This window comes from Mirounga angustirostris, unplaced genomic scaffold (assembly GCF_029215605.1).
Source record: "Mirounga angustirostris isolate CCGP_5_RB_7025 unplaced genomic scaffold, mMirAng1.0.hap1 SCAF_8, whole genome shotgun sequence".
NCBI classification, from domain to species: domain Eukaryota; kingdom Metazoa; phylum Chordata; class Mammalia; order Carnivora; family Phocidae; genus Mirounga; species Mirounga angustirostris.
Window position 1 is genome coordinate 53,020,742 of NW_026991716.1, and position 144,179 is coordinate 53,164,920.

The following is a 144,179-nucleotide window of genomic DNA, read 5'->3' on the forward strand; positions in this document are numbered from 1 at the left end:
AAATAATATATGAAATACTGGAAATAGTGTGTTTTAAAGGACTTGGAAATCATCATGTGTTAAAATGCAAGATTATTTTTTTTCTATTCCATATGGGTCTTTATTATATGTGGATGCTTATTCTGATATATATTAAATAGTATACATATGCAACAGAAACCAGAAACCCTATTTTTTAACTCTGATTGTATAACTTGCCAGTCATGAGATCATGAGAAAATAATTTTGATATTTCTTATTCACAGTTTATTTATTTACTTATTAACTTTCAAAAATTTCTATTCTGCTCATCTTAATACCTGGTGGTAATGACCAATTGATACTAATGGAATATAGAGAATCTGTGATGCATTTTGATTAAATAGAGAGCTACTGAATAGTCAAAGCACAATTGATTTCAAGGCAAAAGACAGGTATTCTTGCTCAAAGAGGCCTTGGGATAGTGATTACATACAATCAAGGTAAATTTATTACCTGTCCATTGGGTTTAGAAAGGGTGTAAACTGCATAAATATGTATAAAAGTTTTAGTGATTCCTTATTAGTATGTATATCCAAAAGCCATATTTCAGAACATAATTCTTTTCTAGAAATATTATGGAATAGTTCAACGTGGAAAATATGAATATACAGTAAACAATATATTGGAGGGTGTTATGGAATTGATAGGATTAGGGATGGGCTATAAGAAGACTTAGGTATCAGCTAAGATTCATTTAGCCTGCATATAATAGAAAGCCTAAATAGTGGCTATATGAAATAGAGGTTTATTTCTCTCTCATTAACAAGCAATCCAGAAGCAGACAGTATTCAGCTGGTTTGGCAGTTCCATTGTTGTTCAGGACCCAGGTTTCTTCAATCTTTTACTTTACTACCTTCGTTAATGACTTCTCTCCCCAAATTTGACACATTGTCCAAAATAGCCACAAGTCTTTGTTCCAGGGAAGTTGGATGAAGTGTATTCAGAATTTTTTGTACTAATTTTTTGCAGTGTTTTGGAAACCTGAATTCATTTCAAAATGAAAAGTTAAAAAGTAAAAAAATACAACAGCATGGAGGGGATTCTTGAGGAGTGGGGAACATTATGATTTGACATATAGTACACAATGGCCAAAAGAATGTACTAAGTTTTAAAAATAATAGAGATTATTTAGAACAGTGGTTTTTAATCTTAATATGAGAGGAAGAATTAAATGTTTATCTGTGCATTTAATAGTTTTGAGGGGTAAGAGAGTTCATTACTTTCATCAAAATTTCAGTAGAGAGTAATTTAGAACAAATGGGTAAGTTTTGATTTTCATACTTAAACAATCTCTTCTTATTCAGAAATTCTCTTCTCAAGTATGGGTCAAAACAAAACCCATGAGTTCATATGACACAAAAAAGAGAAAACCAAAAGCAATATAAATAAAAAAAAAAATAAAACCAGCTCCTCACTGTGTCATAGGAACTAACTAGGACATACTCCTTATTATGAAAATTGGCAATTTGAAGGAAAACAGTTATTTCTGTTTTTCTTTTATAACTTCCATTGTAGGATGACCAAGTAGTTCATATTGATAGGAGAAAGTTATTCTTTATAGAAGATCCCATGCTAGTAAGTAGAAGAAATGATAGATTTATAAAATTATGATTTTGCGTTTCTTTTTTTTTAATTTTTTATTTATTTATTTGAGAGAGAGAGGGAGAGAAACAGCATGAGAGGGGATAGGGTCAGAGGGAGAAGCAGACTCCCCGCTGAGCAGGGAGCCCGATGTGGGACTCGATCCCAGGACTCCGGGATCATGACCTGAGCCGAAGGCAGTCGCTTAACCAACTGAGCCACCCAGGTGCCCCTGATTTTGCATTTCTTAATAATATATTATTCATCATATGATACCCATCAAATTGATGGGAAACTTTACAGTAGAGGGATTTGTTTCCTAACTGATAGATAACAATTGAGTTTCAAGCAGCACTTGTGAAGTATTTTTGCCAAAAATGTTTCCTTAGTCCAACCAAGCCTTCATAAGTAACTTACAGTTTATTAGGAATATGAAGAATAAAAACAAGTTAAAGAATATTGCAAAACCAGAATGTAGGATAATCTATAGGAACCTTGATCCTGTTCTTTTAATAAGTCAGTGGCATAAAAAAAAAAGGAGAGAGAGACTTAAAAGATAAAACTGTGGCAGAAAGAGATGTACCTCTTAGGTCCTCCTTCAAGAAGGCACTGTTGCCTAGCTTTGAGCAGTGTGGCTAGCTGACAGCTTCCAGATGTGAGTTCCTGTAGGATGTCCTCAGCTTTTCTCTCTGCTCTAGCTAATGAGCTGAACAAGAATGTGGTACAAGGGCTGGCGATTTTTGCCAGGACAGGGTGCCTCTAAAGGGTAATCTTTGCTCCTGAACTTCCTGTTGGACTGACAGAAATTTTGTTACAATTGCACCATTGCTCTATGCCTCCCCCTTTCTAAATCTGCTTTCTTTTTATAATCACTAATAAATTAATGGGCTCTCAATGTCTACTGATGTATATTCTTTCATGAGATGTTCAGTCAGGTGTGACTACAAGAGGGGACACAGGAGAGGTGCAGGAAAAGTTTACTATACACACAGTACTAAAGAGAGAGTCACCACACACCACAAAGAGGGGGTCACACAGGAAGCAGGGGGAGAACTGAGGGACCAGGCTCAACCAAGTAAGTGGGGAGAGAAGGGAGAGGGAGTGGGAAGAAGGTGAACTTGTGGGCAAATGCCTTTATTAGGAGTTGGGGTAGAGTCCACAGCAAAAATAGGAGGGGATTTCCTTGGTGCATTTGAAGTCATTAGGTCACAGTCAATGGAGGGGAAGAAGGGGAGTTTGTGGCAGGGGCCAGCCTTTTTACACTGGAGTTCTTGGTCACCTGGGCAGGGTGCTCACAGCCTGTTTGTGGGGATTTAAGGTAGTAGGAAAATAGGAAGTTTTAAAACTGACAATACACCAAATTACTTCTATCTTAATACCATCTTAGTTCTTCCTAGAGGTATAAATGCATATAATTTCCAATGGCAATGTGAGGACCTTATGTGAATTGGAATCAAAACTAAATGTGATAACCAAGAAGGTGTGTACTCTGAAAACTGTAAGATGTTGATGAAAGAAATAAAAAAAGACACAGATAAATGGAAAGATATTTCATGCTCATGGATTGGAACAATTAATATTGTTAAAATGTCCATACTACCCAAAACAGTCTATAGAGTCAATGCAATCTTTATCAAAATGCCAGTAGTATTTTTCACAGAGCTAAAACAAATAATTCTAAAATTTGTAACCACAAAAGACCCCAAATAGTCAAAACACCCCTAAGAAAGAACAAAGCTTGAGGCATCATGCTCCCAGATTTCAAACTATAGTACAAAGCTATATTAATCAAAACAATATGATACTGGCACAAAAAAACACATAGATCAGTGAACAGAATAGAGACCCTGGAAACAAACTCACACTTATATGGTTAAGTAATCTACAACAAAGGAGGCAAGAATACACAATTGGGAAAATATACATAATAAATAAATGGTGTTGGGAAAACTGAACAGCTATATGCAAAAGAATGAAACTACCATTTTGTCACACCCCAAACATAAATTCAAAATGAATTAAAGACCTAAATGATTAAAGACCTGAAACCATGAAACTTGTTAAAAAAAATGTAGGCAGTAATCTCTTAGACATCAGCCTTAGCAACATATGTAGGGCCATGTCTCCTCACACAAAGGAAACAAAAGCAGAAATAAACTATTGGGACTACATCAAAATAAAAAACTTATGCACACAAAGGAAACCATCAACAAAATGAAAAAGCAGCCTACTGAATGATTGAAAATACTTACAGATCATATACTGATAAGGGGTTAATATCCAAAATATACAAAGAACTCATACAACTCTATGCCAAAAAACAAAACAATCCAATTAAAAAATGGGCAGAGAACCTGAATAGACATTTTTGTTTTTCCTTTTTTCCCCCAGGATTTTTAGTCTTTTTTTTTTTAACTTTTAAAAAGGTTTTTAATTTTAATTCTAGTATAGTTAATTAACAGTGTTATATTAGTTTCAGGTGTTAGAATATGGTGATTCAACAATTCTATACATTATTCAGTCCTCATCATGACAAGTGTACTCTTTAATCTCCATCACCTGTTTCACCCATCCTCTCCCACCTCCCCTCTGGTAAGTACCAGTTTGTTCTCTATAGTTAAATACTCCATTTCTTGGTTTCTCTCTTTTTCCCCTTGCTCATTTTTTTTGTTTGTTTCTTAAATTCCACGTATGAGTGAAATCATATGGTATTTGTCTTTCTCTGACTGACATATTTTGCTTAGCATTATACTCTCCAGCTCCATCCATGTTGTTGCAAATGGCAAGATTTCATTCATTTTATGGCTGAATAATATTCCATTGTGTGTATGTGTATATGTATATACCACATCTTCCTTATCAGTCTATGGACACGTGGGCTGCTTCCATAATTTGGCTATTGTAAATAATGCTTCAGTAACCATAGGGATACATATATCTTTTCAAATTAGTGTTTTTGTACTCTTTATGTAAATACCCAGTATTGGAATTACTGAATCATATGCTGTTTCTATTTTTAATTTTTTGAGGAACCTCCATACTGTTTTCTACCATGACTATGCCAGTTTGCATTCTCACAAACAGTGCACGAGGGTTCCTTTTTCTCCACATCCTCATCAATACCTGTTGTTTCTTTTGTTTTTTATTTTAGCCATTCTGACAAGTGTGAGGTGTTATCTTATAGTTTTGGTTTTCATTTCCCTGATAATGAGTGATGTTGAGTATCTTTTCATGCATCAGTTAGCCATCTGTATGTCGTCTTTGGAGAATGTCTGTGCATGTCTTCTACCCATTTTTAATTGGGTTTTTATTTTTTTATTTTTTTAAAAGATTTTATTTATTTATTTGACAGAGAGACAGCGAGAGCAGGAACACAAGCAGGGGGGAATGGAAGAGGGAGAAGCAGGCTTCCCGCCGAGCAGGGAGCCCGATGCGGGGCTCAATCCCAGGACCCTGGGATCATGACCTGAGCCGAAGGCAGACGCTTAACGACTGAGCCACCCAGGCGCCCCTTTAATTGGGTTTTTGGAGTGATGAGTTGTATAAATTCTTTATATGTTTTGGATACTGACCCTTTTTCAGATATGTAATTTGTAAATATCCTCTCTCATTCAGTGGGTTGCCTTTTAGTTTTGTTAATTGCTTCCTTTGCTGTGCAGAAGCTTTTTAATTTGATGTAGTCCCAATAGTTTATTTGGCTTCCGTTTCCCTTGCCTCAGGAGACGTATCTAGAAAGGTGTTGCTATGGCCAATGTCAAGAAAAATTACAGCCTGTGCTCTCCTCTAGGAGTTTTATGATTCAGGTCTCACATTTAGGTCTTTAATCCATTTTTAGTTTATTTTTGTATATGGTGTAAGAAAGTGGTCCAGTATCATTTTTTGCATGTAGCTGTCCAATTTTACCAACACCATTTGTTGAAAAGACTGTCATTTTCCCATTTCCTATTCTTTGTCAAAAATTAATTGACCGTATAATCTTGGTCTCTGGGCATTCTGTTCAGTTCCATCTCTCTATGTGTCTATTTTTATGCCATTCTCTTCATTTCCATTTCTCTGTGTCTATTTTATGCCATACTGTTTTGATTACTGCAGCTTTGTAGTATAACTTGAAATCTGAAATTGCATTATCTCCAGCTTTGTTTTTCTTTTTCAAGATTGTTTTGGCTATTTGGGGGCTTTTGTAGTTCTATACAAATTTTAGGATTACTTGTTCTAGTTCTGTGAAAAATGCTGTAGGTATTTTGGTAGGGACTGCAGTAATCTGGAGATTGCTCTGGGTAGTATTGGACATTTTAACAGTATTTGGCTTCCAATCCATGAGCATGGATATGAATATCTTTCCATTTGTGTCATCTTCCAATTTCTTTCATCACTGTCTTATAGTTTACAGAGTACAGGTCTTTCACTTCCTAGGTATTTTATTATTTTTGGTGAAATTGCAAATAAGATTGCTTTCTTTCTCTTTCCATTGCTTCATTATTAGTGTATAGAAATGCAGTAGATTTCTGTATATTGATTTTATATCCTGCAGTCTTTACTGAATTCATTCATCAGTTCTAGTAATTTTTTGATGGAGTCTTTCAGGTTTTCGTGTGCATCTGCAAATAGTGAAAGTTTGACTTCTTTACCAATTTGGATGCCTTTTATCCCGTTTTCTTGTCTGATTGCTGTGGCCAGGATTTTCAGTACCATGTTGAATAAAAGTGGTGAAAATAGACATCCTTGTCTTGTTCCTGATCTTAGGGGCAAAACTCTTGGTTTTTCACCATTGACTATGATGATATTCACTGTGGGTTTTTCATATATGGCCTTTATTATGTTGAGGTATGTTCCCTCTAAATTTACTTTGTTGAGTGTTTCTATCATGAATGGTGGTTGTACTTTGTCAGATGCTTTTTAGGCATCTGTTGAAATGACCATATGGTTTTATCCTTTCTCTTATTGATGTGATGTATCACAGTAATTGATTTGCAAATAGCTGAACCACCCTTTGATCCTGGGAATAAATCCTGCTTGATCATGGTGAATGATTTTTTTGAACGTATTGTTGGATTTTATTAGCTAATGTTTTGTTGAGGATTTTTGCATCTATGTTCATCAGAGATATTGGTCTATAGTTCCCTTTTTTGGTGATGTCTTTTTCTGGTTTTGGTATCAGGGTAATGCTGGTCTCATAGAAAGAACTCACATGCATTCCTTCCTCTTCTGTTTTTTGGAATAGTTTGAGTAGAATAGATATTAACTCTTCCTGAGATGTTTTGTAGAATTTACCTGTCAATCCGTCTGGTCCTGTACTTTTACTTATTGGAGGTTTTTTGATTACTGATTCAATTCCATTGCGGTTAATCAGTCTGTTCAAAATTTCTATTTCTTCCTGATTCAGTTTTGGAAGGTTATATGTTTCTAGGAATTTAGCCATTTCTTCTGTGTTGTCTAGTTTGTTGCCATAGATTTTTTCTTATATTCTGTTTGTATTTCTGTGATATTGGTTGTTATTTCTCCTCTTTCATTTTGATTTCATTTATTTGAGTCCTCTCTCTTTTTTAGATTTATTTTATGTATTAGAGAGAGAGAGAGCACAGTGGGAAGACAGAGGGAGAGAATCTTTCAAGCAGACTACCCACTGAGCATGGAGCCTGACACAGGGCTCAATCCCACGACCCATGAGATTATGACCTGAACTGAAACCAAGAGTCAGCCGCTTAACCGACTGAGCTACCCAGGTGCCCTGTCTCTTGCTTTTTTTTTTTTTTGGATGAGTCTGGCTAAAGGTTTATTAATTTTGATCTCTTCAGAGAACGAACTTCTGGTTTCATTATTTGTTCTATATATTTTTTTAGTTTCTATTTCATTAATTTCTGCTTTGATCTTTGTTATTTCCTTTCTTCTACTGGCTTTGAGTTTTGTTTGTTTTTCTTTTTCTAGAACCTTTCGGTGTAAGGTTAGGTGGTTTATTTTAGCTTTTTCTTGCTTCTTGAGTTAGGCCTGTATTGCTATAAACTTTGGATGGCTTTTTTTGCATCCACAAATTTTGGACCATTGTGTTTTCTTTTTTTCTTTTTTCTTTGTCTCCTTGTATTTTTTATTTCCTCTTTGATTTCTTGGTTGACCCATACATTGTTCAGTAGCATGTTATTTAACCTCCATGTATTTGTGCTCTTTCTTGTGGTTGATTTCTAGTTTCATAGTTTTGTGTTCAGAGAAGATGCACGGAATGACTTAGATCTTTTTAAATTTGTTGAGACTTGTTTTATGGCCTAACCTGTGGTCTGTTCTGGAGAATATTCCATGTGTAAGTACTTGAAAAGAATGTGTATTCTGCTGTTTCAGGATGGAATGTTCTGAATATACCTGTTTTGGTCTATCTGGTCCAGTGTATCATTCGAAGCCATTGTTTTCTTGTGATTTTCTGTTTGGATGATCTGTCCATTGATGTAAGTGGGGTGCTAAAATCTTCTACTATTATATTACTATTGATATCCTCCTATATAAAAAAGAATGAAATAGTCACAAAAACATGGAAGGACCTTACACTAAGTGAAATAAGTCAGAGAAAGACAAATACCATATGATTTCACTTGTATGTGGAGTCTAAAAACAAAATAAATAAAAAACAGAAACAGACCTATAAATACAGAGAACAAACTGGTGATTGGGTGGTTGCCAGAGGGGAGGGTGGTATGCAGATGGGTGAAATAGGTGAAGGGTTAAGAGATACAAACTTCCACTTAGGAAATAAATAGAGTTATGGGGATAAAAATTACAGCATAGGGAATCTAGTCAATAATGTAATAACTTTGTATGGTGACAGATGGTAAATATACTTATGGTAGTGAACCTTTCATAATGTACAGAATTGTCAAATCATTATGTTGTACACCTGAAACTAATATAATGTCAATTATACTCCATTTAAAAAAATCAAATGTGAAGCACATTTTTAGTCAAAGAAATTTGAATATGAGCGGAGTATTTTACTTTCTAAGGTATTATGTTAATTTGGTTATATATGATAATGGCATTACAGTTATATGAGAGAAGATTAATATTTTTTTGAGATATATACTAAAATGAGTGGTGAAATAAATAAAAATGGTTTAAAATACTGGTTTAAAATATTTTTCCTAAGAATGAGGGGCAGATAAAAAATAGAGAAATAATCTTAATAATCTTGGTGATGAGATCATTATATTACTTGTAGTATGGTGATTTTAAAACACTAGGACTAGTTTTTGGGCATTGAATATGTGACCTTGGGTGAACTGATGATGAAGAGATCAAGCAATGATCAAGAGTGCATGAAATAGAAAAAAGAAATGAGAAGATGGGTAGTTTATAAAGAGAGAAGAATGATAGGAAGCTGTTGGAAATAAAAACATAAGTATTCTTACTTATTACACTAACAATTTGAAAAGATGAAGTACTATAAGGGAGAATACATATGCTTTGAAATTAAAGGACCTAGACTTTATTATTACCTACAACACGGATAGATCATCTCTCGGAATAAATTAACAATATTGAGTTCCAGTTTTTAAAAATACAAAATGGGTAATCTCAGGAAACAAACTGAAGGTTGCTGGAGTGGTGGGGGGTGGGAGGGATGGGGTGGCTGGGTGATAGACATTGGGGAGGGTATGTGCTATGGTGAGCGCTGTGAATTGTGTTAGACTGTTGAATCACAGACCTGTACAAATAATACATTGTATGTTAAAAAAAAAAAGAAGATAATAGGAAGGGAAAAATGAAGGGGGGAAATCGGAGGGGGAGACGAGCCATGAGAGACTATGGACTCTGAGAAACAAACAGCGTTCTAGAGTGGAGGGATTGGGGGGATAGGTAAGCCTGGTGATGGGTATTAAAGAGGGCACGTACTGCATGGAGCACTGGGTGTTATAAGCAAACAATGAATCATGGAACACTACATCAAAAACTAATTATGTAATGTATGATGATTAAGATAATAAAATTAAAAAAATACAAAATGGGATAATAACCTCTACTCTTCTATTTTATTATCAATATTTGTAATAAATGGACAAATGCAAGGGACGACATTATATACTAAATGAAATTGATATTTTTGTGGGTCTAAAATTTGAGTATTGCCGTCTGATAGGTTTTAATTTATTATAATCTCAATGAGATAAAAATATGCATAGAATGTAAAAAAAGAAAGAAAGGAATTACACAAAACTATTTATAGTGATTGTCTTCAGGAGTTTTGGGTGGTTTTTTTTTCTTCATATTTTATTCCTTCATATTTATTTTGTATTTTATTATTTATTTTATTTTCTAGGTAGTTAGAGTGAACATTATTTTGTTAATTAAGGGAAAAACTTTAGGAAAAAAAGATCATGTTCCCTTAAATATAAAGGTACCACACATGATAATATAAAAAGTTCTTTTAAAAATATAAAGTACTAGGGCGTCTGGGTGGCTCAGATGGTTAAGCGTCTTTAAAAAATATATATATAAAGTACTATACAATAATAATAGTTAATACTTTACACTTATTATGTATAAGTACTTTACGTACATTATTTAATCTCTGCAAGAACACTGTGATTTTTTTTTTTAAAGATTTTATTTATTTATTCATGACAGACAGAGAGAGAGAGAGAGAGGCAGAGGGGGAAGCAGGCTCCCGAGGAGCAGAGAGCCCGATGCGGGACTCGATCCCAGGACCCTGAGATCATGACCTGAGCCGAAGGCAGACGCTTAACCATCTGAGCCACCCAGGTGCCCAAGAACACTGTGATTTTAAAATGATGCATGTAAAGACTGAGGCACAGAGAGGTCAAGCACCCTGTTCAAATTTATCTGGCCAATAGCACAGTTAGAATTTGAACTCAGGCATTCTGGAACCCAAATCTGTCCTTCTAACAATATAAATGTAGATGAGAATGACACCCTGTTATTAAGACAAAGGAATGAGAACGTGGAATGATATGTTTGTAATTATCAAAAAGCATTTTAGAAAACATATTGTGATATTCTTCACCTTTTCTTGAAGCACAACCAGCATTTAAACTCTCTTTTTTAGCAGAAAAGAATAAATGTAAGCAAATAGAATTCCAGTGCTTTTCAAGACTACCTGAAACCTCTCACTTCATTGGCATGTGTTCAAGCCTTATACTTACTCATTTAACCAACGAACATACTTAGGGTAGCCCTATTCCCTGTAAACATGCTGGCAAACTATATTTTTCTATTTCTATACAATCACAATGATGTCCTATTCCATCCTCCTTACTTTTTTCTCCCTGTGAGAAATGAACAGAGCTAGTAAGAAGTCACAGTTGGTTGATATTAATTCCACAGTTTTCTTTTGATGCCTGCTCTCAGGAGTGAGTGCTAACAAGCACTGAAATGCAGAAGGAGAGACAACAAGAAGGTGACCAGAAATGCAAGCTCCATAATCATCCCTCCTCAAAACTTGAGAATTGAAAGGATTTTTTGAGAGCTTAATTACTTGAGTTATAGAGGGCCAGTCATCTTCTATATTTTATTTAATGTCATTCATCATATTTTCCACCATCCTAACATTTATAAAAATAGAAACAGAATATCTAGATTGTCTGAAGTCATGAAATGAAATTGGAATATAATTCAGATATTTCTAACAATCGTAATTGTATTTGGAACATTAAGGTCATTATTGTGATCCTTTTTTTTTTTTTTTTTTTTATTTGAGAGAGAGAGAGAGAGAGAAACAGCATGAGAGGGGATAGGGTCAGAGGGAGAAGCAGGCTCCCCGCTGAGCCGGGAGCCCGATGTGGGACTCGATCCCAGGACTCCAGGATCATGACCTGAGCCGAAGGCAGTCACTTAACCAACTGAGCCACCCAGGCGCCCTGTTGTGATCCTTGTTTATGCTGATTCTGTACATACATTTTACTATCTTTTTTGAAAATGTTTATAAAGCATTGTTATATAGTTATATAGTTATAACTATAACTGGGTTATAATCAGAGATTATATCAAGTCATATTCCTCCAAGAATATGTATAACCAAGAATATATATAAATATATAATCCAAGAATATGTTTTTATTCATATACATAAAATTTAGAACATAATAAAATCATCTGACATGCTTATTCAAAAGCATATTTTGAAACTTCACCATCAGAGATTCTGCTCTAGTATATATGATGTATGGCCCAAGAATTTGGTTAGTCAGTTTAATTTCCATTATTTCCAAAAAGAAACCTCATTTCTATTAAGCTATCACTCTCCATTCCCAACCTCCCTTTAGGCCCTGGCAATCACTAATCTACTATTTTCTATCTGAATTTGCCAATTTTGGACAGTAGATTACTGTTTGTTGTTGATTAACACATTTTATACAGTCTGGATTTTTTCATCCAGCTTCTTTCACTTAGCATGTTTTTGAGATTCATCCGTGTTTTGGTATGAATCAGTACTTCATTCCTTTTTTGTGGCTGAATAATATTCCATACTGTGGATATAAATCTTTTTTTTAAATCTGTTCATCAGTTGATAAGACATTTGGGTTGTCTCTGCATTTTAGCTATTATAAATAATCCTACTCTGAGTCTCAATGTACAAGTTTTTGTACATACATGTTTTCAGTTCTCTTGGGTAAGTAACTAGAAGTGGAATTTCTGAGTCATATGGTAATTCTATATTTAACTTTTTGAAGAACTGCCAAACTGTTTTTCATAGAGGCTGCCCCATGTTACATTGCTACCTGCATTGTATAAGGGTTCTAGTTTCTCTACATCCTACCACCACTAGTTATTTTCCACCAAAAATAATTACCTCCATTCCAGGAGATGTGAGGTGGTTTCTCATTGTGGTTTTGGTTTTCCTAATAACTAATGTCATTGAGCATCTGTTAATGTGTTTTTTAGATATTTGCATATCTTCTCTGGAGAAATGTCTGCTCAAGTCTTTTGCCTCTTTTTATTAAAATTGGGTCATTTGTCCTTTTGTTTAGTTCAGAATGTTTTTATATGCTGTGTATACTAGACCCTTATCAGATATATGATTTGTAAATATTTTCCCTTGTTTTGTGGGTCATCTTTTTTTGTTGATACTCCCCTTTGATGCAAAAAGTTTTAATTTTGATGAAGTACAATTTATTTTTTGTTATTGTTGATTGTGTTTTGATGTCATGTTAAGAAATTATTGCTTGACCCACGGTCACAAAGATTTAAACCTATGATTTCTTTAGAGAGTTTTTATACTTTTAACTCTTACATTTAGATCTTTCATCCATTTTTGAATTCATTATTATATATTGTTTGAGGTAGAGGCCAGCTTTATTCTTTTGCATATAGACATCCTATTGTCCCACCAACAATTGTTGAAAAGACTATTAACTTTCCCCATTGAATGGTCTGTGCACCTTTGTTGAAATCAGTTTGCTGTAAATAGATGAGTCTTTTTTCTTGACTCTCAATTTTATTTGATTGCTCTATCTTTATGCCAGTACCACACTGTTTTAATTACTGTAGATTTGTAGTAAGTTTTGAAATTGGGAAGGGTGAGTCCTTCCACGTGGTACTTATTTTCAAGATAGTTTTGGCTTTTCATGGTCCTTGAAATTCCATATGAATTTTAGTACCAACTTATCCATTTCTGAAAAAGAAGCAGGTAAGATTTTTATTGACTGCTTTGAATTTATAGATCAACTTAGGGAATATTGGAATCAAGGTAATACTGCCTTCAGGGAATGAGTTAGGAAGTGTTTCATACTATTTTATTTTTTGGAAGAGTTTGTGAAAGATTGGTATTATGATTCTTTATATTTTTGGTAGAATTCACCAGCTAAGCCATTTTGGACTTCTTTTTTTTTTGAAAAGTTTAAAATTGCTCAATCTCTTTACTTGATATAGGTCTATCCAGGGAGTCTCTTTCTTCTTGAGTTGGTTTTGGTAGTTTTTATGTTTCTAGGAATTTGTAATTTTTCTTGAATTTAATTAGTATACAATTGTTCATAATATTTCCTTATATTCTTTTTATTTCTGCAACATTAGTAGCAACGGTCTACTTTTATTCCTGATTTTAAGAGGCTGAATCTTCTCTCATTTTTCCTGGGTAGTTTATGAATTGGTAAGAGAAACTAATTCTAAAGAAACATTACCAATACAGCCTTTATAGTAACATCTAGATTACTGTTTGTTGTTGATTAACACTAACAGCTTAGCCAAATTGACACACATAACTAACCATCACAGTCTAACTAAAGGTCTTTTGGTTTTGTTAATGTTTTCAAAGAATCTGCTTTTGGTTTCAAGATTCTTTGTCATTGTCTTTTTAAAAACATTAATATTATAGTAATGTATTTAAATATAGAAATCTCAGTGAATTCTGTTTACTTTCATGTGTTTTAAAAATACTATTTATTTGAGTAATAACTACCATTATAGAAAAATGAATAAAGGTGTTTTTTTTTGCATGATACTTTGAAAGGAGAGTAATCCAGTTCAGTTTAGAGTAATTACTGGCTAGCTCAGTCAGGAGAGTGTGTGACTCTTGATCTCGGGGTAATGGGTTCAATCCCCATGTTGGGTGTAGAGATTACTAAAAAATAAATAAATAAATAAGTAAATGAAATAAATATGATAATTACTGATAGGAAGGACTTCTGTTTGTTTTCTACATGCCTGACAGCTTTTTGGTTCCTCACTTCCTGCATACTGTCTTCCTTTGTGTGTGGTTGATTTTTTATAGTGAAATGTTTAAATTCTTCTCTCATTTCTTTTTGTGTATATCCTATAGGTATTTTGGTTACCATAGGATTACATTTAACATTCTAAAGTTATAACACTATAATTTCAATTTATACCAACTTAACTTCAATAACATACAAAACTTCTACTCCTTGAATAGCTCTGTCCCCATCCTTTTCTATTGTTGATGCCACAAAATTACATCTTTATACACGTGTGTCCAAAAACATAAACTAATAATTTCTTGATGCATTTGTCTTTAAAATTATGTAGGAAACAAAATGTGGAGTTCAAAACCATAGTTATAATAATGGTAACTTTTAGACTATTATTTGTTTTATTTAAATATATTAGTCTGCTAAATTATGTAGAGACAAAAAGTGGAGTCACACACTATTGTTACAATTACGATCATCCTTGCTTATATAATTGCCCATGCTTTAACCTTTACTAAGACCTTTATTTCTTCATATGGCTTTCAGTTACTGTCTAGTGTCCTTTAATTTCTTGCTGGGAAGGTCTAGTGGCAATGAATTCTTCATCTTTTATGTATCTGGTAATGTCTTAAATTCTCCCTCGCTTTTGAAAGACAGATATAGGATTCTTGGTTCACAGGTTTTTTTTCTTTTAGCATTTTGAATATAGCAGCACACTGCCTTCTGGCCTACAGTTCTGATGAATAATCTGTAGGTAATCTTATGGAGGATCCTTTGTATGTGACTAGTTGTATCTCTCTTGTTGCTTACAAAATTCTCTCTGTCTTTGGGCAGTTTGACTGTAATGTGTCTCAGTGTGGGTTTCTGGAATTCATCCTAATGGAGTTCATTAAGCTTCTTGGAAATTTATAGTCATGTCTTTCATCAAATTTAAGATGCACAAGTAATAGAGAACATGAGCAGGGAGCCCAACACTGGGCTCAATCCCAGGACCCCGAGATCATGACCTGAGCAGAAATCAAGAGTTGGCCACTTACCCAACTGAGCCACCCAGGTGCCCCTATTTTCCACCATTTAAGTTTTAACCTATTTGTATCTTTATACTTAAGTGTGTTTCATGTATACAGCATATAATATAGTTGGTTCTTATTTTTTTATCCTGACAATCTGCCTTTTAATTGGGCTATTTAGACTATTATATTTAATATGATCAGTTTATGGGCTATATTTAAATCTACTATCTTGCTCTTGTTGTCTATTTATTCTGTCTGTTATCTGTTGAATATATTTGTACCCCACTAAATGTTCTTGAGCTTTGTCCTAGAATGAAATTATTTGGAACCCATTTTATCATTTTGTCTCTTGTTTTTATGATTTGTTAGATGGGCCTGGAGCAGTTCTCCGTCTGGGCTTAGTTTTTCCCCTCTTCTGAGTTTAGCTCCTTCTCTGTATTCTGCACAGTAGTCTATGAGCTATGTAGTTTATTTCATGTAGCTATTGGAAACAAACACTATTCCAGGCCTTGTGTGAGCATCAGGCATTGTTACCTCTAATCATCTTGTGTGTTTTTTTCCCTGGCCTTATTTAATTTTTTTTTTACATGTATGTGATAATTAGTACTCAACTATTGCACAAAAATGTTTAGAGCGTGAAGTATACAAATAATTTTCTGTAGGTTTATTTTTCTTTTGCATTAGTCCACATCCCACAAATCTAGAAAAAACAGCCTGCTAGACAATCTAGTGCACCGCTTTCAAAGCAAAATATTAACTCATAAAATACGTTTTAATAACAACAATAAGCAGAATTTGCTGTGGCCTCCAAAGTAGCAGAGTGCACTACCCTCTCTCCATAGGTTTCTGCGACTCTTCAAAGTCATTTATATTTATAGCCAGTGCTCAGAGTTCTCCCTTTCCATTAAAGCGGCTTCTCTTTACTTGATCTTCTGCTACTTTTTATCTGGCCAGTGCTAATGCCATGTTAATAATCACAACAAACACTATTACTGGTTCTCTTTCATGTGTAGTATGTTGTCTTAAGGATTATATATACATGGTTTTATTTACTCCTCAGAAGCCCTATTTTAAAGTTGAGAAAACAGAGGATGAATGACTTGCCTAGGGTCACATATAGTTGGTAAGAGCTCAAACTTAGTTTAATTCTAGAGTCTTACATAGGACAGTGGTAGAGTACTACTCTTAGCTGCTACAAGAAATAATAATGACAATTAACACTTGTGTGATTGTTACTACATGTCAGAGTTGTTCTTAAATTTTTAAATCACAGATATTAAATTATTTAAAGGTGGTCTTACAACTACCTGATGGATATGGGATAGGTTCTATTATTATCCTTATTTTATATATGATGAATGGAGGAACAGATAGGTCATTTACCTAGGAAGTGGCAGAGCTGGGATCTGAACCCCACATTTTGTTTTAGGAGTTTATGATCTTAACCTTTATCTGTGTTGATTAGATTAAATGCTACCACCAATCTGCTGGTTTCCATTTTAGCTTTTGTTTGTCTCTGGTTTTTGTGTGATTATCCTGTAATCAGTAGCTGGCCAAGGAAACAAAGTTTTCATATTTTTCTATCCTTTTCATCTTATTTCCTATTTTATTGACTTGTTTGGGAAATGGCAGATAGCTATAAGGTCATCTCAGTTAAGATGACCTCTGACCCACTTTAGCTTTGTGTTACTGAGAAGTCAGACTGCCCCTTCCCTTGTGTGCTGTGATCTGTTTTATTTGTCCTCTATTTCGGCTAAGAGATAGTGGGACATGTTTTCCAAATGAAGTACACACACACTATATACACACATACAAGTTCCACAACAAACCACAGTGGGGTGTATTAATAAAGAGTATAAATTATAGTATGTGTGTAAAAAAACATCACCTAAGAATGATAATACATCAGAAGGTGTTTTTGGAAAAACTAATTCTTTCAAAAGATTTATTGTATTCCCCTTTAATCCAGTTTATCTTTTTTTTTCTGAAATGTATTTAAGCCTCAGCACCTTTATAGAGCCTTTCTGGACCTACTTCCTCTTGTCAGATGCATGTAATAGCTCTTCCTGTTATTTATTTAGTCTGTCCTTGTTCCTCTTATTAGACTCTAAGCCTCTGAATACAAGGAGCTCTTAAATTAGTGCAATAATAGAAGTTAAAAGCAATCTTCAATTCACTTAGTAAAGGCTGGGGAACTTTAATGTTTGTGAGACTATGACTTTGATCTATTTGAAAATAAATTTCTGATAATTCTTTCCCTCCCATACATCATCACCCTCCACATCCTGCCACAGTTCTTTCCTTTAAGTTTCCTCCTGGCCCACTGCTTTATTTTCTCTTTTTTATGTATTTGGAGCTTACAGATTCTCTACTATTTATAAGTTAGACATTCTACCTGTGTCATAAGACTTTTAACCTAAAAATGCTATTGAAATCCAGAAATCATTCCAAAAATCAAGTTTAAAAAGTAAACTCAGTTCAGTGTGATTATTCTTCATAATAAAATGAGACTTTTCGAATTTCCTACAGAAGGTAAAGAAAGGGAAAGTGGGGTTGGAGAGTGTCACTGAAAGGAAGGTGGAGAAAGGAGGCCAACAACCCAAGGAAAGCCAGAATGCTCTGCAGTGGGATGGTAAATGAGCATGGCTGAATGATGATTTATACACATGAATATCTGGTTTCTCGTAATAAGCTCTTGGTCAGTAAATTTTTGGTTGGCTCTTCCTTGCCCCACCCTCACTTTGTAACTTCTGAAACTTCAGTGACAGTCTGAGCAGGGGCACACTCACTTGGGGAATGGGTAGATAAGGGTGCTTTTCAGGATTGGGAGGACTCAGAAAAAAGCAGCAGTCTTGGATAGAGGGAGGATCCAGCTGGGTAGAGCAGAACTGAGAGCTAGCAGGGTTCAAAAACCAGTGAATACATCCTCTCCTGTGGTTTACACACATTTCATTTGAATGTTAAAGAACATTCAGTACTTCCAGTATATGCAGTACCTTAGCTGTGTCCAGGCTATATATAGGATGTATTTTACTCTGTGTACGTGATCTGTTAGACTTAGGTTGCCAACAGCATCACCACATTCCCGAAGAATATTATCTAAGGATTCATTAGTGAATACCCTGACCTCTATAAAGAAGTGAGTTCTGATTTTGAGAAAGAAAATACCCTACACAGTAAAACCTCAAGCCATCTTCCTCATATATGATAACTTTGTGATATTGAAGGGCCACATTTCTCTAAAGCCTTCCCAGAAATCTGGGAAGGAAGGTGTGTTAGTATTCATAGCCTCACAAACCGGATGGAGGGAAGTTGGGCTCAACATTGTGGTATATAAGGTGGTAACTATTTCTAACATTAAATCATATAACCCACCTAACCTACTAACTGTTAGGAATTAGATTTGAAGTCCTGGGCTTGGGTATAGGCTGTCATTTAAGTTTTTTGAATTTCAGTGTCCTTTTCTGCTGTACAAGGGCAGGAGTATCTGCTCAACTTTGATTTTTCCATTTAAGGACAATATCATAAGTAGCCTTAAATTTTACTATTTCTTTTCTTAAGATATAGAATGTAAGAAATTATTTAGGGTCATAACTGAAAATTGATCTGTGTTAGAATCATGTTTAGTCCTTGCCCCACATGGCTGGCAATCATCCAAAAAGGCTATTAACACTGCTAATCAGGTTGGTTGCCAGTTGATATCATTTGAAACTGATATATTTTCTTGTTTGTATATTTTGAACAAAAAATAACTTTTGAGAAGCACAATATACAGTATATACTGATGGTTGGGTGATTTTTCCCTTTATCAGATTAGAAAGAAAACTGCATTTGAAGTAAAATTTCAATCTCTCCCATCAGATTAAAATTTCATAATTTAGAAACTCATTTAGTTAGTAATGGAATTCTTTTAAAATGGAAATGTAGGGGGGCATTAGTCTTTCATACTTCAGTCTGAATTGTTTATTAGATGACCTGTCTTCTAATATGTAGGTAAAATTAGCCACAATGAATAGTTGAGAGTGTTAATAGAGCCCTAAAGAGAGGGAGGTTAATTTTTGAATAAAGGCCATGACAATACCATCCCTGATTGTGACCCTGCGGGAGAGCCTATAGGGCAACGAAAAAGATGAAAGTGAAATAAGAACGTACCAAGGTAAACTATATTCTTTACAATTTGCTTATAGTAATCCGAATACTAATAATACTCAGGTATTAAAATAAACATAGATTTAAGATAACCAGAGCGAATATGGGGGAAATGCATTCTTCATTTCTAAATAAAAGTAATGGAACAACAAGAATTTTAAAATCTATTTCTGTCCAACACTCCTACATTAAAAAAAAATTGCACTATTTCTGTGTATCTCCCCTCTAGACACCTGCATCTTCCAATAGTAAATCATTAGCAACCTTATGAAGTGCCACAGAGAATGGGTTTTGTGGTAGAAAGATGAACATAAAAGGAGAAGCTGAGAGCAATCAAACATCCACTTAGGAAGCAGTTTTACCTATGGGAATCTTCATTGGGTGCCTTTATTTCATTTTGATTACTGCCTTTACTGTTTCCTGGAGAATAAAGCCCTGATTTCTAGAAGTATGCTTTCTCTCTTGAGCACATAATTTCTGAGCCCACGGGTATCTTATAGACATTAAGTACACTGATTCAATGGACTCAGACAATTTTGTATTTCTGAGTTTTTTTCTAGGTGGATTCTAAAGATTTAGGATAGCTTTTTTCTTTGTAAATATATAAAGTGGTGTAAAAATAAATTTGCATCACTATGACTATCTTGTAGGATACCTTTCTTTCAAGAAGCCCAACAGAATTTTTGGTGTGAGTCACATTCATTTGGGGCCTCAGTTACAGAGTAGATACAGTATGTATATTGAATTTTATTCTGGTGCCCCTGAACGGTAGCTAATGTCCACAGGATTGTGGAAAGAATCACTGCGGGAAAAAAAAGAATCATTTAAGTTTATGAGATAAGACTTATAAAAATACCACAAACTATAAAGTGCATATAATTATAACTATCCATGCAATCTCTTCTCATCACCTGATAAAACATATTTTGCCTTACACTCTAATACAGAATACACTAAGGTATGGGAAACATATCAGCATAAAAAGATTGTGTACACATTGTGGTATATAAGGTGGTAACTATTTCTAACATTAAATCATATAACCCACCTAACCTACTAACTGTTAGGAATTAGATTTGAAGTCCTGGGCTTGGGTATAGGCTGTCATTTAAGTTTTTTGAATTTCAGTGTCCTTTTCTGCTGTACAAGGGCAGGAGTATCTGCAAGAGCAATTAGAATAGATAACCTTTAGGATCCCTTCCAGTTCTGGTGTCTTATTTGAGGACTAACATGTATTCTATAATATGTAATGAGCTTCCAAACTCTAGTCTAGTTAGGTTTGGGGAAATTTCCCTTATTTCTCTAAATATCTTGGCATTTCTGTTAGGTAGTATGGCACACTATTTTTAGTTTGAGACATGTCTATTTAGAGAAACTAAGTGTGTAATTTGCTTATGTTTATGCAGGATTGAATCACAGATAAAATTTCTTTTCTTTGAACCTTATCTTAACATCTTTACCTTTCTATTGGGTCAGGATTCACTAGAGGGAACAGAAACCACCCTAGAAATTTTAAGTAGAAAGATAATTATGTGCTTAGGAAATCAGTGAAAGGGCTGGAAGAAGCAGGGATTATGCTAGGCCTTTAAGTGTGACTCCCAAACACATGGAACCCACACCCATCAGGGGAGCTACCATCGCTGCCAAGTTGGAAGTTGGGGATGCAGTTGGCCAGTGAGAGTCTCAGTGCTGATGCCATGGTCTAGGGAATAGGAAGCTGAAATGGGGCCACTTTTGTGACTATTGCTGCTGCCACTGCCACTACAGAGGCCTCTTGGTACCCAGCTGCCACCTCTGCTGGAAGCTGGACACAGGAACGTTACTGTAGAAAAACCCTAGTTCTCTGTACACCTGCTTGCTAGCAGAAAACAGCCAGAATGAACATGAAATTAGCTTCTGCCTTTTGTTCATTCTTCAAATCCCGGGAGATGGCATCTAATTGATGGAACCTGAATCACATCCAGATCCTTAGCTGCTAGGGAATCTGGAAAACATAGTTTTTACTTCCCAGTCTCTGGAGCACAATGAGAGACTGGTTCTCAAAGTGAGATCCTCAGAACAGTAGCATTAGCATCCCCCTTTGAACTTATGAAAAGTGCACATTTTTGGCCTACCCTTTACCTGCTGAATCACAAACTCTGGGGATGTGGTCCAGCAGGTTGTGTTTTAACAAGCCTTCCAGATATACTCATGCACACTGAAGTTTGAGAACCACTATAATAAGGCAAACTAGAGACAACTGGAAAAGGATGCTGCTTGCCGTTGAACCATATTCAAGAAATATGTCAAGAAACACATGTCATAACACACAGGTAGTCCATAAAAGGAAAAAGGAACATTAATTAGGAGTGCTGAAAATTTAAATCATAGTTCTGTTTATATTAGCTGATTGTATTACTAGAGTTGTAGGGCCTTAAATTCTTACTTGTAAAATGGGAGTCTACTGTGTTCAAGAAAAGTGATTTTTAGGTTTTGTTTTTGCTTTCCATTACTTAATATCTTCATTAATACACCATTACCTGGCACATGCTAACTTTAAGAAGTTAACTTCCAAAACCCCTAGCAGAAGAATCAACAAAACTTACTAGCTTTTTATTTTATTTTATTTATTTATCTTGGGGGGGAGAGTGGGAGAGAGAGAGGGTGAACGTGCGAGCGGGAGAAGGGGCAGAGGGAGAAGGAGAGAGAGAATCTCAGGTGGACTCCCTGCTGAGTGCAGAGCCTGACACGGGGCTCGATCTCATGACCCACGAGTTCATGGCCTGAGCCGAAATCAAGAGTCGGTCACTTAACCGATTGAACCACGCCCGGTGCCCCAGCTTATTAGCTTTTACATACTTTTTCTGGAAAAAAAAATTTATTACAAGGATATTTGGATTTAATGTTTCTTTTCAAGCCAAATCAATAAACTTTCTTGAAAAGTAGACAGTTCTGTTCATACTAAGAAGGCATAAATTTGTTTGATGTAATATATTGTTTTCGAAAAAAAACTTTCATTGCTAGAGACATATATATATATATTTAATATCCAGAATGTGAAAATTAGAAAAAAAGTGAAAATCTCCTCATAATCTTACCACTTAGAGACAAAATGAAGTTAATCCCTCTCCCTCATCCTTTTCTTCTAATCCTCTCTTTCAGTAGGAACTACTACAAGACCAGAATTTTTGATGCTTATATAGGTAGATCCATTAAGATAATAATTGAACAGTTAATGTATTCATTCATTTGAAAAAAGTACTTATTTTTAGGAATTAATGTACTCTTTTCAATTACCAGTTCATTAGTGGATTTCTTTATGAACCGGTAGTTATTTGTGATGGCTGTATGATATTTTGATTATATGAATGTAACTAATTTATTTAACTATTCTCCTTCTCACTGCATATTTATATTTTTCCAGTTTTTTTTTAAAGATTTATTTATTTTATTTTGAGAGAGAGAGAGCCTGGGCAAGCGCGGGGAGGGGCAGAGGGAGAAGGGAAGCAGACTCCCTGCTGAGCTTGGAGCCCTCCATGGGGCTCTGTCCCTTGACCCTGAGATCAAGACCTGAGCTGAAACCAAAAGTTGGACGCTTAACCCACTGAGCCACCCAGGCACCCCCAGATTTTTTATATTGAGAAGAACAATGCATTTAATATCTTATACATACATTCTTATGTATTGCTCTTTTTATTTTTTAGGCTAAATATTGAAAATATATTTACTGAACATCACATTAAGAAATATTAATAGGTTTTACTAAGTTATTCTCCAAAAAGATTGCTCCTATTTAAAGTGTCAATAATAGTGTACCTTTTGAAACTTTATTAACAGTTATTAATATTTCACTTAAAATGAAATCTATATGGTGTTTAATTTTCATTTCCTTAATTAGATGTAAGGGTGAGCAACTATTTAAAAGTCTACCAGTTATTATTTTAATTTTGTGAGTTATTTGTTCTTATCCATGACTTATTTTTTTTCTATGCACTATTTTTCTTTTTTTCTTTGTAAATGGGAGTTTTTTTGTATGTTTGGGACATTAACTACTTGTTAAATGTATTACAAATATTTTCTGTCAGTGCAGTGATTTAAAATTTTTTTATTTTATTTTTTACCATAGGTTAGCTTTAAATTTCAGGAAGTTAAATTTGTTAAAATATTTAATGGCTTACGGGGCACCTGGGTGGCTCACTTGGTTAAGCGACTGCCTTTGGCTCAGGTCATGATCTCAGGGTCCTGGGATCGAGTCCCACATCGGGCTCCCTGCTCGGCGGGAAGCCTGCTTCTCCCTCTCCACTCCCCCTGCTTGTGTTCCCTCTCTCGCTGTGTCTCTCTCTGTCAAATAAATAAATAAAATCTTAAAAAAAAAATATTTAATGGCTTTTGGGCATCATGCCTTGCTTAGGAACCTGTTTCCATCTCAGGACTAGTTTTTAAAACTACTTAATATTTAATTAATTGTAATTTTTTATACTTTGATAGCTTCATTTCATACATTATATCTTTGAACTGCCAGTATTTTGTAGTGTACATTTACTTGCATGAATGGATAGACAAGATCATTTATTAAGTAATTAATTTGAAATGACATCTTAGGATTTACTTAGCTCTCATATACTGCTGGTCCTGGTACCTAACTTTTCTAGTCTGTTCTCCTTGTGTTTATTTCTGTCAAACTTACTGTTTTAATGACTGTAGTTCTTTTTAAATGTTAAATGATGACTTTGAACTGGCAGACTAGTAGAACCAATCTCATTCCCCTTATCTTTCAACAATCTTTAGGAATTATGTGTGTATGGCAATTTCTAATGCATCTGAATTGTCATTTTTTAAAAAATTATTTGAATCACTGTTTTTGCAGGGTTCACTGTAAATATTAATTGACTTTAATCAGAAAAAGCAAAAAACTCTTATATAAATACTTATTTATAAATCCCTGGGAGTGCTCCTACTATAATGTTTTCAATTTAACAGAGGTTATATATAAAGGATATTTTCAGCAATGTATCTTCTCAAGGAAAACCAAAAGAATCAATAACATTTCAACTACCTGACTAAGAAAATGGAGTTGTCCTTGTTAAAATGTAAGCTGTTATTTAGTAGTGTTCAGTCTTATTAAGAGCAAGCCAATAATACTAACTTCTAACAAATGTATATTGAGCACCCATAGGATATGTGTACACTGCAAGAATTCTCTGGAGGACAAAGTAATTCTCTAAAGAATTCTCTGGCTTCCAAACTTTTCAATAAGATCATTACTTATTTCTGAAAAGCTCAGATCTGGTAAAACTATATTGCCATATATTTTTCAAGAGAGGAAATTCAAGGGGTGAGAGTGGGGAATTCGAGGACTGGAAGTTCTTTCTTGAGACATAGTCTTCTGCCTCACTGAAATATGGGTTCCTCTTGGATCTGATCCAAACTGAAATTTATTAAATAACTAACATTTCATAACTTCCAATTCTGTGGCCATCCTCAGTGAGTCAGTGCTATGGGTTAGCAATTAATCTATTAGCTTGTAATCACCTTTTCAACTGATTTATATTAGAGGCTCCTAGTTTTCTAGGATTTACATGTTCAGTGTTGCTGACTTTTGCATGATTATTTGTGGTTAATTATTTCTTCCTAGTATTTTATGTATATAATTAGTTAGATTGACAGTGTCATAATTAGAATGATGATATCAAGGAAATATTAATATTGCCTGCTTTTGAAAAAGCCAGAATATGAGATAAATTATTTCATTTAAAAATAAGTGGGTAAATATAACTATCTCATTTTTAAGGAAGATAGTGTAGTTTTTGTGTGACATTGTGCCATAAAATAAAATCTTTAACTTTGTATCTGGAAAAAGATCTAAATAATTTTTAAATCATCAGATAAAAACTATTTTTGCTATTTGTTAATCAAAATGCCTGATTTTATAAACACTATTAGATGAACAAGTTAATTCCAACCATGATTTATGCAATATACATGAAATTTCTTTGATTTGCGTGTCTAAATATGCTGGTATGAATCACAGTATTTTTTAACTTCTATTTTTATTCAACTGATGTTTTCAGTTATATAATCACACTGTCTTGCCCATTGTTTGTGTGTCTTCCTCTATACTTTTTACAAAGATACAACCTCATTAAAATGCTATTTTACAAAATCAGATATAAATACAGCTCAGATCATGTCTCCTAAAACATAAGTACATACAGTGAAATCTTGATATAAGACAGCTTAAACAAATGGTGTTTTTACTGTTCTTTGACAGTATTATAAAGAATTTCTGTGAATATCCATGTATAATTCAAAGGTGGGGAGACAGGGTAGATGAATATTTTGTAAAAAACAGAAGTTTCTTAAGAATCATTCCTTTCAAAAAAAAAAAAAAAAAGAATCATTCCTTTCTTTGGTAAGTAGCTTCAGTAATCCTGGGTGAGATCAGGACCTGGGGTAGGTGGTAGTTTAAGGTCCGTTGCATTGAATTGTGTTTATTGAGCATCTACTGTCTGCCCATCTCGGCATGCTGTTTTTGTACTTGGGGAAATTTTGAAAAGAGATTAAGAGAATACCTTCTTCTCTTCCTACCAAAATCAATTATTTTTGTTCACTTTGCAGTGATTCAGAATTCAAAGAGAGAAATTAAAACAGTGTTTTTCAAGCTTTAATGTGCATAGTAATCACCTGGGTATCTTGCTACAATGAACATTTTGATGCAATAGGTGTGGGGCAGGCCTGAGATTCTGCATTCATCTATGTTCTTTTCTACTCAAAATAATGGGTAATAATCCTATCCTATATTGCCTTCAGTGGTGTCTCAGCCCTCTACTGGTGAAGTTACTATCTTGTATAAAAAGTAATTCCAGAGGACACTACCCCTCTTCACCCAGCTGTTTTAGTAAGTGCGGTTAGAGATCAAAGTTTTAGAAATGACTTTGTCCCTGCTTCCAAAGGGCAAGATGAACTGATTCTGTCTTTATAACTAAGGTGATGGAAGTGTAACAGGGAAATCCAACATTTCTCTTCTCCTTCGGGAAACTAGTGGGTTGGCTTCCTCTATTTCCTAATGGACGTATTACAAATTAGAAGTCATGCATAATTTTTCAGGACACAGAAAAAGAATTTTTTAGAACATGTCATACCTTCACTTCTTGTGTTGAAACTTGAAGTAAATGTTTTTGGAATTAAGCATTGAAGGCCTTGTGCTATTACACTGTAGGCATTTTAGTGGGAGTTTACCTTACAGATGAAGGAAGAGTGACCATGTGGCAAATGGCCACTGAATCACCTTTGTCTACAAGTGCAGAATTTTCAAAGGTCTCCAGGATATATGGGAGATGCAAAAACAAACAAAACGGAAGTAATCACTTCTATATGATATATTTACAATATAGCTACTTTTTAAAATCTTAGCTATAAGATAACCTATTTTTTATATAAACTATTAGAGTCTGGGTTGAAGGACAGAGCATACCATCCATTTGAATGCACAGAAAATTTGTCTAATGATTTCCAAAATGAGAATTTAAATTGATCTTATTTTAGTTCTTGTTTTGTGATTTGCTTGAAAATTGTCATTTTGTCAAATCTAACAAAGGCTGAGATTTCCCAATCATTTGGTGAAAAAAGAAGTGACATTTTCTGAATAGTATATTTATTACCCATGGTCCTTTTTCTCATTGATCCTGAGCTTTCTCTATTAATCACATAAATAAACTTCTTTCCAATGTCTCCTTTTCTGTGTCCTCATATTTAGCAATGGATTACCTTTGAATTTATCTTAGTCATAATAATTATCCTCCTTTATATAGTAACCATCAGTCTTGTTCCCCTCTTTCTCACAATTATCCTGATTTGACCCCTCTCCTTTGTATCTCTCCTTTACTTCCAATTTTATGATTTTTACCAATCAAATCCCAGGTCCTTAGTTTTTTCTCAGATATTCAGATTTTTTCCAGAAGTAACACAGCATTTTGCTTCATATGTATTTCTACCTGTAACTTTATTATATCTCTTTCCTTCTCAAATTATTGTGGAGATTTCCTTTCATTCCTCTCATATCTCATTCTAGCATAAAATGATTGTCGTGACTATTATCTTCTGATTTTTTAGTAAATTGATTCCTTGAGAAATAGGATACCCAGAGCTTTATCAGATTCATCTCAGATGCCGTAAAGGAATATTCATTTTTTAACTAGAGATTTTCTCTTCTACAGGTAGCATGAAAATCTATAAAAATGGGGTCAGTTAAAAAAAAAAACACAACACTACCACAAATGAATGAACTTGCACCAACTTCTCTCATCCAGATGAATGGAATTCTCCTCTTTGGTAAAGTCTCACTATGCTATTCCTATTACTGATAGGTTATAAAACTGACCTCCTTTATGTAAGAAAGATTCTAGATTTTTCAGTCCTTTCATATGCGAAATTGCCTTGAGAATCAGCATTTATGTGTAATGTATAATTCATACCTCATTTTCTTCGTAACATAGTTTTGAGTCCATTTTTAATAAAAGATACATCTAAATAAGATAATTAAAGTCTATATTTAAAATTCAATGAAGAAACAAGTATAGAAAATATAGAGGAATTAAATCAAACTAATATTCCATTTATTTAATCATCAAACATTGTCTAATAATACCCATTGTCTGGTAGGTATTCATTAGGTACTGGATCAGAAAATAAAAGTAAAGGATATGTTATAGATCCCAATTTTCAGAAGATCAAAATCTAGGAAAAAGAGACAAAATTAATTAAATTCCAATATGTTGAATGCTGTGTCAGATACATATGAATATTGCAGTGCATGGGGTCGGAGGATTTGACTTATGCTTCATTTAAAAAGTCAACCTATCTTGATTCTCCTATGGGACAATGGCTGTCTTGGCTATATGTAAAGATGAGGCCCACTAGATACTTTAATGATAAAAGGAAAAATACTTTCACTGCATCTTATGAAAAAATATCCTTAGTTATTTGTTTTGAGCCTTTTTATTTCAGTATATGAATACATATGTGCCAGGAGTTTCGATTAAATGAAGGAAAAGCCAGGTTCAGGCTTCTAATGCTCTTAAAGACTGATGAAAATTGCTTTGAGTCATAATCAGAAATAGTTTGTCACCACTGTACCTCCTAAGGAAGTTAGTTGTTTTTGGAATTTTATCAGATTTGAAGGAAGCCTATGATAACCTTTATTCTGCTATAGGATTAACCTGTGAGTAGACTGTTGCTCTGTAAAGTAAGGTCTGGATTAACTTTAAGAACACAACAGCAATAGGGCGCCTGGGTGGCTCAGTTGGTTAAGCGACTGCCTTCGGCTCAGGTCATGATCCTGGAGTCCCTGGATCAAGTCCCGCATCGGGCTCCCTCCTCGGCAGGGAGCCTGCTTCTGCCTCTGACCCTCCCCCCTCTCATGTGCTCTCTCTCTCTCATTCTCTCTGTCTCAAATAAATAAATTTAAAAAATCTTAAAAAAAAAAAAAGAACACAACAGCAATAATGTTAGAGACAGAATTGCCAAATTGTTTCTATTTGAGAAAAGTAAGGGTTGAAGGATGTGATTATGGAACATCAGGAGACACTGAATCGGATGGATTGTATACTCATCTGTGGATGCCACCTCTCTTGAATTCTAGGAGTGGTCCGTAGTACTACTAGAGTTTTCTTTCTATCCAAGAACAAGACTCATATGCATAGAATTGGTTAATTCAACTCCTCATTATTGCCCCTGGCATTTTTTTTGCAAAAAACGACCTAGCTTGTTTTGATCCTTGCCTTTATTTTTTCCATTCTAATTCATACTTCCAAATGATGCCATTATGGTCTCTAAGGCCTCTCTACATATTAGCACCCTGTTTGCCTTCTGAAAGCCCAAACCCTCTAGCCAGTCCTTGATGACTCTTTATGTTCTGAAATTACCTTACCTTTACAAATTTCACTCCAAGTACCCCTCATCACCCACTGGATATTCTGTCCCAAAGGTAGCTAGCTATTTACCATTTGCCATTGATACCTAGCATGTCCACATTTTCACATTTATGTTTTTGTTCACATGATTCCTTCTGTACCTCTTTATATGTATATCCAAATTGTACATCCCTTTCAAACTTTGGCCCAAATTTCGGCCTTTGTGCAGACTTCTGGTATTTCAAGTTGGAAACAAACTTTCTATTCTTTAATAATTAATAGGTAAGAATAGAACTGCACCTGTATCTCTTTACATACACCCACTGCTTTCTTTGTAACATGAAAATTGTGTATCTAAGTCCTGTTCCCTTTAAGATTCTTAGGAAAAGATCTGTGTCTTGTTCATTATTGAAATGGTAATAATAATAGTTAACATTTATTAAGGGCTCACTCTGTGTTATTTTAATATGTTTGATACAACTGGGCAGTAAAGATTACTGAATAAAAAGAGAGTCTACTTAAAAATACAATTAAAAGATGACTAAATTAACTGCTCCATTCAATGTGAGACTTACATTATCAAACTTGGTGCTTATAACAGACCTATAAGACAAATACTACTATCCCATTTTAAATGGGAGGAACCCAAAGCTCACAGAGTTCAGAAACTTCCCCAGCATCACATATATCTGACTTTAGATCCAAACCCTCGACCATTTTTCTGTATTGCTGCTTGTGCATTCCCACCTGCATTTTTGTTCCCTTTTGCCCCTTGGGTTACATATGCATTGCCCGCCACCACCACCCCCAGCCCAGGGAAGTGCTCATAAAGATCTCTTGGATAAAAAAAATGAGTGACTCAAATAAGAAAGATACATATTTAAGGGTTATATGTTTATTTATATCCAGGCTGCAAGATGGAAAAATTTCATTCTTTGTACATGGAAGATAATTGATATGAAAATTTCTCTGTGACACGTAAACTGTTAAGATTTACACCAGAGTTCTGATTTGTGCTTTTTATTACATAAAATAGGAGAATTATAATCTTTCAAAATAAATTTACTTCTTTGAAGTTTTTAAGAGCCTCAGGAAAAAAGAATATGGGGACTTCATTCCTCAGGAGAAAGATACTAGACAGATGTAAATTTTTGTAAAAGATCTTTCATTTAATGTCTGATCTAAGCCTTGGCCTATTTGCCCTCAGATCACTTTCTTCTTTCTTCCTCTGTTCTAAATCATGGTGCTGATCTCTGTAGACTATGTTTCCCAGGCTCTCCTGTCACTGGGTTCTAGCTGTGTTTGGACAATGGGAGATATTTGAAGAAAAGCGAAAAGGAGAAGCTAGGGTATTTCTTGCCCTCTCTATCTGTCTGAAGTGGCATTGTCTGTACTAGCTGCATCTCCTCTTTGGCTCTAGTTTCTTCAGACAGGCACATTAAGGTTTCAGCTTCTACCAGGTGACCCTGGTCCCTGGGCTCTGGTAACACCATCCATCCTTTGCACCTCCAATTTAGAGATGGACCATCTTCCAGTAATTGCTAATCTCTGGGTTGCTTTACTATCCTGGTTGGCTTCTTAGGAATTCTATCACCCGTGTACCAATCCTAGTATGAAATCCCTTCTTTTTATTTTATTTTATTTTTTTAAAGATTTATTTATTTATTTGACAGAGAGAGACACAGTGAGAGAGGGAACACAAGCAGGGGGAGTGGGAGAATGAGAAGCAGGCTTCCTGCGGAGCAGTGAGCCCCATACAGGGCTTGATCCCAGGACCCTGGGTCCATGACCTGAGCCAAAGGCAGACGCTTAATGACTGAGCCACCCAGGCACCCCATCCCTTCTGTTTTAAATACTAATAGTGGGTCTTCTTTTTCTGATTGGATCCTGATTGATAAAATGTCCTATGAAATAATTGGTAATATTATTAAAGTTGACAAAATTTTAGATTTAATGCGGGGAAAATTTTAAAAATAATTTATGTATGTTCTCTTTCATATATGAAGATAAACTATATAAATATAGGGCATGTTGTTTTCTTTCTTTTTTTGGAAGGGAAATATTAAGTTAGATTTATTCTCACACTGCTACTTTGACACCAATGGTATATGATGATCCTGGCATAGCTGACCACTGTCAGTGATATAGTCTAGGATGAATGGAATGGAGTTATCTCTACTATATGGGAATCAAAGGTATTGCTTGAAGCCTACCAACAATGTATTTGAATCAACTGAACTAGTTAACTAAAAACATCCAGCAATACACACTAGTAACATAGCATTGACAATGAATGATTTAGGTCAACAGTAATTACGTATTTTTAATTGCACTTTAAAATCTTATTCAGCAAGCAAAACTACCCATCATTATACTGATTATGACATGTAGCATATTAGCTAACCTTTATTTTGCTTCCTGTTGTCTTAACTGAACAAGACCTTCATCAAACAGACAAACCAGAAGGAACTCAACTATCATTTTATTTCCTCTACAATGTATGCATTAGATGTTGGGAAATGTTTATATGCATATGTTCTTAAATGTGCCACTATGACAGAAACAATGAAAGGTCATGACTTTGGTTGAAAGAGGGGATATCTGAGATCATTTCTTTCATATTTATACTTTAATTTTGAACAAGGGTGCAGAACACTGTAAGGTGCCAAAGATCTATATTTTTATATTATGTAAAATGGTTTTAATACAGTTTGGTGGGGAATATTCACTAACAGATAGAAAAGACATCCATTAAGAAATACTAATTATATGACTATTAAATTAGGAGTCATTACCCAAATTCAAATTTTCAGAGAAAGTGGTGGAAAGAGCATTAGATTATAGTATTGGAAGACCTGGATTTGAGTCTTCATTCTGCTGCCTGACTAGCTGTGTGACTTTGGGCAAGTCCTTTTGTATATCTGAGTTCAGGTTTCCATCAGTAAAATTGGAATCATACCAGTGCTACCAGGCCAATAGTAGTTTATTATGATAAACACATTCAGTGTCTCTAAGCAGATCCAAAGATTTGCTGAGTTTTCATGAGATGGAATGTGGGTTATTTTATCTTATTTTCTTTGTAATATGTCTAAAAGTAGATGTGTTTGAGGCTTATGGCATTCTCTCATTTTTTTTTTTTTTATATTCTGAGGATTACTCTTCCTGAGAATGAATGGAATCCATGAACATTTCTGCTTTCATTACCTTGTTCTATTTAGACTTTTTTTTTTTTTTTATAGTCATGAAGGTGACTTTGCAAGAAGAGCATACTGCATTTCACATTTGGGAGATAATCTACTGTCATGAAAAAATTATCAAAACCAGAAAAACGGTGTTCGTTTTTTTCCTGAATCTGAGAAGTGTTAAATGAGAAGATTTCTCTTTTGATTACTTTCTTCTTGTTTCTGTTCTTTAGCAAACATAATGATGTTAAGGAGTTATACCAAAATAGCCCATTTTTGTAATTTCTTAAGTACATTATTTTGGAAGCATCAGAGCTGAATTCAAACTTCTTTTAATGACATATATATTTAACTTCACAACTAATTCTAAAATGTTTCTTCTTCTAAACAGTATATTATAGGGGCGCCTGCGTGGCTCAGTCGTTAAGTGTCTGCCTTTGGCTCAGGTCATGATCCCAGGGTCCTGGGATGGAGCCCCGCATCAGACTACCTGCTCAGTGGGAAGCCTGCTTCTCCCTCTGCCACTCCCCCTGCTTGTGTTCCCTCTTTCACTGTGTCTCTCTCTGTCAAATAAATAAATAAAATCTTAAAAAAAAAAAAACTTCTTTAAAAAAATAAACAGTGTATTATAAATCTGAAAATACGGCTTACAGTTTTTTCAGGTACACTTTTTTTTTTTTAAAGATTTTATTTATTTATTTGACAGAGAGAGACACAGCGAGAGAGGGAATACAAGCAGGTGGAATGGGAGAGGGAGCAGGCTTCCCGCTGAGCAGGGAGCCCGATGTGGGGCTCGATCCCAGGACCGTGGGATCATGACCTGAGCTGAAGGCAGACGCTTAACGACTGAGCCACCAGGCGCCCCTCAGGTACACTTTTAATAAAAATGCTATATTTACTGCCTGATTATGGAGTATAGTTGAATATATTCATAAATTTTCACAAGTAGTCTTTAAAAAGGATTTTTTTTGTAACATTGATAATTTCATTAGTATTGCTTGCATATTGGGTTATATTTCTCTTAAAACAGGCACAGTTGGAATTATACTTATTTCTAAATAACAGTTATTTTTATAACAGCATTGCATGAACATTTTTAGAAAAGTCAAAAAACACTGAAACGTTTATAACCAAAACCATTTGAATCTGATTCAGTTATCCTTGGGGGGTGGAAATGGGTCCTTCCCAATGTGTGTGTGTGTGGGGGGAGGTTAATATTCATATTTCTAAATAATATAGTAATGACCAGTAATTCTAATATCTCCATTTTACACATTATTTGCTGTCCTTCAGTGTGGTATGTGAGGATTTTGTTTCTTTGTACTATAACCCTTTTGCCTCCATCCATAATACTTGAATTTTTAATTAGACTTTTTGTAATTTACTGGGCCTACATAAATATTGTTAATTGCTAAGCCAAACAATGTATTTTTATTAAATTTTCTTTCATAATTTTTTTTCTGGGCATTTGCCCCCTTTTTTTTCCATTCACTAATTTTTTGTGCACTCAGTTTTTATTTTTTGCACCCAGTTCAGCAACTTCTTAAATGTAATTGTTTGTAGAGTTGAGTCCATCATATAATCTGTCAAGTAGAGTAATTTATCACATTCATTTTCCGAGAGGTCTTGTTCCTGGATTCCTCCTGCTTCCTGGGCTAGCTTATAGCAGTTATTCTCTAGGCCTGCTTTACAACTTTGCTTTTCTTTCCATGTCTGGGAATTCCTTTTACCTTTCTCTTCTATTGAGTCCCTAGTTTCCTAGATCCCATTATTTTTCTTTCTTGGTTTTATACTCTAGATTTGAGGGTAGGTACTCTCTAGAAGATTTCACTGAAAGGATGCATGAGAGGTAAATATTTGAAGGCATTTCATCTCTAAAAACATTTTTATTTTGCCCTCACACTTGATTCACAGTTTATCTGCATAAATTTGGACTAAATTTCAGTTCCTGTCAGAGGTTTTTGTTTCTGAAATTCCAGATATGCCCTGTTGTCATTTCACCCTCAATGAGCCTTTTCAGTTTGGAAAAATTTTAGCACATTGTAATTTCTCATATAATTTTTTCAATCTTTCTTTGTTTTCTTTTCTTTTTTTTTTTTACATTTTTTTTCTGTATTTTTTTTCAGAGACTCCTACTGGTCAGCAGTTACATCTCCTGTAATAATTCTCTAATTTTTATATGTTTTTCTTTCTGATTTCTTTCCATTTCTTTACTTTTATTCTGTCTTTTTTATGAGCTGTTTTCAAGATCTTGTATCCCTTTGTCTTCTAATTCTTCTTCTGGATAGTAAAGATATTTTATCTGTGCTTTTAAAATGTATCATGTATCATGTATCATGAATACATTGAATAGCATTCCAATTTTGTTGCATAGATGTAATATTTTATGTTTGGGGAAATTAATTTTAATTTTTGACTAATTTTACCTGATCAGTCACCCTATTATTTTAGATGCCTCACATTTCCCCATTTTTTAAATTAATTTTGGTGTCTGTCCTTCATCTAGGGGCTTTCCTCAAATATTTGGCATCTTTGGATGTCTGTGAATGGGACTCTAAGAAGCTGGTTGGAGATTGTGTATCTAGACAAGGCTGTGTCCTGGATACCATGGGAGTGATGTTGGCAAACTTGCCAGATTTTGGCCTTTGAGAAATTCTCAAGTGCCAGTATCTGTTCCTTTCTGGGATTTTTCAGTTCCTTTAGAACTGTTCCTCCATTCTGCTATTTTAGGAGCAAGCTGGTCGTAGGGGTCTCAGCACTGGTGAAAATCACATTTTCAGCCCAGAGTCTGGCCGCTACCTGCACTGTGCTGATACCTCTGTGCTACCAAGGAGCCCGCTGCTCGATGGGGCCGAGCGGGGTGCTGGGAAGCCTGTGGGATCATTTCTGCTCTTTCAAGCCCTTCTGGTTCCCTCCTTTTGTGGTGTCTGACACTGCCATCAGGCTTGCCATTGGGGTTCCGAGCTGCCAATGCTTGTCTCTCACTGGTGCACTTCTATCTTCAGGCACTTGATTTTCAACTTCCTTTGCAGTGCTATTGAAGTTGTGTCTTAGTTTTCCATCTTTTTCAAATTTTCTGATGTTTCCTGTTCTCTCATCCATGAGCGTTTACATGCCATAGAACTCGGGGAAAGAAAGAGGGATAAGTTTGCTGCATTTAATGGAAAGTCTATTTTTACACTTATAATACTCCAGTCTTACATTTTAGAGCACAAAAAAGGGAGATAAAGAATCTCTCAAATGCATCAGTGTATTTTAAAATTGCATTTTTAGTTGTTCTCCTAGTTCAGAAATATTTTAAACAAGGCATATATGAACATTTTCATTTCAAAATGTAACCTGCTAGTTTATCTTCAGGTATTGAAAAAAGGCTATAAGTCCAAGCATAATAATGAATGTCTGTAACCAATGTCTGTAGCCATAGTTTATAATTTAAAAAAATATGGGGCGCCTGGGTGGCTCAGTTGGTTAAGCGACTGCCTTCGGCTCGGGTCATGATCCTGGAGTCCCGGGATCGAGTCCCGCGTTGGGCTCCCTGCTCAGCAGGGAGTCTGCTTCTCTCTCTGACCCTCCCCCCTCTCATGCTCTCTATCTCATTCTCTCTCTCATATAAATAAATAAAATCTTAAAAAAAAATATGGATCAATAAGGCATGGGTTAAAAAAAAAAGTCAAACTGTTTCTCCGCAAAGATTGTAGATTTCTTCTTTAAAGCATAAAATATCTCATGAACTTTAGTCTCCTGATGTCAAAATCAGTGCTAAATTGTGCCAAGTTAGTTCAGTGACAGCATTCAGTCTTAGATGATTTTATCTAACTCTCATCGAGAATTGGCCTCATGAGCCTCTTGATTTTGTTTCTCTCAGTCTTATCACTTAGTTTAGAAAGTACAAAGACTTCATTCCAGTATTAGAGTGTGAAAGAATGAGATAAAGATCAAATTACCTGTACAAGAAAGAGAAATACCATGTTTTCACATTCCTAAGGTTTCTAGGTGAAATTTCCTACCATAAATGTCAGTTAAATAAATGTCTGAAACAACCTGACTTTCTTTCTCTTTCTTTCTTTCTTTCTTTCTTTCTTTCTTTCTTTCTTTCTTTCTTTCTTTCTTTCTTTCTTTCTTTCTTTCTTCTTTTTTTCTTCCTTTCTTTCTTTCTTTCTTTCTTTCTTTCTTTCTTTCTTTCTTTCTTTCTTCTTTTTTTCTTCCTTTCTTTCTTTCTTTCTTTCTTTCTTTCTTTCTTTCTTTCTTTCTTACTAGGAATGGCATTAGAATTATTTTGAATTATTATGAATTATTTTGCCTGTGGGACTAAGTTACAGACAGAGCCCTAGAATTTGTTCTATCACCTTTATACTTTTAGGAGTGAAATTTATTTAATTAAAATGATTGGAAAAGGCTCACGGAGGTATTAGCCATTTAAATAGTGAAGAAGTAATAAATAGTCTCTTAGAAAAATTTTATATTCTGAACCAATCATTTAATTTTGTTTCATGACTTTTTCTCCCTTCCATGAAGAAATAGCTTATATAATTTTCTGTGATGAGTTTTAAGGCAGTGTTAAAAAAAAAAAACCGCAGAAAAAAGGAGGTAATAGCTGGCCACATATTGTTGCCTCTCTGGCTACTCATTTCATAGCATATGAAGGCAGGTATATCATACCAGAAAAGAAATATACATATGAAAGAAAAAAACCCACACATTTAAAATAATTTTAAAACCGAAGCCTACATTTGCGCTTCTAAAGGTGAATTCTTAGGGTACCTATTTTGTACCTATAAAAAATGTGTATCTCTGTCCACAAATTGTTTTTGATTCCTATCAGAGTAATGAATACTGCCAATTGAATATAAGGAAAAAACCTTTTGTGATTGAGGCTTTGAATGTCTATGCTCATTCTTCAAATGCATTTGCATCTGTGCTCCTTACACTAGAAATAGGAGAGAACACATCTAGATGGACCCCAGACCTTGTCCCCCAGCATCCCAACTTTTTTGTCGTGGAGTGATCTTGAGAGCACCACAGATAAATGTGTTACAAATGTTTTATGTCCTTTGGGAGAACTGTTCCTGGATCTCTCACAGTCCTTCCAGGCTTATAATATGATGTAGTGTCCTTGATCTTAAACTGCTTTTGGTATTCTCAGGGTTTGTAAATCAGAGAATCTTCTAGTCAACCCTCTCTGATTGATACATTCAGATCTTGGCACAGTGGGCTCTGCTCTAGCAGGGTTTATCTGCATATTCAAACCAGTCACGAATAGCCAAAGCACTGACTTAACATGCCTAAGGCCTAAAATAAATGAGGAGAGGCCCACAAAAGGGTGAGACAGCAAAACTAATGAGGACCAGGCAGGGAGTCTACAGAAAAGGATAATATACTCTACTTCTCCTTCATAGTCTTCTGATTAGTTTTTTATCAGGCTCTGGGGAGCGAATTCTGGAGTATATATGCAACAAGAAGATGCTTGTTCTCTATAGACCAGCATTATGGGAGCAGTAGCTGGGGATTCTTAATATGAATGGGAATAATACAAACTTTGCAAGTTTTATACAACTTTGTGAATCTATAGAGTTTTTGAAAACTCTTTATTGTCTTATTACAGCAGGAATGCATCATTATGGTCTGGTAATTTTAGTTAGATTAAATAAACTCTGAAGCAAAGGTCAACATTTGGAATTTGTGGGTTTTTTTTTTTTTTTTTTTCTCAACATCCAAGAGGTAATCCAGTTGGTATTGTTTGAACCATTTTCTATAAGATGTAATTTCCTTATTTAATTGGTTAATATAAACAAAGATGCAAAGATTTAGCTTTCCTAAAATTCCCAACAATTTCAATTTCACATCAAATTATACTAGTTTGGAATGAAAATAATGTATCTGCAGATGGTGCTGAATTACATAAAATTAATTACTACATGTGCAAGTTTTCCGTAATTAATTCCAGTGAGGCCTGTAAAAATCTATTGTGAGCAGAATTACATGCTTTTTAGCCTCTTCTTTTCCAGCCTGATGGTTGCTCTTTCACTCTTGAGAACAAGTTAAAGTGACATGGAAGCTTAAAAGTCATTTAGGGAAAATATGGCATTGGGTTTCTTAGGGTATAAAAGAACCAAACTCTTGGGTGATGGCTAGTTCCCATAGTTCCCATATGCCTGTAGGTTTTCATTAAAGAGTGATTATCTCTTGGTGATAGGATGGGGAAGTCAGTATTGGCAAATATATGCTATTGCTTTGCATATCTTTTCCAGCCATGCCTGGACATAGATTGACAGTGGGATTTGTCCAGTATTTTACTCCTAGGCCTTAACTGCTATGTAATGTTCATTTTTCCATCATTTTCTGTGGTCCTCATGAGTGACTGTTTGCAATACAAAAACTTAATTCATGTAATTGAATATTTTGAGTGTAATATTAAGTGTACTTTGTCTATAACAGTGAAGTTTCTGGGATCATTAAAGAGACCACTAATATGGGATAATGAAGAAACAGGAGAATTTCAGACTGACAATATTTAAAAGTGAGAGTTTTTCTAGGCATTTAGATACTATTTTGAATCATGTGCCTTCAAAGTCTTCATGAAGTTTGGGAATTGTGGAAACCTCTAAGCCATTCTCATCTTAGCCACATAGGATAAGGCTGTCTCTATTATGAAATCTGATGCTGGGTTTGGATAATATTTAAATAGAGGCATTTGGTGTAGTCACCATTTATTCATGTGAATGAAATTAAGTGAGATAGATGAAAATATCTTAAATATAAGTTTGGAAGGCCCTTAAAGGCCTACTGCTCTTCAGAAGTTACGATGTATTACCTTTTAAGCACCAATATTATATTACTTTATGCACACATATAGCTATGATTCTCCACCCTAAGTTTGCAACAGAATTAACTTTTCAAAATAAATGTAATGCTTGCATCTCACCCTAGATAAATGGCACCCCCACACGTGGACACTCATTCACTCGCACACACATTGCTAAGCTATTTCTTGGCTGTTATGCTTGAAAAAAACTGTACAAATTTTTGGGAGTGAAATTGCTTACTTATTTTGCTTTCTAAATACATGATTTTCATTATAGATTCCATGAAACATTCCCTGGCCTAGGGAGAGATTAGAATAAATTATAGAAAAAGTTCAAAGTTGAAATAAAGAGTTTCTACATTCAAAAATATAACTTCTCAGTAAAACAATAGATTCTATACCAGACTTTTGAGGAAGGATTGTCTAAATTTCTTTAACTTCCATTCAACTAATTGAGGGACAGACTTGGCAGGTGACAAGTTAGAGTTTTACATAAAATGGATCCACATCAGGAGAAAGGAAAATTCTTCTCTTTCTGACTCTGAGAGAATTATGAGCAAAAGAAAGAGAATTAAAAGAGCCAAATGGGCTTTTTTTTTTTTCTTCTCCATGCTTTGAGGAGGAACATTATTGTCTTCCTATTTCCTGTTTGGTAGTCTGAAAAGAGACCACTTTGCAGTCAACAACTTGGAGCCCAGCTACATCAAATAAAATTGGCATCCCAGAAAGGCTGGAAAGGTGGAGGTCCAAAATTTGTGAAGCTTTCCCAAGTTCCTCGGAGCTTCTGAGTGGTACTGAATGAACCCAGAAGTAACTGAGGGTCTGGCTAGGAAACTTGACAGAGGAGGAAACTGTGTTGGTGTAGAATTACCCTGGAGTGTGGCACAGACATGGCCCCTTGAGCTGAGAGTGAATGGAAGTCAAAAATAGATGACAAAATTTAAGTTAAGGTCAGGTTCGAGAGGGAGCCACCAGGGGTCTTGCCTGAGCCAAAAGAAGAATGAGAAATCAGTTAAAGACTTCAGCAGAGGAGGCCAGCAGGGCATCTAGTCACTTGGCAGTCAGTGGACATTGCCTCAGTGACCCATGCATGCCAGCCAACATACCCTGAGGAACTATGCCAGGCTGCAGACCCTCTTGTACCCACATCATGAAGACATGCATGCCACACTCTTCACCCACCATGTACCTGAATGACATCTTAGGAAGAGGAGTTGGGGAGAGAGAGAAGTGCTGACCACAAAAAAACTATGCTAAAATTATTTCAGACTAAGTAATTAAACTTTAAATTTATTAAGACTAACTGGGTTTGTTTGTTTGTTTCTGTTAGTCAGCAGATCAGGGCTTGGGAGAAAACCCAGATTTGTCCTATAGGAATATCTTGTCTGCAGATTTGGGTTGTAACATAAGATATATCTGAAACATACATAGTCTTAGAAAAATTAGCTGACAAAAAAGGGAACGTATGCATATCCACTAATACCACATATTTGCTTGGAGAGTAATTCAAAACCATTCATTGAAACTGAAAATCCTTTTAAATTTGAATTTTAGCCACCTCACATATCTAACTACCTATCTCAGATATAAATAGAAATTTTTGAAATTTTTGCTAGATGCAGTGAATAATAAAATATCATTGATTTAGGGTCTAATTAGCCACTGTATTAGTCTTCTTTGGCTCCCATAACAAAATATAATAGACTGAGTGGCTTAAAAAATAGAAATTTATTTTCTCACAGTTCTGGAGACTGGAAGTTCAAGAGCACGCTGCCAGCAGAGTTGGTGTCTGGTGAGAGCTCTCGCTTTGGGTAGCAGATGGCTACCTTCTCGCTGTGTGCTCACATGATTTCTTCTTTGTGAATTCACAGATCTCTATCTCTTCCTCTTTTTATAAGACAACCAGTTCTATAGAATTAGGACCGTGCCTTTATGACCTCATTTAATTTTAATTACCCCTTTCTCCAAATACAGTCCCATTGGGGAATTAAGGCTTTCATACATGAATTTTGAGGGACACAGTTCAGTCTATACCAGCCATAAAACACAAACATAGTATTTTTTAACATAGTTCTATCTAATTATACTTTATGTATATAAGCATGACTTTAGGCATTATAGGATACTGAAGTATCTTCTGAAGTATAAGCAATGAATTAAATTATGTCCAGTATACTTCTTGTGTTAAATTGCTTTTTAAACTGGTAATTCATATATAGAGCATATGGTAATATTTGATAACTAGCATAGATAATAAGTTGGCCACCCCATTTCACTTTTTATTCATTCTGAGAAAATAAAATTCATCATGTTCTCACTTTGGGAATAGATCTAACTTATGAGCCATTAGAATGTGCTATAATGCAAACATTCATTTAAGCTAAAACTTTTCTAGTATGTAGAATAGCTAGTAAATAAGAAGCTACTTTATTTAGCCATACCCAGAATCATAACCAATAAATTAATTAAGTATACACAATTAGCATAATATTTTCAAACCACAATAATTATATGGTTTCATTTCTTGTCTTTATAAATCACATTCCCCAGCACTCTACCACCACTGCAGGCACAGTAATAGGGGGAAAGCAAATGCTTTGTTCAGAGGTGATAGTCTGTAGCTTGGGGCTACCACATACAGTTATACAGGTTGTATACTGCATAAATACGTCGCTTTTACCAAGGCTCCATTCACATTATAGACAACATAGTTCGCGTATTTATTTTAACAAAAATCTCCCAGCAGACGGCAGTCAAATGTCTTATCCTGAGGAAATCAACATAAAGCAACAATTTTCTGACAGAGGGAAATAAAGCTTTTTGAGGAAGGACCACCGTTTTCTGATTCACAAAAAGGCACTGTGAACAGGCTAGCTCATGGGGGATATATACCTCATGGGGAATTATAAGGATTAATTCAGTCATAATAGTTCCTGGCTCATAGAAATCTCTGAATAAATGTTAGCTACTACACTACACAGTCACTACTCTTTGTACTGCTGTCATCATTTTCATTATCTCCATGAGGACAAGCAAAGAGTTTTCACACATATAGGCAGTATCATTTGGGAGAAGAGATGGTATGAAAATCTGTCTTACCTAAAAAGACTGAATGTTCCATAAGATGGTATTTAAACAAGCCCAGATGAAGACTTAAACTTTAAATAGAATGAATATTCAGAAGTAAAGAGACTTATAAATTTAAGTCAACCCCCTCCCAGTATGGTGGAAAGTGAGGGTCAAAGACTTGTAAGGAAGATTATATCAGTTCTGGAAAAGTTATTATTTTTTCCTACTTCCAAGTGAGGTGTTGTGTCCGTTCAAGTCTTCTGAGAAGAAAACTCTAAGACAAGATAGTACATGATATTTGGTGAGTAGAACACCTGTAGGGATAGAGAGAGGGACCAGGAAAGGAAAGGTTTCAGATGGTGATGCAGGACTGATACCCATGAAAGGAGAAACAGAAGGAAGGGGAATTGGATAGGAATAACTCCAGGCTATAATGCATTTCTGAGAAAGCCTCAGCCAAACCAATGGAGAGTCCCCAAGCAAAGGTTGCCCACTGAAGGAGTCCCACACTGGACAGGAGTAGCTTGGCTCTAGAACTCTCCATTCTCCATGTTCAGTTAATGGCTGGGAACAGTGCAGAGGAAGTGTGTTCTCTGAATGAACACAATGGTGGATCCAAAGGTACAGCAGCTGGGGCTGTCAGTCAGCTATGTTCCTTATTGGCAGGTTCTCTTGAAGGGACATCTGAATGAGACACCTACATGGCAGCCACAGAAACTGTTTCACATGTTTAAAAGCATAAATACAACCCCCTCTTTAAAAAAATGCATAATAGTATGAGCAACCATTTACAGAATTGAAGGGAGAACTAGGCAACTATACAATAATAGTAGAAGACTTTGACACCCCATTTTCAATAATAGAAAGAACAACCAGACAGAAGATCAATAAGGAAATAGAGGACTTGAACAAGACTACAGAATAATGGGACCTAACAGACATATCCAGAACACTCCATCCAAAACAGCAGAATATACAATTTTTTCAAATGTACATGGAACATTTTCTAGGACAGATCATATGTTAGGTCACAAAACAAATTGCAATAAATTTTAAAAGATAGGCTAAGCGTTGTGAATTGTGTAAGACTGTTGAATCACAGACCTGTACCTCCGGAACAAATAATATATGTTAAAAAAAAAAAAAAGATAGTAGGAAGAGAAAAATGAAGGGGGGAATCGGAGGGGGAGACAAACCATGAGAGACTATAGACTCTGAGAAACAAACTGAGGGTTCTAGAGGGGAGGGGGGTGGGGGGGTTGGCTAGCCTGGTGATGGGTATTAAAGAGGGCATGTACTGAATGGAGCACTGGGTGTTATACGCAAACAATGAATCATGGAACACTACATCAAAAACTAATGATGTAATGTATGGTGATTAACATAACATAATAAAAAAACTAGTGATGTACGGTGATTAACATAACATAATAAAATAAAATTTAAAAAAGATTAAAACCATACAGAGTGTATTTTCTGATCATAAAGGAATGCAACTAGAAATTAATTGCAGAAGGAAAATTGGAAAATCCATGAATATGAGGAAATTAAACTGCATACACTTAAAACAACCAGTGGGTGAAAGAAAAATTCACAAGGAAGTTAGAAAATATTTTGAGACAAATGAAAATGAAAAACAGCATAGCGAAATGTATGGGATGTAGCAAAAGTGGTGTTAGTAAGGAAGTTTATATTTATAAATGTCTACATTAAAAAGGAAAGAAAGATGTCAGATTGACAACTTAACTTTACACCACAATGAACCAGAAAAAGAAGGACAAACTAAACATAAAACTAGCAGAAGGAAGAAAATAATGAAGATTAGAGCAGAGATAAAATGGAGAATAGAATAACTAGAGAAAAATCAATGAAACCAAGAGTTGATTCTTTGAAAATTCAATAAAATTGACAAACTTTTAGCTGGATTGACAAAGAAAAAAGAAGACTCAAATAACTAAAATAAGAAATGAAAGAGGGTACATTAATATTAATATCATAGAAATTAAAAGGAATATGAGAATATTGTGAACAATTGTACACCAACAAATCAGATAACCTAGATGAAATGGATAAATTCTTAGATACAAACAACCTACCAAAACTGAATCATGCAGAATTAGAAAATCTTAACAGACCTATAACTAGTAAGGAGATTGAATCAGTAATCAAAAATCTTCCAACAAAGCAAAGCCCACAACCAGAGGCCTTCCCTAGTGACTTTCTAAAGAAGTAACACAAATCATCCTGAAACTGTTTCATAAAAGTGAAGAGAAGGCAATAGTTCCAAACTAATTTCATGAATCAGTGTTACTCTGATACTAGAATCAAAGACACTTCAGGAAAACTACAGACCAATATCCCTGAGGAATATTGGTGCAAAAATCCTCAACAAGATATTAGCAAATAGAATTCAACAGCATGTTGACAAAGGATTATACACTATGACCATGTGGAATTTATTCCTGGAATGCAAGAATGGTTCAACATTTGAAAATTGATTAATGTAATACACTACATTAATAGAATGAAAGGGGAAAAACCATATGATCATCTCAGTTGATTTAGAAAAAGCATTTGACAAAATTCAACACCCTTTTGTTATAAAAATTCTCAAAAAACTAGGAATTAAAGGAAACTACCTCAACATAAGAAAGGCATATATGAAAAACCCATAGCTAACATCATATTCAATAGTGAAAGGCTGAAAGTTTTTCCTGTAAGATAAGGAGCAAGACAAGAATGCCCACTTTTGCTACTTCTATCAACATAGTTCTGGAATTAGGCAAGAAAAAGACAAGTTATCCAAATTGGAAGGAAGAAGTAAAATGATCTGTTCTCAGACAACATGATCGTATATGTAGAAAGCCCTAAAGATCCCACAAAAAACTTAGAACTAATAAACAAATTTAGTAAAGTACTAGGATACAAAGTCAACATGCAAAAATTAGTTGCATTTCTGTACACTAACAATGAACAATCTGAAAAGGAAATTAATAACTCTATTTACAATAGCATCAGAAAGTATAAAATCCTTAGGGATAAACTTAACCAAGAAGGCAAAAGACTTGTACACTGAAACTCACAAAGCATTTTTGAAAGAAATTAAAGAAGACAAAAATAAATGGAATGATATCCCATGTTTGTGTGTTGGAAGATTTAGTAATGTTAAGATGTCAATACTGCCCAAAGCAATCTACAGATTCAGTGCACTCCCTACCAAAATCCTGACACTGTTTTGCGGAAATAAAAAAATCCATCCTAAAATTCATACTAAATCTTAAGAGACTGTTTCAATCTTGAAAAAGAGAAACAAAATTGGAGGCCTCACACTTCCTGGGTTCAAAACTTATTAAAGAGCTACGTTAATTAAAACAGTGTAGTACTGGTATAAACATAGACACATGGAATAGAATACACAATGCAGAAATAAACCCTCGCATATATGGTCAAATGATTTTTGGCAAGGGCACTAAGACCTTAGTGGGTGTCAGGCAATCTTTTCAACAAATGGTGCTGGGAAAACTGGATATCTATACATGCAAAACAGTGAAGCGGGTCCTTACCTTATATCATATACAAAAATTAACTCAAAAATCGATCAAAGACCTAAACATGAGAGCTAACACTATAAAATTCTTGGAAGAAAACATAGAGGAAAATCTTTATGACATTGGATTTAGCAATGATTTCTTGGTTATACCAAAAGCACAGGCAACAAAAGAAAAAATAGGCAAATTGGACTACATCAAAATTAAAAACTCTTATGCATCAAAGAACACTGTCCACAGAGTGAAAAGACAACCCATGGAATAGGAGAAAGTATTTGCAAATTACATATCTGATAAGGGCTAAATATCCAGACTGTATAAAGAACTCCTATTACCACCACCACCAAAAGCAAACTTCTTGATTAAAAAATGAGCAAAGAACTCACATAGACGTTTCTCCAAAGATATACAACTCGCCAATAAGCTCATGAGTAGATCTCAATATCAGTAATTATTAGGCAAATGTAAAAAAGTATCATAATGAGATACCACATCACTTATCTCATCAGGATGCTATTATCAAAAAAGGAGAAAATAACAAATGCTGGCAAGGATGTAGAAAAATCAGAACCTTTGTGCACTGTTGATGGGAATGTAAAATGGTGCAGCCATTATGGAAAACAGTATGGTGGTTCCTCAAAAAATTAAAAATGGAGTTACCATATGATCCAGTGATTCCATTTCTGGGTATGTATCCAAAAGATTTGAAAGTAGGGACTCTAACAGATATTTATACATTTTCCTATCAGCATTATTCATAATAGCCAAAAGGTGAAAGCAACCCTTTTGTATCTCTGCATCTTTCTGTTTTCTCTTTTTGATTTTCCTTCTTTCCCTTCCTTCCTCCCTCCCTCCCTCCCTCCCTCCCTCCCTCCCTCCCTCCCTCCCTCCCTCCCTCCCTCCCTTCCTTCCTTCCTTCCTTCCTTCCTTCCTTCCTTCCTTCCTTCCTTCTTTCCTCTTTCTTTATTTCCCCCTATTTTACTATCTCTCCTCCTCCTCCTCCCTGTTCTTCCTTCCTTTCCCTCCCCCACCCCCCATTCACATTGACATTTCATTGATGTTCCCATCTCTGTCCTGCTCATTGGATGAATGGGTAAGCAAAATGTGATATATACATATAATGGGAAAATTATTCAGTCTTAAAAAGGGAAAGAAGTTCTGACATGTGCTCTAATATGGATGAGCCTTGAAAACATTACACTAAGTGAAATAAGCTAGCCACAAAAGGACAAATACTATATGATAGAGATTAGATAGAGATTAAATAGAGATTAGATAGAGATTAAAAAGAAGAAAGGTGGTTACCAGGGGCTAGGAGGAGGGAGAAGTGTGGTGTTATTGTTTAATGGTTATGGATTTTTGGTTCAAAAGCTGAAAAAAATTCTTGGGAGAGATGGTGGTGATGGTTGCACAACAGTGTAAATGTACTTAATGCCATTGAGCTGTACACTTAAAAATGACTAAAGTGGTAAATTTCATGTTATATCTATTTTACCACACACATCTTAAAAAATATTTAATCAAAAATATATTAAAATTCATAGAATAAGCCAACTCACTTCAGAAAAATGCATAATAGTTTAACAATATTAATCATAAGTAATTTAAGCAATGATAATTTGGTCAGTAGAGATGGGTTGGATTTAAAAAATATCAGTTTAGCATTAGGTTGTCAGGTGAAAGAGAAACCTAAACATTCAGTTTCTTTAAGTCCTCTTGGATGTATTTATATTACAAGAATGAGAAAAACAAACAAAATAAAAAAAACTTCCAAATTCAATAGAAGGAAATGTCACTTGGATGAACTAATCCCAACGTTCTTTAAGGAATTTTGGTGAAAGAATTGAAGCTGTAGTGTTAGGCTATTTTATGGACTAAAACTTTGTAATTATTTCAGAATACTTCCTTTTTTTTTTTTTTTTCCTTAAACAACACATTTATTTCTCACAGTTCTGGAGGTTGAGAAGTCCAAGATCAAGGTGCTGACAGGTTCAGTTCTTTCTTTTCTATTTTTTAAATTTAATTTAATTTAATTTTATTTTATTTATTTTGTTATATTATGTTAATTACCATACATTACATCATTAGTTTTTGATGGATATGAGGAATTCTTAATCTCAGGATACTTCTTCTTTATTACATAATAATATTAAAGTTTTATGGTTAGGATTTATTCAAACACTTCAGTAAGCTGGGAAAAAATAGTACCATCATTAGGTGATTATTTATTTTACTCCTTGATGAGAAATTTCTCTATATACCAGGATATTTGAAATCAATATGTGGCTAAAGGAAACATAACATTATTGAAAAACCACTGACCCCAACAATTGTCACTATTTAACAACCCAAAGTGTATCTGATATCAGTTCTCATTGTTTAACTGTTTAGTATTTTGAGGAAGTCTGTTAAACATGATTATTTTTTACTAATCTATAGTATTTTCAGAGCATTGGATAAATGATAAATACAGATACTTCTCCAAACTTTAACATCTATAAAGATGTTATAAAGAAAAATATAATTCTTCAAATTTATTTTCTTTTTTTTTCAAGTAATATTTTTTTCTGATGGGAAGACAGTAGAAAAATATATGTACGGACACATACATGCACATACATACAAAAATAATATGTTACTACCTCTTTTAAAGGAAAACTATATAAACAGTAATGACATTTTAAATAGTTTATATTATGACAGTGAAAGACTGCTGAGTCCATCTGATAGAGTCAAAATGAAATTTAGCTCTAGGGTCTCTGAACTGTATAACCTTTTCATCTTCTCCCAAAAGTTAAGAATCATGTGTTGGAGAAGGGGATTAGCTAATGTGTGCTTAGGGCACATAGAACAATTTCTGGCACATGGAAAAGTCTTATCATCATCATCATTTATACCAGTGATTCTCAACCACTGGTGGTTTTTGTCTCCCAGGGGACATTTGGCCATACCTGGAGATAATTTTGGTTGTCATGACTTAGGGGACACTACTGGCTTCTACTGGGTTAAAGCACAGGATTCTGCTAAAATTCCTACAATGCACAGCACAACCCCCACACAAAGAATTAGCAGGCCCAAAATATCAATAGTGCTAAGATTGAGAAACAATGATTTAAGTTATTCTTTTGTGGGAGATGAAGTTTAAAGGCCAGCAAACATTTTCAAAATGTTGCAAATAATGCTGATTAATCCTAACATTAACTCTGTATTTTCTAAGTTTCTGTTAAGCAAACTGTATCAAGAATCAGAAACCTCTATGGATATATAACTCAGGTGTGGGAAAAGTTTCCAAGGGAGTAATAAGGTAACAAGTGTGGTCCTACCAAATAGAGTAAAAAAATAAAAGAGAAGATGCTGGAGGAAAACTAATGGGAGCAGGGACTGATCTGGAAGAGGAGAATCTCAAGAACCTGATTTTAGGGCTTCTGTTTTAATACCCTGCCCCTCAGCATCTGATGTAGGTTTATAACTTTATAGTTAATTTCAGTTTGAATGAATGAATGGAAAGAACTACCTGATTACAACTCATCCCTTCACTCTCCACTTAACAAGTTCTCAACTGCACTGACTATTCCCCCAAAGCTCTGCAGTGCTCTAATTTTTCTCCTAATCATCAGCAAAATGAGGAAAGACCCAGTGCCCCCTAATTGCTTTCCATTGAGGAGGAAAATTGGATTGAGAAAGGATTGGCAGGAATATGTATAGACAGAAATGGTGAGATCAAGTGGGACCCATTCCTACCCATATGTAAAGCTCCCTTCAGCCAGTACACAATTGTATTTATTCTATCTATTGAATTTGCAGACTACTTGACCTGATTTTGGTAGCTGTTACTGATTTATTTTTATGGAAATACTTCTTTTGCTTTGTTTTAAACCAAATCACCATGAGTCAAATCACAGATGGTGTGCAACTCCTGTGATTAGAAATCCCCATCATCATGAGATTCTGATGTAATTGGGTGTATGGGAGGGGCACCTTTCTTAATATAATGCTATTTTAAGTGTGGAGGTTTTACTAAACAATATAGTAAGGAAAAAAATAAGAAAAAATATAGTAAGAACTAAAGGCATTTTCTGTGTTAAGGGTGCTCACATTGTGACTCAGTGGCCATTACTATGCTTGCTAGACCAAGATGTATGCTTTCTGGGTGTTTCTGTTAGCTTTGTACATCACATTTCACTGCTTATATACCCAGTAAGTCATTATCTGGTTTCTAATCAAAAGACACGTAGTGAGCCAAAAAGCAAGGCCAATTTACACTTTCGCACATTTAAAGAAAGAATTTCACAGTCCTCTTCCCTTAAATTATTAATGAACAATTTTTTACAGATTTCCATAAGTACAGAACCAACAAGCAAGCAGGTTTCACAAAACACAGTTGTTTTTATGGTGCAAATAAGGACCATCTATATGAGACATAAAATTTTTTTTTTTTTTTTTTTAAGATTTTATTTATTTGAGAGAGAGAGAATGAGAGACAGAGAGCATGAGAGGGAGGAAGGTCAGAGGGAGAAGCAGACTCCCTGCCGAGCAGGGAGCCCGATGTGGGACTCGATCCCGGGACTCCAGGATCACGACCCGAGCCGAAGGCAGTCGCCCAACCAACTGAGCCACCCAGGCGCCCCAGACATAAAATTTTTAAAATAGAGTATGAGAGCAATGGTCTAGGAGCCTAGATACTGGGGTCCCAGGCACAGCTCTGCCTCAAATTAGTCATGGGACCTTGGCCACCACATTTATACTCTCTTGGTTTTTGTTTTCTTATCTCTTATGTGAGAAATTTTATCAAGATTACCCTTTAAATCTCTTCAATTTTAACTTTTATGTGTTCTGAGGGTTGTGTCCTGAGGGTTGGTCACTTGGAAAATCAGAGTCAAAGGGTATAAACCCAGCATGTGCAGTGAGGAGTGGTGTTTATGGTTTGCTATAATTTTGATATTTAGCTATAAAGTAGTTAATATTCTATATTATAGCCTGTTTCATAAGTTATTTTTTTAAAAAAAAGTAGTATGAATTATCACTTTCTACATAAACTACCAAATACACTTTCTGGAACATTTTCTAAAATTTTTTGTGTTCTTGTAAGCTTAAATGTTAATGGAAAGAGAGGAGACCCTTCCATATTTTTTTCAAATTACACTTTTTACTTAGAGATAATTGTAGATTCATATATAGTTGTAAGAACTAGTACAGAGAGATTGTGTGTACCCTTTAACCACTTTCCCCTGATGGTAACATCTTTTTTTATTATTATTATGTTATGTTAATCACCATACATTACATCATTAGTTTTTGATGTAGTGTTCCATGATTCATTGTTTGCATATAACACCCAGTGCTCCATTCAATACATGCCCTCTTTAATACCCATCACCAGGCTAACCCATCCCCCCACCTCCCTCCACTCTAGAACCCTCAGTTTGTTTCTCAGAGTCCATAGTCTCTCATGGTTCATCTCCCCTTCCGATTTCCCCCCCCTTCATTTTCCCTTCCTACTATCTTCTTCTTTTTTTTTACATATAATATATTACTTGTTTCAGAGGTACAGGTCTGTGATTCAACAGTCTTACACAATTCACAGCACTCACCATAGCACATACCCTCCCCAATGTCTATCACTCAGCCATCCCATCCCTCCCACCCCCCACCACTCCAGCAACCCTCAGTTTGTTTCCTGAGATTAAGAATTCCTCATATCAGTGAGATCATATGATACATGTCTTTCTCTGACTGACTTATTTCATTCAGCATAATACCCTCCAGTTCCATCCATGTTGTTGCAAATGGCAAGATTTCATTCCTTTTGATGGCTGCATAATATTCCATTGTATATATATACCACATTTCCTTTATCCATTCATCTGTCGATGGACATCTTGGCTCTTTCCATAGTTTGGTTATTGTGGACATTGCTGCTATAAACATCAGGTTGCATGCACAACTTCGGATCCCTACATTTGTATCTTTGGGGTAAATATCCAGTAGTGCAATTGCTGGGTCATACGGTAGCTCCATTTTCAACTTTTTGAGGAACCTCCATACTGTTTTCCAAAGTGGCTGCACCAGCTTGCATTCCCACCAACAGCGTAAGAGGGTTCCCCTTTCTCTGCATCCCTGCCAACATCTGTCTTTTCCTGACTTGTTAATTTTAGCCGTTCTGATTGGTGTGAGGTGGTATCTCATTGAGGTTTTGATTTGGATTTCTCTGATGCTGAGCGATGTTGAGCACTTTTTCATGTGTCTGTTGGCCATTTGGATGTCTTCTTTGGAAAAATGTCTGTTCATGTCTTCTGCCCATTTCTTGATTGGATCATTTGTTCTTTGGGTGTTGAGTTTGATAAGTTCTTTATAGATTTTTGGATACTAGCCCTTTATCTAATATGTCATTTGCAAATACCTTCTCCCATTCTGTTGGTTGTCTTTTGGTTTTGTTGACTATTTCTTCTGCTGTGCAAAAGCTTTTTATCTTGACGAAGTCCCAATAGTTCATTTTTCCCTTGCTTCCCTTGCCTTTGGTGATGTTTCTAGGAAGAAGGTGCTGTGGCTGAGGTCGAAGAGGTTGCTGCCTGTGTTGTCCTTTAGGATTTTGATGGACTCCTGTCTCACATTTAGGTCTTTCAACCATTTGGAGTCTATTTTTGTGTGTGGTGTAAGGAAATGGTCTAGTTTCATTCTTCTGCATGTGGCTGTCCAATTTTCCCAACACCATTTGCTTTCTTTTTTCCATTGGACATTCTTTCCTGCTTTGTCGAAGATTAGTTGACCATAGAGTTGAGGCTCTCTATTCTGTTCCATTGATCTATGTGTCTGTTTTTGTGCCACTGCCATACTGTCTTGATAATGACAGCTTTGTAATAGAGCTTGAAGTCCGGAATTGTGATGCCACCAGCTTTGCTTTTCTTTTTCAACATTCCTCTGGCTATTCGGGGTCTTTTCTGGTTCCATACAAATTTTAGGATTATTTGTTCCATTTCTTTGAAAAAAGTTGATGGTGTTTTGATAGGGATTGCATTAAATGTGTAGCTAGCTCTAGGTAGCATTGACATCTTCACAATATTTATTCTTCCAATCCATGAGCATGGAACATTTTTCCACTTCTTTGTGTCTTCCTCAATTTCTTTTATGAGTATTTTATAGTTTTCTGAGTACAGATTCTTTGCCTCTTTGGTTAGATTTATTCCTAGATATCTTATGGTTTTAGTTGCAATTGTAAATGGGATCGACTCCTTAATTTCTCTTTCTTCTGTCTTGTTGTTGGTGTATAGGAATGCCACTGATATCTGTGCATTGATTTTATATCCTGCCACTTTACTGAATTCCTGTATGAGTTCTAGCAGTTTTGGGGTGGAGTCTTTTGGGTTTTCCACATAAAGTATCATATTATCTGCAAAGAGTGAGAGTTTGACTTCTTCTTTGCCGATTTGGATGCCTTTTATTTCTTTTTGTTGTCTGATTGCTGTACTATGTTGAATAGCAGTGGTGATAGTGGACATCCCTGCCATGTTCCTGACCTTAAGGGGAAAGCTCTCAGTTTTTCCCCATTGAGAATGATATTTGCTGTGGGTTTTCTATAGATGGCTTTTATGATATTGAGGTATGTACCCTCTATCCCTATACTCTGAAGAGTTTTGATCAAGAAAAGATGCTGTACTTTGTCAAATGCTTTTTCTGCATCTACTGAGAGGATCATATGTTTCTTGTTCTTTCTTTTATTAATTTATTGCATCACATTGATTGATTTGCAGATGTTGAACCAAACTTGCAGCCCAGGAATAAATCCTACTTGGTCGTGGTGAATAATCCTTTTAATGTACTGTTGGGTCCTATTGGCTAGTATTTTGGTGAGAATTTTTGCATCCATGTTCATCAGGGATATTGGTCTGTAATTATCCTTTTTGATGGGGTCTTGATGGTAACATCTTCCAACACTGTGGTACAACATCACGACCAGGATTTTGACAGTAATAGACCCAAGATATAGGACATTTTCATCACCACCTGTTACACATTAATAACTACCCACATTCCCTTCCACCTCACCTCCACCTTAACCCTTGGCAACCCTGAATCTGTTCTTTATTTCTATAATTTTCATTTCAAAAATGTCACATAAATCGAATTACAATATAACCTTTTGGGGTTGTATTTTATCCTTCAACATGATTTTCTGGTTTCATTCTGGTTGTTGCCTATATCAAAAGTGCATTCCTTTTTATTGCTGAGTAGTATTCTATGCTATGGATATGCCACAGTGTTTAACAGTCCACCCGCTGAAGGACATTGGGTTGTTGCCAGTTTTGAGCTATTATGGATAAAACTGATATAAATCTTTGTGTACAGGTTTTGAATGAACACAGATTTTCATTTCTCTGGGACAAATGCCTAAGAGTTCAGTTGCTGGGTTGTATGATAGTTACTTATTTCATTTTTTAAGAAACTACCAAACAGTTTTTTAGAGTGGCTATACCATATTACATTTACATGACCAGTGTATGAGTGATCCAGTTTTTTTACAACCTCTCCAGCATTTAGTATTGTTACTATTTTTTTTACTGTTTTTTTAAAAAGTTTTAGATTTATATAAAAACTGTGCAAGTAAAGCAGAGTGTTCCCATATATTCCCTCACACACATTTTTCCCTATTATTAACATTTTACATTCGTGTGCTACATTTGTTACAACTATTGAACCACTGTTGGTGCATTATTATTAACTAAAGTCAATAGTTTATTCAGATTTCATTAGTTCTTACCTACTGACCTTTTTCTTTTCTGGAATAACAGCTAAGACATCATATTATATCTAGCTGCCTTAGGCTCCTCTTGGCTGTGACAATTTTTCACACTTGCCTTGTTTTTGATGACCTTTATCTTGATGACCTGGTGTTGTCATTTTACTAACTCACGGTAAGTGTAGAAATCTCTACTTGCATCCTGTTACCCCTTCTCTGTTTATAATATAATTACCTTAAACATTTCCTCTACATACATTTGGAATCATAAGATAATTCTCAAGAAGAGAAGGAAAATCTATTTAAGCTATCTATATTTTTGCTTACTCTGTTCTTTCTTCCTTCCTGATACTCTAACACGCCTTACTTTATTGTTTTCCTTTCTATTTAAGGAGCTTTCTTTAGCCACTTTTTTAAAGAAAGTATGCTGATGCCAGATCCTTTCAGTTTTCCTTCATCTGAGCATGTCTTGGTTTTCCCTTCATTCCTGAAAGGTATGGTGACTGGATATAGGATTTAAGGTTCACAATTCTTTTCCTTTTCAGCCTTAAGAAATATTACTCCACATTTCCTGACCTCCATGGTTTCTGATGAGAAATTCCCTGTCATTCAGATTGTTTTCCACTATAGATGTAAGGTGTTCTCTCATTGTTTTCAGATGTTTGTCTTTAGCTTTCAGAAGTTTGACTATGATTTGTCTTGGCGTCAATTTTTTTGAGTTTTTCGTGTTTGGGGTTTGCTCAGCTTCCCTAGGTTTATGTCTTTTGCCAAATTTGAAAGATTTCCAGCTATTATGCTTTCAACAATCTTTCTGCACTGTCATCTTTTTCCTCTTTCTGGGACTTTGATAACACAGGTCCCTGATGCTATACTCTTTTTTTTTTTTCTTCTTTTTCCTCCAGTGTGTTTTCTCTTCATTCTCCAGATTGGCTGATTTCTCTGTCTTCAAGTTTATGGATTCTTCCCTCTGCCCTGCCTGCCCCCATTATTCTTCTGAGCCCATCCATTAAGTTTTTTATTTCAGTTATATATTTTTCAGTTCTAAAATTTCTATTTGGTTCTTTGTTATGTCTTCTATTTGCTGAGACTTTCTCTTTCCTTGCTGAGACTTTCCATTTTTTTATTATTTCAAGCATGTTCATAATTGAGGATTTTGTAATGGATGCTTTTCATTGCCAAATAATTCTAACATCTCAATTATCTTGTATTGACATCCATGATTGTATTTTTCATTTCATCTTGAAATCTTTTTGATTTTTTGCATGACACATTTTGATTTTGACTGGATGTTTCTTTTTGTTATTGTTGTTATGAGATGCTAGTTCTTACTTAAACCTGTTTTAGCTGGCTTCCTGTAACCTTGTTCTAAAAGGGGAAGAGGTTATGCTGCTTTTGTTGTTGCTAGGTGGGATAAAAATCCATGTTCCCCACTTGTCCTCTGTTGGGAGGAGCATTCCTCATTATTGCTGAGTGGAGGTGGGAATCCCAGACCTCCGATAGTCTCTTGTTGGGGGAGGATGAAGGATGCCACTGCTAGTATTGGGTGATAGTGGAAGTCCTTATTCTTCATTTGGCCTTCTTTGATATCACCCAAGTGAAAATAGGGTGAGGCATCTTGTAACTGTTAGATGAAGGTGAAGGCTCCCCACATGGTCTCCATGCCTTGTTACTGCCTGATGGAAATGAAAGTCCCAACTCTCCTCTTGGTCTCCCATGACACCAACCTGGACTGAGGGCTGGGGTGCCTCATTCCTGCCTGGTAAAGGTTAAAGTCAGACTATGTTGACATGGGTGGAGGTGGGTCTACAGTTTTTTTTTTTTTCCTATGATTTTGGGGATAGATTAGAGCAGTTAGTGTCTAAGTTTACAGCCTTGTTAGGTCCTAGCCACTTTCCTAGTTCTTGGGCTAGAAAGAGCAGGCCTTTGTTTGTTTGTTTGTCTTTTTCTTCATTCATTGGTGTTTCTGACTTGCCAGCTTCTTCATTTTCAAGTCTGGGATATGTGAGGCAAGAGGAAAACCCAGGGAACTCACCACCATGTTGTACCACAGATCTTGAGGTATAGGTCCCTAGTCTGTCTGTTCTTCTCACTACCTTTTGGAGTCTTCTTATGTTTGTTTTATATATAATGTTCAGAGTTGTTCTGGGAGGGATATGGAAAAGTATGTCTACTCTATTTTCTCAGAAGTGGAAATAAATGTATACAGTCCTTTCTGTATGTATTTAATGCTCTCTTTGAGAATTCCCAGTAAAACAAAATGTCATTTATTTGCCCATTCCAAGAAAATTTGCAGGAAGAAAATTCCTTCCTTTGAAATCATAAGAACCTTCTGCAACACCTGTTTTATCTGTGGCCACTCTACTTCTTAGTATTCATACCTCCCTATCTCTTGCCATGAATTTTGAACTTCCTCCATAGTTTGCATTCCCAGATTATGCTGTTAACTGCCCCAGAGAGTTAAAGTTCCAGAATCTGATTTAGTTTCAACTTTGTAAATTTTTTTGCTTTATTAATTGGTTTATTGAATAAATGATTGTCTTTTTAGTCACTGTTACCACCCACTTTATCCTCAAAACTGAAACCTTTACCTGGGTTTAGATGTGTAGAGGAAGGGGTGGGCTGAAGAGATGATTGGGCCAGCAAGCAGTACTTTTCAGCCAAGGGCACTTATTTTTTCTTAACTGCAGTCATTGCCATATTTTAGGGTTTTAAAAATTCCATGGACATTCCTAGCTACATAGCTTGTAGACCTAGTACAAAATATAAAAATGTGAGGTTCCTTATTTGAAAAACAGGAAAGGGGCCATTAAAGACACTAAAATACAAAGTTTTTATTTTTTTTCTGCAGTCTCTTTTGGCTTGTCATGGTGATTTTTTTTTTTTTTTAATTTGCTAATGGTTATTCTTAGAGAAAATTTACAAATCTTATCATTCATTTTTATATTCCTACCAGTTTTAATGCCACTTACCAGACAGTGGAAATGCTACACAAAACTAACTAAACTGTTTTTATTTTATTTCTTGAACACATGCATTCTATTCACATTCTATCTTCAGCTTATTAGTGATTAAGTAAGGACCGAAAAGAAAGGGGACTGTGGGCTGCTCTATCTTTATCTATTCTTCTATGCCATTTTTAGCATAATTAGTTGGATAATACAAGGAAGTAACATGCATGAGAAAGGATATGATTATGTTTCTTAGTCATTTGTGTTCTTAGAACTTCATTGCTTGCTTTCTGTGCAAGTTCTGGTTAAAATGGAATACCTGTCTCTTAGAGCTGTCTGTGCCCCTGCTTACTCAGTTGTATATATAACATGCTTAATTTGTACTTGCTTTGAGTTTCGCTGAACTCTCATGCCTGGTGGGTCCACAAGTATTGTGTGCACATGGTGGCTAGGCCTAGTGCACATATGTATATTCTCCATTCACATACATGCTCCATTGTCCCATTGGACTTCACTTACTAAAGACAAGTTCAAAAATAAAATTATTGAGGGGGCACCTAGGTGGCTCAGTCAGTTAAGTATCCAACTTTTGATTTTGGCTCAGGTCATGATCTCAGGGTAGTGAGATTGAGCCCTGTGTTGGGCTCTGTGCTGAGCATGGAGCCTGCTTGAGATTCTCTCTCCATCTCTGCTCCTCCCCTGCTACTCACACACATGCTCTCTCTCTCAAAAAAAAAAAAAACAAAATTATTGAGCTTTTTCAAGACATTGTTAGCAAAGCATTTAATCAAGCGTAGCTCTGAGCACAGAGCTCTGGCTAACCGCACAGCTCATAACCATGAAACCTGCCCTATGGATCAGAAGCAAATTTTCCTGTATTTTTAGTGCCCTACACCTAAATTTCTCATACTCTTTGCTTTGCCCACCTAAATACCTAGTTTTCCTTTAAGTTGTGAAATCTGACATTTCAGTTTCCTATTACCTAAAGGATTTATTAGTTGAGCACTTTGCTTAACCAATTTTTGTTTAAGTATTTACTTGGCTCCTACCTCTATCACATATATTGGCCCTTGTTATCTCTGTGAGTGCAGTTGTCTTTTTTTCTCCTGTTTTAAGCTTTCTACTTCAGTTCTGCTACATGTGAACTTCAGGCTTTCTGTTTTCAGGATCATTGTCTAGGTTAACTCATACTTCCTAGCAGTGCCCTAATTAACCTGTTTCTTATTCCTTGATTTTTATCTGCAATCTAGTAATGCCTATGATTTGGTGCTGATGTAGTCTAGAGCAGTGTTTTGTTTCAAACTGTGGCAACATGTTCATGTTGATATTCATGTAGATATTGCTTTTTAACACACACACATACCCACAAAGTTGTATATTGGTTCACAGGATTAAATGCATTTATTAATGTGGGCTGTGGGTCATGGTAAAAATGTCTGAAATCTGGTCTACTATAAACATATTATTTTCACATTGGAAAAAATGCCTAAATCATTGCATAAACTGCAACATATTATAAAGTAAGTGCATAAATCCTGCTGTACTAAAGGGATGCTGGAGTGATGATTGTGCCATAAAGGAATGATCATCATGCCATAAGGTCCATCAATGATACTTCTTTTTACTATAATCTTCAATGTGGACTACCAGCAGTATTGAAGAGAAGGAGATGGAGCCAACAGGGGGAGGAAAAACACATGTGAAGTATACAGATGGAATGTGCAGATTAGTTTGACTAGAGGATCCAGGGCTTTATGGAAGCAGAGAACAATGGAATTTAAGTTCAGGAAATACAAGGACATTCTTTGTTAGACTATGTTGCATGCTTGTATTCTGAATTTGATACAGTCATTTCATTAGAAAGCTACTGGAGATTACTAAGTATCAGAATGATGCAATAAAAGTGGGAGTTTGGATGATTATCTTGATAACATTTTATATCTTGGATTAGAGAAGACAAAAGCTGAACTTTAAGAGACCATCTAGAGCTGTGCTATCCATTATGGTGGTCACTGGCCAAACATAACTCCTGATCAGTTGAAATATGTCCATGTAACTGAAGCCTCGATCTCTTTCTCATCTGTAAAAAGAGAGTGATAATTGTTCCCATGTTATAGAGTTGTGTGAGGCTTAAATGACTCATCCATGTAAAGCCTTTAGAAGAGTACCATGTTAAAAAACAAAAAACAAAAAAAGAAGAAAAGAGCACTAGGTATGGAGTGTTTAATTTAATATTGAATCTTATGTATATTGTTCACAAAAATACTATATATTTAAAGAAATGTCCAAATATGTTGTAGTCCCAGAAGTATTTAGCATGAGCACTGCAGGTGAAGAACTTCTTCTTTTTTTTTTTTTTTTTTTTTAAAGATTTTATTTATTTATTTGACAGAGAGACCACAAGCAGGGGGAGCAGCAGGCAGAGGGAGAGGGAGAAGCAGGTTCCCCACTGAGCAGGGAGCCCGATGTGGGGCTCGATCCCAGGACCCTGGAATCATGACCCGAGTTGAAGGCAGATGCTTAAACGACTGAGCCACCCACGCGCCCCTGCAGGTGAAGAAATTCTAAGTATCCTTTAAAAAATACTTGGCTATTGCCCTCAAACTATTTCTTGGTCTACTTTGGTTAGAATAATTAAATGTTTGAGTCAAATCTTAGAAGTCAGATTACATGAACTTGAAATTTGACCAGATCTGACTGAAGGCAAATTACTTAACCCTTAGCAAGTCTCTGTTTTCTCATCTCTGCAATGAATGTAAAAATGTTTTCTCAGTCTGTGTGCCCATTGTTAGGAGATGATTAATGGAAAGAGTCAAGCATAGTGCCAGACACATGTGATTTCATTTCTTTTAGAAATACCCTTATTTCTTTTAGAAGAACCCTTTGCAATCCTGTAAATCTAGAACTTTTTATTTTAATCTCATTACAAGAGTATATTTTTGAATCATGGCCACAAAATCTGAAAGACAAACATTTAATTTTTCTTTTCATTTTCTCCTTTATCGTTTAAGGCTGCATTTATTATGAAAAACCTATTTCTGTTGAGTCTTTTAACCTATCCACTGGCTTATAAAACTGTTAATTGGTTCGGGAAAACAGCTAAATCTATTTTTTAGCTTAGTACCCCCATTTGAATCTTTTTTTTTTTTTTTTTGCTGTGACATTTTTAGATTTATGTATCTTTAACCTTTCTTCTCTAGATATATAGGTTGCTTAATTAACTCTTACTTCTGTTGACTTGGCTGTAATGACCTTGCATTTGGAGGTTAGGGGCAAAATAACTGAATGAGAATCATTATTAATAAAAAATGATTTTAGGATTTGTTATTCCTTTATATAACAATACATATTTGCTTTTTTTAAAAAAGATTTTATTTATTTATTTGAGGGAGAAAGAGAGAAAGAACACGAGCAGGGGAGGGGCAGAAGGAGAAGAAGCCTCCCTGGTGAGCATGAAGCTGGATGGGGCTCGATCCCAGGACCTGAGATCATGACCTGAGTTGAAGGCAGATGCTTATCCAACTGAACCACCCAGGCGCCCCTAACAATACATATTTGCTTTCTAATCCAAGGTTAACACTCCAGGAAAAGGAACTTTTTAAAGATTGCTTCTCGAACAGTTATTTTCTATGCGTAAACAAGAGGAGATACTTTGTAAGAAACACTTATTCTGTCATTGATTAAATAGCTATTCCTTTCTGCCCAGTTATAGCTCAGAAATCTAAGGGACATAGAACTCTAAAGCACATAAATAAACACTATTCTCTCATTGGTCAAATAGCTATTCTTTTCTGCCCAGTTACAACATGGAACTCTAAAGAAATCTGGTTTGCAAGTTCTCTTTACTAGCATCCTCAGATGCTGACCAACACAAAGTTAAGGAGCTTGAAACATTGTTAAAATGTTACTCTTGGCATAGGCGTTTTAGGGCCTCTCTCAAAATGGGTTGAATTATTTGATTTATCTAATGACAGATTTTACCCTTATTTATTAAATGATCTGCCCTACATATGCTCTAAATGGGATCACAAAATAATTCTAAGATATATTCATCTCTTCAGGGCTCTCCACAGGGTTTGCTTGATAGACCTATCATTTGTTTATATGGATTCTGGCCTGAGAATGAGGGTTGGCTTATGGAGCAGAGAACATACGCTGAATTTTATGTGTTGTGAAATATGCCTTAACCAGAAATGGCTTTAAAGAAATTTTTTTTAATTTTAGTATAGTTTATATACAATGTTACATTAGTTACAGGTGTACAGTATAGTGAATCAACTTCTTTATATGTTATGCTATGCTCCCTACAAGTGTAGCTGCCATCGGTTACTATTCATGCTATTATGATATCATTGACTATGTTCCCTTGCTCAGCCTTTTATTTCTGTGACTTATTCATTTCATAACTGGAAACCTGGATCTCCCACTTCCCTTCACCCATCTTGCCCATCCCCCTACCTCTCTCCCTTCTGGCAACAATCCCTTTGATCTCTGTATTTATGGGTCTGATTTTGCTTTTTGTTTGTTTGTTTTGTTTTTTTAGATTCCATATGTGAGTGAGATCATATGGTATTTCTCTTTCTCTTTCTGACTTATTTCACTTAGCATAATACCCTTTAGGTACATCCATGTTGTTGCAAATAGCATGTTCTCATCTTTTTATGGCTACATAATAATCTATTGTAGATATATCTCCCTTATCCATTCATTTATTGATGGACACTTAGTCTGCTTCCATATTTTGGCTATTGAATAATACTGCAATAAACATGGGGGGGCATGCATTTTTGGGAAAGGCTTTTTAATTTATGTGTCTCCTCATTTTAGATGAAAAATTTATCATCCTTTCAAATGAAGTTAGCTTGAGAATTCTCTGTTGTGAGATTAAGTTAATGGTAGATCCTCATACATTATATATTTACTATCCTACTAGAGCTTGGGAGGTAATAAAGCTGCCAAGAGAGAAGAGGTAAAGTAAGAACCAGAAAATTTTGTAAGGTTAGAAATAAAGTCATGTTCTAATTATAAGAGCAAGGCCAAAGATAAACACATAAGAGTATGTGTGAATGGAAGAGGAACTGTAAAACTAGGAGGTCAGTTGGATGAAAAGCAAGAAGTTTCTTCATGTCTAAAATGGAGCTAGGAGCTAATCATATCTTGCTGTTAGGTTTTTGAGTATATTTTTGTTAATGCTCCTAATAGTGCCTGGCACCTAGTAAATGCTCAATCAATAACAGACATTACTATTATCATCATTTTTATTTGAATTGAGGAATCTGACCCTGATAATATTTTCCAAATATGAAAATTTAGAAATGGGTTCTTACATCCCTTTCCAAACTTAAATGCGTATCTGGTGCATGGAATTCAACCCTAAGGCCATTGGAGTTCATGTCACATGTGTTCCTTCTTCTTTTTTTTCATCACAGAGAGATGCAGCTCTTCTATCCTCATGATGAGTTTAGTGATTTAGAAATCAAGCCCAGTAACTATATTACCTATTCAGTTGGTGAACTGTGACATACTATTTCATTAGTCATATCAGGTTGTTTTGGAAATATGTCCTATCAACCTATAAATTATGGAGCTGCTGTTATAAATTCATAACACAACTATATGGGAAGTTTTGGATTAAGTTCATATTCTCTTTAGCTGAATTAAAATATGAATGAGCTACTTTACATCCCAGACTTTGGTTCACTCTGAGGTGGGAGGAGGATGTTAAGGAAAAAAAAAATGAGAACACAGTATTATTTGAAGTCCATATCCAACCTGTCATTTTGACAGATGCATGTTCTTGGCTTATTTTAATACTTAGATTGAAAAAAAATTAAGAACTCTAGCTTGGTCTTCTATGGCTTTTCAAATATATAAAGATTTTTCACTCCTATGGGGAAGAGGAGATTATGAGATTCTAAATAATAGGAGGAAGTTTTATGTTTGATGATGATTTAAATTAATCCAGGATGTTGTTTATGGCTCTACTAGTCTATTGTGTTATTTTTCCCAGTTCCTACCTAATTCAATCAAGCAACAATATATTGAGTGCTAGGTTATATAGTTACCATGCTTGACACCCCTCCTCCAAGAGTATGCAATATAACCGCCCAGAACACAGATGTATAAAAGACAACAATGGCAGAGTGTCTGTTATATTGTTAAACAAATGATACTGATAGCAAGTGCTGTCAAACTTCAGAGACTGTCTTTTGCTCTAAAAATGTTTCAGAGACTTCATTCTTAGGCTGGAAGTGGCACTTCTCTATGCCTCCAGCCTTGCCTCCAGCTGTGACCTCTTTACCACACTCATGTCACTCAACTCTCCTCACTTGGGGATAAATCAAAGTAGGACTTAGCCAGGCTAGGAGAAGAATTATGTAGTAAAGCCACATATAGACTCTTTACATTATCCTAGGTAACCCTCCACTTATGGTCCCCCAAAATTTGTTGTCAGATGATATCAGTTTCCCTGACTGTGTGAGAGTGCTTAACATTAGTGCTTGACACAAAGAAGAAACTTAACAGGTGTTTGTGTAATCAATCATTTCTAAAATTGTTTTAACCTGCATTCAGATGTCATTGCTTATAAATTTAAAAAATATAATTTTTTTGAACTGTATTTTCAGAGAAGCCCAATGACCACAACTCATATTTACAGAAGTCCACTAGTCATAAGCAGCTTTGTACGCTTTTCACATACCTCACAGACTATTATGTCCCTCAGAGAGGGCCTTTGCATGCACTTTCTACATTTACCTATTCAGGTTTTCCTTCATACTACATTTATTGAGTACCTACCATTCTAAGATTCTAGGCACCAGGGATACAGTAGTGAACAAGACCTATGAAGCCTCTATTCTTGCATTCTGTTGGAGAAATGGACAATAAGCTAATACAGACATAAAATACCAGTAATCATAAGGGCTAAGAAGAAAAACAAACCAAAGTAAAAGGATGCAGAGGGATTGGTGGTAAGAAATGAACTGGTCAAAGTAGTTGTTTCTGCAAAGATAATATTTGAACTGAGATCTGAATGAAGTGAGGGAGTAAGGTAAGAGCATTCAAGCAGAGAGAATAGCAAGTGTGTAGGTACTGAGGCTGGAGCATACCTGGCATGTCTGAGGAACAGCAAGGAACCCACAGGCCTGGTTGAGATCATAGTGAAATGATAAGAATTTCCAAAGGTAGGAGAAGGACTTTTAGACTATCATAAGGACTTTGGGATTTCTCTGCGTGAGACAAGAAAGAGGAATGATAAGCTCTGACTTGTGCTGTGAAAGAAAATATCTGATGTGTTGAGATTAGTACTTAGGAAGCCAAGTTAGAAGCAGGAAGAACATTTAGAAAGTTCCAGCAATAGACCTGGTGGGATATAGTGATAGGTTGAGCCAGAGTGGTAGCTGTTATGTGGGGAAAGTGATGAGGTTTCTCAATTAATTTCAAAAGTAGACCTGACAGGATTCATCAATGGATTGGATGTGGGTTGTGATCTGAGAAGAATCAAGAGTATCTCTAAGATTTTTGTAAGCACGGAGTTTATACTTACTGAACTAAGGAACACTAGGAGGAGGGCAGGTATGTGTGTGTGTGTGGGGGGGGGGGGATAAGTTTGGTTTTGGATGTATTAATTTCGAGAACTATCAGACATAAAAGTTGAGAGGTCGAGTTGGCAATTGAATATATGGGCTTAGAGATGGGAGTGATGAGGGCTGAAAATATCAGGAGTCTTCTGCATGTAAATGGCATTTAAAGCATGGAGCTAGGTGAGCTCACCTATAGAATAAATGCTGAGGGAGTAGATGAGAGGACTAAGTCCTTAGGGCACTCCAAAATGTCAAGGTAGGGGAGCTGAGGAGAAATTAATTATGGGGCCAGAAGAAGCAAGTGAGGAAAGAAGAGTCCCAAGACAAGGGCATCATGAAAGGAAACGTGTTTCAGGAAGAGGGAAGTTACAAGATGTATTAAACACTGCTGAGAGAGTGAGTAAAATGAGAACTGAGAATTAACCAAAAGACTTTAGAATAAGGAGAACATTGGTAACCCCGTTCCTGAAATACCCTTTTCTCACCTTTGCATATAGCTGGTGCATAAACAGTTATCCCAAAACAAAGCAATCAAAAACAGATTGAGAGAGGAGAGGGGTAGGGGAGAGGAGGGGGGAAAATGAAAACATATTAAATAATATAAATATATACAAATGTTAAAACAATGAAATGGGATGAGGGAGTTCTAGATAGAGGTCTAAGCTATATGATAGTATTAACAGATACTGTTGTGTTGTGGGGGTGAGTCCTAGGCACATGCCTACTAACAAGCCATATGAGAGAAGGCATCACTGATATTTTGAGCTTGCTAATGATAGAGCTTAGACTAACACATAGAAGAATGTAAAAACAGGGCGCCTGGGTGGCTCAGTTGGTTAAGCGACTGCCTTCGGCTCAGGTCATGATCCTGGAGTCCCGGGATCGAGTCCCGCATCAGGCTCCCTGCTCGGCGGGGAGTCTGCTTCTCCCTCTGACCCTCCTCCCTCTCATGCTCTCTGTCTCTCATTCTCTCTCTCGCAAATAAATAAATAAAAATCTTTAAAAAAAAAAAAAAAAAAAGAAGAATGTAAAAACAGAGCTTTGTCCTCTTTTCATCATCACTGAATCTGATGATAAATGAGAGTCAATCGGTTTTCAAAAATCTTGTCTTCGCTGTACCAAGGAAACAGGCTGTTGATATCACTTTGTAAGATGTTATTTTCTTTTGTTTACACAAATATGCTAGAAAATAGTTTCTGAAAGTACAGTATATAACCCTTTTAAATTAGGAAATAAAATATTTGAGATACAGTGTTGCTTTTTTTAAGTAATTTTTAATAAGAAAACTAGTATGAATGAATGAAAAAGGAAGTAATTGGGGCCTCTCCAATAAAGGAGTAATCATGAGGAAGCTCACTAGATAGCTCTGCATATTAAGTAATATATAGTAATATAGTTATAATATATAGGAATGGCTCTGTAGTCTATCTAGATACATAGAGGAATTAAGTAATAGATTAAACTAAGCCATTGACAATTGTTTTCTTAAGTCATATATTAGGAGAAAATAGAATTGAGATTAAAAAAAATTATTCTACTTAAACATAGAGCCAAAGGAAGAGAGATGCATAAATAACATTTGGAACACAGATCCATAGTGCAAGAGAAAACAGGACTAACAGAAAGTGGGTAATGAATAAAAAAACAGTATTCCATTTTTAATTGTATTATTTTTCATGGGATGTTATCATACTCTTATTGAGTGAGAAATGATGATTGTGTTGTTTCAGGAAGATATTTATTTTCTTTTATTAAAGCAACATAATGATTTCAGAAATTATATTATTGATTATAGTGAGAGTTGATGCTACAAATTTATGGGTCTACTCTAGTGCTTCTCAAACTTAAATGTGCACACAAATCACCAGGGGATCCTACTACCATCAGATTCTGGCTCAATAAGTCTGGAATGGGATCTGAGATTTTGCATTTCTAACCAACTTTCAGGTAAAGTCCGTGTTGCTGATTAGAGCGTGACCCTTTGAATAGGAAGGTACAGAGGAATTGTTCTTCCTCAGTACCTAGGCTGACTTACAGACTGTACTTGATTCTTTCTCAGAGTGAATCTCTTTGGACCTGATTACACCTCTGATTAGCATCCTTTCAGTTCGCATTGTTCTTCATAGATGAACATCATATTCTTGACTAATAACTGAGCATGCTTTCAGTAGAAGTGATAGATTTACAGTTGTTTATTCCTGTTCATTACCCACACTTCTTTATGACCAAGAGGGAACATTCTAAGTGTTGGGGAACATTCTGTGGACAGGGGTAGAATGAAGTCAATAGTCCTTTGTAAAGATTGTGCCCATGGCCTCATTAGCCCTGTGTTCTAAATCTGGGTTTTATTCAGTTTTGTTAATCAGTCAGAGTTTTTGACTAATGAGGCCAAGAGTGGAGGCAGTGCTCTTGATCCTGTTCCATGACTGTGGACTATACTTTTAAACCAAACTATGAATAGTATAGATTCAGAAATATGAATCATTTTTGTTTGAAGAAAAAGTATATTTAAAGAAAAGTAGCACAAATACTAATACTGATAAAAGCAACCCAAAATTCGTTATCTACATAGAGTAAAACACTCCCTCTTCCTGCTGTCTTGTCAAGATAGTAGCTCTCAACAACCCTGGCTTCCCATTAATCATTTGGGCAAGTTTAAAAAATATTCCAAACTGGACCCACCACCACTAAAGGTTCTGATTTAGTTGGTAGAGAGGGGTCTTAGGTATCTGCATTAGTTTTAAAGATCCCTCTTGTTCTAATGTGTAGCTAACGTTAAGAACCACTGTTTAAATGAGTTAGGGGAATGTTTGCAGATTTCTCTTTTTGAGGAAGAATATAAGCCACACAACAAATGGCTTAAAAATAGTAAGTGTTCAATAAATATTTAATAAATGAATGGTGTTTAAAATTGAGGGTACCTGAGGGTACCTCTGCTTAATTGATCTGTTTACTCCCCCAAAAGAGATACAAAAATGGGTTAATTGATGACAGATCTAAAGTTCACAGTGATTTCTTTTTTTCCTCTCTAAGGTGAAAAACAAATCTCCATTAATTTTTTTAACAGTTTTCTCAGTACCTAATAATACATTTACACCCCTGCTGAGGGTTGTTCAATCAAATGGGACTTGGATAAACCCCCATTCTCCTATAATATAAATGAAAAAGGTATCAATTTTTGAAATGTATTTTGGTCTGAACTACCTAGGGTTACACTTTCAAGAGTTTTCTCTCTCAGCAAGTTTATGTCTACATATAGCTACTACTCAAGAATTCCAGTCATCTTATATTTTCTCACTTTTTTGCCTTTGCTCTGTCTTAGGATTCCTACTTTTATCTCTCAGATCTTCAAAAACATAAATTTGGACATTCCACTCATTTTCTAGGTTATATTGAAATGATACTTATTCCATGAAGCCTTCTTTCTTCCTTCAGCCAGAATAGTTCTCTCCTACATAAAATATTAATTAATAATTATCTTTAGTAGCCTATCATGCCTTATCTAGTAGATATTTATGTATGTTATTATTACCATCCACTCAAAAATATAAGCAGCTTGAAAGGTGGGACTATGGCTTGTGAAAATTTTGAAAGACATATATTTACTTATTTTAGAGAGAGAGAGAGAGCACATATGCGTGCAGGAGCTGGGGGAGGGGCAGAGGTAGAGGAAGAGAATCTCAAACAGACTTCCCGCTTAGCATGGAGCCCAACGCAGGGCTCGTTCTCACAACCCTGAGGTCATGACCCTGAGATCATGACCTGTGCCAAAATCGAGAGTCGGATGCTTAACTGACTGAGCCACGGCAGGGCACCCTGGTTATGGAAATTTTATTTATCATAAACTCTTATCATATATATAGATACATAAATGCATTAACAAATAAATTATACTTTGATTGAATTAAACAAATAATCTTGATTATTATAAATTTATTTTTATTAATTTCATTTCAGAAGGTAAGTTTTCCTGACTTCATCATCAGATTCTCAGACATTATACTTTTTCTTTTATGGACCAACCACATTATTTAAATTAAAAAGCATTCTTTTCCAACAGAAAGAATATGACAGTCATGACATTTAAAAAATAATCCTTTTATAAAAATGGATTTTGTTTTCAGCAAAGCTAGATGATCAGAATTCCCACAATCCTCAGAATACAGAGGGATTTAGCTAAAATTCAACACAGGAAGCTAGGCAAATGAAGAATCAGTGAAACAGAGAAAATTTCACACAGACTAAATTACAGACAAGGAGGAAAAGCTGTAAGAAATCACGGAGTGATTTCTTAGATTCTCATACTTTAGTGAAACAGCCTAAGCCCTGAAGAATCTCAAAAGTATTCAACAAATGCACATTCTTAGAATGATAGAGAAGAAACTGAAGAAATTTTTATTGAGAACAGAACCTAAATTGAACAAATTGGAACCCTGGAGATGAGACCAGGAGAAAAAGACCTCAGGATATACCATAACCACAAAATATAATTTTTGAACATGAGAACACTGATGTGGAAGTTTAAAATTCTGGACCTCTCAGAGGTAGAGTCAGGGTATCTATCTACCTCCCTTCCTTCCTCCCTCCCCTCCCTCCTTCCCTCCTTTCCTCCTCCTCTTTCTTTCTTTCTTTCTTTTTCTTTCTTTCTTTTTCTTTCTTTCTTTCTTTCTTTCTTTCTTTCTTTCTTTCTTTCTTTCTTTCTTTCTTTCTTTCTTTCTTTCTTTCTTTCTTTCTTTCTTTCTTTTCTTTCTTCCTTTCTTCCTTTCTTCCTTTCTTTCCTAGATTCAGGGGAGGTTATATTTATTTTTTTATTTGAGTATAGTTGACACACAATGTGACATTAGTTTCAGGTGACAACAGAGTGTTTCAATGACTCTATAGGCTACTCTATGCTCCAGGTGTAACTCCCATCTGTCACTGTTCAAAGACGGTTAGACAACTTTCTGAAACAAGCTCAGCCTCCAGACACAGAATTGAAAACGAAAAGGAGCTGTATTTCTGAATATATTCATAGTAACAGCAGAAAAGGGAGCTCTTGAGCCATGAATTTGTGAAACTCTGACTTTTCTCCACTCCCTATGTAGTAACACCTTCCTAATTTAACTAACTAGTTAAAAACAAAAAAACCCAAAAGAACCCCAAAAGCAACTTCACTCAAATACAGAAAAAAATTATTTACAATCCAACCCCATATAAATAAATTGCAATTTATAAATAAATTGTAAATTAAACAATGTTCCAACAGATGAGAACGTGCTAGAAAAATCGAGCCACAAAGAAGATAAAAACTACTGTCGTATTTTTAAATAGTCCAGAAAATTAAGAAAATGATCAAAGGTTTGAAGAAAAGCATAAATCTCTAATATGACAGCTTCAAAGTGAGGTAGCTAGACAATCATAGAATCTGAAAAGACAGAAAGAAATTAGTAATTCTCTAGAAAAATATAAAAGAAAAACATTTTAGAAAGAGACATTAAAATATAAGAAATACAGAACATATAGTTTCACACACACAAAAGGAGTAGTATAGGATATAGGATATAAAATAGAAAAATTCAAATTTAATGAGCAACATAAGAACAAATAAAGCAAAATAATATAAAAACATTTTAGAAGAAAATTGTAAGTATAAATCATAGTCTATATATACGCATATATATTGGTCATATCAATAATTTTAAATTGATTAACTCATTAAAATAGAATTTTAGATTGCCAATAAAATCATATTCAATTTTATTTAATAAGAGATAAAGATAAATGATTAATAAATATTAAAAATTAAAAGGATGGATAGTGATATATATTAAAATGAATAATGTCTGGAAGATATTTAAAATATACTGAATATATAAAAAGTCCCAATTAATAATTATACTAACACAAACCAACAAAAAACATAGACACTGGAAGTGACCAGAACACCCACTTACTATCTTGAAAACTGATCAGTAGAAAAAATAAATAAGTAATTATTCTGCCTTTACAATAAAACCTGTATTTCAGGATAACTAAATAGCCTCAATAGGTAAGGTCTTCAGTGCATAAACTGTACAGGTAATTTGTGCAGAAGGAATAATAGAATTAAAAATATCATAGTTTTATGATCTCTAATGAAATAAATGATTCAGACAGTGGGTCATTAATAGATGATAAAGCTATTAGGTTAAAGTTGATGGGAAACTTTTCAATGAAGAGATCAAGCTGTCACCATTGATCAGTTTATTTTCACTAAAAATGAGGTGCTTAAACATCATGTTCCTCCTCATATGATGTAGTATGAAGAACACTACCACATGTGAAGTATTCCTATCACACACACACACGAACACACACACATATGCACACAGAGAACTTGAGTCAACTCCTTAGATCTAATTTTCAGTCTATTGGAAGTAGAGGGGATCGGGGAACAAGTTAACTGACATCAATAGGAAGCAATCAACTAAATCCAGAATGGGGATATTTTATAGGAAAAATGACCCAATTTCTCTAATGAGCTTAATAAAAAGGGTGATGGTGGTGATGCTCTGAATTAAAAACATCTTAAAAAAAACTCAGTAGATTGAGGATATTTTCTAGTTGGCTGAGACAGTCATGATTCGCTCTTTTTATCCCAGTGTAATTATTGTTAATACTCTTTTATTCCAGAAGTATTTGGGGTAGAGTTTAGATTAGATTATATGACCACCTTACTTATGAGCTGTACAACTAAATACACTGAGAAGATCTAGCTTGGATCCTGATCCACACAAACAACAACAACAACAAAATCCTCCAAAGAAAAACACACAAAAATAACATATATATGTAATATATGTAATATTTATACATGTAAATTAAAAACCTGGGCTTTCATTTACATATGCTTTCTTTTAACAATTAGGGGAATTTAATATAAATTGAGATTTAGGTAACATTATGGAATTTCTGTTAGGGAATTCTGTGTGCAATAAAATTGCATTATATTAGAATATATCCTTCACTGTAAAGTATATCTCAGTATTTTGGTATGAAATGACATGATGTTTGGGATTTCCTTTATTTTTTAATTTTTAAAATTTTTTTAAAAAGATTTTCTTTATTTGAGAAAGAAAGTGAGAGAGAAAGAGATCACGAGCAGGAGGGAAGGGCAGAGGGAGAAGCAGATGCCTTGCTGAGCAGGGAGCCCCACGTGGGAGTGGATCCCAGAACTCCGGGATCATGACCTGAGCCGAAGGCAGACACCAGAAAAAACTGATAGAATTGAGGGGCACTTGGGTGACTCCATTAAGTATCTGCCTTAGGCTCAGGTCATGATCTCAGAGTCCTGGGATCAAGCCCCACCCTGTCCTGGGCTCCCTGCTCAGCAGGGAGTCAGCCTCTCCCTCTCCCTCTTCCCCTCCCAACCGCCCCCCCACCCGCCCTGTGCCGCGTCTCTCTCTCTCTCAAATAAATAAATATTTTTTTAAAAAACTGGTAAAATTGAAAAGAGGAATGCAACAGTTCACAATATTAGTCAGAGATTTCAATACCAAACCCTCTAAAAATTGATAGGACAAGTAGACAATCAGTAAGGATATAGACTATTTGAATTACACTACCAACCAACTTGACCCAATTGACATTTATAAAACACTCCACCCAACAAAAGTATAATATACATTCTCTTCCAGCAGACATGGAACATTTGCAAAGACAGACAATATTTTGGGCCATGAAACAAGTCTCAGTAAATAAAACAATTCAAGTCACACATAATAAATTCTCTAAGCAAAATAAAATTAAATGAGAAATAAGTAACAGAAAGATCTCTGGAAAATCCCCCTAATATTTGGAAATGAAATGACACACTTCTAAATAATCCATGTGTCAAAGAAGAAATCAAAATGGAAATTGAGGAATTATTTCGAACTGAATGAAAACAAAAACATGACATATCAAAATTTGTGGCATGCTACTAAAGAAGTACTTGGGGAAAAGTTATAGCACTAAATACCTGTATTTGAAAAAAATAAAAGTCTCAAGTTAATGATCTCAGCTTCTACCCAAAGAAACCAGAAAATAAGGGCAACTTATATCTGAAATATGTAGAAGAAAACAAATGATAAAGATCAGAGTAGAAATTAATGAAATAGAAAACAGAAAAATAATAGAGAAAATCAGTGGAACCAATATCTGGCTTTCTGATATTATCAATAAAACTGATAAACTTTTACCAGATTGATCAAGCAAATGAGGGAAGAGTTATTGGGATGCCTGGGTGGCTCAGTTGGTTAAGTGTCTGCCTTTGGCTGTGGTCATGATCCTAGAGTCCTGGGATTGAGTTCCGTGTGAGGTTCCTTGCTTAACAGGGAGCCTGCTGCTCCCCCTGCGTATGTTCTCTCTCTCTCTGACAAATAAATAAAATCTTAAAAAAAAAAAAAAAAAGGGAAGAGTTACAAATTACCAATTGCAGGAATTAGAGAGGAAGCATTATTACAAATTCTACATATATTAAATAGATAATAAAGGGATATTATGGACTGCTTTATAGCAATAAATTCAACAATTCTGATGAAATGGAAATATTTATTGAGAGACAAAAACTGTCAAAGCTCACTCAAGAAGAAATAGCTAATGGGAATAGCCCTGTATCTATTTTTAAAATTTAATTTTTAGTTAAAAGCCTTCCCACAGAGAAAGTGCAAAGCCCAGATATCTTCACTGACGAATTCTTTTTTTTTTTTTTTAAGATTTTATTTATTTATTTGACGAGAGAGAGACAGCGAGAGCGGGAACACAAGCAGGGGGAGTGGGAGAGGGAGAAGCAGGCTTCCTGCTGAGCAGGGAGCACGATGCAGGGTTCGATCCCAGGACATGACCTGAGCTGAAGGCAGATGCTTAACGACTGAGCCACCCAGGCACCCCTTCACTGGTGAATTCTACCAACTGTTTAAGGAAGAAATAATATCAACTATATACACAATCTTGCAGATATTTAAAAGGAGGGAATACTTCAAACTCATTCTATGAAGCCAGCATTACTCAGATTCCAAACCAAATACCATACAAGAAAACTGCAGACCAATACCCCTCATAAACATAGATGCAAAAATACTGAACAAAATTTTAGCAAATTGAATTCAACAGTTCAGGAAAGGGGTCAGACAACATGACCAAATGGGCTTTATCCCAGGAATAAAAGGTTGGTTTAATATTTGATCATCAATCAATGCAATGCACCACATTAACAAATGGTGGGGGGGGGAGGGCAGGAGGCAGATGGAGAAAAATCCTTTGATAAATTCAGTGTCCATTCCTGATTTTAAAAGAAACAAAAACATTCTCAGCAAGTAGGTGTAGAAGGTGTATTAGTTTCCTGTGACTGCTATAACAAATGGTCACAAACTGGTTGGCTTAAGCAACAAAAATTTATTATTACACAGTTCTGGAGGTCAGAAGTCTAAAATCAAGGTGCCAGGAAGGACTGCACTCCCTTTGAAGGCTCTAGGGGAAAATCCTTCTGTGCCTTTTCCAGCTTCTGGTAGCTGTTGGCATTCCTTGCCTTTCTTGGTTCATCACTCCGACTACCTCTGTCTTTCACTTCATCTTCTCCTCTGTGTGTCTGTGTCTTCTCCTTTTCTCTTGTAAAACATTTATCATTGAATTTAGGGCCCACTTGGGTAATCCATAATGTTCTTGTCTCAAGATCCCTAACTTAATTATATCTGCCAATTTTTTTTTTTTTCTTTCCAAATAGGATAACATTCACAGGTGCAAGTCCTCCTAACATTTAGGAGGCTACCATTCCACCCAACACAGAGGGGAATTTCCATATCCTGAAAAAGGGTGTCTATAGAAAGCTATAGCTAACATCATACTTAATCATGAAAGACTGAATACTTTTCTGCTAAGAACTAGAACAAGACAAGGATGTGTACTCTCAATACTTTTATTCATGATTGTACTGAAGGTTCTAATCAGTGCAATAAGGCAAGAAAAAGAAACAAAAAACAGCCAGTCTGGAAAGGAATATGCAAAACTTCCAAGACAAAGTGATCATCTATGTAAAAAGTATGGTGGAATCTACAAAACAAACAACAACAACAACAAAAACAAACTATTAGAACTAATAAGTGAGTTTAGGATGACTGCAGAATGAAAGATCACTATACAAAAACCACTTCCTTTTCTATATACTAACAATGAACAACTGGAAACTGAAATTACAAAAAAAAAAAAAAATCCCCCTGATTAGATTCATGACCACAAGTATTAGTATTAGTATTTGCTCTAAAGGACACTTTTTTTTTTTAAACAAGTGGCAAAAGAGGAATAAGGTCAATCGATTATATAATAATATTTTATCAATATTGGTTTTCTGATTTTGATAATTGGACTGTAGTTATGTGATAGACTAACCTTATTTTTAGGAAGTACACACTGAAATATTTAGTTGTTAAGGGACATTTCGAATAGTTCCAAAAAAAATAGTATGCATATGAGAGTAAGAGAAACGATAGTACAAATGATAAAAGTGATAGGGAATTTGGACAAAGGCTATACAGGACCTCTTTGTACTATTCTTATATCTGTTCTGTAAGTAAACCTGAAATTAATTCAAAATAAAATATTAGAAAATAGAATTTTAGGAAAGGAATTGAAAATAGCGTGTATAAATCCCTCTTCTGAGGAATTTTGCTGCAAATGGAGCCATAATTGATTGCCCAGATGAGGTCAAAATGTATAAAACTTTATTATTGGCACAGCAAGATGCTCTTGTGATGAGAGGCGTTAGCTCAGACAATGCTCAGACGAAGGTATGTCCAAGTCTCCATATTCTGATGTGATGAGCAGAAAGGTTAACAACACTATTCTCTTTCTCTTTTCCATTCTCTCTTCTCTCTGACTCACACAGTTGAATTTGTGTTAAGTTAAATGCCACCATTATAGATTTTATTTATCAGTTCTCCTGCCTAAGATTAGAATTTGCAGTATGCATTCATTTAACTTAGAATGTAAAAAAAAAAAAAGCAACAAATATTGTAATAGAATACTTTTAAAATTTCTTACAAATCTTCATAGTTTTCCAAAGACGACTGAAGCAAAGTCCGTCGTTATCAGGGTGTATTGTAACAGCATCTAGAGAAACAGAAGGAGAAGATGAAAATGCATTTTTAAAACTAAATGACTGACTCCCTTTGAGGAAGCTTCTCCCATTTACTGTCCTCCAAGGAAAGTAGGACAAATGAAAGCTCTTCTGTGAAGGACCCTGATACTTCATCAGGTTGCACGGTGCTGCTTTAACGCTCCCAGACCATTCTGGGGAATGTGGCCTACAGAATCTTGCTTCAGGTGTTCTTTTCCACTGATGTACAAGAAAGGTAATTAGAGAGACCGGGGAAAGGGTGGCGGGAAGGCTTGGCTATGAATCCTGCAGTCATTATTTCTAGTAAAGTTATATACTCGATAGAAAAGTACTCATTATATGGCAGTTTTTCTAAAGTTAAGTCAGATTATCACCCTTCAGGAACCAACACACATTTATCAACATTATTTAGTAGGTGGCAGATTTTTCAAAACTGTCCTCTCTCTTCTTAATAAGATTCTTAGATACTGTGGTTCCATTAAGACCACATAAAAATCTTCCCTTAGGGCATTTCCCCCCTGCAGTGGATGAGTGTTTTTCATTAGGGTGGTTAGTTTTTTGTTTTGTTTTGTTTCCATTTTAGAGGATGACTGAAGTCTAGAAATACTTTATCCCATTATTTATAGCGCCCAGAATTCAAGTTTAGTCTCCTATAAATGAGGTTTAGAAGGTGAGATATAGTGAAAAGAACATTTTATTTGTTGCCGGGAGAGAGAATGAGAGAGAGAGAGAGAGAGAGAGAGAGAGAGTGAGACAGGGAGAATGTCAGCATATCCACTCTTGGGGCTCAAAGAAATCATGGAAATCAATCATTGAGTTAAGATCCGGGTTAACTAAGGTAATGGGTGTGAAAGTGTACCCATTAAAAAGTATTATATAAGTTTTTGATCTATTTATTACCAAAACAAACAAAAGAGGTAAGGTTCCTTCCTATTTGTGACGCGGGTGTGCGCCAGCGACCCCCGGGGTTCCGGGGTCCTTAGCTCCTCAGCTCCGTGGCCGGGCGCGCGCGGTCTAGGAGTCGCCGCCGCGCGTCGGGCGGGCGTCTGCTCGGTCTTCCTCGCCGGTCTTCCTCGCTCGCGTGCGCTCCCCTGCCGCCCTTGGAGAGCTGGCGCTGCTGGGAGAGGCGCGGGCCAGGCGGGCACAGCGCCCCGGGCACAGAGGGAGGCAAAGCCGGTCGGCCCCCTAAATTTAAAAAAAAAAGGGGGGGGAAGCATTTAGCAGTAAGGAGCTTTGAGATTAGTGATATTTATTGTAGGGTGTATTTTTGTTCTTTACGAGCTGTTCACACCATAAAATTGGGCAAGTGTCTACTTATTTGATGTTTATTGGCAAATTGTGATCTAAAAGAGGTGCTGGACACAAAATAATGAATGCAAAACAAAAACTGTATAAGAGAAATCAAAATATAATTTATGGGAGGATCCTTTGAATAACATCAATTTTTGGAACCTATGTGTAAATGGAAAAGATGTAGATAATGTAATATACAACCATCATGATATTAACTGAATTTTTGCATTCAAAATAAGAGGGCAATACTATTTCCTATGCTTGTCTGGTCAGACCATTCTTAGTAAATGGCAGTCTTCTGACTATCATAGCCAGCAGCAAGGGAATTTGCAGAATATCAAGCAAGTAAACTAGAAACAAGAAAGTTTGACTTCTAGTAGAAACAACAAAAACAATCCAATTTATAAAGCTTGGCCAAATTGAAATGGTCCTAGACAAGAATCTGTAGGCTATAAAGGAGAAAGAAAAATTGTTTAGAATGTAGTAATGGGATGCAATTAGGGAAAAGAAAATGTAGGCTGAATATCAGAAACTATTTCCTAACAGTCTATTAGACTGTACATTAGTTTCCCAGGGGTAGAAATGGAAGCCTCATTGCCTGAATCATTTAGAGCTAGACTGATTCCCAGAGGGTGTGGCAACTCAGAAGGAAATGAAAAATGTAGAGTCTGAAAGTCAGTCTAAGTTAATTTTGTAGCACAGTGAAATGCTGTTCTAGGTATTGGAACGGGTCTAAAACCACTGCAAGGGATGTATTCTGTCACTTTAAAATGAATGGTTTACCTAGCCACATACCATCATCAGCATCAGATGGAGTCAGCTCTCCCATAAAATCCAGTACTTTTTCTGGGCTGAGTGCTAGGACAGACAGCAGTAGATGCTGTTAAAGTGTTGGGGGGAAAAAAATCAAAATATGGCTGCAACTTGTACCAATTCAAGAGGCAATAGAGCTGATTTAGATAATTCAGCTGCCTAAGTAGATACTTACTTCTCCTCTCTTTCCTCAAAACCCCACTGAAGAGGATGGACTCTGAAACAGGCTGTTTTTCAGTCAAGGGTCAACACCTCCAAGACTGAACTCCAGACTTAAGAGTGCTTTGGGGACCAGCTTGTACTGTTATATTGAACTATATTAGTGACAATGGTCTGTTGTTTTAGTCACAAGTTATATTTCTTTTCACTGTCTTTTAGTCTTTTCTAATTTATCTTTCTTCTTCTTACCACCAAAGTTAGATTTTGTATTTCTGATGAACACTTACCTCTCTCACCCCAACCCCAAGATTTTCCAGATAGTTCAGGATCCACCCAACATTAAAATAAAATAGGATGTAAGTTTATTAATATAAGACACCAGTTTGATTCAAAAAGGCAGAAAAACATGCTTCCCATTAAACTGTGACAGTACTTTATCTCTTAGAATTTTTGTCTTATGCTTATTGAAATAGCTTTTTGAAGATTGTTACAGATGTTTTACCATAAATCATATTTGTGCATATTTTAAAATTGGTGAAATAAATTGCTTAACATATTTTTAAAACAATTTGACATTTAGAGTGTAATTTTTCTGCATCCCTTTTAAGCCCAGAGTTGTTGATATCTGGCTGTGTTTTGTCACCAGATATGGTCTCCTGTGCCATTAAGAGCATTACCAATACAGCATTTCTTTAGAGAGTGCTCCAGTACAATCTCTAGGATTTCTTCATCAGCTACTGACACCTGTTCTGCAAAATTTGTTGCTGGCATTGTCTTTTTTTGGCATGTAATAGTCAATAGAAGCGAAAGATAACACATCTTTATTTTCTTGGAGGGCCTTTCTCCTTTAGTGCCAATAAATCACTTTGGTTTTGATGTCCAAGAAAATAAATTATAGCATTCATTACTTTTAGGATGGAGATTTGCTTCTGGACTATTAAATATATGTCCTGCTGCATGGCTTCTGTGTCTTTCTGAACACACAACTTTTCATTTCAGTGCAGAATCATAATGTAATTTTTAAAGACATTTTAAATGGTAATTAAATATACCACCTGTAGTACTAATGTAACTCAATTAAAATGACAATATGAAAGCCATGACCATATTTACTTATGTGCAGGCAATTGCAACTGTGTCATTACTGCTGCCTGGTTGAGAATAACAGGAAGATGTGAAAAACTATGTTTTCCTGAAAAATAAATCCCCTGGGTTTTTTTTTTTCAGTTTTATGTTATTTAAAAAATTTTTATTATTGAAGTATAGTTGACATACAATGTTATATTAGTTTCAGGTGTATGACACATTGATTCAATAATTCTGTACATAAGTCAGCGCTAACCTTGGTAAGTGTAGTCGACACTGTCACCATACAATGTTATTACAACATTATTGGCTATATTACTTTTTATCCCTGTGACTTACTTATTTTATAACTGGAAGTTTGTACCACTTGATTCCCTTGACATATTTCACCCATCCCCCAATCCTCTTTCCCTCTGGTAACCACAGTTTTTTTTCTGTATTTAGGAATCTTTTTCTATTTTTTTAGATTCCGCAATAAGTGAAATTATATGGTATTTGTCTTTCTCTGTCTGATTTATTTCACTTAGCATAATATGTACACTCTGGTTCCATCCATGTTGTTACAAATAGCAAGATCTTCTTTTTTATGGCCGAGTAATATTTCATTATATGTGTGTACCACATCTTCTTTATCTATTCATTATCAGTGGACACTTAGGCTGCTTCCATATCTTGGCTATTGTAAATAATGCTGCAGTAAACATAGGGGTGCATATATCTTTGGAATTAATGTTTTTGTTGTCTTTGGGTAAATACCCAGAAGTGGAATTACTGGACTGTATGGTATTTCTATTTTTAATTTTTAAAGGAAACTCTACACTGTTTTCCATTGTGGTTGCACCAATTTACATTCTTACCACCAGTGCACAAGTGTTCCTTTTTCTCTACATCCTCACCAACACTTGTTATTTCTTGCTTTTTTGACTAGCCATTCTGATTGACATGCAGTGGTATCTCATTGTAGTTTTGATTTGCATTTCCCTGATGATTAGTGACGTTGAGCACCTTTTCATGTGTCTGTTGGCCATCTCTGTGTCTTTGTTGGAAAAATGTCTATTCAGGTCCTCTGCCCATTTTTTAATTGGATTGTTTGGGGTTTTTTGTTGTTGTTGTGTTTTTTGCTGTTGAGTGGTATAAGTTCTTTATATATTTTGGATATTAACTCCTTCTCAGATATTGCTTGCAAATATCTTCTCTCATTTAGGAGTTCGACTTTTCCTTTTGTTGATGGTTTCCTTTCCTGTGCAAAGGCTTTTTATTTTGGTGTATTTTCAATAGTTTATTTTTGTTTTTCTTTCCCTTGCCTGAGGAGACATACCCATATATATGTTGCTAAGGCCAATGTCAAAGAGATTACTGTCTGTGTTTCCTTTTAGGAGTTCTATGGTTTCAGGTCTCACATTTAGGTCTTTAATCCATTTTGACGTTATGTTTGTGTATGGTGTGAGAAAGTGGTCAGTTTCACTCTTTTGCATGTAGCTGTCTAGTTTTCCCAACTGAAGAGAAGAGACTGTCTTTCCCCCATTGTATATTCTTGCCTCCTTTGCCATAGATTAATTGACCATACAATTGTGAGCTTATTTCTGGGCTCTCTATTCTATTTTATTGATCTGTGTGTCTGTTTTTTTGCTGGGACCATACTGTTCTGATTACTATAGCTTTGTATTATATATCTTGAAATCTGGGACTGTGGTATGATCCCTCCAGCTTTGTTCTTTTTGCTCAAGATTACTTTGGTTACATGGGGTGTTTTGTGGTTCCATACAAATCTTAGGTTGAATTTCCTGTTCTTCTAGCACTTTTCCCAGGCCTTATTCATGCTAACTGGAAAATTTCACTTATCCCTGAGTTAAAAAAACTAAGTTACTGAGGAAGCCGAATGGTGTCTTTCTCAAGGGAAATTGTACAGCTCCCTTGTTTCTTGCTCATGGAACCATCTATTTGATGAAAACTCACATATTAGAGTGCTTGAAACTGCTTGTCATTATTAGAACTTCTGTTGTTTCTTGTCTGAGGGGCCCTTTCCCCCCACATAAAACTAATTCCCTGTTTAATGACTTTGAAGCAGTTTTTCAGAGGCTTTTTTTCTTGCTGTACTCAGCTAATAAGGAACAACCTTCCATTCCTTTAGATCTTGGTGATTTCAACAAGTATCATTAATTTTAAAATGATTTCTTATTTTAGAAATGTTAAATTATGGGGAAATATGTATCTTAGAATTGATGCAATAAAATGTATGTCACTATACAGTTTTCCTTTCCTATTCATTTTACTCCAAATGAAGTTAGGTACCATGTCTCTACCAGGATCCTATTGTTGTATGGTGAATGTTATTTGGATCTTACTTTCTTCCTATAGAAAATCCCTAACTACTGCAGGATTAGGATTAGTGCAAACACAGTTTTTGTTTTGTTTTGTTTTGTTTTTGCTTGTAACATAACCTTTATTCTTCAAAGTATTTTGAGAGTTACTAATACTGCTAGGGAGTATGTATGCTCTCAGTCCTATAAATCCATGCTACTTTTTCCCAGTGAACAGATGTTTATTAAGCACCTACCATGTACTGTATTTACTACTAGGCACTAGAGAGAATGATGAGCAAGTTAGATAATTCCTGACCCCACGCAGTCTACAGACTTGTTCTACACAAAGTCTCTATGGAATGCTGAGGAGCTGTTCAGGGATCTGGACAGCTCCAGTATCCCAAGACACGTTCCTTAAAGAAAAAAAAAGAAAAGATTTATTTATTCATTTGAAAGAGAGAGAGCACATGTGGGTGGGTGGGGGAGGCACACAGGGGGAAGGAGAGGGACAAGCAGACTCTTCACTGAGCATAGAGCACAACTCGGGGCTCATTTCACGATCCTGAGATCATGACCTGAGCCAAAAAAACTGAGCCACCCAGGCACCCCACAAGACATGTTCTTAAAGTTATTAGCAAAGTGGATCTAAAACAATACCAATACAAATGCACTGGAATTGACTGAGGTCTGCATTACAGTAGCTTTGGAATTGTGTGTATGTGGGGGGGGGGGTTACTGTATTAGAGAATAGAGAATACATCCAAAATTTTGACTAAAGAGCAAAGGACCCAAACAAAGCCTTTGGAAAGAAAGCACTATGGACTGTATGTGGGCACCTCTTAAAACTATGCAAAGCCTCTTCTTGAAGTGAAAGAGCCAAACTTTGAGGTCAATAGAATAATTTTGCTGGCCTCTGTACACTTTAAAGAAATTAATGGAGAGGAAAAAAAATACGTATTTAAATTTACAAGGAAAGTGCTTTTAAGAGACCCAAATAATCCCCTTCAAATCATTTTAAGTTTCAAAAGGACAAGCAAATTGTTAATTGAATGTTTAATTAACATTTATTGTTAGCATATTAGGTTTACATGAGTCACATTGAGTAATACAGTAGACTTGTGTTCTTGCTACCGTATGTGCACTTTATAGCGTATTCAGTCCCTATGTATAATCAACACATATGGTTCATTTATACTCATTTTGTAACACTTGGAATATAATTTCCCTATTTTAAATAATTATAGGGGTTTATAGTTTTATCACTACTTTCACTGAATTCAGCATTAATTTATTGAGGAAACTAAAGTACTTTGCTAACAACACTGTGAGAAACAAAAAGATGAAATATAGTTCCTGATGCTGGTTAAAGAATTTGGCCTCTGAAAAGGAGGGCAGGTATTATCCAGAGATACATCTCTATTCCAGAGATACAGAGAAGAGTAAGAGATGGTTTCTGCTCTTAAGCAGTTTAGCTTTAGTGGGGCATTGGAATAGTCAGAAAGAAATCGAAGGATGTTGAAAGGACCAGAGGCAAAAGAGATAAGGCACATTTGCAGAAATGGAAGTGGGTTCAATATGTATTAAAAATAGAATGCAAAAGCTGAGAGAAATGCCTGAAAATTAAGCCATGTAAGTAGGGAGGGGTCTGGCAGTCATAGGCTTCATGTGTTATGAAGTTTGGAAGAGAATTATGGATAGTCACTGATGGATTTTAAAACAGAGAATGGCAGGGGGACCTTTTAGTTTTAAGAAAATTATTCCAGTAGTGGCAGAGGAGACAGAGAGACAGAGATTTGAGGGAGATAGGGCCCCAATCATTGAGCTAATGAGTACAAGAGGTGGGAAGAATGTACAGGTGAGGATTACAAAGTCTTCCTAATAGCTCCTCAATCCTGCCCTTCTTTTGGACACTCCATTCTCTATTTCCAGCCCAGGTAATGTTATCTCTGCTTTTGTATGTAGGTTGGCTCCATTATTCCCTCATTGTAACAAAATTATCCATTCCATATTCTATATTATGCAGTCCAAATCTTGGAGGAAGCTGGTCTAACTGACTAAATTAGCATCTTGGTACAAGTTCTAGAGCCATATATCAAACTGCATATTATTACTTGGATAAGCCAAAGGTTGACCTGAATTTAAAATGGCCACCTTCTATAAAAACAGACACATAGATAATGGAACACAGTAGAGAGCCCAGAAATAAACCTACACATATAGGGTCAATAATTTACAATAAAGGAGCCAAGAATATGTAGTGGGGTAAGGACAGTCTCTTCAATATTGTGTTGAGAAAACAGGATAGCAAAATGTTAAAGAATGAAACTGGATCACCATCTTAAACCATACACAAAAATTAACTCAAAATGGATTAAAGATTTGAATGTAAGACCTGAAACTATAAAACTCCTAGAAGAAAATATAGGTGGTAAGCTCGTTGACATTGGTCTTGACCATGATTTTTTGGATTTGATAACAAAAACACAGGCAAGGAAAGCGAAAATAAAGAAGTAGGATTATATCAAATTAAAAAGCTTCTGCACAGCAAAGGAAACCATCAACAAAAAGAAAAGATAACCTACTGAATGGGAGAAAATATTTGCAAATCATATATCTGATAAACAATTAATATCCAAAATATATAAAGAACTCGTATACTCAATACTAAAAAACAAACAATCTAAAAAATGAGCAGAGGATATGAATAGACATTTTTCCAGAGAAGACATACAGATGGCTAATAAGTACATGAAAAGATGTTCAACAGCATTAGTCATTAGGGAAACGCAAATCAAAACAACAATGAGATATCACTTCATACCTGTTAGGATGGCTGTTACCAAAGAAACAAGAAATAACATGTGTTGGCGAGGATGTGGATGAAAGGGAACCTTGTGCACTGTTGGTGGGAAGCTGAATTAGTGCAGCCAATGTGGAAACCAGTATGGAGGTTCCTCAAAAAATTAAAAATAGAAATACCATACTATCCGACAATTCCATTTCTGGGTATTTATCTGAAGAAAATGAAAGCACGAACTTGAAAAGATATATGCACCCCCTTGTTAATTGCAGCATTTTTTATGAAAGCTGAGATATGGAAGTAACTTAAGTGTTCACTGATAGATGAATGGATAAAGAAAATTTGTGTGTGTGCGTGTGTGTGTGTATATACACAATTCAGTATTATTCAATCATAAAAAAAGAATGAAATCTTGCCATTTGTGACAGCCTGGGTGGTCCTTGAAGGTATTATGCTAAGTGAAATAAGGTACAGAGAAAGGCAAATACCACATGATCTCACTTATATGTGGAATAAAAATAAAAACAAAAACTGCAACAATAACAACAAAACAATCTCATAGATACAGAGAACAGATTGTTGGTTGCCAGAGACAGGGACAGACTGAGGGTGGATTAAACAGATAAAGGGAGTCAAAAGGTACCAACTTCCAGTTACAAAATAAGTAAGTCATGGGGATATAATGTATAGCATGACAACTATAGTTAATAAAACTGTGTTGCATAGCTGAAAGTTGGTAAGAGAGTGAAACCTAAAATACTGATCAGAAGAAGAAAAAAATTTTGTAACTAAGTATGGTGACAGATGTTAGCTAGACTTACTGTGGTGATCATTTTCCAACACACACAAATATTGAATTATGTTGTATACAATATAATGATTATATTATACAATGTATATGTATATAATGATTGTAATATACTATGTAATATAATGCAACAATATAATGTTTTATATCAATTATATCTCAATTAAAAAAATTTTTTAATGATAAAATGGCCAACTACTGATCCTTGTCTTTTGTGCATTTACTAAATTCCAGGCAATGTGCTAAGCATTTGATATTCATTGTTTCATTTTGAAAGACCATGTTGAATGTATAAAAGAACTAGGTGTAGTGGGACTCCTTAGTTCTGTCTTGGTTTCCGCAGCTATGCTGCTCCAGTTTCAGGTCTAATATATCATTATCATAAACCATAAACTTCTTTCTTTTAAGTTGGCGTGATGGTTAATTTTATGTGTCATTTTAGTAGCAATTTAATCCAACACGCATCTAAGTGTTGTTGTGAAGGTATTTCACAGGCTTGGTTAACATCTATGATCCGTTGACTTTAAATGAATCAGATTACCTTTGATAATGTGTGTCAGCCTCATCCAATCAGCTGAAGTTCTTAAAGAGCAAAAACTTGAGTTTTCCTGGAAAAGAAGGGATGATGCCTCAAGACTGTAACAGAGATCCTGCCTCATTTCCAGCCTGCTGACCTGCCCTACAAATTTCTGACTCTAGGTAGTAGCAGTTCTTGCCTGTGTTTCTAGCCTCCTGGTCTGCCCTGCCGATCTTGAACTTGCCAGCTCCTATAATTACGTGAGCCGATTTCTTAACAAGAAATCATACCTTCACCTTCTGGTTCTGTTTCTCTGGTGAACTCTGACCAATACAATTGCCTTTTAGTTTTGCTTTATCTGTCTAGTCCCAAGGATTTTCTCTCTACGTAGGAGGGTGAGCGGGTAAAACGGGAGGGCTACTCTACCTATTCCAAGCAAAGGGTGGCCATGGGACCCAAAGATTGAAAAGATTTGGAATTAATTTGTCGTGACAGTAGTTCCTGTTCTTTTTACTCCCTGAATCTTCTCATTACTTTTACCATGTGGTCTGTCTCATGTCTTCCTCTTGGATATAACTCTCCATGGGAAATACAGTCCATTTTCATATGCTAACTACATTATGTTTTCATGTTCTATTTGTAACACTTGTCAAAGAATGACTTTAGCTATGCTTAGGCATAGGAACAAGTAGCTTTGCATGTCTTTTGCATTCGTATACTGCTTATAGTGATTGAGTTCTAAGTAACAGGTATTCAGTGTTCCAGTATCCATATGACTTTTTTTCAATTTAATGTTTTATTTGTAAGGTAAAAGATTCACAACCATCCCTGAGTAAAAACCATGGAGGCTTTTCTCACCCTATGACTTTCATCTCATTGCTACTTTCAGAAACAGGCAAAATCTTTTGCATTCACTGAAACACTGTGGGTAATGATCCTTAAAAAATTTTAGTCATTCTCTCTAATTAGTGCCTCCCCAGGGAGGAAGTGGTGATGGTGAGGGAAAAATTGACTATATGGGTATTCTCTTGATTAATGCTGCTATAACAGGAACAGACAACAGGAAGATAATTTTTAAATTACTAAATTAGTTAAATGGAAACCAATCGGTTGACTCATATTCTATTCAAAGGCAGCATAACCACTACTCTTTATAAATGATTCACAATGCCTATATCATGATTGGTATAGTTACAGATTTTTACAGCCTTGTTTCAGCGGCAAGAGACATAAGGGAAAGTGGAGTTTTGAGTTCTAGTCCTGACTGTTCCATGAGCTTTGAGCACTGATTCCATGTGCATTTCAGAAACTTCTTGTAAAGATAAAAATACAATGATAGATATAATATTGAAAAGTAGAAATGAAGAGGTAGAAAGCCTTATAATTAGAAGTTTATATGGAATAAGGTGCAACTCAAACCCCACTCCCTGCCCCTGCTCACCATTTTCTGGAAATAATAATTCTTTCTGAGAACTTAAATCACTCTGCATATAGTAGAGCAGAGCAGAGCTTTGTAAAGTCACTTTAAGGAAAAAAAATGGGTTCAAGTTAAAAACTCTAGTTAAGAAACTTTTGACTGTTAACATTCAAAGGTGTGAAAATTTCTAAAATGAGTATTATCATCCAAAAAAGATTTAGGTTTTGTTCTGTTTTGTTACTTGAGCTGAACACTATAAAAAGAAAAGTTCCTGAAGTTAAAATGTCATCAAAGCTGGCTTCATGGGCATGTGACCTGTGCTGTCCGATCAGCTCAGTGCCATGCTCAGAAGAGCCCCACACTTGGTGTATTACTCTGCTAAGAATGCCTTGAGGTTCTTAACTGTATCTTTGAATGTGTGTTTTGTAAGTGAAATCCAGTGGGACACTGGGGAACGTGTTAGTAGAGGACATACATTTCTAGTAAAATGTGTGTTCGCCATTCCTTATTGCTCCATTCAAAAAGCGTGTTTGTGAATGTCCATGGGCACAGAATTCTTGTGGTCTTAGTATCTGTAGAAGTGCAGAGAGACTCCAAGCAAGAATAAGGGAAGCTGTGTTAAATCAACGACTAAGTGGGGGCACTGACAGTCTGGGGAAGCCGCCCTTTCTGTCTGATCCAGAGCTTGCTTCAAATGCAGAAAGAAGGCAATGGCATTCTAAGAAACATTAATAATAAAAAGCTGCCATATCCTTTCATATTCTTGTTACATTTCCTAAATTAGTCAACCACCTATGATAAAAACCACATAAAAAAAAGGGAAAGAAAGAGCAACCCATAGTTCCTTTACCTTCCAGTTTTTCCTCACCTACTAACAAGCCTGAAGTAGAGTGTTAGAATATATGCATATCGGGCGCCTGGGTGGCTCAGTTGGTTAAGCGACTGCCTCCGGCTCAGGTCATGATCCTGGACAGCCAGGATCGAGTCCCGCATTGGGCTCCCTGCTCAGCAGGGAGTCTGCTTCTCCTTCTGACCCTCCTCCTTCTCATGTGCTTTCTCTCTCTCTCATTCTCCCTCTCAAATAAATAAATAAAACCTAAAAAAAAAAGAATATATGCATATCAAGAACTGAAATAAAAACAGTTGAGTTACTTCTATGTTGTGTTTCCTTTGTCTGATAAGAGCAAAATTCATACACCTGTAGGAACTGATATACAAGTTGTGAAATTTTGGTGATTCTGCATTTGAGTTCAATGGTCTTATGTTTGCACTTAAAACTGGCATTGCATAATTAAAGATGAGGTGTAAAATTCACACAATGAAAATTTCTGTTTTTTCTTTACTTAGGATGACATTTAAGAACAAATTTAAAAAGCAATGAGACACCATGACAAGTTGTGAGAGAGACCACAGAAGAAAAAAAACTAAAAACAAAACAAAAATCCAACCCCTTTTATGTCATTTTTTGGTCACTTTTTTCCTGCATTTTGAATAAGAAGCCTCTCATTTCCGTTTTGCACTGGGTCCTACAAATTATGCAACCAGCCCTGGGTGTCATTAGCTTTTCTCATCCATCTTCACTCTTGGCTAATACAAAGCTTATAAGGAAAGCTCTTCTTGGCTTTCATATGAATTGCTTTCCTTTTGGTCTCAGTCCAATCTCCTATTCTGATACCACGTGTTCAATTTTTTTGAGGGTTGCTTTGTTTGATTTTCTTTCTACCTAAGTATAGGATGTTGCACTTAATTCTTTTAAATTTAATCATGTTACATTTCCCATCAGCAAAATTGATTTTCTATTAATAACTGCTAGCAAAATAGAACTGAGCCCTGAGCTAGGCCTTCTCATCTTGGCAAGGTGTCTGTCTGCTCTTCAGGAAGATATTTTACTTCAATTCAGTGTTTCCTCCTGCAAGAGTTATTTTTTTCTTTCTCTTGTATCTTTCTTTTTCCCCTAAGATTGAGAAGAATTTTCTTCATAACATTTTGGATTACTTCAGTGACACACATGGTAGCTATTACTTGTCTCATATTCAATCACCAACTAATTATATGCATGAAATATAATTCAGCAGTTTTCCAGCTGAATACACCAGCCTGAGATGGTAATCTTTAAGGAGAACTAATATGGTTTTTCCTACTGTAGTCCACTTAATAAAAAACTCCAAAATTATTTTCAAATACTATTAATAAAATTTGTATGTGCCTTTACATTGTAACTGGGTATTAACTGCCGGCTGCTTACATGTATATTCTTCACAGCTCTTTTTCTGGTACATTCATACATTTTTATTTATTGAAAACATAAAGAATGCCCTCAGCTATACAAATGTTATTTAGCAGTTTCTTAACAGTTAAGTAACAAGTGATGAAGCACCAAAGCTAGTTCCTCATAAAAGTAACCTTTGCTTAGTAGACAGTGAAAGAATTCTAAACAGACCAGTTGTATAAACTGAGGCAAGCTGCTCAGCTGTGGGCTCTGCCCTCCTCATTTGTAAAATGAAGGTAATAATAGAACCTAATTTAAACTTTTGTTAGAGGAATGCCTGTCACACTATAAATGCTCAATTGAACGCCTTCTAGTATGGCCGCTCTTATTCTTGGTGCTCTTACTGTTGTTGTTGTTGTTGTTGTTGTTACAGTTTGTAGTTAATTGCCACAAACCTCCCCCCTCTTCCCGCTGACAGAAGTTGGATTTGGAATCAAAGTGGTGATATTTTCACCTCGGGTTTTGGGCTGCGGTTAGTCTTAGGCAATAATAATGATCCTATTTCTCACTCTTCCTTAATTTACCTGTATCACTTGCAACTAACTTGTGCAGCCAAAGGACCTAAGTTAGGCCAGGAAGCTCTAAGCAGAAATTTTCTGATGAGGTTTTTCTGAGAAGGCATTTAATTACCTTGTAAAAGGGGACAGATGTGGCTGAAATAGACCCATAGCCCATGGCCTCTTATCTCTTTCTGCCTTCTTTGAATATGGACCTGATGAAAGAGCCGTCTTTTGACAAGGCTTTAGGGAAAAAGCCAACACACTCAACGAGGGCAAGCGGAGAAATAGAAAAGGTCTGTGTGTCAGATTACATCATCGAGCAGTGAGGCACAGTTTGGATACATCCTGTGCCTGCTAAGAAACACAGAATGGCATCATATTTAATTACTTTGGCTACGTCTAATAGCTTATCATTCATGATTTTTCAGATAAATAATTTTGCTCTCAGTGTATAATTGCAATGGCATATAGTGCCTGGCACACAGAATCTTAAAAATAATTTCAAGGGAAAATGAATTATATCTAGTCTATCTTCTGGATGAATTTAAGTAATTTTCCTGAAAAAAGGCTGAATACAACCTTATAGAAATTTCAAAATGGTCTGACTATTGTCTACTCATTGCTGGATCTGCAAATGTAATTTAATTTAAATGATTAGATGTTATTTTAAAAAGTGATCTTCAAACATAGAGCAGTGGTTCTCAACTGAGGGCAGCTCTGCAATTGGCAAAGTTGGGAGACATTTTTAGTTGTCACACTGGACAGTGGTTACTAGAATGGAGTGTTCAGAGGCCACGGACGCTGCCCAACACAAGTACAGGACTGTTTAGTACACAGGATTCTCTCCTCCCCCAACAAAAATTATCCTGCCCAGAATGCCAGTAGTAGCAAAGTATTTGCATAGGATTTAGCATGTGTCCATATTTTCCTTAATTAAGCTACTTCTTATTAGTTACCCTTAATGGCCAGATTCTACTTGTGACAGTTCTGGTGCCAAATTTCAGATATCCTGACAGTTTTTTTTTAACTGAAGGGATACAAACAAGTTTTGATCATATGACTGTAGACGAGAGCAAAATATTAACTACACACAATAAAAATCTGAGATAATACACATAACAAGGCCATTGTGATGTCATAAAGGACCTCCACTCTACTGACTAATAAAAAACTAATGTCATTATTTTTGCAACCTTATCCTTTGAAATCTCATACCCTTATGGTTCAATAATATGTGTAAAGTTTAAAAAGTAAACTTCCTATATTTTAAGTCTATCTATTGCCGCACATATTTTCAGTTAAGTAAATGGTTAGTAAATGCTTATTTTGCAGCCAAAGTTAAAGGAGCTACCATAATCTAATGCAACTCCAGAATTAGAACCCTAAGCTTGGGAATTCAAGTTTGCTAACTAATTTATAGTGCTATCTAAGATACACGTATTTTTCAAGATTAAATTTTTCGTTATGTTCTGTCCATTTTTGTACTTTTGACTGCTTCTGGAACAACAAAATAATTCTATTTTAGTTCTCCTAAAAAAGCGATGGTATCATTCAAAGTATAACTGCTTTTTAGTAAGGAACTGGGCTACATTCACCATTCATTATTTTATGACCCTGGAGGCACTCTCTTAGAATTTTATTTAATGGGGATTGCAATAAGGACTAAATGAGATTTTGCAGGCAAAAATGTGCTTCATCCCCTACCTGGCACAGAATGAGGTTCTCAAGAATGCTGTTACTTTTTCCTCTCTGCTTTGGTATTTTTGCTCCAACAGAATGCTTGTGATGATTCATGGCTCATGGTCATGACTTAAAATTTACCTTGTTTTGACTGAGCAGCATCTGTGTTTCAAAAGAGAGACTAGATCCCTGATGTTCTTTTTTTAATCTATCAATTTTTATGCTATTGATTTTGAATATTTTGCTCATTAGACATAGGCAATTTACTTTTAATTGTCTGGACATGCTTTGGATTAAGCAATAGATTAAGACAAACAGACTTACTTTAGACGATAAACTGGAATCCCACAACTGGAATTAACATTTAAAACAAAGAGTGAATGAAATCCTTTTTGAAACTCTGAGGTCTTTTCTTCACCATCAATTTGAAGCATAACTGTTTTCCTGCTTTATGTTTATAAGAGATGAACTTTAATACTACCAAGTACATAGCAACCCATTCAGAATGATTTCTTTGTCTTGTTGACTTCAGAGGTAATAACAGAGATGGAGTTAAATAGACCACTTAGGAAAATATCTGCCATTTTAGATTCTAACCTACCACTTTGCTTTCCGTTGAAAGTCAAGCAAAGCGTTATGTAGTAGGGTAGATTGAGAGAAGCCCAGCCAGTGTTGCTTCATGAAGATCTAATGATATACTTGCTTCTTTGCTGATGACATTTTTGTTAGCAAGAAAGAGCACAGTTAAGAGATGTAGATACTCAGTGTCTGCCTGACAGCAAATGTGAATCTTTCCTAGGTACATAGCAACAAAACTTTAAATAGAATCCAGCAACTCTTAAATTAAGAACAAGAATACTTATTTTACTTTTTCTATAGTCCCATTGTTTTGTGATTCAAACATTAACTCATCCTGTCTTATATTTAAGCTATAGCCAATAAAGAGCAAAATTCTCCTACCATCCATAAGGCTTTGGAAGTTTCTAGCCTCATTTCACAAATGAAGTTCAGGCAGTTTACTCAGCTACCTTCTTAGGACTAGAAGCTGCCCCTACCCCCCTTTTTAAATGAACAGTTTTAAAGTCCTATGTGTATATTTCAGTTGTAAACAGGCACAATATCTAAACAGAACTAGGTTGGAAGTAAGCTTGGAGATTAAAATCAGATCTGCTTTTAGATTCAAAATGACCCCATACATTCAAGTTCAGAATCACCTTCTTTGTTTTGTGTGATGTGGATTAGAGACTGCCTTCCCTGAGATTTTCTTTTTCCTTTTTGAGTATGCAAGCGATATTTTCCTGTTCATCCGAAGAATGAAGTAAACCCGATTAAATTTGTTCTCCATCTGGGAGCAGGAAATTAACTTTGAAAATGATTTAAATCTCTTGCCTGGGGTGGGACTTTTACTCCCCTGAGTTCAATAGTTCAATTTGACAGAAGCCTTTGCCAGATTTCTAATACATAGTTGTGTTTTAAAAAAGGATGAAAATGAGGCTGCTTTAAATTTCATTAACTGAATTCTTGTATCAGGCCAAATTTGGAGACCTGTCAGATTGAAAAAGTTGGCCCAGCAAACCTTTTAAGTAGACATGTATTATAGTTTCAAAGGAGAAGAAATACAGGCTTTTGTATATTGAGAGGAAATCTTCAGGTCTGAGAGTTATTCCTTGTAATTTTTTTTATCGTGTTGTAGCCATAAGAACAGACAGTGCAGACCTGAAACTATGAAGACTGGTTGTGTACATTCAGAGTTTATTTTGGTAATCAAACAAAAGAACAGAATTATTCTGACATATTTTTAATGATATACATAATAATTGTGCTGAAAGGTAACTAGTCAAAGATGACAAGATGTTCATAGAAATAACCTTATATTGAATTTTTATATCCAAACAGATGCCAGTTTTAGAATTTCTTTCTTCTTATTTGTTTATTTGCACATATTCTTAACATTGGTGATCACAGTAATTCCCTTATGACTATTTATCACATTCTCACATACACATTTGTGTTTATATATACTTTATTCTCTGTAACTGGATTTTCTTTGCTTAGGACCCTTTGTCCCATGTCCTGGGAGTAGGATTCCTGCTGTTGCCTCCATGCAATCATACTCACAGTGTTTCCCCTCACACCAAGGCATTCTTGTTCAGTATCTGTCAAGCAGATGATAGTTAGTTTAGGCCACAGTAGGTTGTGGCAGCAAATGACCCTCATGTTTCTGTCTTTTTTAGAAAAAAAATCTTTGATTTTTGCTTCTATTATGTATTAATTGGGGGTTGACTACAGTTCTACTGAATGCTATCTTCATTCCATGACCCAGGCTGTGATGGGTCAGTTTCTAATGAGGTATTATCAAATTTATGGCAGAGAAAAATAGCAGAGGTAGAATTATAAGGTAACTTTTAAATCTTTTGCTTGGAAGATCACACATCACTTCTCAGATTTAATTGACCATATTAAGTCATGTAGCCAAACCCAATGTCTATGGGGCAGGAAATATAATTCTCCCATAAGGAGTGGCTTGATAGGGAGGGATCTCAGATATCTGAAATAAATGTGACTAAACCACAAATAGAATATATTTTACATGACCCAGTATATACATGTACATATAAGCCAATGCAAGGAATATAGTAGGTGCTCAACAAATATTTGTTGAATGGATAAATGAGTGAATATATTCATTGATAAAACATTAGTACATTATGATGTACTCTGATATTTCTATTCCATTGTATTCTTTTGTATTGTATTCAATTTCATTTTGTGAAGTGTTAACCATGACCCACTAAATTGATTTCACGATCTAGTTTAGAAACACTGAATTAGCAAATGTCAGACTGAAAGCAATATTATTTTCAATCCTTAAATCTGTCTTTTTCCCCTGAAAACATAATAATCATTTATTACATTTCTTCTGTGTGCTAGGTGAGTATTAATATTGGTGTTATGAAATAATTAGAGTTTAAATAGACATCTAAGAAGCCCAAGGTTAATACCTACACCATTAATATAACAGAAACTTGGTGATCGCTCGTAAACAGATGTGTAAAAATTGAGGGAGAATATAAAAGTTTCCCCAAGGAAGTGATGCTTAAACTAAGTCATGATAATGAATAATAGGTTTTGGAAACATAAGAAGGACTTGCATGAGAAAATTCTCAATGGCATGAAAGTTTATGGTGAGTTTGAAGAAGGCCAAATAGTCTAAGAGAAAAGTGGTCAGAAATATGAGAAAATTATGGCTCATACATGACCAACTAACCTTTTTTTTTTTTTTAAGATTTTATTATTTATTTGAGAGAGAAAGAAAGAGCACAGAGGGAGAGTGAGTGGGAGAAGCAGACTCCCCATTGAGCAGAGAGCCCGACATGGGGCTCAATCCCAGAACCCTGAGATCATGACCCGAGCTAAAGGCAGACACCTAACCAACTGAGCCACCCAGGTACCCTGACCAACTAACTATTCTTTGTCTACTAGATATATCAGGAATCTCTGGTCTGCAATTCTACCTTTTTAAAAAAGCTATTGAAAGGAAAGCAGGAAAGTTGTGGAAATCAGAGTTTTATTTCACAAACAGATCAGATTAAAGGTTAACAAATTCCCTATCTCACATATTTATTAGATGAGTTTTTTATGCCTCCCAAATATACTGGACTGATTTTTCCTTTTTCAAATTTTTCCCATTTATGACTTGCCGTGTACCAATTATATAGATGTAAAACAAACTGGCCTCAATTGCATTATCTATATAAATAACTTCTTAATACTTACCTGCTGTGTCCATTAGGAAATATATTTTGCAGCATGTAACCAAAAAAGGATATAATGTTTTCATCACATAAGAACTAATAGGATAAGCCAGAGCAGATAGAGTGGCCCAAGAATATTGAGGCCAAGATCCCTGTGTCCCTGCAGTATTCCTTTATGCTTGCAAGATAATTGGTAGACTTCAGTTAAAACATCCATAACATCAGGCAGGAGGATGAGAAAGAGACAATGAAAAAGAGACAAACCTACATCAGTAGTAGTCCACACCTTTCCAGAGATTCCCTAGCAGACTTTGAATCACATTTCAGTGGCCATAGATCATATTCATATCATGTGGCCAGTTCTAGATGCAAAGGAGGCTGGGAAATAAACTGTGCTATTGCTACTTTGAATAAAATTAGAGTTCCTGATAATTAAGAAGGGGAAAATAATAGCCGCCAGCCACATCCTCTTACCTCTCAGGGTTGCTGAGGAAATCAAATGAGAATATAGATATGTAAGGACGTAAGAACTATCAAGTAATCATGAGGGCGCCTGGGTGGCTCAGTTGGTTAAGCAACTGCCTTCGGCTCAGGTCATGATCCTGGAGTCCCTGGATCGAGTCCCGCATCGGGCTCCCTGCTCGGCAGGGAGTCTGCTTCTCCCTCTGACCCTCCTCCCTCTCATGCTCTCTGTATCTCATTCTCTCTGTCTCAAATAAATAAATAAAATCTTTAAAAAAAAAAAAAAAAAAGAACTATCAAGTAATCATGAGCAAGTAAAATAGAATTTAGAAAAAAGTAAGAAACATGCAAAATTAAACTTAGCTAACTAGCTGTTTCTGACATAAAAATTCTTAGAAATTCCAGCAGGCAGCACGCACGCACACAACCATTCATACACATAGATGCTGCTGCGTTAATGTATGTATAAACATTTAATCATCTATGTGTATCTGCCTACATAGATTATTTAGAGATCATTTACACTAGTTTATAATGAAGTTTCACACATATGTAAATATACAAATAAATAATAATATATACACAATAAAATAACTGAAAAATCAAAGATACTATTTTTCCTTTTAATTTTATGCTACTAAGGATTCAAAATCTTCCACAATGTGATATTGTGAATTTATTTCAGAACCACCCACCAAAGTGCCTGTCATTTACATGGCAGTTTTGTCTTTTTCAAGGAAACTTTTTAACTGAAAATTTGGAATATACAGATTAACAAGGAGGGACAGATATATACACATTCACCACAAAATTCATAGGCAATTTGTAAAACTCACAGAGTTCTGAAAATCGGCATAGAGTTTAGGAGCATTGACTCAGACAGAGGAACAACACTGAAGGAAGGTACGATAGCTCTCAGGTATATAAAGGTGTGTTACACAGTTAAATAGCAATTATTCTATTAGTTAATAAGGACAGAACATGTTATAACGGGTTGAAGCTGTAGCAAGGAGTGTTCTTTAAATAATAGGGGAAAGTCAATAGAAGCTTCCAGAAAGGTATGTTATTACACCCACTGGAGATATTTAAGGAACAACATTATTGATATTTTAGAGTCTTTCTGACATAGCAGAAGAGCTACTATATTTATATCCTATTTGTACTTCTGGACATTTTATTTCAGTTTCTGCATTATTGTTATTATTTACTAGATCAACTGGCTGAAAACTTTATATTATTACACTGTAATTATAGCAAGATAGTATGTGTGAAGACCCTTTGTAAAACTACCAAGTACTGAAACAAAAGTCTAAGCAAATACAATGTAATATTATTATCGCACTGTAACACAAAATCCTGGGCTGATGCAGGACTGTAAAGTAGTGGTTTTCTAAGTGTAGCTGTGGGTTCCTGGGGGTCCCCAGACTATTTCAGGTGGCCGATGAGGTTAAAAGATTTTCACAATAATATGAAGATGTATTTGCAAATTTTTTTTTACTGTGTTGACATTTGTACTGATGGTGCAAAACAGTAGTGGAGAAAACTGCTGGCACTTGAGCATGAATCAAGGCAGAGGTGCCAAACTTTACTAGTAGTTGTATTTTTCATCACTATGCACTTGCCGTGTGCATGCATGCACGCGCACACGCGCACACACACACACACACACACCAGTTTGACTTAGGAATATCCTTGATAAAGCAGTGGATATTATTAACTTTATTAAATACTGACCCTTGAGTTACATGTCTTTTTAATACTCTGTATGGTAAAACGGGGGTGGGGGAGGGGAGGCTCCTACAGCACTTCCCTTGCACACGGAAGTTCCTGGTCTGTCTTGAGGAAAACACACTGTGCTGTGAGCTGAACTAGCTTCTTTTTTAATTGAACTCCTTCCTTTCCCAAAAGAAAAATGACAAACTATGGTATCGAGACTTGGGGCAGACATTTTCTCAAAAACGAAGTGAGTCTATCACTTCAAGGAAAATAAGTATGTTTGCTAATGTATTTGAACTTTAAAATGAAAATTAGAATTTTTAAAAACTTACAGTCACCACCATGAATTTGACTACTTTCCAGTTTTTACTGACTTTTCTGATGAGATCAGGAGTGCTATAAATGCATGTGATTTTTTTTTTGATATTTCATAATGAAAAGGCAGTATTTGGACGTTCTGCATAACTCAGTGAAACAATATTTTCCAAATGACCAATGCAATCGGTAAAAGATCCGTTTAACCTATAACATGGGCCAATGGATTTTAATGTAACAGTACAAAAAGATCATTGTAAGAAACATGGTTTCTTAAAAGTTAGTTGCAAGGCTGGATCTGAGACTATCACATGTCATGTTTTGGTGAAGAGTCAAAGAAGAGTATCCACAATCATCTAAAAAGGTTACTAAAATACTTCTCTTTCTTCCAACCACTTATCGGTGTATGGCCAGACTTCTCTCATAGTTCAACCAAAACAGTATATAGCAATAGAATGAATGCAGAAACAAATAGGAGGATCCAGCTGTCTCTATTAAGGCAGTCATTAAATTTATAAAAACAATAAAACTCTTCTTATTATATTTGTTTGTTTTGGAAGACATACTAGTTGTTCATAAATAATATGTTTTAATGTGAACCTGTCAAGGGTTTATTACTATTATTTGTAAGTAGCTTAATACATAAAAAGTTACGAATTTCTCTATTTATTTTTAAAAGACTTTATTTATTTGAGAGAGAGAACACAGGCAGGGGGAGAGCAGAGGGAGAGGGGGAAGGGAGAACCAGGCTCCTCACTGAGCAGGAAGCCCAATGCAGGGACTTGGTCCCAGGACCCTGGGATCATGACCTGAGCTGAAGGCAGACACTTAATGGATTGAGCCACCAGGAGCCCCACAAATTTCTCTTTTAATTTCAAATATAGTATACATCAGTTGATATAATCACATAAATAAGTGCTCATTGGGATATTCATTAATTTATAAGACTATCAAGGGGTTCCAAGACCAAATGTTTGTGAACCACTCTTACAAAGAAACCATTAAAACACATGGTTTAACTTTATACCGTTACTTAATATATTTTAGACTTTGATCCATTTGTTGCTTTTGTGTTCTTCCTTATGTCACAAACTTTGGTTTTGTTCTTTTGTTCTCCAATATTTATTTTCCCCATTCAGATAAGAAGATTGACTCCTTAAGCTCCCTGTGCTTTTTAAATCACAATGATCTCCAAGGCCTTTGCATTTCTCACTGTGTTTCACATTATGTTTATATTTCTTTTCTTACAGAATTATGTGGCAAGCCAGAAGCCACATGCCTTGGTGTGCTGGTAAACCCACCCTGAGAGGGGCGGGGAAAAGCCCTGATTTGAAGCGCTTCCTGATGCATTTAAGCCAGCAAGCTAACATCACTCTCCATGGAGCAGGAGTTGGGCAGAGACATGAACAGTGGCTCTCCTGAGTGGCAGGAACTGGCTCCAGCACAGCCTCGGCCCATGGCAGTATTATTGGCAAGTGTTTCTATCTTTCTTTTTATTTTTTTTTGGTGTTCCATGATTTATTGTTTTCGTATAACACCCAGTGCTCCATTCAGTATGTGCCCTCTCTAGTACCCATCACCAGGCTAACCCATCCTCCCACCCCCCTCCCCTCCAGAACCCTCAGTTTGTTTTTCAGAGTCCATCGTCTCATGGTTGGGCTCCCCCTCCGATATCCCCCCCTTCATTCTTTCATCTTTTAAAAAAGATAATTCCGCATTTTCCTGTTTTCACTCAGAACATATCTGTTCTGACATCTCTGTCAAAAAATAGAGTCCTTGGTTTGTTTGTTTGTTTGTTTGTTTTAACATCTATCGAGCAGTCAGCCATTTAGGTCCACAGTGTGGTGTGGAGACACCTGGCATTACGCAAAGCTATAAAAGGTATCAAATGTTCCCTGCTCTGGAAGAGCCAAATTCACACAATGCACTTTGAATTTTAAATGTGGCTGTTATCTGGGTAACTTTATCAGTGAGAATTTTAAGGATGAATAGTTTGCCTTGCTACTCAAAGTGCAGTTCTTGGACTTCCACATCCCCTGGGAGCTTGTTGGAAATGCAGAATCTGGGGTTCTTGGGTGGCTCAGTAGGTTAAGCGTCTGCCTTCAGCTCAGGTCATGATCCCAGGGTCCTGGGATTGAGTTCCGCATCCACTCCCTGCTCAGCAGGGAGCCTGCTTCTCCCTCTCTCTGCCACTCCCCCTGCTTGTACTCTCTCTCTTTCTGTCAAATAAATAAATCTTAAAAAAAAAAAAAAAAGAAATGCAGAATCTCAGGCCTCACCCCATCCCACAGCTTCATCAAAATCTGCATTTTACAAGATCCCCAGGTGATTCTTGTGGGCATAAAGTTTCTGAGGGCTGCTTTAGGGTAATTTGAACCCTAGTGATCTCAGCCTGCCACCTTATACTGATAAACGGTTACTACAAAAATACAAATCTCATAAACTGTGTTATGTTTCAGAATATTAACCAAGATATTCCACCCACCTTATTTCTTAGTTTATCCTTAATGTTATTTTTCCCTAGTTAATTGAGGTTGAGTCTATGTATATGCCAATGTCTTTTTGTAATCTATTTTCTTTAAAACATAGAATTTCTATTCTCTTTGGAGCATCAGATTCATCACTTCAGTTTCGATTAGATTTTTGTCTCCTTGAAAATCCTGATGTATAAATTCTTTGCTTTGTGACGTGATCAGTCAGAGTTAGTACATATTTTTTCCTTCTCTTTTGATATGGAGATTCACTTTTATGTGTTACTCAATTAGTAAGGTGTTAAAATGCTGTGCCTCTGAATTCTGTGAATTATCCCCAGCCCCTTGGCAATAAAGGCTAGCATAATTTACTATCATATAGTTTAAGAGCTTGACAGAGAAATGGACATTTTTTTTGGAAGAAGAATACATATAAAATTAACATATTTATAGGAGTTTAAGAAAGTCTCTCTAAGGCAACTGATCCCACTCTGGCTACACTTTAGAATTATCCAGAAAGCTTTTTTTTTTTTTTTTAATTTATTCATGAGAGGCAGAGAGATAGAGAGAGGCAGGGGCAGAGGGAGAAGCAGGCTCCCCACCTAGCAGGGAGCCCGATGCGGGACTCGATCCCAGGACCCTGGGATCGTGACCTGAGCCGAAGGCAGACGCTTAACCATCTGAGCCACCCAGGCGTCCCCAGAAAGCTTTTAAGAAACCTAGGACTGGGTTCCCTCCCCAGAGACTCTGGTTTAATTTGATCCAGTGTGTTTTTCATGTGTCAGTATTTTTAAAAACTCTGCAAATAGTGCAAACCAGGGATTGAGAGTCACTGCTATACAGAGTGCCAAAGCCAAGAATAAATAGGCCTTGGCCAGGCACCCTGCTGACAGCATTCTCGTTCCTTAAGGGGTCTACTTATCCCATGCACTAATGTGGTGATTAAATTTGTCAGCTAGGTCCATCATATTTAATTACATATCTTTAAGAATTACTGAAATGTTTGTTTTTAACCTAGCTTTATGAATACAGAAAACAAATTGAACAATGATCAGGAGGTTACACTATCATATAAAGTTTAATAAAAATAGCTAACTTAAAGTGAAATCTGTATGCAGCAAACAAAAAAAAATGTAAGGATGAATATATATGGTAATTTCCTCAAACCTGTTCTCCGAGTAAAAGCAGAATATAAATACATAATTTCAGGTGAGCCTAAAGACATAAACACAAACTAGCCTAGTACAATAACCTGCAGTGATTTGAAATTTTATTTTTTCTTAAAGTTTCATGTCAGTTTTGCATTATATCTCCTAAATATATTTCATCATCTATATCGATATATTGATATATATTTCATCAAATATATTGATCAAATATGAAATATGTATATTCTAGTTATTAATATGTAATTCAAAAGATAATAGATATTTTAATATTGGTATATTTAAAATTTCATAAGAAAACTTCCATTAGAAAACTTTCCATCATCACCTTCCTCAAGGTAAGTCAGAGGGATAATAGATTAAACGTTTTGATTCAATGTCGTGTATCATTATGTATTTGGTAAAGTACAAACATCTAGAGAGAGTGGATTAATCAACTTGGGCTGTCATAACAAAATACCACAGACTGGATGACTTAAATAACAGAAACCTATTTTCTTACAGTTCTGGAGGCTGACAGTCTGAGCTCAGGGTGGCAGCCTGGTCAGTTTCTGGTGAGAGTTTCCCACTTAGGTTGCAGAAAGCTGCTGCCTTCTCTCTGTGCGCTCATGTGCTATTTCCTTGGTGAGTGTGTGCAGGAGAGAGTGAGCTCTCCGGTGTCTCTCTTATAAAGTCACTAATCCTATCAGATTAGGGCTCCACCTTGATGACTTTATTTAATCTTAATTACTTTTTTTAGAAGCCCCATCTCCAAATACAGCCACACTGGGGGTTAGTACTTCAACACATAAATTTGAGTAGGACACATTCAGTCCATAAAAGAGAGGTTCTTGATTGAGCACATACCTATTTTTCCTTATGCAACATTTATAATATTCTAGAAATATTGTTTTTGAGTACAGTTTGGTGTATATGTATGAAAATTAGCAAGAAATTTATACTGAGCTGAAGGGAGACATGGGGACGGGGGTGGGGAGAGGGGGAGAGAGAGAGGCATTCACTAAAAATTATACATATTACCTACGAGTTGACATAATCTCCTGTGCCCCCTGCCCCCTCACCCTTCCCAATGACATGAAATACTGTGTCGAACACCCATGTTGAAGCAGAGGATCTGTAATACCAAGAATGAGGTTTAGGAAGCTCCTTCAAGAAAACTGACAAGAGTAAAGTCACCCTGGGAAGGGATAAAGCAGCTGGGAATGATGGTCTAGCTCCTGGCTATCGTTTTATAAGCTTGACTTATGTTCCCGCTGAAGAGCTAAAAACATTGAGTCAGCCATTGAACAGCTTTCACCTCAGATTTCTATGAGAAACTCATTACTTAGCTTCTTATCTAATGGAGTGTCTAGGAAATCTTCTGGAGTGTCAATCATTCAACCATGCCTGGAGAGTCAGGAACTAAAAGAATATTTCAAGACCTTCACCATATCACTTTCCTCCAAATAAACACTGGGGAGAGTAATAAGCATTTTAAACAAGGAACTGTCTTGCTTAAAGTTCTTCATTACTATTTTAGCCTTGAGGCAAAGTGCTTTTTACTTAAAAAATGATAAGTGATTAATAAAAATGGTAAATGATTAATAAAGGATTTTAAACTTCAAAAGCAACCCAACTTCTACTTAGGAGATTTACGTGAGAATTATGAGCATTCTATGGAACTCTGAGTTAAGGTCCTAATTGTAAGCACTACTGAAGTTACTGGTTGAGTTAGTTAAAATGATGGTGTTGATTCAGGCTACCAATCTACAATTTTGCTTACCAGAGATTTGGTCCTTGCTGTATGCACATCTATATGTTGCCTCACCCCCTGCCCCCAGCCCCTTAAATACCAAGCAACACTGGTAAAAACTCACTTCTCTGGCCAATAAAATACTCCCTATTATTTCGTGATCAAACACTTTACATAATGTCTTCACAGATATAGTCATTATAAACCAAACAGAATGACCAAATTCACCATGTTTTAACCAACTATAAAGAAATCTTGAGATTGTTGACCTCATACAAATGTAAAATTCCCATAATATCATCTTATGTGGTTTTATTCAGATAATTTTTCTTACACTTGTGTAGTGTCAAAAGAATGAAAAATTTAAAATGTTTTTCCTCAAATTTTCTAGTCAAATCACCAGTTTGGGAAGATGTGTCAGGTTTATCCTGACTTCAGGCAAGATCAGGGCCTACCTTAGACTGAGACACAAACACAGGGAGGGAACTCAAACCTACCTCCTTTGGGCTATGGTGGATCAAGCAGGTATTTTCACTAATAAAAGTGTTTTCTTTCTCTACTGCCTTTGTGGAGAGGATTTCTGGGTTGGAAGAAGATTTTGCTTTTAATTATATCTCCACAACACTGGTTCCCCAGAAATCTTACTCCTATGCTAGTTGATCAACTAGTGACCAGTTGATGACACTGGTCACTATCTTGTCAATAATAACTATTCTTAGGCTCTGTCTGGAATTGCTCAAAATACAGTCTTTAAAGTTGCCACTTTCTCAACTGCATTTTATTGTTCTTGTCACGTCAACTTTGTTAAAAAGCTGATGCAGGGGCACCTGGGTGGTTCAGTCCCTTGAGTGTCTGCCTTTGGCTCAGGTCATGATCCCAGGGTCTTGGGATAGAGCCCCGCATCAGGCTCTCTGCTCAGCAGGGAGTCTGCTTCTCCCTCTTCCTCTGCTGCTCCCCCTGCTTATTCTCTCTCTCTCTCTCCCTCTCTGTCAAATAAATAAATAAAATCTTTTTTTAAAAAAGCTGATGCAAATATTTTCAGTGGGAATTTGTTTTGCAGATGCCATCTCTGAAATCCCATCTTCCCTGTGTTCCTCAGTTAGAAGGTATTTTTAAACGTCCTTAATTTTAGGTGGAGAAAGACTTACTTCTAAAGTTCTCTGATTTCAGTTTTAAGGGGTAAATGTTAATTGCTAATCTTGGGTTGAATTTTAACTAAGATTGCTGACCTTTATTCTATTAATATTAACACTGATAGGATCAGTGTAACTCACTAACAAATGGAAGGAAGGAATAGGCATTCCAAATAAGAGTCACAGTCAATAGAATATGGATTTATAGGAATCAAGGGTAATCTAAGCCACAGCCCTTTTTACCTCCAAAATAGGTGTCCTTCTAAACAGACTTGCAGTTGTACTTTTCAGACAAAATATGTACAGAAAAAAAATGTCTATTAAAATAGATTCTAAAGCTATTATTACTGAGGCTCAGTCATAGAAAATGCTTCATAGCGTGTCTATTAGAGCCTAAGAGGGATCGGGATAATTAACTTGAACCAAAGGAGCTCAGTACAGCACGTGAAACAGCATTTTGAAAGTCATTTGCACATAAATGAAGAGCTTGCTTCTCCACTGCTGCCTGTTAAACTTTGGAAACTTGCAGCAGCAGAGGAATGGCAGTCTGATTATGCCCTTGGACAGTCTGCTAGAGCCTGCAGTCCATTTTATTTTCCATGTGGTGTTCATTAAAGGCAGGTCAAGTAAAAAGATTTTCTCTACCTCTGTATTACTGCTATGAAATCATCAGCTTGGAGAAAACAAGTAGTTGTTTGTGTTAAATACCTTGGCTAAGCACAAAACAAATCTTTGTCAAAACCCTAAAAAGCACTAATCAGCACTTTCACATGCCTAACTTTAATAAACATCACAATTCATTTAAATTCAATTTAATGGGCATTTTATTAAGTATGTACTGTGTGCTCTTGCCAAGTGCTCTGAAAACTATAAAGAAAGTGTAAGATACAGCTCCTGTCCTTAAAAGAGTGCAGTATTCGAACAGAACTGGAATGAACTGAGTAGAAGTCCAGAAATAATTTTCCAACCTTTCTTGGTATACAAAGTAGTGATTTACATTATCTCCTCTGGGTGGGACCATCTTTAAATGGCTTATATTTGCATAATGGCTTTTCTTTTGTTCCTTCTGTTGTCCCAAGTAATTGCTTGCCTATAGCAATTTATGGCTCTCTAATGAGTACCTCCCTCCTTTATGAAAAATAAAAATGATCGGGTTTCTTCCAAAGCATAAAGCTGACATTGATACCTGAAAGTTGAGGATGGTATTACACCCCTGGGATACATGAGAGAAGAAAAGTTCAAGACAAAAGCAAGAAATGTCCACTTGTATGTCTTTTGTTCTGTTTATTAAAGAAAAAGGAGGCTGTGGAGATGGAGATAAACCCTACAAGTCTAGGAGATGACTCTATAAAATATTTTAACATTGAATCAGGGCTTTCAATTAGCCGTGGTGTTTTTCCTTTTTAAGTTAGGTTTGTCTCTGGTGGATACCATGTAGTCAAAAAATATCCTGATTCTTTGAGCCAATCAAACTGTGTTTTTAGTAAGTTATTCAGAGATCTAAGGAGCCACAGCTGTGTGTGGGTGGGGTTCATTTATTTAGAGTCTTCATTAAAGATGTGCTAAAGTTAGAGTAATGGCAAATGTAAAAGAAAAATTGCACCAGATCAGTTAAATGAGCAAGGAAGACTTTATTCAAGACTATTGCAATAGAGGAGAGAAACTGAACTCAATTCCTCTGAAACAAAAGATGGGAAGATTTTAAAATGAGGATGGGCCGCCTGGGTGGCTCAGTCGGTTAAAATGAGGGTAAGATTCTGGATGTAATTTGAGCATCTGTGTTTGCTAATTGGTGCTTATTGATGTTAATCTCCTCCCTTCACACAGAGACTGGAGAGAGGGGCCCTATCTCCTTCCATGATTACATTTCAAACGGATGACTCCCAGGTCCTTGAGAAAGACAATTCTAGGTTGTAGAAGATTTACCTCTCAAAGGGGCAGAGAAAGAATTAGAATTGCAAGTTTTCTAAAATAAATGCTCTAAGAAAGGTCAGGGAACTAAAATAAATGCTCTAAGAGGTGAGGGAACTATAGTCAGGAAGAAGCCAGTCTAAGGTTCAGTCCAGCTCAGAGGAATGGCAAGGCTGCTTTGGTCCCAAATATAAATGTGACTAAGACATATGGCTAAGATTTTTCCTCTCTTTCTTTCCCCCCCTTCCTCTGTTGCTTTTTCTCTCCTTCCCTCACTCTTCCTTCTCTCCCTCTGTCTCACTCATCATACACATATTCTCTCTCTCTTCAGTCTGTGAAGCCACAATAATGTACATTAATCTTTATTTTTAAGCCTGATCTGATAGTGGACATTTAGACCAAGAAGTTCTCATGTTAATCATGGACGTAGCAATAGTCAGAGTGTGATGAACTATAGTTAAATTGTGATGAGATGTATTTATCACAACAATACAAAATATATTTGAACTTATCATTTATGAGATACTTTAAGTGTTTTATATACAATCACCATTAACTGTATAGTTTTTAAATGCCCTAAACTAATTTTGGTTATTTTATAATAGTAATGATTTGGAATAGAATGTGCAAAATGATTTTTATTTTGGTAATATAATTTGTGAAAGCTAATGTTATGAAAATAGGCCTATTTTCCTAAATGTTATATAGAATATTTGATATTTTCTTTGTTAGTGTTAATATAGGAGACTAAAATATTTTTAAAGTATAAAAATGTGATTGAGATTCCAAAAGAAGATTTAATATTAAAGTAATATTTCTATAAATTATATTCCAAAGATATTCATTATATACCCTGACTCCAATTCATTTTATTGTTTGACTTGCTCATTCAAATCCAGGTACACATTCTGAAAGAATATGGCTTTTCCCTTTTAGTAAAAGGCGAAAGATTTATAATCAGCCAAACCTGAATGATTATTAACCCACTCTACTTTCTAGAGTTGGCAAAGATAAGCTGATTGCCTATGATTCTCTTTGGTTCTTAGGGGGCCAGCAATTGGCTACTTATTGCCTATTAGTAATGTTTTAATTAGAAGGAATCCAAACAAAAAGGTGCTATGGTCAAAATACTATTGTCAAAAGCTGAGAAAAATAAGAAAGAATAAATCAATAATTGCAGAAGGAAAAAAAAAGGGTCAAGGTTATGGAGTGAGTAGAACTGCTGGGGTAATGAACACTATGTTTGCAGGCCAGAATTCACTTCTATAATCTGTTAGCTGATAGAACGAGGCCTGGCCTGTCCTCTGGATCTCAACCAATCCCTTCTTAAAATGGTCAGTGGCTTGGGCCAATATGAATAATGCCATACACCTTTCTTTTTTAAAAAAATTACATCAGGGAAGGGGCGCCTGGGTGGCTCAGATGGTTAAGCGTCTACCCTTGCTCAGGTCATGATCCTAGGGGCCTGGGATTGAGCCCCGCATCAGGCTCCCTGCTCAGTGCAGAGCCTGCTTATCCCTCTTCCTCTGCCAGTCCCTCTGCTTGTGCTCTCTGGCTCTCTCTCTCTCTCTGTCAAATAAATAAAATCTTTAAACAAAAATTACATCAGGGAAGACTCTGATACTTTCACATCCCAATTTTGTCTTTCAGTTGGATATTGGGGAGACAATATAATATGGTGTATATGAGCACAGGCTTTGGAGTCAGCCTGCCTGGGTTTGAATTTTAGCCCTCCTCCTACTCACTTAACTTTATGACCCAGGCGAGTTACTTAACCTCAGTTTCCTGAGCTCTCAAGATGGAGTTAATGGTGCCCAGAGGACAGTGTGTATGAAAACTAAATGAAACAATAACTGTGTAATAGGGTATCATTTTGGAAATCTCATCTTAGGCATCAAGAGAGAAAAGAGATGCTGAAGTAATTTTGTAAGATAGAATGTTCTGTAGAAATTTTGAAGTAGGTTAGATGATGACATATCATAGAAGAGAGCCAGATATTGAAGATTAGGATGTATATGAGCAGAATTTTCTTCAAGAGAACAGCTGCTGTCCTTTATTTGCCTTTCAGCACTATATCAAGAGTGTATAAGAGTGGGGATGCTTCCATAGTTCTCTCAGGTCAGGGGAGAGGGCTTCAATCATAACATTCAGAGAGCTTAATATACGTGCTCTGATTTGGGGCATAGAGCAGACTGGTATCTTATTCCTACCTTAGAAATCTGGTGAACTCGGGTCTCAGACTGGAATCTAATTGAACTCCTTGACTTTGCATACTGACACTTGTTCTAAAAATAAATACATGAATGTTTCCTGTGGACCAGATGTGGAATAGATGTGTGTTGAGAGATGTGTCCAAAGGGGACTCTTGGAGGATCATCAGGCTTCAACATGGTTGAGAAGATGAAGATGGACCACAGGATTTCTAAGAGCTAATTAGACAGAAAATGATGTTGGGGAGTCCATTTTCCTGGAGACCAGGGAACTTTCAGGGAGTAACTGCTAGCAGCTCTATGAGAGGGGTCAGATGGGGTGCTCTGGTAGGCACAGAGAACAGGACGTCATTTTATGAGACCTCTGTTCATGTAAGAATTTTCCTGCTCTCATTACCTTTCTGTGCTATCTCCCTCCCCTATTAAATTGGGAAATTTGATTATTACATGGACGGGAGAATTTTAAAATTTACGAAACTGAGAATATGTTTATGACAGAGAGATGGCAGGGCTTTATATTGACAGTGACAGAAAACTCATAGGGTTTACTCAAGTTTTCTTCCAGAGGAGAGGAAGAAATTCCCCAAATGAGTACATTTTATTGGAGAGAGGAAATAAAAAAATATAGTTGCATTCTGATTGTCTCCCAGGAGTCATGCTTGTTCAATACACATGGTACAAATCTAAAGCAGTTAGAACTGTGAATGACCCATAAGAAGCATAAACATGAAGGCATGTGTTTGTTAGTTTATTTTGTTTTATCTTAATGATTCTACTTTCAGATTTCTACCTAGATCCCTAATATTAGCCATGTCTGGGAATTTGTTTCAACTTTTGCATGCAGGGCATAAAAGCTCCTTTGACAATTTCAAGTATTGCCCCCATCTTTAAAGATCTTTATATTTGGTTTCCAACCTTCTTTGCCTTGTCTTTTTGGGTTTTGTAAGTATCTTGGCCACTGATTATCTACTTGAAGTTTTGAAGTGTCACTCTGCCTAATTCTTTCGTTTCATCATGGTTCCTATTGCCAAACTAATTCCTGCTTCATGGTTGACTCTAATATCGAGAGTTAAGGTATTTCTGGACTTTCTGATGACTTACTCTAATCTTTCATCAACTCCTACACATGTTCGGGTTCTAGCCTGTGGACTGGATCCCACTGAAGTGGCCTTTCTTGTACTCCTACACTGTGTCGCAGCTGCTCGTGGCCACAGCCCTCTTGAGTAAACACTTGAGTGTCACAGTGGTATGGGATTCCTCCTCCCTTCAGAACCTTTCAGATATGTAGTAAAATTACATCTTTTGAGGCCCTTTTCCTGTTATAGTAACCCACTGGTGAATCAAAAAGTATTGCCATATACTTTTCTGTATGTGAACATCTATATTGTTCTACATTGTATCTGTGCTTATCTTTCCACTTATATACCCCCAAAACCTGGAAGTAGAGGAAAATCCCTTGTGTTAATAGAAATTCAGCTATAACTTACGTTTTTTTTCCATCTTGGTGAATTTAATGTGCCAACAGGGAGGGAGAAGGGCACAAGATTTGGAGGCACAAAGCATATAAATTGTAGTCTTGACTTTCAGTGGAAACATGGAGCATAATAAAACCTTTCTTCCATCAGAAAGAAGAGAAGATGGATGTTCTTTCCCCTTGTGTGAATTGCTATACAGTGATTACACTGGAAACAGAATTTAGAGCACACACACTGATAATCAAAGTGTGCGTGTCTCTTGCTCAAAGAAGCTGCTGTAATAGAAAGAAATGGGGGAAAGCTCAGAACTAAGGCTATGATAGAGGATGATGTAATTATTGCTGACTGGAGTACTACATATTTATAATGTGACTGGTAGTGATCCCTTTGGGTCAGTTGGTTCCTGAGCCTGTTTATTTTATTCATGCTGACAGGAGCACTGCTGACAAACTACATGTGGATCATCAAATATTTACTCATTATTGAGTTGATATAACACCTCTCCTCTTAAGAGCTTACTGTGCTCCACATGAAACTTTTAAATTGTACAACTAACTTTCAGATAAATACCTATGTATGGAAACAGCGAAGCACAATATGGAGCCTGGGGGAAAAGAGATGAGTAGTGGAAATACAGGGCTAGTCCTTGATTATCTGTGACCTTGGCCCAGCTGTGTTCTGAAAGAAATAGTAAAAGGCATGTTTAGTCCAAATGCACAACCTAATTACGTGAACAGGACCACTACTCAGAATTCTGCTTAAATTACTCAGGGAGTGGGTCTAGGCAGTTAGAAGGAAATCTTTTTTCCTTACCCTCCCTCTTTCCCTTCCTCCTCCCCATGCAGTCCCAAAGCGGGCTTTGAGGAGCCACCTCTCAATTGTTTCCTCATTGGTCCCTCTTAACAGCCCAGATTTAAAGCTAGTGCCCAAATCTCTAGCTGTGATGTATACTTTCTTCAGTCTCATCATAAAATTAGCATTTTCTGTAGAAGGAGTGGAGAAAATAGAGGTTGGATAAAAGCTGTTGAAATTCTCCATAAGCTCCATAAACAAGGTGGTCCAGCCTCCACCCCCTAACAGCATGGGGAGTCAGGCATCCGAAATGTTATTTATTCATTTATTTCTGTGTCCCTAGGAAATGGATGTTGTTCTCTGACTTCAGTTTCTGTTCATCGGTGGCTCTTGAAGCCTCATCTCGTAGAACGTGGTGGTCCTCCACGTCTAGAGGGGTTCAGGCAGCTGCCAGGCTAATGGAGGAGGGCAGCTTCAAGTATGGTGATGACAGGGGCACATGTAGCAATTGAAAAGAGGCATCTCAGCATAGGGACTTTGCTGAAACCTTCTCAGTTCCCAGTATAGTGCCTGGCATGTAATAGGTGCTAAATAAGTATTTGTGGAATGAAGGAATGGACACATAGTATGTTTATGCATACACAAATATGAAGTTACTCTTTTTGATTATGTTTCTTCCATGTGAGACTCAGTTCTACAAATGCTTTACATAGAACTTTTTATTTTGTATAATAACCTGAACGTCATGGAAGGAAAATCCAGGATCCCATCTGGGTCTGATATCCGCCCTCACCAGAGCTTTTATGCTGAACATATTGGCTAGGTAGATTCCACCAGCATATTTCCAGCACATCTTTTCTTTAACAGCATTCTGTCAAGATAGCTATTGCAACAAAATAAGGATGTTTTGCTCTTGGCATACAGATGTTAAATGGGGTTTCTAGCAAGTCTAAGCCACCTAAATAAGCAACTTGGTCTTCAGAGGATCTAGGGAAAGTTTGAACATTTGTTAGTGGTGCCTCCGTATCCTTATTTAAATTCAGATTTCATTACATTTTGGTCCAGTTGGAGAACAGTGGCTCCCCATTGGCTGTAGGACAATGTCTATACAACTAAACCTGAACTTAGCTTCTCCCCTCTCAGCTCCTAGAAAACGATCAGGATTATTTTTAAGAGCTTATTAAAAATGTGTGTTACAAGCTATATTTTATTGATGAATATGTGAATACTGTAGTTAAGAAAAATTTTATTCACTGGTCATGTCTTACTAAACAGTATAAAGAATTATTGATATTTATAACTATTAAAATCTCACATCTGTGATCCCACATGATGGGGTGAAAGGCTGAAAAAAATTAAAAATACATGGTGGGGTGGGGCTCCTGGGTGGCTCAGTCAGTTAAGCATCCAACCGTTGATCTCAACTCAGGTCTTGATCTCAGCGTGATGAGTTCAAGCCCATGCTGGGCATGGAGCCTACTTAAAAAAAAAAAATACATGGTGGCTATTATCACTCTTAACAATGATCCCATGGCCTTAAATTGCTAGATGAATCAATACTTCCTTCAATGTAAAGGAAAAAAGTAAGTGCTTAAAGGTGAACCTTGCAGGTAGATTGGATTCAAGTAGTGGGGAAGGCATTTCAGGAGATGTATGCAATAACACAGAAGCCGGAAATGCCTGACTTCCAGTGGCAAAGTGATAGGAGATTTGGTGGAAAGATGTAGTTTAAATTAAAAAAAAAAAAAAAAAGTCTTCAGAAGCTAATAGTGGCTTAATGTACCTAGGAAAAAAAAATTGACCCTGGCTTTAGAAATTACACAAAAGTTTCTTTCACACATTCTTACTAAATTGGCCCTAGAACAAAAATCTCTTACCATATTTCTGCCACTTTAGCTGGCAGTTAAGACACCAAGATAAAAGACCTCACATTGGTACTAGTGAGATTTTTAAAATTAATTTCTGTGTGACTCCTAATATCTTTGATTACAAGTTTAAGGCAAGTTTATATGAATTCTCTGTCCATTTCTGAAGCATCTTCACAAATTTTTTTCTTTACTTCCAGTAATAGTTGTAAATACTTGTGGTTACATTCATCTAAACACAATGAGAATTAATTTTCTTTGTGAAATAAAACAACTTTCTTTTTTCCAACATAATATGAGTTGGGGCTAATGATTGCTAAAGTTGCACTTTATACTGGTAAACGTGGTTTTCCTTTTTTTTGTTTAAGATTCACTTATTTATTTGAGAGAGAGAAGGAGAGAGAGTGTGCGCACAGAGGGGAGGCGTAGAGGGAGCAGGAGAGAGAAGCCTAATAGGTCTTGATCCCGCAACCCTGAGATCATGATCCGAGCCAAAATCAAGAGTCAGACGCCTAACCGATTGAGCCATCCAGGTGCTCCTTCCTTTTTATCATTGTAACATTTATTAGTATTTAGGATGTTACATAATTTGGGGATGTACAGAATAAAATATTAATTGCTATATAAGCTAAAAATTGCTCTCACATAGTTAAAATTACTTTAAAAAGCCTACAGTTTTCCAAAAACAATTCTTTAACATGCTTTTTGAACAATTAATACATACAAATTATAAAAAAATTCAGGTTTTAAATAGCATAAAACAGCCCTATCTCTTAGCAATCTACAGATTATCATCACAGCCATATTCTAAACATATAGGGCTTATATAATATATACAAATATATAAACACATATACACACATATGTATGTATGTGTGTGTGTGTGTATATATATATATTTATATCTTGGCAAAATTCAAAATTTGTTGATTATTGGCAAATTTCTTTCCAAGGAGTTGTATCAATTACACTTCTACAATAAAGCAACAATATATGAAGATCCCTATTTCCTTACATCCTCACCAACACAATGTAACAACACTATCAAACTATCTGCTTGTTATTGCTTTTTAGTCTTAATTAGTATTTTTCTCTTGTGAAGGAGATTGAGCACATTTTCATTTGTTTAACACACATATTTATTTCTTCTTCTTTGCACTATCTGTTCATGTATTTTTGCCATTTTCTATTGTTTGTTTTATTAATTTATAGTAGCTCTTTATATGTTAAGGAAATTATACCATGATTGTGATATAAGTTGCATATATTTTTTTGAACCATGGAATTTCTCTAATTTAGTTTGTGTCAAGTTTTTCTAAGGTCATTTTTTAATACTTGTATAATTAAAAAAATGCATTTTTTCCATAGCTCTTTTGAGGTATAATTGACGTTCAATAAGGTGCACATATTTAAAGTATACAATTTGATAAGTTTTAACATATGAATACACATGTGACACTGTAACTTCAGTCAAGACAGTGAACATATTCATCACCCCAAAAGTTTCCTCATGTACCTTTATAATCCCTCTAAGTACTATTTTAGCAGCTTCACACAAAATCTGATGGGTTATACATTAATTTTCATTCAGTTAAAATACTTTCTAACTTCACCTTTGAAGAAACTAAGGCTTCCCATTTCTTAAGCATCATTCTTTGTTTAAAGTAGTGATTTTTGGCCTGATTCTAGTGTCCAGAAAACTGTTGTTTTATATATCACGTCTAGCTTTTTAGATTAAAGGATAAATCTGGTCCCTGCTATTCTATCTTGGGTAGGACCCTATGTAATCTAATTTAACAGTCTTTTTTCTTGTGGCATCTAGTATTTGCATTCCACTTAGAATGGCCTTAAAAAAAACTCAGTTTTTTTTTAAACCATCAGGTTTTTTTCTAGTATTTTTGTTTGTTTTTATGGAATGTATTTTGAAGTAAATTATGAAGTGTAGAGCCAGCATCCCTACCATCACCTACCCCACACAAACACTCATAGCTCTCTAATTGTCCTAACATCATTTCCTAAGTAACATAGCTACCTTTCATGTCCTAAATTCCAGCATGCATTTGAGTTTATTTCTTGGCTCCCTGTTACTCAATTGCTGTCTATTCATGAGCCAGTGCCACACTGTTTTAATTTTTATGACCCTGTAAAATAATGTTGGATAGAATTAGCCCTACTTGTGCACCTGGGTGGCTCAGTCGTTAAGCGTCTGCCTTCGGCTCAGGTCCTGATCCCAGGGTCCTGAGATCGAGCCCCGCGTCGGGCTCCTTGCTCGGCGGAGAGCCTGCTTCTCCCTCTCCCACTCCCCCTGCTGTGTTCCCTCTCTCACTGTATGTCTCTCTGTCAAATAAATAAATAAAATCTTAAAAAAAAAAAAGAATTAGTCCTACTTTGTTTTTAATTTTTCAAAAATTCTTTAATTTTGCTTGTTTATTTTTCTATGTAGAATTTAGAAATAGTTTGTTAATTACAAAAAAAAAAATCAGGTTAGAATCAAGTTAGATTCATAGATTATCTTTGAAAGAATTGATATCTGTAAGATGTTGTATCATTCTGTGCAAACATAGTATCCAAACCTTTTCAACTTGATCAAGAGTTCCTTCATGTATTTTGGTAGTGCTTTATGTTTTCTTTATTTAGTTTTTGCATATTTGTTCTTAAGTTTATTCCTAGATGTTTATGCTTGCATTACTTCTATAAATGTGGCCTTTTTCTTCCATTGCTTCTTCTAATTAGTTTTTGTTTAAAGTAGTGATTTGATATATTACTAGTGTAGACACTGCAGGTCGGTGCACCCAGCACCAGCTACTCCATCCAAACCACTTCTTCTTTGCCTGTCTGCATTATAAAGGTTGTACAAATTAAGTTCTTGAGTTCTCAGCCTAAACATTGATTCATAGTGGCCATCTTGTGGCCATGAAGGAAAGGCCCAGAGAATGTCAGAGACATACTATTGTGGAGTTACATCCAACACCAGCAAACTGCATTCCCCCTGCCTGATTCTAGACTTCTGATCTTGAAGAAACGTGAAAACAAAAACTAAAAACTTCTTACAGGACTTTGAAAGATTATATATGATTGATATGAACATTTTTTCCAGAAATCATACATTTAGAGATCTACTGCCTGAAGGTATAACCATTTAACCAGACTATACTCTACAGATTAATAATACTAAAATCAGAATTATACTACAAAATGCTCTTTATACAATATATGTTTTTCATCGAATTAAGAATATAGAAATAGTATTCTTTTTTTTTTAAGATTTTATTTATTTGACAGAGAGAGAGCACACAAGCAGGGGGAAGGGCAGAGGGAGAAGCAGGCTCCCCATGTGGGACTCGATTCCAGGGCCCTGGGATCATGACCTGAGCTGAAGGTAGACACTTAACTGACTGAGCCACCTAGGCACTCTAGAAATAGTATTCTTATAGTAAAAGATCTTTTAACATTTTAGAATAACTATTCTGGGACTGCTAAAATACTACTTTTTGTTTTTTTGTTTAAATAATCTCAACGTGACAAACATGGGAGTTAAAAAATCTTAGTCAAAGAATGAGAATATTTCCTTCACAATTTTTAATTCAATGATTCTTTCACAAAAGTTAAACTTGACAGCAAAACTAACATCAAACATAATAGGCAGACATTTGAGAACTACTTATAAAAAAAAGTCCGTCTTCTTTACTAAAACTTCAGTCTTGCTATTTTACTGAACGAATATTTATTTTGACCTTTGAATCATGAAGTCATAAGGGAAGAAGATATTGGACTCCTAGAAAAAAAAAGGCTGAACGTGAAGTGTCCTCAGCGGGCTTAAAGTAACAAGAACAGAGGAAGATGGTGGAGGTGAGGTTGGGAGGTCAGGTCACAGGGGGACAAGCAGTATGTCTTTTGAGTTCATTAATGGCACACTGCATCAACATTTTGTCAAGGGTATTTCAGTTGCTTATTCTCACCGAAGAATTCAGAGCGACCATTCTGGAAAACAGTACAGTAGTCAAAAATATGTGTGAGTGATAATAGTGACAATTACATGTCATGATTGCATTTAGAATTGAAAAGGCAGTGTGGCTGTAAAAGCCCTGACTTGAATGGAATGTGTTTTGGAAGTCTCTGGTTTATTAGGTCAGCTGCTTGTTATCTCCAGAGCTGTAAAGCTTTCAGTCAGATAAAGCGTTCCAGATACCATTGCCCCTGCATTCTACAGTTCATCTGAAAGTGCTTTTATTTGCCAGTAAAAATTTGCCTTATAAAAACCAAATTGGATTCATCAAATAAGGAGTGTGGCTGCTCCATTGCATCTGTATGATAGTTGTAGTGATAAGATATTTTTAATGTGATAAAATTATCTTTTTACAGATTTGTAGGTAGTAAAGCTATTACAGTCAGATGCTGGGACAATGAAACTATCCTTACCAATTAAATAAAGGAGGTTCCAGTTTATTGAAGGCAATGAGAAAAGGATTTTCTTTTTCTTTCCTCCTTGTCCTCTTCAACATTTAGCTAGCACTTTCCATTTGCATTGAACACCTTGTACTTTCCATGGGATTTACATGTTACTAGTAATTTCCTCTCTCAGCTCAGGAGGAAGGTCGGTAATAGTTTTATCCCTGTTTAAACGAGCACAGAGTGTGACCGCATGCCACAAGATAATCGTTTTAGTCCGTCCCTGAAGCAGGGAGAGAAGGAGGTGGGCTGCCAGTGCCAAATTTAAATGCAGAATAAGGACCAGGGTGGGAATGAGACTGGGCCAAGCACAGGCTCTGCACTGACAGCAGTAGAGAGAACTGTTTCTGTCATGATGGGGGCCTCAGTCCTTCACTTGTCCTTCTTCAGAACGTCTTCTCAGGCTCTTAATTTTGTGTCTAGCTCATGGAACTTTGACCTCAGCTGATCCTCCCTGGTAGTGAAGGATAGACTATTTGGACTCAATGTTTGGAAATGTTGGATCTTCTTTGTGGACAAGTTGTGAATGCCAGCTCAAGACCCTTAGCAAGTGTGTGTGGTTAAAGTTCAGAGATTGTGGGGAACCAAAGCAAACCTTTTCTTGGAAGGCTGCCACAGGCCTGAACCACAGGCCTCAGCCTGAGCCTCAGACTGACCTCATGATCCCCATTGTCCACTCATTCCCCAACTCAAACTCTCCACCTCAGGTAAGCTACTGAGCATATACTTCCCAAATCATATGCTGTATTCTTCTCTCCATGTCTGTCCTTGTTCTGTGCCCTCAAAATGAGATGTTTGGCTTCCTTCCTTCCTGTGGTTTGGGAGTTCAATTCTTCTATGAGAAACCTCAATAATCACCTAACATTCTTTTTAATTATTTTGTTATTTTTAAATTTATTTTTCTTACAAGATTTTATTTAAATTCAAGTTAGTTAACGTATAGTATTAGTTTCAGAAATAGAATTTAATGATTCATCACATACAACACCCAGAGCTCATCACAACAAGTGCCCTTCTTAATGCCCATCACCCATTTAGCCCATCCCCCCACCCACCTCCTCTCCAGCAACCCTCAATTTATTCTCTATAGTCAAGAGTCTCTTATGGTTTGCCTCCCTCTCTGTTTTTGTCTTATTTTATTTTTCTTTCCCTTCCCCTATGCCCATCTGTTTTGTTTCTTAAATTCCACATAGGAGTGAAATCATACGGTATCTGTCTTTCCCTCACTGACTTATTTCGCTTAGCATTAATACATGCTAGTTGCATCCATGTCATTGCAAATGGTAAGATTTCATTCTTTTAGATGGCTGAGTAATATTCCACTGTGTGTATGTATGTGTAGATCACATCTTTTTAAAAAATATATTTTATTTACTTATTTATTTATTTGAGAGAGAGTGAGGGGGGAGAGCAGAGGGAGAGGGACAAGCAGACCCCTGCTGAGTGGGGAGCCCAAAATAGGGCTCAGTCTCACGACCCTGAGATCATGACCTGAGCTGAAATCAAGCATCCGACACTTAAACAACTGAGCCATGCAGGCACCCCAGTATACCACATCTTCTTTATCCATTCATCAGTTGATGGACATTTGGGCTCTTTTCATAATTTGGCTATTGTTGATAGTGCTGCTATAAACATTGGGGTGCATGTGGCCCTTTGAATCAGTATTTTTGTATCCTTTGGATAAATACCTAGTAGTGCAATTGTTGGGTCATAGGGTAGTTCTATTTTTAACTTTTTGCAGAATCTCCATACTGTTTTCCAGAGTGTCTGTACAAGCTTGCATTCCCACCAACAGTGTAAGAGGGCTCCCCTTTCTCCTCGTCCTTGCCAATATCTGTCATTTCTTGAGTGGTAATTTTAGCCATTCTGATGGGTGTGAGGTGGTATCTCATTGTAGTTTTGATTTGTATTTTCCTGATGATGAGTGATGTTGAACATTTTTTCTCTTTTAGCCACTTGTATATCTTCTTTGGGGAAATGTCTGTTCATGTCTTCTGCCCATTTATTAACTGGATCGTTTATTTTTTTGGGTATTGAGTTTGATAAGTTCTTTATAGATTTTGGATACTAGTGCTTTATCCAATATGTCATTTGCAGATATCTTCTCCTATTCTGTAGGTTGCCTTTTAGTTTGTTGATTGTTTCCTTTGCTGTGCAGAAGCTTTTTATCTTGATGAAGTCCCAATAGTTCATTTTTGCTTTTGTTTCCCTTTCCTCTGGAGACATGTCTAATAAGGAGTTGCTGTGGCCAAGGTCAAAGAGGTTGCTACCTGTGTTCTCTTTTAGGATTTTGATGGATTCCTGTTGCACATTTAGGTCTTTCATCCATTTTGAGTTTATTTTTGTGTATGGTGTAAGAAACTGGTCCAGTTTCATTCTTCTGCATGTCGCTGTCCAATGACAATGCAATAGGATGAACAAATCCAAGAGATTTTTTAAAATTTTATTTTGGTTTTATTTTATTTTATTTTTTTAAGAAAATAATACATGAAGAAAAAAACCAAAAGCCATTTGTTGAAGAGACTGCCTTTTTTTCCATTGGATATTCTTTCCTGCTTTGTCAAAGATTAGTTGACTATAGAGTTGAGGGTCCATTTCTGGGCTCTCTGTTCTATTCCATTGATCTATGTGTCTGTTTTTGTGCCAGTACCATACTGTCTTGATGATGACAGCTTTGTAATACAGCTTGAAGTCCTAATTGTGATGCCTCCAGCTTTGGTTTTCTTTTTCAACATTACTTTGGCTATTCAGGGTCTTTTCTGCTTACATAACAAACTTTCTGTTTTGATTTATCTCATGCAGTCTGTGTTTCTGATACCAGCAACTATAATTTTAAAAAATAGTGTATATAGCCAAATATATAAAAGATAGCAGAAGTGGCAAAATTAATGTCAGATTGGAATTACAATCCAAAAACATTAAGAAGGACAAGTAGTGAAGACATAAAATCTATGAAACTTAATGGATGAAATAAAACAAAATAAAAGATATAAAGTGAACATAGAACTATAAGGAAAAGTTAACAGAAATATAATTGACCTGGGAAATCTGAAAACATCACTCTCTTTTTATGGCAACCAAACTAAACCAAAATATATTGAAATGGAAAATCTGAATAACATTAAGAAGGTTATTTAAAGAGATATATGGAAAGCTTTACACACAAGAATCAAAAAGAGTGTATATTATTTTCAAATGCCCATGGAACATCTTCAAACTTATCTTTTAAAAACTGAAAATGACAGGAAATTAGAAATTGTGGTGACCACATCTTCCAATTTGGAATCTAGACATGATTCAGAAAATGTCCTAAAAACTTGGGGCACCTGGGTGGCTAAGCATCTGCCTTCAGTTCAGGTCATGATCTCAGGGTTCTGGCGTTGAGTCCTGCATCGGGCTCCCTGCTCAGCTGGGAGTCTGCTTCTCCCTCTACCTCTACCCCTAACCCCCTGCTAATGCTCTCTCTCTTATTCTCACTTGCTCTCTCTCAAATAAATAAATAAATTCTTTAAAAAAATTTTTAAAAAGGAAAATGTCCTAAAACTCATTAAAAAAATGGAATCTGGATTTTTTAAAAAAGGTAATATATTTATCGTGATGAACACTGAGTAATGTATAGAATTGTTGAATCATGATATTGTATGACTGAAACTAATATAACACTCTATGTTAAATAAAAAAATGATAACACAACTTATAATCATACAAGTAAAAACCACATGAAGCATTTATTGAATCAGTGGTAAATTCTTTACCTAAACACTTTTATATTAAAAGAGAAAACATGAAAAGAAGTGAGCTAGTCATTCAGCTTCAGTTAGACCAAAAAAAGCAAATGTAAGAACAGTATAGAGAAGGAAATAAGCATAAAAGCAGACAATAATGATTCCATATGGACAATGCAATAGGATGAACAAATCCAAGAGATTTTTAAAAATTTTATTTTTGTTTTATTTTATTTTATTTTTTTTAAGAAAATAATACATGAAGAAAAAAACCAAAAGCCAATGCAGGAAAAGAAAGAAAAAAACCCAGTGATATACAAATAGATACAGCAAATATTAAAAATAAATTATATACTTTTGGGAAAATATAAACGACCTAAATTTACTCAGAATAAAGTATAAGCCTGAATAGGCCATTAAGCAGACAATTAACTAAAATAGTGTTCAAAGTACCAATAACAAAATGATTCACAAAAGAGGTGGTTTAATAGGCAATTCCTTCAAACCTTAAAAAACAGAATTTCTGTATCATATAAAATGTTCTGGAAGCTAGAAAAGGAGAGAAAACCACTTCTCTTTTACAACTTTGTAAGGCTAGTGTAACATTTACAATCTGACAAAGATAAATTCTTTATATTCCTTATGGTAATTGTGTAACTCAGTATTTTATTGGGCTTTTTATTTTTTTAATTTTTTAAAGATTTATTCATTTGTGAGAGAGAGAGATAGAGAGAGCCAGAGAGAGCACAAGCAGGGAGAGCAAGCAGGCAGAGGGAGAAGCAGGCTCCCCCCTGACCACAGGACTCAACCCCAGAACCCTGGGCCACTCAGGCGTCCCTTACTGGGCTTTTCAGAAGCACCAAGGTAAATTTGAAGTTCAAATATACATATGGTTGTATATTTGTAATCATCTTTACTGGTCCTGTTTCTCTTTAGGCCACATTGTTCCACTTTAATTTATAAGTTATTTTATGCATTCTTGCTATACCATTATAATTTTGCACATATTCTTGCTATAAGTCTTTCCAAATCCTTTGAGATGAAGATTGGATAAAATTAATTACTTCCTTTAAAAAATATTTTTACTTAAATTTCAAGTCCACAGAAAAGTTGTGAGCATAGTAATATGAACTTCTTATGTCCTTCATCTGGATTCACTCATTGTTAATATTTAGCCACACTTCATACTGTCTTACTCTTACTCTGGGAGTAGGTTGCATATCAAGAAGTCCTTCATCCCTTTTTCAGTGAACCCCTGTCCTTGGGAAGTAATCACTGATCTGATTTCTATCACTGTTGAATCATTTGACCTATTCTGGAATTTCACGAGGTCAAATGGTATGTACTTTGTGTCTGGCTTCTTTCACTCAGCAGAATATCTTTGAGATCCATCTATGTTGTTGCATGTATAATTTACTCATTTCTTTTGTAGTGCAGAGTAATACTCCATTGAATGACAACCCAATTTATTTATCCAGTCTTCCTTTGGTAGACATTTAGACATTACTATTTCTAGTTTTTGGCTATTAGGAATTAAAATATGAACATTATGAATGAGATTAGATTCTTTTTTTAAAAAAATGGATATGTTTGCTTCAGTATCATTTAAGAGATCTTCATTTGCCCCATTGAATTACTTTGACAACATTGTTTAAAAATCATTTGAGCAGATAATTCAGTTTCTTTCTCTGTTTTGTTCTACTCGCCTATGGCCTATTTTGTCTATTCTTTTATCACACTTACCTCATTACTATAGGTTTTCAGTAAGTCTAGATTCGGGTAGAATAAATCCTTCAGTTCTGTTCTTCTTTATCTAATTGTTTTGGTTATTTGAGTTCCTTTGTCTTTCAAAATAAACTTTAAAATAAGCTTTAATTTTCTAGAAAGAATCTTCCTAGTATTTTGAGGTTGTACTGAATATATGGATCAATTTAGGGAAAATTAATGTCTTAACACTATCAAGTCTTCCAATCCGTAAATACAGTGTATTTCTTTCTTTTTTTTAAGATTTTATTTTTTTAAAGTAGTCTCTACACCTAATGTGGGGCTTGAACTCACAACCCCAGCATCAGAAGAAGCATGCTCCACTATCTGAACCAGCCAAGTTTCCCAATATAGTGTATTTCTCATTTACTTAAGGCCTCTTTAACTCAGAAATGCTTTATAGTTTTCAATGTAAATATATTATACATCTTTTGTTAAATTTATGCATAATATTTAATGTTTTAAATGCTGTTGTACATGGTACTTTTAATTTCATCTTCAAATTTTTCATTGCTAACATATATAAGTACAACTGGTTTTTGTATATTGATTTTGTATCCTGTGACATTGTGAAATTTACTTATTAGTTCTGGTAATCTTCTGGTAGATTCCTTAGGACTTTCTAAATAACACAGTGATGTCATCTGCGTGACAAAGACACAGATAATATTACTGCATCTTTTCCAGTCTTCATGGTTGTTATGATCTTTTCTTCGTCCAAACTTTAGGGAGAAAGCATTCAATATTTCACTATGATATATCATATTAGCTCTAAATTTTTCGGATGCCCTTTATAGTTTAACGACGTTTTCTTCTACTCCTAGTTTGCCAAGAGTTTTAAATATAAATGGGTATTTACTAAAAGTTTGTATTGAAATAATTAAATAATAATTTTTAACTTTTCTGTCTCAAACTGCTAATGTGATAAAGTATACTGACTGCTAATGTGATAAAGTATGCTAAACTAATCTCGCATTTGTGGGATCAACCCCATTTAGTATGAAGTTTATTGTTTTTTTATATTGTTGGATTTGACTTGCTAACATTTTGTTGAGGATTTTTGCATCTATAATTTCAGGGATATTTGGGAGAGTGGATGGTTTAACAAACATACTAAAGGTACATAAGACGTTTATGATTATTAGAATAAGGATATGGAATCAGTGTCAGTGTTTGCTTCTTGTTTGGCCATCTCAAGTAAAAGAAAATCTCCAGGCTTATTTGATGACTCCACGGGAAGGAAATGAAAAGAGGGTATTGGGAATTGCATTGGTCGCAGAGATCACAATAAACATTTGCTCTGAGTTGTGGTTTCTTTTATGAAAACTTTAAAACAAATCTTATAATTCTGCTGAAAATTTTCTCTTCATATTTACATTTATATTTGGGATTTTTCCTGTGTAAATTTTTACCAAAATTATCAATTTTCTTTGAAACCATTCTTGCATTCTTTTGACTGGAAAATAAGTAATATAGAAATTATAATTTATGTGATTTTATGAAGCATACAAAGTGTTACAAACAAAGCAACTCTAATGCAGTGTTATTCTACACATAACTAATCACTTTTACTTAAAAGTCATCGTGGATTTGTTCCTGGGACCAATTTTAATCCAGTGCGTAAAAGAGTGATAAAAAAAATGGTCCATCAAAACTAGAGAAACCACCAGATAGAACCATGAATTTAAAAAGGCTTCTAAAAATCATAAAACAGAGAAAAATGATATTCCATCACTTATAAGCCTTCATCCAGTGATGAAAGCATTTTATAGTGCCACAAAATTCATACAATAATAAATCAGTAGTATTGGCTACCTTCATGATGATGAGAGGAAATGCAAGGAAAATGACTAAAATCATAATTCTAGCATACACTAACTGTAGCTTTGGAGAAGTCATTTCACCTTTCTGAATCTCTTCCCTGTTCTCTAAGATAAGAGGCTTAGAAAATATAATATAGTTTGTAAGATCTTTTTCAGACCTCATGTATACTTATAATAATTAATAATAATATAATAATATTTAATTAATAATAATTAATAATAATCATCAGGATGACTCTGAAACATTATGAAGTCTTGAAATGCTTTTGAGTCCTCAAAGAAATTATGTTCAAATTTTTCTGTAGACACTTGCTGGTTTTGTCCTCTTAGCATCTATTCCTTCTTCTCTTGGGAATAGCACTCAAATATTTGCTTTGATATTTTTTTCTTCCCCAGATAGTTCATTGCTTCAGGAATGATGCAGGTGCTTCAAGCTTAAAATGACTGGTATGATTTCCATCTCCTTGATTTCAGTGGTTCTTTGGATATGGTAAAAAAAAACAAAACCAAAACCAAAACCAAAAAATCCCCACAGCTAATTGATTAAATCAGACTCCACCCCAGACCTCTTATTTAGAAATTAGAGATTTATTTCTGTGCTTATCATGAGCGAGAAAGCATGATGCCCTGGAGCTGTCTGCAGCCATCTCAGGACCTCAAAGGTGAAGCTTGCTGATAATGCAGCCAATACCGAGAAAGAGCTGAAAAATGAATGAGAATCAAAGGCATAATTACTTTGTTTAAGTTTTCAAATCAGGCGTGTCAGAAGACACAAAAATCTTTGGATTTATTTAGTTGCTTAAATTCCTTTATTCTCTAAGCTAATTTGGTTCTTGTGTTTTTTACTTATAGCCAAAAACATCCTGCTAATATTAATTGAGGAAATGCTTTGTTTTAAATATATTTAGACAGGCTACAAGGAGCCTGTATCTCCCCATATGTGTATTTGTCCTAATACCAGTGCCATTGTCCTGCTAGTAGTGATTTCTCTTCCTGCTCACTACCTTTTCCCATTCCCCTTCTTTATGAAACAGATCCTTTTCCTTTGGGAAATCTTCCATGTTTTCTACCTGGACCAACTCATACTTCCTTAGGGGAACTCCCAACTCAAGTCTTTGTGGTTCTGTAGTGCCTATAATGACAATATCCAAGCCATTTGTGCTAGCTTGGACCCATCAAAGAATCCAACATTCCTGGCAGAGTAACTAGCATAAGGCTGGACATGTGGCTTAATAGAAGAACCGGATGTTTTCTTTATATCAGTCTGTGACATTTAGAAAGAGGAACCCTTTTCCTGCTTGGGTTTCTAGGCTGGGAGGATTTGAATTTGGGTTCCCAATAGCCATGTCCCTAGTCACTCGAAGGAAATGCATATGCAGTAAGAAAGAATGAGGCCAGCTCAGAAAAAAAGAAGAAATGATGGGGGGGAGGGAGCCCAGAAAATAGCTTTGAAGACCAATATTCCGGACATGGCTGAAGCTAGGCCTCAAACTTGAACTTATCTGTTCTTTCAGTCAATAAATTCCTTCTTGAGGTTAATGTAGCATGAGTAGGATTTCTGTACTTCTCAAGACCTAGCTTATAAAACATAAGAAACCAGTTCAAACGTCTGTGTACATAAAGATACCTCCTGATCTAATTTAGCTGCACACCTGCTCATTTCACTTTCTCCTTGCCATTTGTAGTCTCTCTTCTCGGCATTTGATGCTCTCTGGTATTGGGGAAACTGATAGAACTCTCTGCCGGCTCCCCACACTCTATGCTGCTCATGCCTGTCCTGACAACAAGCCTCCTAATGAGGAAGTAGCCACAGGGGCTTTTTGAATCACCGCTTGGGGCCTTATATCAACTAGACTTAGCAGGGTTTCTTTGGAGCGGCCAAATCAAACATACTGGCCTGCATGTGAATTGACGAGCTGCAATCTCACCATCATTTTGCTGGCTGTGTGCCAGTGGTGGTCAGCTGAAGCTAGGGGCACTGTGAAGAGACAGCATTTTTATCTTTCTCTCTCTGCAAAGTGGTTCCTAGGGCAGAGCCAGCTATCAGAGAATATCCCCAGATCAGTGGAAACACCGATCATCACCTTGAATAGATCTAGTTTGATATTGCATTTTATTATTTTTGTTTTTTTAATGGAAAATTTACTTTTTTTTCATATTTAGATAATCAGAAATGACCTAAGGTTGGCATGGATGCCCCTATCTCACTCAACCTGGGATCACAGTACAAGTACTTAGCTACAGTTGGGGCCAAATGGATGGTATGTTTTATTTGACAGATTGTGGCTCTTTAACTGTATCGAACAATGGGCTGGTTAATGTCTCAAAATGTCATTGGTTACAGTATATATCTTTACACTAAAATGTTCCTGTTCTTTTCTCTCACTGTATCTCTCTTCCAACTGCCCTTCCACTGCCCTGTGCACACACACCATTAATATGATCAGTGTCTCCCTTCTAGAGATGGGTATTACCGTCTAGTTACAGGTGCTTAAAAAACTAATTGTAGATAATGTTTTCATTCTTGCATTCAAATTTATACTTAAGAAACAGTATTTCAGACAATGAATTGCTTCATCCTTTGTCATAATTTCTAGTTCATTTAATCTGCAGATATTTATCAGTTGCATATTTTGAGCCAGATACCGTGGCAAACAAGAGAAAGCCACACCCTATTGTCATCAAGCTAGCTAATAAAAGATGAATTGGGGAGCTCTTACCTTCCATTCTCATTTAGTCAAGTGTCCATTTATTAGGGTTTTTAATGCATCATCCAATTATAATGCATATAACTATTGTTTGTGCATGCTTGGTAAATTATACTGTATGCAAATATAAGTAATTAATTGTGTCAGTAACTCTAAAAGTGACAGGAAGATAAAGAGGACATTCATTGCCGCTGCTGCTGTTTGCTTTGTATTCTTTTCTCTCTTCTCATGAACAGTAGAAAGAGGCAACATTATGTTATCCTGTCAAATTCCCAAATGTTCAACTGTTCAAAAATAGCCCCACCATGGTAACAGAAAAACCTACCATTGAATGTCGCCTCCTTCTGGATATGGGCAAGGTATTGTGTATCCAAGAAGCATGTGCTGAAACACAGAATAGCAACCACAATAGAGACAGATATTTACTGAGTAAACCCAACAGTGTGACCTACTAATATTTTTTAAAATCCACTTTTTAATGTTCCTGGATTAGTTATTCTCATCATCACAGGGCCTGGGAGACTGGGATTTTAAAAAAATAAGTTGTGTTGGTGGGAAAAGATGGTGACAATTGGGGTGCTTGTGCTATGCAGAATTTCTTAGTATGGAGTATATACTCTAGACAGCTATGTCCACTAAAAACTCATTATTACCATGGAGATGTCTCAGTATTGTCTTGTTGGACACATGACAGGCCATAGTCTCCCAAGAGACAATCAGGGTGACATTTCCCTTTGGTGCACCTTTCCCCGAAGTATTTTCTGAGGAAATAAATTCTGTGAACTACTCTAAAATAAAATAATTTTGAAGTCAACTAAGTTTATCTCTATATCATATCCTGTTATTAAAGACTCAAGCATGTTGCACATAACACATTAAGGGATCTGAGAAGCTATAAATTAAATATACTTGTTTAACTTTGGTCCATGTAGTAGAACCTTGCTTATTTGAAACAAGTAATATCCTGTAGGTTTACTTTGGATAATACAAACTTATGTGAATTTTCTTTATGATGTTTTTTGATAACACTTATAAATTTCTGTCTATATGTCAAGCTACTTTGGGAGATGAGGAAGCTGAGATAGCAAGATCTTGTGATTATTACGTGGTGGAGCCAGAATTCAGACTCAGGTAGCTTGGTACCAAAGTCCAGGCATTTGATCACTATACATCCAAGGTTTGAACTTAAGCCTTGAATTTTTGGAAACCAAGTCCTGGAATGCTCCATCCTGTAGGGCAAGAGACATATTAGACAAAATCCAGACACTGATGTTTCAAACCAAAATGTCTGCTTTATAATTTACAATAAGAAATTGCCACCATAAATATTGGAGCATTCAAAGTGCATCATTTATGCATTTTTCTCTTCTAGGAAGACCTGTGTGGAAAACCAGGCCACATGCAAAGTGTTGCTGGATGAGAATGGAATCAGAACAGGGGAGTTAATTAAATCACTGTTTTTCATTCTGTGCTTCAGGGACTTAAAATTGGGGGGAAACATTAGTTGAAGTTCTTCATCATTGGTATAGTGAAGTTTACTTTTTCCCATCAAAACTATCATAAGTAGGGAGATTGCACCAAAATGAAAGAATGAGAACTTGTGCCTACTCATCTTCCCCTCTAAAAGCCAGCTAAAAGAAAGAGAAGATTCATTTATTCAATGAATAAACCCACGACTATGGAAAAGCTACACATGTCATTAGACAACCAGAACTATCATAAGTTTCCTGAAAGATAAAAAGCAAATGTGAATAGATTATTGAAGAGTAAAACCATAAGAAAACAAAATATAAAACATGATCTAAATATTCCTGAAGTAGTAGTGATAACGTCCCGATTGAGCCAGGCCCAATGCAACGAACACAAACTGTTGGGTGGAACTTGGGATGACAGGTTGATGTCATTGCTGAGCTGTATCTTGTGCACCTAGAGCAACTAATTTCCTACTTCTCCTCTATTTCACCAAGCAGTGGTCTGGGCATTATTTGGTTACAGGATAAAGCAGAAAGCCAGAACATGAGTAATTATAAAATCAAGGCGAGATGACAGGGGGCTGTTGGTTTCCAAGAAAGACAGGGTTGTCTCTATTCATTAGACTGTTTAACTCACATCCCAAATTTACCACAGCCCTGACCTCTCCTCTCCCATAGAGGCAAAATGTGGTCATCAAAGCAGTCAAGAGGTATCTAATTGAAATATGATCAAATAGCCAAGAATTACCAAATATCTGAAGGAAATTAACATTATTATTAAAGAAACATTAAGTATATAACACCTGACAAAATTAAGTAATAGCAAAAATAGTAGAAAACCTGAGGATAAGCAAGGTTATATTTGAGGGGAGTTGCAGCAGAATATTATGGTCATGAAAAAGAATAATGTAGAGATTTGGGACATTCAAAGTTTGTTGAATGGAAGGACAGGATATAAAATAGGCATAACTACAGAGCATATTTGTGAGCTGGGGGTTAACCTAGGAATTTCCCCCCAAATTTTAACAAAAATAAGAGATGGTACATATAGCACAATAAAATAAATTCATAAAAATAAGAGAGAAATTAATTCAGATAAAAAATAATGAAATGTAAAAGCCAAGAGAAAAAAACCCAGCTGGTTTCTGAAAAATTAATGAACTAGACAAGTCTCTGGAATAATTCATCAAGAAAAAGAGGGAATATGGGAATAAATTATATTAAACATGAGAAAGAGGACATGAATACAGATTCAGGGGAGATTAAAATGTGTGAGAAATTCTGTACAACTTTATGCCAATGAATTTGAAAATGTAGAAAAAATGGACAACTTCCTAGAAGAGTTAAAATTTGCTGAAAAGTTTTTCTTTTAATAATGATCTTGTGAAGTGGAAGACTTTTCTTAGGCAAGACACAAAATTTAGAATCTATAAAGTTTAGAGAGACAACGTTGACCTCATACAAATTAAAAACAAATTTCTGATGATGAGCCTCATGAACATGGTTAAAAAAACTGACAAAGAAAAAATATTATAGTTCCTTTATTAGTAGGCAAATATTTACTATCATGATATGTCAAACACTACCAAAAATTTATCAGAAGATAATCATTCCATTGGAAACAAAGGACCCTGCCATGTCCCCTTTCCTATGTTATTTTTTTCTATAGAACCTGACATACTTATACTTATTACTTATTTGCATTATAGTATCTTTCTTTCCCTATCAAAATGTAAATTCCAAGACTGCAATATTTTTTTTTTCTGTTTTAGTCAATTCTGTACTGACCAAAGGATATCATAAGGGTTCATGGGCAATTCATAGAATCAAAATACAAATCACCAATAACCATGTGATGGCACACTGCAAGAATTAGGGGAGAGCGAATTAAAACAAGTTCTAAATTTTTTGTCGGTCACATTTGCAAATAAGGGAAAATAATTTTGATGTATTAGAAAGGATATGGAAATATAAGTTTTCTTTGTGTGATTTTAGATTTAAAAAGCAAGTTTAGAAAGCAATTTGAAATCAGTTATTGGCATTTAAAATGCATAACCTCTTTGACCACAAAATTTTGCTTCTATGAACACATTCTAAGAAGTACTTGCACACATGCTCAAGCTATGTGAGCAAGCATGTGTTACTGCAGCATTGTTTATAATAGTAAAAGACTGGAAATAAATCTATCAATCCATATGAAGTAGGTGTATATGAATTGACATAGAAAGATCTAGATGTTACATAAACTTTAAATAGTTATATAAAGATATAGTATCTCTATTGTATAAATATAAAATTAAAAACCCTGTAACTATAGGAAGAGAGGACCGATAGATTGGGTACACACCGAACTTTTTTTAGTAGTTACCTCTGGATAGAAGATAGAAGTTAAAAGAAGATTTAGCAACTCTTCTCTGTATACTTCTGTATGCTAAAACAAGAATAATGCCATGTATTACTTGTATCATTAAGTGTGTGTGAGCATATAATTTTCATGTTGTAGCAATTATATTTGATTTTGATTCCTTAAAAATTTTACGTTATGTACGCTAAAGGCTTCATAATTATCATTTGTAAAAGTTGCATGTTATTTCAATATCTTCCAAAACAAGTTAGTCACTGGTTTTAGGTAGGTTTTGTGAAATTTGATCATTGGAAGTAGAAAGGAATTAATGAATTATTTGTTGAGTTAGCTTTGGCCCTTCTTGGCAAGAGACATGTAAATAACCCTTAGAAGCCAGAAGAAAGCTTGTGAAAGCAGTCAGTTATAACAGTGAGAATAGAGAAAATTTGTTTGAAATATGCTTTCTCAGAATATGTTTTAAGGAACACCAGACTTCCAAGGCATTCCATTTGAAAGATTTTGAAAAGAAAATTTGGAAAAAACAACAGCTATTATATTTTCCCATTATATTATTGCCACGTATTCCACAAATGACATTAAAGTTCTAGGAAAAAAAGAATATATATCTAGGATGGCTTTAAAAGTTTTTAAAAATATATTTAACAATTTTATTAGTTTTCAATTGCTTTGTAACAAACAATCCCAAAATTTAGCAGCTTAAATCAACAAAAACGTATTATCTCACAGTTTCTCTAGGTCAGGAGCCTAGCTGTATTGTTTCTGGTTCAGAGTCTCTCCTGAGTTTGCAGTCAAGATGTTGGCTGAGGATGCGATCACCTGAAGGCTTAACTAGCCCTGAAGGATCTATTTTTAAGTTGGCTTACCCCCTTGCTGGTCATGGTCAGTTGCTCACAACGTAGACCTCTCTGGAGGGCTACTAAAATGTCCTCATAACATGGCAGCTGGCTTCTCCCAGAGCCAATGATCTAAGAGAGAGAAGAAACACAATGTGCCTCCCTCATTTTTTTCTCCCTAATGCCTTTTATGATATTGTTTCTTTAGTTATACATTGTTAAAAACAAGTCAGGAATTACAGCCCACACTCAAGGGGAAGGTTCCTAAGCTCTACCTTTTGAAGAGAAGAATATCAAAGAATTTGTGGACATAATTTGAGACCACCGCAGTATCAGAATCCCTTCTTTTCCCTGGATAATACCTATTAACATTCTAATGATCCCAGTGGGAATACTTGGCAATAAGGCCTTAATACTGAAGAGGGCTCCTTATGTTATCTCTTCAGTGGAGAGAATAGGAGGAGCTGACTGATTCTGTATTCAGTATCTATATGGTAATTGCATTTTGCATATCCTTAGGAACTACATGTTTTAAATAATGTATAAATGGGTTACCTATGATACAATTTTTTAAAACAGAGAGTAAGTGCAAATCAAAACAACATGTAAATCCTGTATAAAAATCAACAACAGGGACAGGGCATGGGTTTTGTATCTTGAACTTCTCTCTCATATTTACTCATTCTTACATCCACTCTTCCATTTGTCAACCTGTCTTGACAGCTTAATGTTCATCAGAACTGCACTGTATACTGTATAGTAAATCTAGTGAACAGAAGGAGCCTCCACTCACCTTTAGAAAAAATCAGTCTTGTGGAAGGAACCATACATGAAACCAATTGTCAAGAAATAGGCTAAATAAATACCCTCACAGAGATAAGATCAAGGATTTGAGAGCAGAGAGATGGGTATATGTTCACTCTCTATACAAAATCTCTCAGTCGCTCTCCTTATTAAGCTAGTGAGGACACTTTTACCTAGACCTACAGAATTGTACATTATTTCTTATTTTTTAGCACTGACCACAGGTATTGTTATAAGACTGGAGTTGAAAGAAGAGCATACAGGCTAAGTGATGGCTTTTGGGGAGGCAGTGGGGTCTGTTAGGATAAATATGGGCTTTAGCATCATTTCCTAACCAGCTCAATATTGCTGGTGGTGTGGTCAAGTTATTTAAACTCTGTAAGCCTCAGTTTTCTCAATTGTAAAATGGGCATAGTCACATCTACTTCCAGCATTGTGGTGGGAGGATAAATAAAATAATGTTTAAATTCTTATCATAGTGCCTGGCACTAAAGAGTTACTCAATAAATAATCATATTTTCTATTATTTACTGAGCACTTACTCTATAATGGGAATGTGTGAAGCACTTTATACACATTTAAAAAACCCTGTTAATTTATAGAAAAGGGAACTGAGACTGGGAAAGGTTTAAGACCTTGTCCCAAGTCATTGGCCAGTATTCAGACCCAGGTGTCTTTTCCAGTACTTTAGATGGGAATGTCATGCCCATGAGATGTACTTTTTTTTCCCTGTCAAATTGGTAAACATCTTGAAAAAACATCCAGTCTTTCAAAATTATCTTGGCTGTAGGAGTTTGTCAAATGGGGTCATATCCTTTTTTTTTTTTTTTAAATCATGTCTAGCTATGATAATCAGGAAAAATGATTCATATCCCTATTGCCAGCATCCCAGTCAAGCTCCAAGGAGAGTTCCAATTAATGGAGACAGGTACAGAGGATTTTTTTGCTCTGTTCCTTTAGTAATCTCTTAGAGATCTTTTTTGGCTCTCACCTCCCAAGAGTCACTTATCTCTGCACTTTCTGTTGCTACCACAGTTTCATGAACACTTTGAGGACACTGCAAAATAGTATAGAATGCAGCGCAGTATCTGCTACAGATTGGGCTCAGTGAGTGTCATTCGATTGAATAGATGATCAGATGGATGAGTGGTTGAACGAATAAAGAAGGGATGGATGGGAAGAAGGGTACAGGGGATGAGCATAAGGTTGAGAGATGATTGTGACACTAGTCATGAGTCATACCCTTCCTAGAAATGCATCAATATTCCTCAACTCACTTGTTATGAGCTCTTGGAGTGAGGAAAGCACTCAGTATCACTGTGGATTGCAGAGCAGTAAGACCTGTGTACCAGCAGAGTACTTCCAAATGGAAAAGTCACATGCTCCTATCACCCTCCAGGGCTCAAGATTTCCCATCCTTTCCATTTTTATGGACTTAAATATTACAGTTACCGCCACCACATTATCTCCTTCCCATAGGTAGTCTAGAGCAATCTAAAACATAGGTTTTTGCCTGTTTCTTGTTTCTTTTTATGAGGTCAGGAACTTTGTTTAACTTATTGTGCTTTGCTTTATTGCCTTTCACAGATAATGTCTTTTTTATAAATTCAGGGTTTGTCGTAACTCTGTGTTGAAAAAGGCTCCTGGTACCATTTTTCTATTAGCTCACTTTGTGTCTGTGTGTCACATTTTGGTAATTCTTGCCATATTTCAAACTTTCTCACTATTGTTACATTTATTATAGTTATCTGCGATCAGTGATCACTCACTGAAAGCTCAGATGATGGTTAATATTTTTTAGCAATAAAGTATTTTTCAAATAAGTACATTGTTTTTTTTTAGACATAATGCTATTGTACCCTTAATAGACTACAGTATAGTATAAACATAACTTATATGTGCTCTGGGAAACCAAAAAATTTATTTGTCTTGTTTTATTGTGATATTTGCTTTATTGTGGGGATCTGGAACCATAACCATGAAACCTCCAAGGTATGCTTGTATTTCCTGCTGTAACCAACCTTCCTAAAATAATGTGTGACACTTAATAGGTGCTCAGTAAATGTTTTCAGGATGCTTAAGTGAGTCAATGTCCATGTTTGGTAACATTTAATTTTACAACAGCTCTTTGTCAGCACTTAACACAATCATAGGATGCTTGAGACTTTGGGACTCAACCTAGAGAGTTTATTTTCCTCATATTTTAGATAAGGCAGCTGTGTTTCAGAGAGATTACGTTAGTTGTGCAAAATCACATTCCAGTCATTATAGCACTTAGATGAGAAACCAGGTTTCACATCTGTCAGACTGAGGCATTTCTGACTAATCCAAATTTCTTCCTGTTTTTCTTATACCCACTCCTTACTATTATCTTTGTATAGGACTATAATCTTGCTTTCTTTAACTGTAAGAAACCCTCAGTGTGTTTATTTTTTAATGTTTGTAACTCTAAATAAAGCTGTTTTTTTACTTTGGTCAGTGTTAATTCTACTGGATAATGTAAATTGGTGTCACAAAGAACTAAAGGAAAGCTATTACCATGCATACCAAATGATTGCCACCAGAAGGTGTATGGCATTCCAGAGAGACCCATGGTATAAACTCTTCCCTTGAACTTGCAAACAAACAAGCAGACAGCAAATATTTGGGCTTTTTCTACTCAAGCAATTTACCACATGTTTTGGGTCATCTTTTTATTTCCTGGATTAACTGGTCTACTTCATGGCTAATTCATCAACTTGACCAAAAATAATAAAGGGAATTTATACTCCAGTTAGTTTGATTCAAGTCAGAAGGATTTTAACCCAGAAGCAGTCAGTGCTTGACACTTTAAGACACATTATTTCATTCACTTCTTCAGCAGTACCATAGCCCCATTTTAGACATGAGAGACTGAGGCTCTCAAATGATAACTTGCTTATAATCACATATTAAGAATAAAGTCAGGATCTGAAGCCACTTTGCTGTGTTTGTTTACTGAACATGCTGTGGCCTCTTTTTTGTAATCTCCCATAGCTATGGGGATGGTGAGTGGGAAGCAGACAGACAAAGATAGTGGCTATTGATTCTAGCGATAACATAAGTAATTGGGCTGACTCAGCTGTTAATTCACCTGCCATGATGATTATCAGAATAGATCTACAATCTGCTTTTTTTCTCAATGTCCTTGCTAAGGATAATAATGCTTCCAAAGATTTCCTAGTGTGACAATGTCAATTCACTACAAGATTAAGGACTTTTATCTTTATTTCCTCTGATTAAATATAATGCTTTAATATGTGGAATGATAATAGTTTCATCTTTTCAGTGACTTCCTGTTCAGTCTTTCAGGGTAGGACTTAAATTGTCTTGACCAATAAAGACATTCTAGGTTACATACAGACAAAAGGAATGGTGAGATGGGGGAGACTACTTAGTCTACCAACATTTCATTCTAGATAGAGGCATCATTGTGAGCATCAGATTCCTTTTTTGTTTTCAAAGAGTACAATAAAGTTTTTGCTTTGTTTTGTTTTAAAATCATTAACTCAGGATTTTGCATCAGTGTTAAGAGCTTAGGCTCCAGAGACAGCATGACCTTGGTTTGGATATTAGCTCTGTGACATGCTAGCTCTGTGAACTTTGGCCTGGAAAAACCTGTTTTCTCATCTTCAAAATTGGAATGACAACAACAGCAATAATATATTTCATGTGCTTTATATCAAGATTAAATGAGTTACTGCAGATAACAGTTCATAGCTCATAGTAATCATTAAGTATGTATTATTATTTGATAAACTTTACCTAAGCAAGACTCTGCTGAACCTTCTCCTTTGCTCATATTATTTGAGTTATTATAGGTGAATATCATTCACTATTTAAAAACATGAAAAATTAGAACTAAAAACAAATGAAGAAACAAGCAATGTGCTGCTTTCTCATCATAGTCTGTCCATTCCCATCTCTAAAGTCAAATGCCCTCTTCTTTGTCTTTGGGAATCACTGAATCCCTAGATGTTACTGATTGATAATAATCTACACACATTGCCTACCAAAGAAAGAAATCAAAGAAATAGTCGGAATCTGTTTAGCTTTGTTGTTCCATTTTTTTAAGTATTTATTAATATAAGTTGGACAAGTTCAAAGTTGACCAATCCATAAAAGTCTATGAAAAGTACATATAGGGTTGTTCCAGGTATATTATAAAGGATAGCAGTCATTTTTTCCTCCAAATATTACTTTTTATTTCTTAAGAGATAGAATCCTAAAAAGAGAGAATCCTGAGTCATAGATTATGGTTGTGTCTCAAAATGACATTTTCTTCCTGAAAGAAGTTAACTATAGACAAGTGTTTATGTTCCTATGTTCTCTGAACCAGCATCAGAAACATTGAACATCAATAGATAGAACAAGGGTGAGAGTTTTAGGTGCAAAAAAAATGGATGACTTAAAAATATGAGCAAGCTTACTGTTTGCTTTGAAATACACTAAAGCCTCCCCTGTTTGAATGCCTTTCTGGAAGATTAAGACACATTATATTTTAAAGCTACCGAAATATTTCATCTTGAACTCAATGGCCATGTATGCGAGGTTGAGGGAAGGATTATTGGGGAGCAGTTAGCTAGAAGAATGGAATATGATGATCCTTTAGTAAGAATATTATAACATTTTTGTTACAAGATGATGGAATATGTATAAAATATTATTGTATTCTAAACCATTCACAGCCTAAACTATTTTTGTAATATTTGTAGTTGATCAAACGACTTAATTAATTTGACTAATAAACTAGAATGGAGGGACGTCTGGGTGGCTCAGTTGGTTAAGCATCTGCCTTCAGCTTAGGTCATGATCCCAAGGTCCTGGGACCGTGGGGCTCCCTGCTCAGCGGGGAGTCTGCTTCTCCCTCTCCCTCTGCCTGCCGCTCCCCTGCTTGTGCTTGCTCTCTCTGTCTGTCTAATAAATAAATAAAATCTTAAAAAAAAAAAAAAACACCCAAAACCTAGAATGGATCCTTGGCATTTGCTAAGGCCAAATATGAACGATAAACTTCCATATATCAACTCTTACTTCCTTCTGCCTGATCCTAACAACCCTGCTGAAGGGCATATTAATGAGAAGACTGAGGTCTAAAGAGTCAACAAAGTCTTACAGAGCCTGCTTAGCTAGCTTAGTTAATACCAGGCACAGAATAAACCAACTACCTGTGTTCTCCAGTTGAGCTTTGCTCCCTGACTTCCCAACTTAAGTGGAGAAAACTTTAAAACATTCAAGAACAATCTCTTTCATTAGGCTAGATCTGAAGCCACTAAAACCATCAATGTTACGATGACTATTTTAACTCTCAGGGACAAGTTATTTTATTGAGTAGCTCTTTGTTTTTCTTTTTTATGTATGCAGAAAATAAGAAAGAGATTACAGCCAAACCTTAGAGCTGGTTGAAGCCAATTTCAAAACAAGAGAAATGAGAATTTAGATGCAGATGTGAAGCAATTAAGTATTTTCACCAGAAATAATTGGACTATTGGGATTCAAAAATACATTTAAAAATATAACTTATCTACTTAGATATATGCAATTGTTAGGTTTTGTCTTAAACTTAGAAACAGTAAAACTAATTTCATACCACATTTTAAACTGTAGGCTCCCTACAGGACTGTACACCTGGAATTTAAAGACTGATGCATGAAAAATTGATTCATTTCAGCCTTCTCAGTGATCAGTGTGGCTGTCTGCATATATTCTGGGCATCGATTTTGAAGGATAGCTGTGCTTTCATCCAGATTATCTATTTCATTGTCTCAATCATCATCTTATTTTGATGATCTTCTTTCTAAAATACTACCTATTATTAAGATAATTACCTCTGAGTATTTTCTTGCAGCAATACTTTATAGCACTCCGGTATCTTACAAACCATATTTATTTTGATATGTTAGGCAGCTAGAGTATGTGATTAGAATTAAATGTTAAAAATACAAATTAAGAAGAATGTTAATTTATTTTGTTCTGAAAGCTTATTAACTGAAGAAAACTCTGATTTTCTATCTATTTTGAGTATCTTGTGTCAGCAATATCATGTTCATAGCACACCTCATTAAGTAAAGTAATTTAACAAAAAACTGTATCCAAATGAATGCTAATAACTTACAAAAGCACAAATAAAATTGAATTTGTATGAAGAAGTGTTTGCCTATGTCTAGACACTAAGTAATCATTAATTTCCACATATTCCCTAGAAATAATTAGAAAATTTCATTGTTTTGCTTAACCTTTGGATTTTCAAGAATACCATATAAAATTAAAGATAAAAAAGTAAGCAATAAATCTTAACTTTCCCCCCAAATTGTCATCTTTTCCAAGAAAATTTAACACCATCTTGTATCAATTTGCCATTTATTTCCTTATTCTCTCCATGATTTTCATAAAGTTTCATATCAAATTGCTCTCCCTATCAGTACAGAATGAGTTTTTAAAATTAGGAAGGAATTTGAACCTGAGTAGAAAGTCATTATTAGTCATAATAACTAATGATACTCTTTTAGCAATTATAACATTTTGAAGGCACATATTTCCTATAGATGCTCCTGAATCAATCATTAACAAATGTTGATTCTGTCATTGGTAAGACATTGTTTTGAGCCCCATTGTACCAGGGCCTGTGCCTTTGGGAAATAGCTTTCTCACGTGGTGGTCTGCTAGTTACCTAGAAGTTTTAGAATTCAGTCTACCATTACACATGGAACATTCTTTGGGCCACATGTATAACATTGGCAATTTTCAGGGAAAAGGATGGTTTTTAAATAAATTTTAAAAATATTTTAATTTTCACATGACATTTTTCCTTTAGACAATGACTGGTCTTAATGTGGATAAACTTTTTGAGATATACCTCACCCCTCAGGAAGCTACAATTCTTTAAGTGGTCTTCTGCTGACATCTATATAACTGATTACAGTTCTTATTACACATACAGCTTTTTCTTTAATGCCTTAAGTATTTGTTTCTATGTTCGTTTATTTGTTGCTTTCTCTAAAATATAAGCTCCATAAGAGCAGAGACTTTTGCCTGTTTTGTTTTATGCTATTTCATTTTCAGCTGCACATTGAACAAACATTTTCTCTGTCCATAAGAAACTCAGTTATTTTTCCTTTATAATGCTGAGGAGTAAGTGAGCTAAATTTTGTCAATTTGCGATTTTAAAAATATTGAAATTTTAGTCAAAGTCAGTCATTTTGCAGCAAGACCTTCAATCTCTTTAATATGAGATTATTTGTACAAGGTTTGTTGTAAAGATCCAAAATATAATGATTATGAATCTCTTAGAAAAATTCTTGCCACAATCATTCCATTGCTGTAGGCTAGTTCCCCGCCCCCCGGACCCACGCTAATTTCATGTGTAGTGCAGTTTTTTGGTTTGTGGGATTTATTTTTAGTCTTTAAAAACTGCTTAATTTAAAAACTACACAATATAGTTATGTGTATCAAAAGTCAAAACTGTATAAAAATTTATAGTTTGAGAAGTTTGCTTAATTCCTTCTCACCTACTTTGGTAATTATTTTTTTAAATTTCTCACTTATTCTACCAGTGACTCTTTATACAAATAGACTCAGAAGACCTGTTTCATTAGTGATATTATTGATTGTTTTAATTGAGATTTCACATATGTTATACATTTAAGACAGTATCTATTCTTTCCGAAGTTTTTGTAATGAACCAGAGTGTTAGTCATTATAGTCTGTTATTGGAGAGGCAACATGGGTCTGGAACCAGATGTTTTTGAATTACCATTCCAGCTCTGCTATTTACAAGATGTGTGGTTCTGTAAAGTCAGTCAGTGACTCTGAGCTAAATTTCATCATTGCAAAGTGGAACTGATAACATTTACCTCTTAAAGATTAAAAGAAATGTGGTAGCCATGGATCTGTGACACTTAGATATCTTTTCAAGAGGAACTACCCCTTTCTTTTGTCTTCTTCTTTTTCTTTTTTTTTTTAAGTAACCTCTACACCCAGTGTAGGGCTTGAACTCATGACTCTGAGATCAGGAGTAGCATGCTTACTGACTGAGCCAGCCAGGTGCCCTGAAACTGTCCCTTTCTATTAAGGGCTAGCACATCTGGATCAGTAAAGACACCGTAAAGGTCTCTCCCCTACAAGACAACAGATGCTTCTTGAAGAGTAGCCCACCTCCTCTCCTGGCTTCTAGGCCAATAACTCGGGTTAAGTCTCAGCATAATCTGAGTGGAGATGACCTAAGCCTGATAATGGATGAAAGAATTTTATATACAAAGGAGCTGTAAAGATGGGTCAGCATTTATCAGCTGGATCCAAGGAATGGGCTGGATTTTGAGGAAGCTTGATCAAGTAGGCCAGAATGTAAGTCTAAATATGTAAGAATTCACTGACTTGGGTGGGTGTCTTTCTTGGAACACAGGATTTAATAGTATAGCAAGGACCTTAGGGGATATGGTGAAGTCAGTGTTAGAACCTGGAGAAAGTGAGAGCCCATGCATGGCAGAACGGATCTGCCTGAGTTTCCCTGGTAGATAGTGGAGGAAGTAGTAGTGGTTGATTATGATGTGTCAACATAGGTTCATCCTTGGTAACAAAATGTACTAGTCTGGTGAGTCATGTTGATAATGGGGGAGGGTATGCATGTGTAGGGGCAGGGACTATATGGAAAATCTCTGTGCCTTCCTCTCTTTTGTTGTGAACCTAAAACTGTTCTAAAAACCTAAAATCTTTATTAAAAAAAAGTATGTGCCCATAGTAAGAGCCTCAGCATCACTAGGAACTTTGATGGTGACTCTCAGCTCTGCAGGCAGAGATGATGGTAGAAGTACTCACAGAATGGGGTTTAGTAAGAGCAGAGGGAATAATGGAGCTTGAAGGAATAGAGCCTATTTGGAAGTGCTTGATTGCTGAAGCTATGTCATCACAATTTCTATAATGACTGGCAAGGATGACTGACAGCCACGGGACTTTGACTTGCAGGGAGTTGTGGGGATGGTTAGTGGCATCTCTAGGGGCAGAATAGATGGACAATCAATAAGGGAACTGCTTAACATGTACACACAGAAGAAGGTAAAAATGAGGAATGATATTGCAACAATGCAGCAAGTGTAGACTGCGTAGATTCCTTCAGGCTTTGCAGCAGATCCTATGGTGTAGGACATGTCAGTGGTGGATAATGATGCAGTGTGGGGTTTATAAGCCCTAGTGGAAAAATTAAAACACAGGCCTCTGGGGTTTTGGAGCAAGGCAATGAATGCCATCTGCAGCAAAGGAGTATATGCCTCCTGAGACACCACTCCTGCTATTTTACTGAGCCCTGGTGGAGACAGAACCCTTATCCATGGTGTAACAAGTGACCACGCATTTAGAACTATTCATTATAACTGGGCTCTCTCTTGGACACACCAAGTCATAAAGTTAAGCAGACCCATCAGCATTCCATCATAAGATGGAAATAGTACATCCTGGTTGAGCCTGAGAAGGATTAGAGGACATGAGTATAGTGCATAAGCAGGTATCCCAAACCACCATGTCATTCATCACAGTTGCACCAGTGCTCCTCCCCCAGCTTGCACCTGAGGCCTGATTTGTGGAGGGTGGGGGCAGGGGGTTGGGATTCCATATGACCACCTGAAAAAGGGAAAAAATCCTGAGTTTGGCTTATGGATAGGTCAGTTTGTATGTGGAAGTAAGCTGAAAATTGACGTTGGCTACATTATAGTAACATTCAAGGGTGGCTTAGAGATTCGGTGAAGAGGGTAATCTTTCCTCATTGGTAGAACTGCAAGAAATGCACATGGTTATCTACTTTATGGGGAAAGAAGAGTGACCTGAGGTGAAAACATATACTGATTCTTGGGCAGGGACAATGACCTAGGACTGGAAAATAAAAGGATTAGATTAGTGAAGATAAGGCAGTCTGGAGTAGGAATATGTGGAAAGTCATATGGGAGGAGACTAAGAGTCTGGAAATTTTTGTATCCTAAGTCAATGCTGACAACAAATCATTTTCCACTGCAGAGGTACTGAATACCTAGGTATACAAAATGATTTGGCTCATGACGTTAGCCAACTTTTGTCATCAACCACCCCAGAACTGGCATAATGGACATATGAACAGAGTAGTCACAGTGGCAGAGATGGAGGCTACAAATTGGTCCTGTAGCATGAATTCCCACTTAGCAAGGCTGATCCAGCTACTGCCACATCTGGATGTCCAATCTTCCAGCAAAAGATACCAAGTGAACTCTTGTTAACAATTCAGTTACACTGGGGATGCTCCATTCTAAAAGGTCCAGGAGGGACCTCTCACAGGGAAAGATATCTATTATGAATATGGGTACACTTATGGGTTTGACTTTCCTTCCAAAAGGGATTTAGTCAGCACTACTATCTGGAGGTTTACTAAAAGTCTGATCCATAGGCATTGAATTCCTCACAATATCATCCAACAGAGAAACCACAATAAATATGGTATAGGAATGGACCAATGGCCACAGGATCCACTGACTGAATCACATACCACACCATCCAGAGGCAGCTCTTCTCACAGAATGTTGGAATGACCTTCTATTGGAGAGTCAGCTTGGTGGCATCACTGTGTGAAGAGGCATTGCCATACTTCAGGACATAATAGATACTAAGTCAGAGGTCTAAATAAGAAGAATATATGGGCCCAAGTACCAAGAGGTAGGAAAGGAATGGTGCTACTTACAGTCCACTCCTAACTCCACTGTGGAACTTTCCATTAGAGGCCCTAGTCTGCAAAGGGGCAAACTCTTGCCAAGGAAAAGAGCAGAGGTACCATTAAACTAAAAGCTACAGCTGCTACTTAGGCAGTTCGGACAATTTGTGTCCAGAAAATACCAGGTAAGGAGGGGAGTCACCATCTTTGCAGCAGTAATGAATCCATTTTCCAGAACAATATAAGGCTACTTTTTTCATGATGGAGGCAATATGTGTGGAATCCAGGTGATTCACTTTGACATCTGTGATATTTCATTGTCCAGTTTTTTTTTAATAAGGATTTTTATTTATTTATTTGAAAGAAAGAGAGTGAGTGAGAGAGAGAGAGCATGAGCAGGTGGGGGGGGGGGGGGAGAAGCAGACTCCCCTGTTAAGCAGGGAGCCTGACTCAGGGCTCAATCCCAGGACTCTGGGATCATGACCTGAGCTGAAGGCAGTCGCTTAACTGACTGAGCCACTCAGGCACCCCAGTCCCTTGTTCAGTTTTAATACTGAGTGGACAGGGGTGCCTTGGTGGTTCAGTCAGTTAAGCCTCCAACTCTTGGTTTCAGCTCAGGTCATGATCTCAAGA